The sequence below is a fragment of the Arachis hypogaea genome, chromosome 13, assembly GCF_003086295.3.
Source record: "Arachis hypogaea cultivar Tifrunner chromosome 13, arahy.Tifrunner.gnm2.J5K5, whole genome shotgun sequence".
NCBI lineage: Eukaryota > Viridiplantae > Streptophyta > Magnoliopsida > Fabales > Fabaceae > Arachis > Arachis hypogaea.
The window spans coordinates 4,952,031-5,092,669 of record NC_092048.1 but is presented as its reverse complement, the minus strand read 5'-3'; the positions used below and the strand labels follow the sequence as shown (position 1 = coordinate 5,092,669).

The following is a 140,639-nucleotide window of genomic DNA, read 5'->3' as shown; positions in this document are numbered from 1 at the left end:
GGTTTTCTAGGGTTATTTAGAATTTTCTAGGGTTATCTAGGGTTTTCTAGAATTTTCAAAGTTTTTCTAGGTTTTTTAGGGTTTCTAGGGTTATCTAGGTTTTTCTAGGGTTATCTAGGGTTTTCTAGCATATTTTAGGTGTTCTAGGACTTTCTAGGGTTATTTAGGATTTTCTAGGGTTATCTTGGCTTTTCTAGGGTTATCTAGGGTTTTCTAGGGTTATATAAGGTTTTATAGAATTATTAGGGTTTTCTAGGGTTTTCTATGGTTATCTTGGATTTTCTAGGGTTATCTAGGGTTATCTAGGGTTATCTAGGGTTTTCTATGGTTATCTAGGGTTTTCTAGGTTTTCTAGGGTTATCTATGGTTTTCCAGGGTTATCTAAGGTTTTAAAGGATTTTTAGGGTTTTCTAGGATTTTTTAGGGTTATCTAGGGTTTTCTAGGATTTTCTAGGGTTATCTAGGGTTATCTAGGGTTATTTAGAGTTGTCTAGGGTTTTTTAGGTTTTTTTAGGGTTATCTAGGGTTATCTACGATTATCTAGGGTTTTATAGGGTTATCTAGGGGTTCTTTAGGATTTTCTAGGGTTTTCTAGGGTTTTTAGGAATTTTTAGGGCTTTCTAGGATTTTTTAGGATTTTCAAGGGTTATCTAGGGTTTTCTATGGTTATCTCGGATTTTCTAGGGTTATCTAGAATTTTCTAGGGTTTTCAAAGTTTTTCTAGATTTTCTAGAATTTCCTAAGGTTATCTAGGGTTTTCTAGGATTTTTCAGGGTTATCTAGGGTTTTCTAGGATTTTTTAGGGTTTCTAGGGCTTTCTAGGGTTATTTAGGATTTTCTAGGGTTATCTAGGGTTTTCTAGGGTTATCTAGGATTTTCTAGGGTTTTTAAGGGTTTCTAGGGTTTTCTAGGGTTATCTAGGATTTTCTAGGGTTATCTAAGATTTTTTAGGGTTATCTAGGTTTTTCTAGAGTTATATAGGTTTTTTAGGGTTATCTAAGGTTTTAAAGGGTTTTTTAGGGTTTTGAAGGATTTTCTAGGGTTATTTAGGGTTTTCTAGTATTATCTAGGAATTTCTAGGATAATCTAGGATTTTTTAGGGTTTTCTAGGGCTTTCTAGGGTTATCTAGGTTTTCTAGAGTTATATAGGGTTATCTAGGGTTTTCTAGGGTTATCTAGGATTTTCTAGGGTTATCTAGGGTTTTCTAGGATTTTCAAGGGTTTTCTAGGTTTTTTAGGGTTTCTAAGGTTATCTAGGTTTTTCTAGGGTTTTCTAGGGTTATCTAGGATTTTCTAGCACTTTTTAGGTGTTCTAAGGCTTTCTAGGGTTATTTAGAATTTTTTAGGGTTATCTAGGCTTTTTTAGGGTTATCTAGGGTTTTCTAGGGTTTTCTAGGGTTATCTAGGGTTTTCTAGGGTTATCTAGGGTTATCTAGGGTTATCTAGGGTTTTCTATGGTTATCTAGGGTTATCTAGGGTTTTCTAGGTTTTCTAGGGTTATCTATGGTTTTCTAGGGTTATCTAAGGTTTTAAAGGATTTTTAGGGTTTTATAGGATTTTTTAGGATTATCTAGGGTTTTCTAGGATTTTCTAGAGTTATCTAGGGTTTTCTAGGGTTATCTAGGGTTTTTTAGGGTTATCTAGGGTTATTTAGGGTTGTCTAGGGTTTTTTAGGTTTTTTTAGGGTTATCTAGGGTTATCTAGGGTTATCTAGGGTTCTTTAGGATTTTCTAGGGTTTTCTAGGGTTTTTAAGAATTTCTAGGGCTTTCTAGGATTATTTAGGATTTTCAAGGGTTATCCAGGATTTTCTATGGTTATCTCGGATTTTCTAGGATTATCTAGAGTTTTCTAGGGTTTTCAAAGGTTTTCTAGGTTTTCTAGAATTTCCTAGGGTTATCTAGGGTTTTCTATGGTTTTTTAGGTCTTTTTAGGGGTTTCTAGGATTATCTAGGGTTTTTATGGGTTTTGTAGGTTTTCTAGGGTTATTTAGGCTTTTCTAAGGTTATCTAGGGTTATATAAGGTTTTATAGAATTATTCTGGTTTTCTAGGGTTTTCTAGGGTTATCTTGGATTTTCTAGGGTTATCTAGGGTTTTCTAGGGTTATCTAGGGTTATCTAGGGTTTTCTACGGTTATCTAGGGTTATCTAGGGTTTTCTAGGTTTTCTAGGGTTTTCTAGGGTTATCTAGGGTTCTTTAGGGTTTTCTAGGGTTTTTAAAAATTTCTAAAAATTTCTAGGACTTTCTAGGATTATTTAGGATTTTCTATGGTTATCTAGGGTTTTCTAGGGGTATCTAGGATTTTCTAGGGTTATCTAGGATTTTCTAGAATTTTCAAGGGTTTTTTAGGATTATCTAGAGTTTTCTAGGGTTTTCTAATGCTTTCTAGGGTTTTCTAGAGTTTTCTAGGTTTATCTAGGGTTTTTTAGGATTTTTTAGGGTTTTCTAGGGCTTTCTAGGGTTATCTAGGTTTTTCTAGTATTATATAAGGTTATCTAAGGTTTTCTAGGGTTATCTAGGGTTTTCTAGGGTTATCAAGGATTTTCTAGGGTTTTCTAGGGTTTTTTAGGTTTTCAAGGGCTTTCTAGGGTTATTTAGGATTTTCTAGGGTTATCTAGGATTTTCTAGGGTTATCTAGGTTTTTCTAGGGTTATCTAGGGTTTTCTAGGGTTATCTAGAGTTATCAAGGATTTTCTCGGGTTTTCTAGAGTTTTTTAGGTTTTCAAGGGCTTTCTAGGGTTATTTAGGATTTTCTAGGGTTATCTAGGGTTTTCTAGGGTTATCTAGGATTTTCTAGGGTTATCTAGGTTTTTCTAGGGTTATCTAGGTTTTCTAGAATTATCTAAGGTTTTAAAGAGTTTTTTAGGATTTTGAAGGGTTTTCTAGGGTTATTTAGGATTTTCTAGTGTTATCTAGGAATTTCTAGGATAATCTAGGGTTTTTTAGGATTTTTTAGGGTTTTCTAGTGCTTTCTAGGGTTATCTGGGTTTTCTAGGATTATATAGGGTTATCTAGGGTTTTCTAGGGTTATCTAGGATTTTCTAGGGTTATCTAGGGTTTTCAGGATTTTCAAGGGTTTTCTAGGTTTTTTAGGGTTTTTAGGGTTATCTAGGTTTTTCTAGGGTTTTCTAGGGTTATCTAGGATTTTCTAGCATTTTTTAGGTGTTCTAGGGCTTTCTATGGTTGTTTAGGATTTTCTAGGATTATCTAGGCTTTTCTAGAGTTATCTAGGGTTTTCTAGGGTTATATAAGGTTTTATAGAATTATTAGGGTTTTCTAGGGTTATCTTGGATTTTCTAGGGTTATCTAGGGTTTTCTAGGGTTATCTAGGGTTATCTAGGGTTTTCTATAGTTATCTAGGGTTATCTAGGGTTTTCTAGGTTTTCTAGGGTTATCTATGATTTTCTAGGGTTATCTAAGATTTTAAAGGATTTTTAGGGTTTTATAGGATTTTTTTAGGGTTATCTAGGGTTTTCTAGGATTTTATAGGGTTATCTAGGTTTTTCTAGGGTTATCTAGGGTTATCTAGGGTTATCTAGGGTTTTTTATTGTTATCTAGGGTTATTTAGGGTTTTTTAGATTTTTTTAGGGTTATCTAGGGTTATCTAGGGTTATCTAGGGTTTTCTAAGGTTATCTAGGGTTCTTTAGGATTTTCTAGGGTTTTTAGGAATTTCTAGGGCTTTCTAGGATTATTTAGGATTTTCAAGGGTTATCTAGGGTTTTCTATGGTTATCTCGGATTTTCTAGGGTTATCTAGAGTTTTCTAGGGTTTTCAAAGGTTTTCTAGGTTTTCTAGAATTTTCTAGGGTTATCTAGGGTTTTCTATGGTTTTTTAGGGCTTTTTAGGGGTTTCTAGGATTTTCTAGGGTTTTTATGGGTTTTGTAGGTTTTCTAGGGTTTTTTAGGCTTTTCTAGGGTTATCTAGGTTTTTCTAGGGTTATATAAGGTTTTATAGAATTATTAGGGTTTTCTTGGGTTTTCTTGGGTATCTTGGATTTTCTAGGGTTATCTAGGGTTTTCTAGGGTTATCTAGGGTTATCTAGGGTTTTCTACGGTTATCTAGGATTATCTAGGGTTTTCTAGGTTTTCTAGGGTTTTCTAGAGTTATCTATGGTTCTTTAGGATTTTCTAGGGTTTTTAAAAATTTCTAGGACTTTCTAGGGTTATTTAGGATTTTCTATGGTTATTTAGGGTTTTCTAGGGGTATCTAGGATTTTCTAGGGTTATCTAGGATTTTCAAGGGTTTTCTAGGGTTATCTAGGGTTTTCTAGGGTTTTCTAGTGCTTTCTAGGGTTTTTTAGGGTTTTCAAGGGTTTTCTAGGTTTTCTAGAGTTATCTAGGGTTTTTTAGGATTTTTTAGGGTTTTCTAGGGCTTTCTAGGGTTATCTAGGTTTTTCTAGTATTATATAGGGTTATCTAAGGATTTCTAGGGTTATCTAGGATTATCTAGGGTTTTCTAGGGTTTTTTAGGTTTTCAAGGACTTTCTAGGGTTATTTAGGATTTTCTAGGGTTATCTAGGATTTTCTAGGATTATCTAGGGTTTTCAAGGGTTATCTAGGATTTTCTAGGATTTTCAAGGGTTTTCTTGGTTTTCTATGATTTTCTATGTTATCTAGAGTTTTCTAGAAATTTCTAGGACTTTCTAGGGTTATTTAGGATTTTCTATGGTTATCTAGGGTTTTCTAGGATTTTCTAGGGTTATCTAGGATTTTCTAGGATTTTCAAGGGTTTTCTAGGGTTATCTAGAGTTTTCTAGGGTTTTCTAGTGCTTTCTAGGGTTTTCTAGGGTTTTCAAGGGTTTTCTAGATTTTCTAGAGTTTTCTAGGGTTATCTAAGGTTTTTTAGAATTTTTTAGGGTTTTCTAGGACTTTCTAGGGTTATCTAGGTTTTTCTAGTATTATATAGGGTTATCTAAAATTTTCTAGGGTTATCTAGGGTTTTCTAGGCTTATCTAGGGTTATCAAGGATTTTCTAGGGTTATCTAGGGTTTTCTAGGATTATCTAGGGTTTCCTAGGGTTATCTAGGATTTTCTAGGATTTTCAAGGGTTTTCTTGGTTTTCTAGGGTTTTCTAGTGTTATTTATAGTTTTCTAGGACTTTCTAGGGTTATCTCGAGTTATCTAAGGTTTTCTAGGGTTATCTAGGATTTTCTAGGGTTATCTAAGGTTTTAAAGATTTTTAGGGTTTTCTAGGGTTTTTTAGGGTTATCTAGGGTTTTTTAGGATTTTCTAGGGTTTTCTAGGGCTTTCTAGGTTTTTCTAGGGTTTTTAGGATTTTCTAGGGTTTTCTAGGGTTGTCTAGTATTTTCTATGGTTATGTAGGGTTTTCTAATGTTATCTAGGTTTTTCTATAGTTATCTAAGGTTTTATAGGATTTTTAAGGGTTTTCTAGGATTCTCTAGGGTTAACTAGGGTTTTCTAGGATTTTCTAGGGTTATCTGGTGTTATCTAGTATTTTCTAGAGTTATCTAGGGTTTTCTAGGGTTATTTAGGATTTTCTAGGGTTATCTAGGGTTGTCTAGGGTTTTTCTTGGGTTATCTAGGGTTTTTTACGATTTTCTAGGGTTATCTAGGGTTTTCTAGGATTTTTTAGGTTTTCTAGGGTTATCTTGGGTTCTTTAGGGTTTTCTAGGGTTTTCGAGGGTATATAGGAATTTCTAGGATTTTCTAGGGTTATCTAGAATTTTCTAGGATTATCTAGGGTTTTCTAGGGTTATCTAGGGTTATATAAGGTTTTATAGGTTTTTTAGGATTTTCTAGGGTTTTCTAGGATTATCTTGGATTTTCTAGGGTTATCTAGGGTTTTCTAGGTTTTCTAGGGTTATCTAGGGTTTTCTAGGATTATCTAGGGTTATTTAGGGTTTTCTAGGATTATCTAGGGTTATCTAGGATTTTTACGGTTTTCTAGGGTTATCTAGGGTTTTCTAGGATTTTTTAGGTTTTCTAGGGTTATCTTGGGTTCTTTAGGGTTTTCTAGGGTTTTCGAGGGTATATAGGAATTTCTAGGATTTTCTAGGGTTATCTAGGATTTTCTAGGATTATCTAGGATTTTCTAGGGTTATCTAGGATTTTCTAGGGTTATCTAGGCTTTTCTAGAGTTATCTAGGGTTATATAAGGTTTTATAGGTTTTTTAGGGTTTTCTAGGATTATCTTGGATTTTCTAGGGTTATCTAGGGTTTTCTAGGTTTTCTAGGGTTTTCTAGGGTTATCTAGGATTCTTTAGGTTTTTCTAGGGTTTTTAAAAATTTCTAGGGCTTTCTCGGGTTATTTAGGATTTTCTATGGTTATCTAGGATTTTCTAGGGGTATCTAGGATTTTCTAGTGTTATCTAGGATTTTCTAGGATTTTCAAGGGTTTTCTAGGGTTACTTAGGGTTTTCTAGTGCTTTCTAGGGTTTTCTAGGGTTTTCAAGGGTTTTCTAGGTTTTCTAGAGTTTTCTAGGGTTATCTTGGGTTTCTTAGGATTTTTTAGGATTTTCTATGGCTTTTTAGGGTTATCTAGGGTTTTCTAGTATTATATAGGGTTATATAGGGTTTTCTAGGGTTATCTAGGGTTTTCTAGGGTTTTTTAGGTTTTCAAGGGCTTTCTAGGGTTATTTAGGATTTTCTGGGGTTATCTAGGGTTTTCTAGGGTTATCTAGGATTTCCTAGGGTTATCTAGGATTTTCAAGGGTTTTCTTGGTTTTCTAGGGTTTTCTCGTGTTATCTAGAGTTTTCTAGGATTTTCTAGGGCTTTCTAGGGTTATCTAGGGTAATCTAGGATTTTCTAGGGTTATCTAGGGTTTTCTAGGGTTATCTAAGGTTTTATAGGATTTTTTGGGTTTTCTAGGGTTTTTTAGGGTTATCTAGGATTTTTTAGGATTTTCTTGGGTTATCTAGGGTTTTCTAGGGCTTTCTAGGTTTTTCTAGGGCTTTCTAGGGCTTTCTAGGGTTTTCAAGGATTTTCTAGGATTTTCTAGGGTTATCTAGGGTTTTCTAGAATTTTCAAGGGTTGTCTAGGATTATCTAGGGTTTTCTAGGGCTTTCTAGGGTTTTTAAGGGTTTTTTAAGTTTTCTAGAGTTTTTTAGGGTTATCTAGGGTTTTTAGGATTTTTTAGGGTTTTCTAGGGCTTTTTAGGGTTATCTAGGGTTTTATAGGGTTAAATAGGGTTATCTAAGGTTTTCTAGGGTTATCTAGGGTTTTTCTAGGGTTATCTAGGGTTTTCTAAGGTTATCTAGGGTTTTCTGGGTTTTTCTAGGATTTTCCAGGGTTATCTAGGGTTTTCTAGGGTTTTTTAGGGTTTCTAAGGCTTTCTATGGTTATTTAGAATTTTCTAGGGTTATCTTAGATTTTCTAGGGTTTTCTAGGGTTATCTAGGTTTTTCTAGGGTTATCTAGGATTTTCTAGGGTTATCTAGGTTTTTCTAGGGTTATCTAGGGTTTTTAGGGTTATCTAGGGTTTTTTAGGTTTTCTAGGGTTATCTATGGTTTTCTAGGGTTATCTAAGGTTTTAAAGGATTTTTAGGATTTTCTAAGATTTTTTAGGGTTATCTAGGATTTTCTAGGATTTTCTAGGTTTATCTAGGGTTTTCTAGGGTTATTTAGGGTTATCTAGGGTTATCTAGGGTTTTTAGGGTTATCTAGGGTTATTTAGGGTTATCTAGGGTTTTTTAGGTTTTTTAGGGTTATCTAGGGTTATCTAGGGTTTTCTAGGGTTATCTAGGGTTCTTTAGGATTTTCTAGGGTTTTCTAGGATTTTTAGGAATTTCTAAGGCTTTCTAGGATTATTTAGGATTTTCAAGGGTTATCTAGGGTTTTCTATGGTTATCTCGGATTTTTGAGGGTTATCTAGAGTTTTCTAGGGTTTTCAAAGGTTTTCTAGGTTTTCTAGGATTTCCAAGGGTTATCTAGGGTATTCTATGGTTTTTTAGGGCTTTTTAGGGTTTTCTAGGATTTTCTAGGGTTTTTATGGGTTTTGTAGGTTTTCTAGGATTTTCTAGGCTTTTCTAGGGTTATCTAAGGTTTTCTAGGGTTATATAAGGTTTTATAGAATTATTAGGGTTTTCTAGGGTTATCTTAGATTTTCTAAGGTTATCTACCATTTTCTAGGGTTATCTAGGGTTTTCTACGGTTATCTAGGGTTATCTAGGGTTCTTTAGGGTTTTCTAGGATTTTCTAGGGTTATTTAGTGTTTTCTAGGGTTATCTAGGGTTTTCTAGGGTTATCTCGGGTTTTTTAGGTTTTTAGTATTTTCTAGGGTTATCTTGGGTTCTTTAGGTTTTTCTAGGGTTTTCTAGGGTATTTAGGAATTTCTAGGATTTTCTAGGGTTATCTAGGATTTTCTAGGGTTATCTAGGGTTTTCTAGGGTTATGTAGGATTTTTTAGGGTTATCTAGGGTTTTCTAGGGTTATCTAAGGTTTTATAGGATTTTTATGGTTTTCTAGGGTTTTCTAGGGTTATCTAGGTTTTTCTAGGATTTTCTATAGTTATCTAGGGTTTTCTAGGGTTATTTAGGGTTATCTAGGGTTATCTAGGGTTATCTAGGGTTTTCTAGGGTTATCTAGGGTTATCTAGGGTTTTCTAGATTTTCTAGGGCTTTCTAGGGTTATTCAGGATTTTCTAGGGTTATCTAGGTTTTTCTCGGGTTATCTAGGGTTTTCTAAGGTTTTTAAGGGTTTTCTAGGTTTTAAGGGATTTCTAGGGTTATCTAGGGTTTTCTAGGACTTTTTAGGATTTTGAAGGATTTTCTTGTGTTTTCAAGGGGTTTTTTGGTTTTTTAGAATTTTCTAGGGTTATCTAGGGTTTTCTAGGGTTTTCTAGGTTTATAAGGGTTTTCTATGGTTTTCTAGGGTTATCTAGGTTTTTCTAGGGTTATCTAGGGTTTTTTAGGGTTATCTAAGGTTTTAAAGGGTTTTTTAGGATTTTCAAGGGTTTTCTAGGGTTATCTAAGGTTTTCTAGGGTTATCTATGGTTTTTTAGGATTTTTTTAGTGTTTTCTAGGGCTTTCTAGTATTATCTAGGGTTTTCTAGGGTTATATAGGGATATTTAGGATTTTTTAGGGTTATCTAGGGTTTTCTAGTGTTATCTAGGGTTATCTAAGATTTTCTTGGGTTTTCTATGGTTATCTAGGGTTTTCTAGGGTTTTTAGGTTATCTAGGGTTTTCTAGGGTTATCTAGGGTTTTCTAGAGTTATCTAGGGTTTTCTAGGGTTATCTAGGGTTTTCTAGGATTTTCTAGGGTTTTCTAAGGTTTTCTAGGTTTATCTTAGATTTTATAGGATTTTTAGAGTTTTCTAGGGTTATCTAGGGTTTTCTAGGATTCTCTAGGGTTTTTTAGGATTTTTTAGGGTTTTCTAGGGCTTTCTAAGGTTTTCTAGGGGTTTTAGGGTTTTCTAGAATTTTCTAGGGTTATCTAGGATTTTTTAGGGTTATTTAAGATTTTAAAGGGTTTTTTAGAGTTTTCAAGGATTTTCTAGGGTTATCTAAGTAAAGAAAATGCAACAATACTAACAACAATAGAAGAATAACGAGGAGAAAACATGCGAAAAAAGAAAAAAAATACACATAATAGAAAGAATTGCATTCACACGGTGTTGTGCGAATATTTTTTGTTAAATTTTTAGCTAACTTAATTGACAAAGACGATCTATTTATTTAACTGTTTTTATCTATCATTGGGTAATAATAATAATAATAATAATAATAATAATAATAATAATAATAATAATAATAATAATAATAATAATAATAATAATAATAAGAAGAAGAAGAAGGAGGGTTAAGTACTTTTTTTGTCTCAAATGTCTTAGGTCAAAATCAAAACCGTCTCCGACCTTTTTTTGTTATTAAAATCATCCTCAACGTTATAAAACGTTATAAAATCATCATTTTGTCAACAAATAATATTTTTTAGACAATTTTACCCTTAAACAAAAATAAAAAACTCTCTCCACCTTGACCACTACCCTATGCATTATGCCATTATCATCACCATTGCTACACCATAACCACCAACAATATAACAACAGTAAACAATTCAGCAATCATCAACCATAATTTTAAATCCAAAATTAGCAACAACATAAACTAAAAAATTAAAAAAAGAACTCATATGTTCTTCAAAAATTAAAAAAACAAAAAAGAAAAGAAGAAGACAGAAAAAGAACAACAGAAGAAAATGGGAACAAGAACTTAAAATTGCAGTATCTCTTCCTTCCATTTTCTATTTCTGCCATTTACTCTCCACCCTCAACACTCCTCCCACCTCCACTATCCCACCACTGTCTTGCCCCTTTCTTCTTCTACTGCAAAAAAAAAATATCACAAGTCTAATTTTAGCTCTGCCCAAAATCAACAACAACAACAACAGAAACAAAGAAAAAGTGAATCAGAGAAAAATGATACAGAAGAAAGAAAATTAGAAAAAATAAAAGAATGAAGAACAAATTTAAATCCAAGAAATCAAGTAAAAAAAAGAAAGAAGGGAGCAGGAGTTGGCAGCGGCGACGACCACCTCTCATGGCAGAAGTTGCTGGATCAACCACATCTTCTCCTCTTCCACAGACAATACCATGCCTTAGCCAAAACCCTTTTGTTTTTTCTTCTGTTAGCATCTCCTCTCTATTCGCAACAGCCTCCTTTCTGTTGTTCTCTCATTTCTCTTCTCCATGAAATTTTGCTTTCCTTTCTTCTCATATCTCTCCTTCGTTCTACCTCTCTCACTCCTCTATCTTTGTCATGCAGCAGGGGAGGAGACGGAATGAGCGAAACGTAACAAGTTTGGCCATTTTATCGGTGTCGCAGGTTGATTTCGTTAGCGATGACGGAAAGTATTGGAGATAGGTGGAGGAAGAAGAGGAATGGTGAATGATAAAGGAGATCCATATGAGGATGGGAAGGAAGCAGAGGAGGAAGGGAAGAACTTGCGGCTTCTGAAGGAAGTGAGAGAGTGTGGGGAGGGTTTCATATTAAGGGGAGGTTTTTTTATTTTTGTTTAAGGATAAAATTGTCCAAAAAATATTGTTTATTGACAAAAGGATGATTTTATAACGTTTTATAACGTTGAGGATGATTTTAAAAAAAAAAAATGTCGGAGACGATTTTGATTTCGACCCAAGAGCTTAGGAACGAAAAAAATAGTTAACCCTAATAATAATGACAATTTATATATATATATATATATATATATATATATATATATATATATATATATATATATAAAATAAGTAGATCAATTATGTGCTATATTTTGTTGCGATTTACGTTTAAACTCTCCTAAAGTATAAACTGCTATATCCGCAATTGGCTACCGTAGTTTATGAGTAAATAGAGCAAATATTTATATACCAGTTGAACGCGATAATATTGTATAATTTTATAATTATTGTTTTTGTATATCATATTTATTATTGTTATTTTTCTGTAATATGAATTATTGATTTTATTAGATAGAACAAATTAAACAAAAAAATGAATTATAAGTAATAATAACAGCAATAAATTATAGAGTAATACTAAGAATACTAGAAAAAAATACTATACAAAAAATATTAAAAAAAAATTAAACGTACTTAAAAAAATAATATGCTTGATGAAATATTTTTATGCATATAATTGAAATTTATATTCTTTTTAATAAAAATAATAATATTTTTATATATTGATTTTGTATAAATAAGTATTAAATTAAATAAAATTATAAAATTTTAATAAAGTATATAAACTTTATACAAAATTAGTATATGTTATTGTTATTAAAAAGAATATAAATTACTTATATACATAAAAATATTTCATCAAATATGTTATTTTGTTCAAGTACGTTTAATTTTTTCAATTCTTTTTTATATAGTATTTTTTTAAATATTTTTAGTATTTTTATTATATTATAATTTTTTTCTATTATTATTACTTATGATTAATTTTTTTTATTTAATTTGTTCTACCTAATGTGATCAATAATTTATATTATAAAAAAATAATAATAATAAACATAATATATAAGAACAATAATTCTAAAATTATACAATATCAACAACAAATTAACCAAAAAATTTTCTATCTTCATATTTTTTTTGTTAATTTTTTTAGTTTGACATTATAAATTTGTCACTTAACTTAACAATCACGTTCAATTGGGATATATTTTGGCTTCATCTGCTCATTAATTGCAGTAGCCAACAACAGATTTAAGAGGCTAGATTTTTTTAGTATAAAATATAAATTGCAGTAGAATATAGCTAGATTTTGTTGAGTGTAGTAGTTTATACTTTGGAAGAGCTTGAACGTAAGTTTTTAGGGTATGGCGGATTATGTAAAAACGAGTAAAATGCTGTAGGGGTGTAACGGATTATATAGATACATAATTGCACATACAAAAATTTTATTCATATACTAAAATTAATTACTAAAATTAGTCATTAAAATTAACTATATATATATATATATATATATATATATATAAAATTTTATATTAGTAGTTGGCTTTAATGACTAATTTTCAATGTTCTGAAAATCGGATCGGACCGGCCGGTCGGACCGGTTTAACCGCGAATCGGCAGTATTAACGGTCCGGTCAAGTATATAAAATCGATAATAAAAAAACCGGCTAAAAATCGTTGAATCGGATGAGAACCGGCCGGTCAGACCGAACCAGAACTCGGCCGGTTTACACAAAAAGGGAAGCTCCTTCGTTTCTTTTCTCCCGTTCTCCCTTTATTTCTTTCAGTCAGAGAAATCACAAACCGAACCACAAAACCCTAGCACTGTAAGCCTACACTACCGCCACAAGGAGGGGCATACTGCTGCCGTCCGTCGCACTCAAAGCTCGCCATCCGTCATCTAGCTTCCCTCGTGCTCGAAGTCTTCAACCCCTGTTCGCTGTCACCGATCGCGGTTGCTTCCTCGAGCTCGGCGTCCGTCGTCTTTGTCTGCTCAGCCACGCTTCTGTCGCCGTTTGTTTGCCGTTCACGTTCGCGTCTTCGTTCGCGTTCTTCGCCGTTCGCGTTCGCGTTCGCTCATCGTTCACCGTTCGCGTTCGTCTGGAAGCCACGTTGCTCTGCTTCAAACTCTGCGACCAACCCGCGTGCTCCACTCGTCGAACTGCTCTCTGTTGTCCCCGCCGTGAGTTCCCTAAACCAGCCACCAGACAATACACTCACACAACAGACAACACCAATACTATTCTTCAAACTCTGCAACTTCTGATTTCTACTACAATAAGTAATTATTTGATTTGGTAGTGGTTTGGATTTTTTCATAGATTAAATTAAAGTTACAATAGTTTTGTTCTCTTCTCTATCACATTAAAATTAAGCTTTGGATTCTCTTGTTTCATTTTAATTTTACCGCACTCAACATGTTTGATGAAATGCTTTAACCATATTTCTGATTGGTTTTATAATTTCTAGCTTTTATAATTTCTCAGTCAAGGTTAATGGTCTGAACTCTGAAATTTCAAATTACTCAAATATGTAATTTCTGAAATTAGGAATTTGTGAATCTGAACTCTGAAGTTAGTGATTGATTTCTGATATGTTACTGATTCTGTTCTAACATGTGCTTTTGTTACTGATTTGTTGATTCTGAAATTGAGTAATGGATTTGTTTCTGAAATTGAGTAATGGATTTGTTACTGATTCTGTTCTATGGTCTTATGGATGATTATTGGATTTCTAGCCGTTCTGTTGCTGTTTTTAATTTGGATTATGATTTATTGAATTTAGTTATGGATGAAAGTATTAATCAAGAAGCAGTTGTGTATAATGCCTGTTTGAGTAATAATTCGTCTGCCAATCCTCCTAATTCAAATGATTCTGCTAATCCTAATCCACCTAGTTCGAATAATAGTCAGTCACAAGGTTCTAATTTATGGATTTTGATGATTGATAAATCTTCATGTTGGTTTTTAATATTTAGATATTTCTTTTTACTATTTAACTTTTGAGATTGTATTTTGATAAGATCACACTTTGTTGTTGAATGCTAATTTTTGTTGTTGAATGCCCTGTTTGTTGCTGAATGATAATTTTTGTTGCTGAATGCTGTTGGTAATGGTGTTTTTGCTGCTGAATGTCCTGCTGTTTTTATTTCTTTGTTTGTTGCTGAATGTTGGTGGCAGAATTTAGATATGCTCATCTTGATAATTTTTTTATTTTTCAATGTGCTATGGCTAGTCTTTAATTTTGTATCTGGTTATGGATACTTCTTTGTTTTGTAGTTACTGGTTTTGCTGGCTTTGTTTGTTGCTGAATGTTGGTGGCAGAATTTAGATATGGTCATGTTGATAATTTTTTGATTTTTCATTGTGCTGTGGCTGGTCTTTAATTTTGTTTTAATTAATAAAACTTTTATTAATTTCAATTCTGGATAATAGTATTAATCAAATAGAGATTAATAAAACTTTTATTAATTTCGAATGATGCTGCTAATCCTAATCCTAATCCACCGAAGCAAATTTGCAACAAGTTCTTGTGGATTTTGATGATTGATAAATCATGATGTTGGGATTTAATATTTAGATATATTTTTTTACTATTTAATTTTTGAGTTTGTATTTTGATAAGATCATATGGATTAGGCTGATGATATTTTATGTAGTGTTTTAAATTTCGAAGATATTTTAAGATTTATATTATACTATAATTATATTTTAGGATGTTTGTTTATAATTTATTTATTATTTTATTCTAAAACGGTTTTTCCGGTTGAATCATTGGTTGGACCGGTTGGACCAGTAAACCAGTGAACCAGTGACTAGAACGGTTCGATGACCGATCCGGTTTTCAAAATCTTGCTAATTTTAGCATACACGTGAACCCACGACCTCTTAATTAAGTATGGAGAGATTATGCCATTTGAGTTATAACTAAATATTTATTTGTTTTACTTATATAAATTACCCTAATAATAATACACTTTTATTGCTAGCTAAGTTCAATTTTATATATTATGCTCCCATGATTAGATAACTAATTAATTTTTACTAAACAATGTAATTAATATTTGAGCCTGACACATACAACAAAAACTATCAAGGAATTATGAATGAGAAAATAAATTAAAGTGCCAATATGATCGGCTAGGACCAAGGAGAAGTTAAGGATGAAATGAATTACAAACAAAATCGAACTAAGTCCTTTACGAATTATTTTTGTCAATGATATAAATTTTTAAGATTTTTTTTTAAATATTCCAAAACTTTTCAAAATTTTCCAGAACAATAACAAATACTTTAAAATTTGTTTAAACTCCATAGAAATATCATTGAAAACAACAATTTAAAAATTTACCGTGATAATATGTTCTCAAAGCATTCTTAGTTGTAAATATATGAAATAATATGTTGTTATTTGCATATCAAAAATACTATATAATTAAAGCTCAGTTTATATATTTAAATATAATATATATTATTTAATTTATTATAAAATAATAATTAATTTTTTATATATACATATCATAATTGTTTGCTTATTGTAACTGTTGCGGGATCGACCTATGCATATTGTTAGTGTTCTTAGAAATGATTAGTATAATATTATAATTTTTTTCATAATAATTAATCAAAATGAATAAAAAATACTTATATTTTTATATTTATGTATTTCATATTTATTTATTTAAAAATAAAAAATTATATTATTATTTAAAATATTATATATTAAAAAATATTTATTTATATACTAAGATTTTTATATTTATTAAAATTTATTATTATCCTTTTTTATATTAATTTTTAATTTTTATTTAATAAAATTTAATAATTTATATAAATATAACATATTTAATACACACAAAATTATTGTGCTTGATTTAGACCTATCCATAATATTACATATATAATTATCAATGGATCAATAGATAGGGAGAAGGCTCATTATTTTAGATATCCCAACTATATGTGTGTTATGCATTGAATGGAATATGGAGGTGCTATATATAGATGTGGGACAGCTTTTGCTGAAACCTAGTGGAAGAATTCGGACCATCTGAGTTTTGTGCAAAAAAAAGGTTGGATAACCAATCGCATGGTCTGAGTTGTGAGGGAGGGAAAATTTGAATTTCAGGAGTGACTAATCAGACCGTCTAATTAGTTTTTTTTTTCTGAAATCAAATCGGACCGTCCGAATTTGATTAATAAATATTTTTTTGAATACGTTAACGGTAATCGCTGGGTTCGAGTTGAATATAATATATTTTTTAATATTATATAAGTGTGGGTAGCTCGTATTGGACTTATTAGAGCAGTTCTTCAATTCATCGTCTTCTTCCCTCAGCACCTCCATCTATCTTTCTCTGTTCTTTCGAACGAAGGAAAATAATTTGAGTGTGAAGTTTATTCATGTGAGTGAGAAAAATGGATGATAGAGTCTTACTCAAAGTATATTATTTCGGTCAGATTTTGTTAGAAATAGTTGAAGGAGTGAAATTTATTTGTGAAAATTCGTTAGATATTGTTATTCCATTCACAATCTCATTCGAGGAATTAAAAGGTGAGATTTGTGAGAAGATAGAATCTGGGTTGTCTAGGAGAATATCATGTATTTTATACAGGTATCCCATACCGGTATTTGGTAGATTCATTCAATTTCAGATGAAATATGTAACTGATGAAGCGAACATGCAAGAGATGTTTTCAATGTACATTAAAAGTTGCTGTCAAATATCGTTCATTGAGGTGTCTGTTGAATTCGAATAGTCCAAGGAATATAATATAATCAATTGGCTAAAGAATAAAGCAATAATAGGACCTGCACCATCATCATCACCAGAAGCATCATTACGAGATTCTTCATCTTCGTCCATGTCTTCATCTTCATCCTCCTCGTCATCCTCGTCATCTGGGGTATCAACTAGATACTCATCCGTCTCTAGCTCAGCTGTCCTAGCATTTTCTTCAATTAGACCCATTGAAACACGACGAGGATTTTGACTATTAAGAATTCCTCTACCACCATCACTCCTACTAAAGTCACCAGATACCAACCCTCCAAAAGTAACCGAGGAAGTGTGGTATGGATGCATCGCATCCAAGGAATACCTACCAGCCATGATATCGGGCTGATGGCCGTACTGTGATTGGCTTGTTTCTGCAACCATGAACTCAAGTAACTGGCTAAAAGATGCTCCATCTCCTGAGTCAAGTTGTGGAGTATCCCAATACTGCTGATGTATTGGATATGATATGGTAAATTGTGTTTGAGGTACATATGGGTTTGAGGATTGCGATTGTTCTTATGTAGGTGGAGGTGGAGATGGCGGTGACTGTGGCTCATGTTCTTCATTATCAACATCCATAACTTGATTACCCTCATCATTCTCTTGACCCACACGATCCGACAAGTTCAAGTGGTTGACATGTCTTGCACGGTACCAGTACATGTAAATATCCAAGGGATGCTGTGGAGGCACGGAAAGCTCAGTAAGAACGTAATTATACCTGTTCGTCCACTGTATCACCCAAAATGAATGAGTCGTGGCCGTGACCCAGTCAAAATTCTTAGGACCATTCAGGACCATTCCGTGTGCCTTGTCTAGATTCCGTTCTTGATGAGGAACTCCCTGAACGAAACCAAACTGTCGCCTAAACCTATCGGTTGCATGCCACTCAATGATTTCAAAAGACACTAATGGCACCGTAGCGCTCCACATGTACCTCTGCATGCTGGTTTCGTCAACCAACTGTAATCGGTGCAACCCTAAATTACTGCAAACACTCCGCCTCTAAGGCTTTAAAACTACTCATAGTCATCCCTGTGACTGGAAGATCGTCTGTTGGAAGACCAAAAATAACAGCAACATCTTCCAATGTCACAGTACATTCACCAACAGAAAGGTGAAAGGTATGTGTGTCTGGATGCCACCTTTCGACTAGAGCATTTACCAGTGCTTTCTGACATTGAACTACTCTAATTTGGGAAACATGCAAGAAACCGATAAACCGTAAATGCTCCTCAACTCTATCATCATACCAATCCAGAGGGAGTGGGTGATCACATGTCAAATACCGTAAACTCTACAAAAACATATCAGATTATTAGTCAAATTATTAACAATTACTAATTTACTACTAAAAGATAATAATTATCTAACTAGGGCAACTAATTTATTAAATTCATGCTAAATTTTTTGTTAATGGTAATTACCATGTATGACTAACTTAACCTACCAATTAATTGACTATCATTATTAAATAATTTTTACAATTAGCTAAACAAGACATAATAATTGAAATCACAAAGTTATGATATATAATTTTACTAAATCCAATTCAAACAAATGATTTTACTTAATCAAATTTACTAAAGTCCCGAATAATTAACTTAACTGCTAAAATTTAATTAACAACCCTATAAATTATTTTGAATGCTTTATTCAATATAAAAATTTATGATATTATTATTATACATATTTTACTCATTCTATTTCTAACTGATCATTGAATTACATAATTATTTATTTATTTAGTCACTAACAACAAACTAACTTACTACTAATAATAACTAATAAATAAATCCAATTCTTGTATGTTTAACTAATAAAATTTCACTTCATTAAACCCTCAACTACACTAACATATTTATTTCAATTAAAAATCTAACAACAAACAAAAAATTTTTACAAAAAATTCTACCTAATTTACTCAAAATTCCCCAAACCATTTTCAAAAATTATACAACTTAAACGTAATAATTAATTATAATTTTTAAAATTATTACAAAAAATTCTAAACATATATTTTTACTAATATATCAAATTACATCAATTTAAATGTTATCATTAATTAAAAAATTCACTAATCAACTACAAATGTATATATATACATATATACTTTCAACAATAAATTCCTAAGTTCTAACGATAATCACAATTTCTTAACCTATATGTTCCTAAATTCACTTTCTAACAATAATCATAATAATTCTATAACATACAATATTTACTTCATTTAAATATATATTCCTAAATTTTTAACAATAATAATAATAAATCTGAAATATAAAAAAAATTAAAAAATTAAACTCACATCATCAGGGTGGCTGAGATAATGTATAATATGAAGTTCAAGACGATCAACATTTTTATATTTTTGTTTCTTTGACATTGTGAATTTTTTCTTCAAGTTTGCATGAAAAACAAGGGGTTCTAGAGGCTGAAGAAGAAAAAGAGAGAAAAAGGGTTGCTGGTGGGGTTCACTATAAAAGTGACTAGGAGGGAATGAGTTGAGGAAGCATGTTGGTATAAGGAGGTACCATTCTGGGGGGCAACGAATGCACGACATGTAGCTAAGACCGCACAAATCGAACGGTTTGAGTTGTGCCCTCTAATCGGACCATCTGAGTTCCTACCTCCAAATTCCTCCGTCCAATTTCAGTATCCCTAACACTACATGCAGATAAAGTACTCATGTTCTCTATAACGTGGTATCACACCAAACTCTTCTCCATATTAAAATAAAAAAGTGTACGGAGAAGCTAGCTAGATTCCATGTCACATGCCCACCAAGTCATTCCACTTATATTGATCTATATTTAATTTAATTTCTTAGGCTAAGGCTTTCAAATCAATTGAATGCATTATCATGTGGTAGACCATACTATTGCATATAAATCCCTTCTACTTTTTATTTTATTTTAATTTCTTTCTACCTCATTACAACATAATACATACTAATGTTATTGATAATTTTTAAGTATTTCGGTTCATTAATGTTTCAGTAGTGATTTTTAATTATTTATTTTAATTTTTAAAAATAGATAATATATATAATTAAAATTAATAGTTAAAATTCATTGAAACCAGTATATTGATATTTTTAAAAAAAATTTAATATTATATTATACTAACAATATGATGAGGAAATTACAACCCACAAACTAATCGGTAAGTGCACCGGATCGTACTAAATAATACCTCAAGTGAGTGAGGGTCGATTCCACGAGAATTTATGGACTAAGCAACAATGATTGAGTGATTCACTTAGTTAGACTAACAGAAAATGGTGTTTAGAGAGTTCAATTGTATCAAACAGTAAATTCAGAATAGCAGAAAGCAAGCAGTAAACAAGTTACGAAATATATATGGAGAAACAGTTAAGGTTTCAGAGATATCTATCTTTCGGATTGACTTTTCTTACTAACTATTTTAATCATGCAAGATTCAATTCATGGCAAACTATATGTGACTAAACCATAATTCCTTAGACCTTTTTAGTCTCCTCTAAAATTTATCAACCGCCAATTCTTTGGTCACTTAATTCCAATTAGAGGGTGAAGCTTAATTCTAGTTCATATGCCACAAAAACCTTAATTACCCAAATATAAGAGGATTATATGTCACGTATCCCGTTAAATCCAGATAATTAGAAATTTGGGAGAAATTGTTTTCAAGATGTTGTTCAAGTAAAGAGCTTTTCCAAGTTATACAAGAACTCAATTAGAACAAGGGTCATACTTTCGTTCCACCCAAATTCATAAGATAAAGAACGAAAATAATTCTTGAATTATAAATCAGTACATGAATTAAAATAGAAAAATAATAGTATCAATCCATACAATAGACAGAGCTCCTAACCTTAACAGTGGAGGTTTAGTTGCTCATGGTTCAGAGAGAAAACTATGATTCGTAAAATTATAAATTGCGGAATGAGATAGAAGAGAAGAGCCCGAAGGGTTGATTCTTTTTCCATTTTATATCTAATCCTAATTAATGTAAATTATAATTTCAAAAACTAAATAATATATTTTCTTATTTAATTTAAAAATTAAAGTTTAATAAGAATAACAAAAGATCTTGCGTGGCTTGTGCAACGGCGTAAGGACCACTTGATGGAAGGAAAGCTTGAGCCTAACTTGGCAAAGATTGCGCCTTACTTGAGGAATGCAGTGAGGAAGGGCACCTGGTGCTCATGTTCTGCGCCTTACTTGAGTGTTAGGTGCGCCTAACTTGAAATGTGGCCTACTCCTTGTGCGTGCTTGTTGATGTGCATTGCGTCTAACTTGAGAAATCTCAAGTTAGGCGCAGCCTTGGCTGTGTGTCTTGGAAGAGAAGTATGGATTATTATGTATCGTTGAAAAGCTCTGGAAGTTAGCTTTCCAACGCCACTAAAACCACGTCGTCAATTGGACCTTTGTAGCTCGAGTTATTCAGGTTAGAGTGCAGAGAGGTCAGAGTTGACAGCATCATTCGCCTTCTTCTCTTTTTCTGCGAAAATTCTATCAAATCCAGCCGAATGCTACCTAAAATAGACAGAATTTTACACAACTCAAAGTAGCATCCATAGTGTCTAAAAGATAATTAATTCTTGATTAAACTCAACAAATTAAATACAAATTCACTAGAAAAGGATAGGAAAGATGCTCACGCTTCACAACGTCTAAGAGTGTACCACCCTTTAGTCTTTCTATGTGTTACATTAGTATACATGGGATCGTTATGCATATGCTTTATTTTTTTTTTAAATTAGGAGTGAGACTCGAATTCAAAACTATACCATATATTGAATTCAATCATGTTAATTACTTGTATATTAAAATTAAATATCAATTACTTATTATGTATAAATATATTTATTTAATATTTTTTTATTTTTTTATTGCATTACTATTAATAAATTTAATTACTTATTTATTGCAAATTTAATTATTTTGATGAATAATTATTTAATTAAAAATATGTTAGTTAACATGTATAATATACATAAATATTAGGGGTGTTCACGAGTTCGAGTAATCCGATTACAAGTCCGAATTCAAGCTGATTAAATTAGTTTCGAAACTAATGAGTAACTGAATATAATTAAATCCGATCAGATGATACCCAACTATAATTGGTTCGGATATTGATTTTGCGGGAACGGAACTCAAATTATCCGCAAACCCAATCACCATTTTATTAAATAAAAAAATATAAATTCTAATAATATATAACTTTTACAATTAACATAACTCTATTGTAATTGTGAATTTATGAGTATTTTGTTATTGTTAGAATATTATTGATTTGTTAATTGATATTATATATATTTACATAAATTTTTAAAAAAATTTATCTTTTTTTAAAAAAATATCTTATTTCATTGGATATCTGATTACCCGAATCAAACTAATATATTTTTAATTGGTTTGATTTGATTCGGTTCGAATACACATATAAAAAAATATAAAATTGAACCAATTTAAACCTGTTACGATTTAATGGAAAAAAATTTCTTGTAACTTGTAAGCACCGAGTGCTTTTCTTTCCTCTAGGATTGAGAGTCTGTAACTACAGATCGAAAAGAAAAAATGCTAATATATGTAATGCGTATCTTTGAAAAATTAACTTAAAGGAAAAAAAATTCTTTCAAATTATTTTGCATATGCATTTTTCATTAACAAAATTGATACCATGTATGTGTACTTTTGAGTACCTAAATCCTAATAACTAAAATTTAATCTTATATATAAGCTAAGATGTCATTATTAGAATATTAAGAGGTTAAGAGATTCTTAGAATTAATAGTAGTGTAGTGAGATAATCATGCAAAATAGTACATGGGTTCCTTGGGGAGTTCAACATTATTGGTCACATGATGTTTGGTCGGAAAAGTGTTTATACAAGCCACCTAGTCACTTATACAGCCACTATCACATGCAACCAAACGTGTCTTCCCCCACAAAGCAAGACACATACATAAATAAAGTCACCTAATCTTTCTCCTTTACATATGCATGCCACCCGTTCATAAACCATTACGAGGATTAATATTAATATTGGTTCCGCTACGTTACCAACAGCATATCTGCTAACTTCTGCCAACTCTTATTTATAATTATGTTTCATGGAAGTGTGTTCGTAAATGTGTCTAATAAAAATGTCTTTTTTATAGCTGTATTTAATAGAAGTGTTTTTATATATATATTTTCTAGATGTGTCTCTTTATATATGTATTTAAAATATATTAATTATTAGACACATCTACGAACACACTTCCATGAAACACAATTATAAATAAGAGTTGGCAGAAGTTGGCAGATAATATGTTGGTATCCTATACTTTTCCTATTAATATTAATACAATTGTATTATTTTGTGTGAGTATCTAAGTTATTGAAATGCATATTGAATTTTTTTAATAAGTTAGTGAAAGTGTACACTTAATCAATTTAATTTAAACTAATATTAGTTTGATCAAGAAGTAGGTAAATTCGTCTTTTTTTAAGTATTCTAAAAATCGAATTTTACACGAAAAAATGTGCTATAAAAGAGACAACTACAGATCTACGAGATAGATTACAAAAAAATTTCTTGTTTGGGGAGAGGAAGAGGGGGTTTGTGTATTTAACTATTTAGATCTATTAAGATCCCTTAATTAAGCTTTTTTTGAAAAAATAATTTAAACAATAAATGATTATATTAAAAGTAGTTTATAAATAAGTTATTTTGTGTTTGTGTTTTTAGTTTTAAAAGTATTTATTTTATAGAAATGTGATAAAAAGTAATAATATTATGAGAGAAGTCATTTTTTTTAACTTCTCTATAAGCTCCTAAATAGCTTCTTAGAAAGCCGCAATTTGATTTTGAAAATTGCACCGAATATTAATACTACTACTTTTCATAAGTTAAAAGATAAAAAAAATTACTTTTAAAACTTTTCAAATGGGTCTAAGTAATAATAGGATTATAATTTAAAATAAAAATAAAATAGAACTTAACAAGTTAACAGGCCTATCTGGGCTACGGAAAATGGGCTATATAAAAGGATTTGGGTTGACCTATAGACCCGTCATCATATTCAATTAGGCCCATCAATTGCATATTAGTGTGGTTTATTCTTGCACAGACTCAAAACAAGGTTGTCTTAACAAAAAAAAAAAAAAATGTTCTTTTTGATTAGTTAAAAAAGAGGTCTGCTACACATACAAATCTTTTTGGCTTACAACTCAACAAAACACACGCATTACACTTCCACATTCAAGACTAAATAAATGCACGTTATTCAACTACTTCCTGTTTCCAAAGCGCGCTACTCACCATGCATTATGAACGATTATTCTTCTTCTTCCTCCATGAAAACGAGTTTCTTGCCAAATTTGAAGATAATGGAACTTCAGAAATGCACCCAAACGATTACAGAAATACACCCAAAGGATTACAGAAATACACCCAAACGGTTACAGGAATTCACCCAAACGATTTTAGAAATACACCAAAAGGATTACAGAAATACACCCAAAGGATTACAAAACTACACCCAAAGGATTTAAGAAATACACCCAAAATTCGTTGAAGTACACCTTATGCATAATTCAGAATTCTTTCTCTTTCTCCTCCTCATCTTCTGCTGCTTCTTCTTTTTCAAAAACGATTTCAGATCTTGATGTCAAAAAACAATGGAAATCGAGAATAACGAAGAAAGAAAACAGAGAGAAAACATGTAAATGAAAAAGGAGAAAGAGAAGGTAAGAAACAAAAGAAAAGAAGAAGAAGAAGAGGAAGAGGAAGAAGAACGTGCAGTAAAGAGAAGAAGAAGGTGCAGTGAAAACGTGCAGTAACAGTTTGAAGCGCGTTAATATAAATGACTTGTAAAGACTTGTATAAAAAAACGCTTGTATGTGGAGAATTATTCTAAAAGAAAATTGGTAAAATATTTTATTTTTTAATTTTTGTATCAAATCAGTTTATTTTATTTTTTTAGATAATTCAGTTTTTATCTTTGTTTAATAAATATGTAATTTTTTTTAAGAATGTTCAAATTTTCATCCCAATGCTTACATGTAAAGAATAAATGAATAACCTGATTTGAAGATTGATTTTTTATAATTAATTTTTATTACGAATTAAATATGAACTTGGGTATTTCCTAAAACAATTAACTGAGAATCTTATAAATCACAAATAGAATAAATTAAAATCTTTTACATTTATTATCAAGATTGTTTATATAAATTATTTTATATTTAACAAACAATAATAGAGGGAATGGTACAATAGATAAGGGTAGGTACAGTTATTACTTACTATAATATATAGAGGAACTATATTATGAAATTAATTCAATTTTGTGGATTATTATTTATTAATAAAATACGAATCAAGAATGAATAAATTTGTTGTAGAATACAATAAAATATAAAAATAAAATAAGTGAAAAAATACATTATGAATTTATGATAACCAGAAATAGAAAGAAATATTCAATAAGAATTTCTATAATTGCATTTAATTTTAAAATTAACTACAATATTATAATAACAACATTAAACATCAAAGAGAAGTAAATAACTGAAAAATCGTATTTTAAAAAGAGTTTAATTTCATGCATTGTAGAATATTTTAGACATATATTTTTTTAGATGACCATTCGTAGTTGATATAAAAAAAATAATTATTTTTTATTGAAGTAACGTTACATAATTAAATATAAATATAAAAATATTTTACACTGATAATATATTAAAATTAAATTATTGTAAAAATATATAAAAAAATTGTATAAAGAAATACAACTTAATTTACATACACTGATAATTTAAAAAAATTTATATAACTATTATATTACTATATTATAAAAAATAATTTATTTTTAAATATTATTTAAACATATAAATTGATTAGATAACATGTAAAATATCATAATTAAACTAAAAAAAATTTAATTTTAATACGTATAAAATAAGATTATACATGTATTTAATTATATAATACAATATTAAAAAAATAATTATCTTTTATATTAGACATATAAATAATCAATTAAAATAACGAGTGTGATTTAACTACTGAGTGGATTAAAATTAAACTCCTTTATAAAATACCACTTTTATAATCTCAGCAAAAAATAAAAAAGAAAGTAAAGAGAAGTAAAGGTGGAAGGAGCGGTTAAATTCAGAGTATTGGATGAGCGTTAAGACCCAACGGCTACTCGGCTAGCAGAATAAAATTGCCACGTAAGCCAACTGAATAGAGAGTAAAGTGAACAACACAACATTAGCCGTTAGATTCACTTGAAACAATCCAACGGCGACGATTGAAAGGAAAACAAATTCGACCGTTGAATGCAAACACTATTCCTATTACAAATTAGTTCAATTCGCATGAAATGAAATCCCCAAACGTTGCATTGCATCACTTCCTTTATCATTTATTCTCACTCATTCATTCAGACTTTTTCACAAACACTTAGAAGAAGAAGAAGAACGAAAGAAAGAACGTTGTAAAGAGAGAGGGTGGCGACGGTGGAAGAAGAAGAAGGAGGAGAGAGGCGCAACGGTCGTCTCCACGTGTTTCTTTCGTCTCTCTTTTCAACCATTGGCGGCGTTTTCGCCACTTCTTTTCATCAACAAGATACCATGGCTTCTTCGATGGCTCTCCCTATCGATCAACAACAACAACAACCACCTAGTGGTATGCAAAAAACGCTTCATTCACTTAATCTTCTTTTTCTTCTTTTTCTTCTTGTTTGGATCATGTGATTTTTTCTTCCGCTTCTTGATTTGTTGTTTCTCTCACCAACTCCGGGTTTTTCATTTTAATGCTGCAAAATCTGATTTTTTTCCCTTCTGTGTTCTCGGCTGGGTTTTTGCTTGTTGAGTGTTTGAATAAATGCCCCCAAATCGTAAAGTTGTTATGCTACCTTTCACTACAAATTTGTTAACTTTGGGTTTTTTTTGTCGGTGTTTCTTTCTTGTGGATCTTTCTCTTTCTTCTTACTGTATGAATATGTGTTAATATCTTTGTTGTCTGTGTTTATTAGGTGAGAATGAGAAAAAGGTTATTGTGGCAGCAGCAGAAGGGAGGAACAATAGGCGTGCATTACAAGACATTGGTAATCTTGTGGCTAAGCAAGCAGAACAAAATGTGACAAAGCGCAACACAAGGTAATAATCCAATTTGTTCTTCAGTTTTCTTTTTTACACCATAAGGCTTCTGTTTTATGCTACACATTCAGAGTTTTCTACTTCCTTTAAGTAAAAGTTCAAATTGTTTTCTCTTGTAGAAACTTTTATGCTAATGACCAAGCTGCAGCAGAGAAGAACAAGGTGCTTATTAACTCTCTATCACTCTGTTTTTTTTTTTTTTTTATTTGGTTATTTCATGGTTGGGTTCTAAAAATTGATGTCTCTTATTGTACAGAAATCAAGCACTGAACTTGTGATTGGAGCAGCAGTGGTTCCAGCTAATGGGGTTGATGTGAGGAACTTCATTGTTGCAACAAAGTTAGAAGCAGATAAGAAGCCACCAACAGAACATGAAGTCATTGTCATCAGCTCAGATGATGAATCCGAGGAAGAAAAGAAGAAGAAGCCACAAGCTGCTAAAGGAAGAAAGATAAGGGAAAGGGTAACCAGGAAAAATGCTAAGGCTTTCAGTTCAGTCCTCTCGGCTAGAAGCAAGGTGATGAACAACTTTTTTTTTTTCTTCTTTTTTTCTACCTTCTGTTTTGCATCAATGTCATTGTGGTTTCTAATAAATAAAAAATTAGTTAATCTCAGGCTGCTGGACTCACTTATATGCCAAAGGAAGTGGTGAACATTGATGCAACTGACATGGACAATGAATTGGCAGCAGTGGAGTACATTGATGACATATACAAGTTCTACAAACTCACTGAAGTACTCCACTTGTTTTGCTTTTGCTCTTTCCCTAATTGCATTCCTTTATAAAACTATGCACCTTTTTGCCTAATGCATATATATGACTTTGCTCTGTCTTTAATTCCTCTAATTTTGTCCTGTTAAATTCATGTGTTTTTGCTTTCCGTAAATGTCATTCCTATGTATTTTTGTTAACCTAATAATGTATATGTGTGACTTTGATGACACAGGATGATGGTCGTGTGCATGATTATATGGGTTCACAGCCTGATATAAACGCCAAGATGAGATCAATCCTTGTGGACTGGTTGATAGAAGTGCATAGAAAATTTGAACTAATGCCAGAAACTCTCTATCTGACCCTCAACATTGTTGATCGGTTTCTGTCCATGAGGGTTGTTCCAAGAAGGGAGCTTCAGCTGGTTGGCATAAGTTCAATGCTGATTGCTTGCAAATATGAAGAAATCTGGGCTCCAGAGGTGAATGACTTTGTTGTCATATCAGACAATGCCTATATTAGAGAACAAGTTTTGGTCATGGAGAAAACAATCCTGGGAAAGCTTGAATGGTACCTAACGGTTCCCACACCCTATGTGTTCCTTGGTCGGTATATCAAGGCCTCCACTCCCTCTGATGATGAGGTATACATATATCTTTGTAGCTTAATTATTGTAAACTTTGTAAAAATGCCCTTAAATGTATTTGTTTTGAATTTTTTGTTTCAATGTAGATGGAGAATATGGTGTTCTTCCTTGCTGAACTTAGCATGTTGCACTATCCTACTATTATCTCCTATAGTCCTTCTGTGATTGCTGCTTCTGCTGTGTATGCTGCAAGATGTACCCTTAAAAGGGTTCCTTCTTGGACTGAAACTCTTGAACACTACACAGGCTACTCTGAGGAAAACATAAGGTAACATAACATTTTATTTGACAATTCAGTTAATTACAATTCCATCATCAAATTGCTATATGGACAATACTGTAGCTTAATTTTTCTTCTAATGGTGTAGAAATTGTGCCAAACAAATGGTAAACTTTCATGTTGCTGCTCCAGAAAGCAAGCTTAGAGCAGTTTACAAGAAATTCAGCAGCATGGATCGCAGTGCTGTTGCTCTTCTTACCCCGGCAAAGAACTTGCTAGCACAATCTTGAACAGCTAGTGTCAAGAACTGTGAATTTTCTTTTAATGTTTTTTGGATGATTGTATTTACCCAGCTTATGAGTCTTTTAATGTCTTTTGTTCAGGGAGATCATTGTTGTTATGATCTTTAGGAAGATATTATCTGGGAAGTTTGAGTTTGCTAGATATGATTCTTATTATGTAAAGCAGAATTTGGATGATATGGTGTGTGTTTTGGATATGAAAAATTGTGTGTAGCTAATGGAATTAGTATTTTCTTTTTTCTTTAACACCTAATTTTGGTGGTTGAGTGAGTTAAGAATATATCTTTCTTTTTTGATATTCCTCTTTTTTTCAGAAGAATTTTACACCATACCTTATTTTTCATATATATATATATATATATATATATATATATATATATATATATATATAAAACCAAGTGTCAGGCCTAATGAGGCAGTTATCTCAATCAATCAACCTCATCCGAATCTTAAAAAAATAGTTCGAATAATTAATGTCCATTTTATGAGATCAAGCGGCACATGTCACTTGATTTGTTTCAAGCAATTTAAATGAAAACACTAGAAACAACCTGTAAATTAAACGAGATATTTGTTATGCCTATTTAACAATAATAATGATAACAAAAACTAGAGCAAAAAATATTAATTTGGTACTTAAAATATTAAGATTTAATTTAATTAGTCTACAAATTACTTGGTTTTTTTTAATGTTTTTCAATGTTGACTAATCTTTCAAAATTCAATTTATTTATTTTTATAATTAACAAAGAATCCCATGACCATACGTATGAGGAGTTCAATCCAAATACTGTTAACCAGCTAATTGATGGTGATTTGTATTAAAACAAATTTAATTTGGAGTATTTTTCCTTATCCTTGACCCAACAATAGATAATTTAGAATATCTTAACTTTTCTTCCCCCTTTATTCACAAGTCCAAGTCAAAATAGCTACCATATAAAGCAAGCAATCTCATCCAGAAATTATTACTCATCACGGATTATATTAAATTATTATTAATAGAAAAGGCAGATATTAACATAAATTGCCACTCTTTAATTTTCCTCCAACAAAAAAAAAAAATGCCAAAAGGAAGAAAGGTGAGGCTGAAGTAAACACCAAACAGCTCAGCCTTAGGAATGTGACCTATGCAAGTATTTTAAGTTTAAAGCATAAGCATGACAAATCAGTTGGAATAGTATTAACAATAACAACAATGATAATAACAAGAGGAAAATTATTGAATTTGTGTAGTTATTTTTCCTAGTATATGTATATTAGTTTAATACACACATTGTTAATTGTTGAATATAAAACATAAAATTAGTTGAGATATAAATTTCTAAATTTTTATACCATATCTAACAATAAAGAGGATAAACATTTAGATGAATCATGCATTAGGGTGACATTAGTGAAAATCTTATTCTTGATATGTCACTTTAAGAATAAAATGAAAATAGGATTTTGCATTTATAGCATATATTTTTTAAAGAAAAACTTTAATAGTTTAATTGTAATTAACCTACATATAAATAAAAAACTTAATAAGTGCTATAGCAAAATCCGATTTTTTTTATTTGTATATCTTGCCTCAATTATTTATATATTTTATACACCTAATTTACTAATTAAGAGGTCGAAAATTCGGGAGTTTATTCCCATTTTAAAATAAAAAATATTTTATAAATAGTCATTTGTCTTTAAGTGAATAATCAATTATAAAAGAATAAATTATCATCTTATTAATGGATATTTTAATATAGACGAATGTTAATACTTTAAGATGAAAATAAAGATGTACAGCTTTTAAAAAATTAACTTATTACATTAAAGAAAAAAATAAAAAATAAAATCTTTTAAAGAGCTATTCACCTAAAAACGTCTAAAATATTTTTTTTTTTAAAGATGTTTGATTTTCAATCTTTTAAACTTTAGTTTTGAAATTTTAAATTTAAATAATTATATAAAATATAATAAATAATTTTTAAACAATTAATATAAAATATAATAAATAAAAAAACAAAATTTTTGTTTAATTAATAATAAGAAGCGGAATGTTTAAAGATTTTTAAGGATGAAAGTGCAGCTAATAATAAATAATCCACAAATATATAAAGCTAAGTACATGAAAGAAGCAAGCAAGGAGTTAAATTGAAGTGTGTTTGGTCACAAAATCAGCCAACACAAGAACACAACACAACAAACATTGAAGGGATCTCAAAGACAAACACCAAAACCTTGATACTAAATTCCCAAAACTAGGGGATGGGTCCCACCTAAACCTTCCATGGGCGGCACAACATTTTTGCATTCTCTCTCTCTTTTCTTTCTCATTTTTTATTTTTTTTTCCTTCTTTTCAAAAAAAGCAAAGCTACCCTCTTTTCTCTCTATGCCTTATTCTCTCTCTCTCTCTCTCTCTCTCTCTCAACCTCTTGTTTTGTTTGATACCCAACTTGGAGCAAGCCCCTTCTGCCAACTGATCTTGCAAGAAGAATCACAAGCTAGCTTCCCCATTTTCATCTTCTCATGATTTGTAAGTGAAAGTTTTCTTTTTTTTCTTTTTTTTTTTGGGTCAGTTTTTCTGCTAATTGCTTCAACTCAAACTAGAAGAAAAGTAGTTAAAGAAGGAGGATTAGGGTTTAGACTTTAGTTCCTTTTTCAAAAGAGTTTACTTTGACTTCAATTGACCTTAAACCTTAGAGGGTAGTTTTATCATATGTTTCTCTAGTTATTATATAGTCTGGTATGTGTTTGTGTTGTTGTTTTTGTATTTTGGTTTTCATATGTATGTGAAAAACAATGAATTTCTTCCATTAAACTATGGTTTACTCAGTAATTTTAGCTAAAGTTTGTGTTTTTGTGATTGGCAGTTGGAACTGATTGCAAAAAATGACAAGGGTGACTCGAGATTTTGGTGATACAATGCAGAAAGAGGCAGTGCCTGCAGTGTCCTCTGATGTGGTGTTTACTTCAAGTAGGTTCCCTAACTACAGAATTGGAGCCAACAATCAGATTATGGAGACGAAGGAAGACCCGAAAGTACTGTCTATGAAGGAGGTTGTTGCGCGTGAGACTGCCCAGCTGTTGGAACAGCAAAACCGTCTATCGGTTCGCGACCTTGCCAGTAAGTTTGAGAGGGGTTTAGCTGCTGCTGCTAAGTTGTCCGAAGAGGTTACTCTTCTTTCTCTTAAGCTCAATTTGTTAAACGTTGTTTATCCATAGGAATATACTCATGTTTTCTTCGTTTTTTTTTGTTCAATTTCATATGGTTTGTATTCTTTTAAGTTTTCAACTAATCAGTAACCACTGATCTGTTAGGATTTGGTTGAATTAGTCCTACATTGCTTAGGATAGCAAATGGAGTGGGTGGCCTAGGCTATAAATATGAGGCTAAGTTCTTCATTTGTTTTTGCACCAGTCAGAAACACTTTAAGCTTGTATCTGATTTTTCTTTTCCTCTGTACTCTTTGATTAGAGAGTGTTGTGAGGTGTAGTTAGATATTTGCTTTGAAAGAGTGTGGGTGTACTGGGGTGCCGGTGAGAGAAAGAAGTCTATGTGTTGTAACAATTTTCACATAGTGATATTCTCTGGTTGTCATTTGACAACGGCCGTGGTTTTTTCTCCGGTAATTGGAGTTTCCACGTTAAATTCTTGTGTTGTGATTGTGTCTATTTTATTTCTCTGTCAAAGGTGTTTTCTCAAGGGGGAATTGTGTCTTATTCCCAACAAGTGGTATCAGAGCTTCGGTTCGGTGGGATTTATTCTTAGTATGCTCTGTGGTTGCAGCCTAGTCTAATCTCTTTGGTTGCTGTTGTTGTTGCTGGAAGGCAGTGTGACTCTGTGAGAGTGCAGTTTGGAAAAGGTTCTGGCTAAGGAAAGACTTGGTATTTAAGTGTGTCCATTGTGACCCACCTCTCTTTCCTGGGGACCCTTCCTAGTGCACGGTCTACAGTTGAGTTATAATATTCCAGTATACGGTTGCAACAATGTCTGGATATTCAAGTGCTGTGAAGCTTGAAATAGAGAAATTTGATGGAAGAATCAATTTTGGCTTGTGGCAAGTACAAGTCAAGGATGTGTTGATACAATCAGGTTTGCACAAGGCGTTGAAGGAGAAGATCTCTGGTTGCTCTCTCTATGAGAGAAGATGATGTTCTCTAGAAGACAAGAAGTATCCTCATGGTATTACCGCACTGCCATGGATAAGGATGAGTTGTGGCAATCGGGTCCACAATTGCACACGGGCATTGGTTGGCGTTGAGATGCAAGGTGTGTGGCGGAGTTAGGTCGATGGCTGAAGAACTTCCAGGAAAAGCCAATTTGGAAGTTGCACCATGAATTTTCAGCAAGGTTTCGATCTGTACCAAGGCGAAATTCTTGGAGTGGTCTAATTCCAAGTGAGTATACTTTCATGGTGGAGTATGATAGTTCTCTGAACTATGATTGTCGGTATAGACAATGGCAGCAAAGAATTGTCGGTGTTGACAATGGAAGCTGAAGATGTGTGACTATTTCAATCAAGGTGGAGATTGTTAGGATTTGGTTGAATTAGTCCTACATTGCTTAGGATAGCAAATGGAGTGGGTGGCCTAGGCTATAAATATGAGGCTAAGTTCTTCATTTGTTTTTGCACCAGTCAGAAACACTTTAAGCTTGTATCTGATTTTTCTTTTCCTCTGTACTCTTTGATTAGAGAGTGTTGTGAGGTGTAGTTAGATATTTGCTTTGAAAGAGTGTGGGTGTACTGGGGTGCCGGTGAGAGAAAGAAGTCTATGTGTTGTAACAATTTTCACATAGTGATATTCTCTGGTTGTCATTTGACAACGGCCGTGGTTTTTTCTCCGGTAATTGGAGTTTCCACGTTAAATTCTTGTGTTGTGATTGTGTCTATTTTATTTCTCTGTCAAAGGTGTTTTCTCAAGGGGGAATTGTGTCTTATTCCCAACATGATCATAGTTTGCTTTCTGATAAAGTTCGTCTGCTTTATTTTAGCTGAATTTTTTGTTGGCTGGTGAAATTCAGGCTAGACTTAGAGAAGCAGCATCATTGGAAAAACATGTTCTTTTGAAGAAGCTTAGAGATGCACTTGAATCCTTAAAAGGGCGTGTGGCAGGCAGAAACAAGGATGATGTAGAGGAAGCTATTGCTATGGTTAGTTATCGTTTTTATTTATTTATTTATTTTTGAGTAAAGGGAAAGACAAATACTTCATTTTCATTTCTATATAATAAATGAATGCTCATATTTGCTCATATTTTCATTGGGAATTTAGAGTGTTGTTTATCCTCTAATAGAAATATGTTGCTCAACATCCCCAATGAAAAAGTTTCATTTTTTAAAAAACAGAATATTTTAGGAAATTTTGCATTAACTGTAAAATTATCCCGGGAGAGAGTTTGACAACACAACATAGGGTGTTCGTCATGGATTTTCGCGTTGAGCAAAAGTTGAGGAAAAAACATCATACGAAGAACCCAAGGACGAGGTGGTGGTGGATGAAAGGTGAGGAACAAAGAAGCTTCCTAAGACGGGTAGGAGAAGAGGCAAAGTGGGATGGGAATGGAAGCGCGAAAGAGATGTGGAGGAAGATGGCAGAAGTTATTAGAAGAATAGCAAAAGAAAGTTTTGGTGAATCTAAAGGAATAGGACCAAGAGACAAAGAGTCCTGGTGGTGGAATGCGAGTATACAAGAAAAGATAAAGATAAAAAGGGAATGCTTTAAAGAGTGGTCTTTATGCCGTAATGCAGATAACTGGGAAAAATATAAGGCGGCTAAGAAAGAGACAAAAGTGGCTGTAAGTGAAGCAAGAACAAGAGCATATGAGGGTCTCTACCAGTCTTTGGGCACGAAAGAAGGAGAAAAAGGTATATATAGAATTGCAAAGAGTCGGGAAAGAAGAACGAGAGATTTGGATCAGGTTAAGTGCATAAAGGATAAGGATGGAGAGGTGTTGGCTCAAGAGGAGAAGATTAATGAAAGGTGGAAGAGTTACTTCTACGAGTTATTTAATGAGGGACAGAAGACTCCTCCGAGCCTTGGTCGATTATGCACAAAGGAAGAAGATCAAAACTTTGACTATTATCGAAGGATTCGAGACTTCGAAGTAAAAGAGGCTCTAAAGCAGATGAAAAATGGCAGGACAGTAGGACCTGATAATATCCCGATTGAGGTTTGGAAGGGTCTTGGAGAAAAAGGCATCAACTGGTTAACCAAGCTTTTTAATGAGATTTTAAGGTCAAAGAAGATGCCTGATGAGTGGAGAAAGAGCACATTGGTACCTATTTACAAGAATAAGGGGGATATACAAAGTTGCGAAAACTATAGAGGGATTAAGCTTATGAGTCATACTATGAAGTTATGGGAAAGGGTGATAGAACGGAGGTTGAGAAAAGAGACACAAGTAATAGAGAACCAATTTGGATTTATGCCAGGAAGATCTACCACTGAAGCGATATACCTATTAAGAAGGATGATGGAGAGGTATCGTAATAATAAAAGGGATCTACATATGGTGTTTATTGATTTGGAAAAAGCGTATGATAGGGTACCAAGGGAGGTCTTATGGAAGGTTTTAGAAAAGAGGAGAGTAAGGATCGCATATATTCGGGCAATTAAAGACATGTATGATGGGGCCACAACTAGTGTGAAGACTCAAGGTGGTGTGACAGAAGAATTCCCTATTGGTATAGGATTACACCAGGGATCATCCTTAAGTCCATACCTTTTCACATTAGTCTTGGAAGTACTCACAGAGCACATCCAAGAGCCTGTGCCATGGTGCATGCTTTTTGCTGATGATATCGTCCTTGTGGGGGAGTCAAGGGAAGACCTAAATAAGAAGTTGGAGTTATGGAGAGAAGCTCTAAAAGTGTATGGTCTGCGCATAAACCGTAGCAAGACGGAATATATGGAATGTAAGTTCAGTCTGAGAAGGGAAAACCCCAATATAGAGGTAAAGATTGGAGAAAACACCCTACGAAAAGTTAAAAGTTTTAAGTATCTTGGATGCATTATACAGGATAATGGAGAGATTGAACAGGATGTAAATCATAGGATCCAAGCAGGTTGGTCAAAATGGCAGAGTGCATCTGGTTTTATATGCGACAAAAAAGTACCTTTAAGTAAATTCTATCGCACTGCTATAAGACCGGCTATGCTGTATGGTACGGAGTGTTGGGCGACTAAAGGGGAGCACGAACATAAGCTGAGTGTGGCAGAGATGAAGATGTTGAGATGGATGAGTGGTCATACGCGATTGGATAAAATAAGGAATGAAGATATAAGGGAGAGAGTTGGAGTAGCACCCATTGTGAAAAAGATGGTTGAATCGCGTCTCAGGTGGTTTGGACATGTGAGAAGAAGACCGATAGAACATCTAGTCAGGAGGGTGGATGAGATGGAAGATGGACAAAGGGCGAAAAACAGAGGAAGACCTAAGAAGACCATCCATGAGGTGGTCAAACGAGACTTACATGTAAACGGTCTCTCTGTAGACATGATACATGACAGAGCACAATGGCGCCGTTTGATTCATGTAGCCGACCCACTTAGTGGGACAAGGCTTTGTTGTTGTTGTTGTTGTTTTAAAAAACAGAATATTCATTTGGTGACATTTTATTCACTCGTTTGCTATTGTTCAAGAGATTAGAGCAGCAACAGTAACTTATTCTTTGCATTCTTCAGGTTGAAGCTCTGGCAATTCAGTTAACTTAGAGGGAAGGGGAACTATTACTAGAGAAGGCAGAGGTGAAGAAGCTGGCAAATTTCCTTAAGCAGGTGACGTCAACTACTTAACTTCTTCGACCTATTTAAGAAATTTTATTAGAAATAGAAGAAAGTAGGAATAGAATCGATTTCACTTCCAAAGTCCAATGTTGAGACTTCCAATTCATTAGTAGGCTTCTGAAGATGCTAAGAGACTTGTTGACGAGGAAAGAGCTTTTGCTCGTACTGAAATTGAGAATGCTAGAGCAGCAGTTCAGAGAGTTGAAGAGGCACTTCAAGAACATGAGAGAATGTCTCACGCTTCAGGGAACCAGGTTTGTGATATTTTCTAGTCATTTATCAAGCTTTAATATTGTTGAATTTAGATTTATTTTTTCTCCTAACGTGACGTTACACATCAGACTCGATAACACTTATTTTCTTGTTCATATATTTTCATGAAAATTTGGTACATGTTTAAATATGTGTACTTGTACGGAGGCATGTCACATGAATATTTTCGGCTACTGATCTTTGAAAAGGCAATGACAAACGGAAGACCGGAAATTTTTCTTAAGAAATAATCTTTTTGCTTAAAGGTTTCTTGCATTTTCCTCTTCCATCTTTCTATTATTTGTCGTTTTCTTGTGATGGCTTGAACATAACGTCTTGCTTTGTGCTTGGTTAGTTATTGTTATTAGTTGCATGATGCCCCTGGTGCTAGTGTTAGCCATTGATCTTCTATCATAGTTATTTCCCCTTGAAAGTTAAATGCTAGTGCATCTCTTTACAAGTTTACGAGTATACTCAGCGGTTGTTGTGTTTATGTGAACTTTAGGACATCGAACAATTAATGAAGGAGGTTCAAGAGGCTCGTAGAATCAAAATGCTACATCAACCAAGCAAGGTATACATTAAATACTGAAAATGTTTTGTACTTGCATGTGGTTTTTATAGTGTAATAAATAATAATGTTTCTAAACTTTAATCTATAATGGGATTAGGATAAGAAAATTGATTTGTCCCAATGTGCTCCACACCATAATATATTTTAAATATGGCATCAATTTCTGTCTTTGTCTTTGGTGACTTATAAGAAGAGATAGTATATTCCACTATCGACTATTAGCGATATGTTATGACCATTATTCTACAAAATATTAAGAGTTTGAATTAGTTGAATATACTTGTAGGTCATGGATATGGAACATGAACTTCGAGCATTGAGGGCTCAACTTTCGGAGAAGACTAGACATTATCTTCGACTTCAAAAGGAGGTACGCCTTCCTCTTATGCCATGTTGAAGATGTGATATTGTAGTGCGCATAGCTGGTTCCATGCAGTATGTTGGCAGTTGGTGGTAGTGCTAGTTTATGCAGTATGTTATATTGAATCGAGTAAATCTTCCATATTTCTTCGTCAAGTTGAGACTATGATCTTGAGATGTATTTTGGGGATGTTCAAAAAAGGTCTAAAATGTGATGGATACCGGTGTAGTTAGTTTCATAGATAAGTATTTGAGTATGGGATTCAACATTGGGCTTATTCTTTTGGTTGAAGTGGATGACAAGTTTCTTTCATTGAATTAGGGGAATATATGATTGATTGTCTTCTACCATAAGCTTCTTTCACGGTATCACCAAATAACCTCAATTATGCTTTTCAGCTGGCAAGGACAAAGAAAGGTGGGGAAAGTGTTCCACAATTTTATGAACTAGAAGGCACTGAGACATTAGGTTCTTATTTGGAAATTCAGCCTTGCTCCGATATTGTTCCTGAAGTTTCAAAATGTTCAATCCAATGGTATCGTGTGTCATCCGATGGCACCAAAAAAGAACTTATTTCAGGTACATGACTTGCTTTTTTATGGCTGTTAGTTAATCTTATTAAGTTAGCCAGTCTTAATTGTTGATTGTGTTTTTTTTCTGTAATTTTGATTATTAATATCATTACTTACTTGCTTATCATATCGTATATATTTCAAATTTCTCTTCATCAGGAGCAACTAAATCGATTTATGCCCCCGAACCTTTTGATGTTGGACGCATATTGCAAGTTGACATTATTTCCGATGGCCAGCACATCACACTATCAACCACCGGTCCAATAGATCCAGGTTGGTTTCAATTCTGGATCGTCGTTTCTAGTATAATATTTTTGCTTCTATGGAGTTTATAATTATAAATTTGCTTTCTTTATCAGTTTCAACAAGTGGATATTTCTGTGCACAATCGAATTGAGTTTAAATTGCTTTTGTATTCTTCTGCAGCTGCTGGTTTGGGAACCTATGTAGAGGCGCTTGTGCGAAAACATGATACTGAATTTAATGTATGGTGTTATGATCCTTTCAATTATTTTTCTTTTTTTAAATCAATTTCCTTTTCTCGTGAAATCGTTTACATAATTACGTATTTCATGCTTCCGCAGGTGGTCGTAACTCAGATTAATGGTTCACATCATCCAACCGAATCAATTCATGTACTTCATGTTGGAAAGATGAGGATTAAGCTATGCAAAGGAAAGACAACAATTGCTAAAGAATATTATTCAAGTTCAATGCAGGTATTTTGAATAGCCGATGCTGCTGACAAAGAATGACAAGATTTATATTTTCCAACTTCTACTAAAAATTGGAATTCGGTCAAACAACTTGCTTTGATCTTGTTTTGTGTAGCTTTGTGGAGTTCGAGGTGGTGGCAATGCCGTGGCCCAGGCGCTGTTTTGGCAGCCAAAGCAAGGGTACTCTTTCGTATTAGCTTTCGAATCCGAGAGAGAAAGAAATGCAGCTATCATGCTTGCAAGGAGGTTTGCATTTGACTGTAATGTAAGTTCTTCTTAACAAGTTATTGCTTAATGCTGAAACTTAAGGATGCTATTATAGTGTTGCATTTACCATATCCTTAAAATAGAAAACTATGTGGAAGGTCTTAAATAACAATAGAGACTGATTTCAATATTTGATGATTAAAATTTGTTGAGGATTGAAGTGTTGGACTAAAAATTTCTTGGGACTGATTTTGAATTTTCAATCACGTCCTTCCTTACATTGGGAAATTGTTTTTGATCAAGTTGTTACATTTGATCTTACAAAATCAGATAATGATCTATTGAATTATATGAAAGTTTTTTTTTTTCTGGGTGTGTGTGTAATATTAGGTTATCCTAAGGGCTAGATTACTCACAAGTTTTATTTGATTTAAAGAGCTCATTAAAATTCTTTAAATTATAAGAACCAAATTAAAAATTTGAGTCACAAACTATATGATGCAGTATAATTAAACAACTTATATTTATATAATTAATGCTAGAGAATTGTCATATTTTCACATTAATTCTGATCTTGCTCACTATTCCTAACTTGGCAAATGGTTAAAATGGCAGATCATGCTTGCTGGACCAGATGACAGAGCTCCCTTAGGGACATGATGATGATGATGATGATGATGATGATTTCTCATTTTCCAAAATGTAATTATATGAAATTTTCTACATTGTATAATAAAAATAAATAATAGTATTAGTGTGTGTAATAGTAAAAATGTGCCTTGTTAAGTTGTTATTGTGGTTAATGGATACAATGATTCATACCTTACCTTATGGTCTGAATCCCCTTTTATATAAAAATTTTGTTTCACAAAACACCAAGGCAATTGTTTTTTGTTTGTTGCCTTTGTGAGTTAAAGAGTTTACAAAAGCATAGATTTGTATTTGAATAATTTGAGTTAGAGACAAAATTTACTTTGAGAATTCTATTTGCATTTATTTGATGAATAATGTTCTACAACCAAGTGTTTTTGTTGATTAAGTCCAACTAAGTTGGTTTAACATAACAAAAATTAATTATGATTAATATTATTTTAAATTTTATTATTTAATTTGACTAAATTTAATTTATAAAAAAACTTAGATGTGTAGTATTATTCTTATTTGATTGCAACATTAAGGCATGTGCATGTTACCTACTCTCTTATGCAATATTTTAGTACAACATTTATTTAACTCATAAAAGAATCCAATGTAGGGTTTTTATTTATCTCATTCTTTATTTTTTTTAATTTCTTTTATGCGTTGGTGGTATCGACCAATTATATTGGTACAAATAACTTTATTCATGATTTTAGAGTTAAATTTTAATTTGCTAAAATATTCTTTTTACCCTCAATTTAATAAAGAGAAAATTTCACTCCCCTCTCCTACGAGATGCTAAAATGACACTTCCCTTCCTTCTATTTTATAAATGTACATTTTTCTCCTTTCTAACTTTTAAAACCTTCCTCTTTAATGTATTTTAAACTTTTTGTTTTAACTAATGTTAATTTTATCCATTTTAAAAAAAAAATAAATTATTTTTAAAAAAATACCCATTAACAAAAATTTTATTTTTTATCATTAAATTTTGCTTACCAAAATACCCTTTAATAAATTATTCTTTTATTGATTAAATTGTATTTTTAAAAAAAATTTAATAATTATATTATTTTTTTTCTAAAATACCTTTCAATAATTTTTTAATTATTAAATTATAATTTTAACAAAATTTTTGTTAACAATTTTTTTTATATTTTACTATTAACTTTTTCGATATCTATATATATAATTTTAACATTAAATAAAAAATTTTAGTAAGATTATTTTTCAATATCAATATATATTAATTGTTATACATATTAAGTGGTAAGATTTTTTTATTTAATGTTAAAATAATATATATTGATATAAAAAAATTAATAATAAAATATAAAAATAATTGTTAACAAAAATTTTGGTAAAATTACAATTTAATAATTAAAAAATTATTGAAGGGTAGGTATCTTAAAAAAAAATAATTTAATTATTAATTTTTTTAAAAGTATTTTGATAAAAATACAATTTAATCAATAAAAAAAATTATTAAATGATATTTTGGTAAACAAAATTTAATGATTAAAAATAAAATTTTTGCTAATGGGTATTTTTTTTTTAAAAAATGGATAAACTTAATCTTAGTTAACACAAAAAATTTAAAATGAATTAAAGAGGAGGTTTTTTAAAAGTCAGAAGGGAGAAGAATGTACATTTATAAAATAGAGGAGAGGAGAGTGTCATTTTAACATCTCGCAGGGGAGGGGAGTGAAATTTTCTCTTTAATAAATTATAAATGTGTATGTCCAATTTGAATTCACTCTAAGGTACATTCTTTCTGTTTTTCCTTTCCAAAAATATTAACACAACGGCAAAATTGAAACATTCCTAAATATTGTGTGTAAACAACGGCAAAATTGTAACATTTCTAAATATAGCGAGTAAGCTTCAAACAATATCCAAAACATTGAGGATAGACAATATAATTTTCTAAAAAATATATCTATAAGAAATAATTTTTTTTTTTAAAATTTAGAGTAAATATTCAAATAGATTCTTAAAAAATTTCATATCTAATAATTTGCTTTTCAATAAATTTTTATTTTTTAAAAGTCTTTGAAAAGTATTTTCACTAAATAATTTGGTCTTTCTATTATTTTAAAAGGAGATGAATATAATAATATTTTTTAAAATCTATTTTATATATATAAATGCTACACTTACAAATTTTTTTGTGAATTAAGTTAAACAATAAAGTTTGAGTAAGTGAAAATGATAAAAATTATTTTTATTAATATTAGATCAACTTGTTTAGATTTAATTAATAAAAAAAAATTTTCGTGTAATATTATTCATATTAATTTAATTGAAAACTACGTAAGAATCAATGATTGGAATAATTAAAAACATAGATTAATAAAAATTTGTTAAAGGTAAAAGTGTCCAATCTAAACTTCCACTAAATTTAGGTTTTTAATCAAAATCTTGTAATGAATGAATTAATGATTGAAATAGTAAATATGAAATTTAAGTTTAACCCAAAAAAATAACATAGAGTCTGGTTGGTTTTCTCTTCCTTAGACAAAGCAAGCCACGTGGCCATTCCGCGTGGGGCCCACAATTCAAGGAATGGTCGGTGGATTTAATCATCGGCGTGACCCTGAAAGACTATACAGATTAAGACTTCAATCAAATCAACGGCTCTGCATTTTTCACATTTTCGACGTCACATCTCTGACCGTTCAATCCTCTGATGCACTCTTCGAAGCTTTGATTTTTTCTTTCCTACAAAATCTTCATCTTTTCTCCATCTTACTCATTCACTTCTCACTTCACACTGATAATCTCTCTCTCTATCTCTGTTTATCACTTCACTGATTTCATTTCAGGTACTTCTTTAACTACTCTTCTGTTTATTCTATGATCTCAGCTCAATAGTTCATACTTTAATTTTAGAATTTTTTTTCTTTAATTTAATTTATTTTGGTGTTGCTGCCTTGTGATCTGGTTAGTTGACTTGCATTTACCTTGTGATCCTGTGGATTAAAAATCCTAGTTTGATTACTCGGAAGTTCATGAACTATGAAGACATCACATGATGATTTTTACTCTTCTTTTGTTTTTAGTACACTGCTACCCTGATCTGGGATAATAAGTATTTGCAGCATTGTTTGGGGATCAGTGATCTGAAGTTTGGATTTTTGACTACTATGAATGTGATCTAGATTGTTGTAGTGTTTGATTTTGGTAAATGATTAATCACTTGGTTAAGTTCTGAAATGTTGTTTGCATTTGATTATGATCTATTGCAATTGGATTTATTTTGATTTTGAATTTGATCTGCTGCAATTGGATCTTGGCCAAGGCTAATTGGTTTACCGTTTTCTGCTTAGAAACATGTCGACGTCTGACAAGCCGGAAGTAGTGGAAAGGGGTACTAAGGATGAGAAGCACAAAGATGATGATAAAGAGGAGGGTGAGAAGGGTGGATTTATTGAGAAGGTGAAGGATTTCATTCATGACATTGGTGAGAAGATTGAGGGGGCTATAGGGTTTGGGAAGCCAAGTGCAGATGTTAAAGCAATCCACATTCCCAAGATCAATCTTCACCAGGCAGACCTTGTTGTTGATGTGCTTGTAAAGAATCCTAATCCGGTGCCGATCCCTCTGATTGACATAAACTACTTGGTTGAGAGTGATGGAAGGAAGCTAGTTTCTGGATTGATACCGGATGCTGGCACAATTCATGCGCATGGAGAGGAGACTGTCAAGGTTCCGGTTACTTTGATTTATGATGACATTAAGCAAACATATGATGATATTCAACCGGGGAGCATCATTCCTTATAGGTTGAAGGTTGATCTCATTGTTGATGTTCCGATCTTGGGGAGGCTGACTCTACCTCTGGAGAAGACTGGAGAAATCCCCATACCTTACAAGCCAGATATTGATCTTGAGAAGATCCATTTTGATAAGTTCTCTTTTGAAGAGACAATTGCAACTCTTCATTTGAAATTGGAAAACAAGAATGATTTCGACCTTGGCCTCAATACGCTTGATTATGAGGTTTGGCTTGGTGATGTCAGCATTGGAGCTGCTGAACTCTCCAAGTCTGCGAAAATCGAGAAAAGTGGTATTAGTTACATTGATATTCCAGTTACCTTTAGGCCCAAGGATTTCGGCTCTGCATTGTGGGATATGATCAGAGGAAAAGGTACAGGTTACACCATGAAAGGGAAAATTAATGTTGACACTCCCTTTGGAAAAATGGACTTGCCCATCAGCAAAGAAGGCGGTACTACCCGTCTCAAGAAGAAGAAGGAAGATCGCGATTATGATGATGATGACGATGACGACGAGGTCTGTTAACTTCTCTTGGCTTTTTCCTTTGTCCTACGTTTTTTAGTTTTTGCATGTATGTGTTGGTGATTTGCTTGTTTGATAACTCTTTTTCCCCCCTTTTTAATTATTGCAGGAGTGAAGTAGAAATTGTGGCAAGTTAATAGAAGATGTTGTTTTATTTGCAGCATATTTCTATTACAATGTCAATAAGAAGGGACTTAGAGGCATTACTTTTGATTTCTGTTGGTTAATGATGTATCTTGAGAGATCAAGTTGATATTTTGAAATAGTGATGTATCTTAAGATATCAAGTTGATAGTTGAATTATGTACTCTTGTCTTGTTGTGGATATGTGCTCCTTTCTCTTCAAACCAATGATCTTGTTTTATGTACTGATTGATGATATGCTTTGCAAATCTTTGTTTTTCTCTTTGCTTTTCAAATTAATCAACAGATGAAATGAATTCAGATTAAAGAAACCACTTGCAGGTTCTGAAACTAGCAGGAATTTGATGCAACACTTGTTGTTGCACTGTGCTTATGAAAAACTAGCACAGCATTGTGATTATTTTACTTTTATTTACAACATAACAACACAAACTACAAAACCTAAGGGTGGCAACTAGGATCTATGAGTTAGGCTGTGGCATTTTCTGTTGCTGCACAACTAAAATTGTAGCTTTAGAATTGGTATCTGGTGATGCAAGCAAATCCCCAATTGCACCTAACTCTGAGAACTCAGTCCATTTTTCAAGTGCTGCTGTAAGAGATGATTTGACACCATGGCGTCTCCCAACTATGAAGTAATCATGCTCAACAGCTATAGTCTGAATGAATCTTTGGGTTTGTGAAGGATCCTCAATTAATATTCTTTCATATGCAACATTGTCAACAGTTCCATAACACCCCTTCACACTCTGTAGCACCTCTTCATCAAGCATAGTGTCCCAATTGCTGGACTCATTCTGTGTTCCAACCAAATGGTACACAACCAATTTATAATGAAGTTCTGTGATTGCCCTTTTAGCAAGGCACAATGCTTCTCTATCATCTGAACCCCCCAAGAAGATCATGGCTATGTGCTTTGATGCAATGTCACAAGGGCCTTTATTCACAAGAATGGCAACCGAGCATGGTGCTTTTTCAAGTACCTTGTTGTTCAGGGTCCGTATGGTCTCTTCGGTTGAATCAATAGAACCGTCGTCAGCCCATCTGATATGAAACGGAAGGAGAATGAGGGATGCAACCTTGTCCAGGGCAAGATGGCAGATATCTTCGTACATGAGGCGCTGTGGCGATACGGCAGTGTAGGTGTTCACTTCTACTGTGGCGTTCTCATGCTTGAAGAGATCAAAGGCGAGCATGATATCGCCGGAGTAGTTGTGACTTCTGCTGACCGACTCTTGGAGCTGGTGTGAGATAAAGATGGGGGTGGCACTCCCAACTAGCTCTATGAGGTGCAGTATTTCCACCTGAAGAGGGCTAGTTATTGTTGGACAACAAAGATACAACATATTCTTGATCATATTCACATGATATGGTTTTTGGATGCATGCAACAATCCTAAGATCTGAATTTGGTTTCAAATGCAAAATGTCCCTTTTTTGGTACCCTGCATATTTCCTTGAAGGGTCATATAAGGACTTGATACCAATATATGCAGTGCTTCCAAGTATCAATGCAGATACAAACAGTGTAGCAACTGTTGAACTATTCAATGTCTGCAATATCAAAATGATGCCTTGTGAGCATAGCAAAAGAATAAGAAGAAGGAAAACAAAACACTATCTGCATGAAAATTGGAGTGTAGAATTGATTATTACCCCTGATTCATACAGAAACAGGTAGACACTAAAATCCACAACACCTTTGCAGCATAAGATTAGACCAAGGCAGATAGTATCTCTTGTTGGTATCTTGCAAAAGATGCAAATTATTGTGCACAATAACATCTTGATCAAATGGACCATCAATATGACTGCTGTTGTAACCACTGCCATAGCAGGGTCATCACCTATTTTGTTAAGATCTACCTTCATGGCGGCAGCGGTCACGAAGAGTGGCAGAAAGAACCATACATTGATCAACTCAAATTGCTTGACTAGCTCAGATCCTAATGGAGGACCTTCCGGCACGACGAATCCTAACATCACAATTCCAAATATGATGGGTAGGTTGGCTTCTAGTGCAAAACACCCTATGATAAGAGCCGAGAGGACCATGGCAAAGGTGTATATCTTCCTCACCGGCCTTCCTTCCGGGGTGTTCTTGGCCACCCACTTCATTGTAGGGCGGCCGATGAGAGGAACTAGGACTACAATAGCAAAATACACTGCCAAGACACTAGCCATTTTTTTTGCATCATATTTTTCAGCTTGGCTCTTGGTAAAGATAATGCTTAGTGAATTCATTATGGCAGTAAGGAAATCGCTCGAAAGCGCTGTTGTCAACGCAATGCGTCCGAGTTCAGAGTTCAAGATGTCTAGTTCAGAGAGGCAGGAAGCTATGACAACAAAGGAGCAGCCAGCTTGGGTAATCACCACCAAATTCAATGTTTCCCCGGGTCCAGCGACTTCTTGCCAGACAGTTCTTGTTCCAAAAGATATGCTCAAACAGATGACCAGAGGTCCAACTACTGCAGCAACCGCCATTGCCCAAGGTTTCATACCACTTCTTGTTATCATGCTAAAATCCATTTGCACAGAATTCAGAAACATGTAGAATGTGTAGCCAACCAATGAAATTAGCCCCAATACTTCTTCAGTTCCATAAGGAAACACCATCATTTTGTATTTGTTCAACCAATCTATATTCAATGAAGGGCCTAGAACAAAGCCAACCTGAAAAATTGAAGACGGTAATGTAAAAAGGTTTTGAATTTTGATCCTTGTGATGCAAGTAATGATGAAATTTATCTTCATTTCTTCATGTGCAAAAAGAGAGAGAGACAGAAGAGATTGAGCATACCAACACCTGCGAAACGAAATAGGGGAACCCCAATCGCTTGAGAACGAAATGAAAGCAATGCATGAGGGTGAAAATGACGCAAATTTGCATCTCTAACAATGTCAAACTTGACTGCAAAGGGAAGTTGCCGGATTTTTTGTTGGCCCAGATGCCGTCCGACACTATTTTGGGCGGTATATGGAGACAAACTTCATAGATAGTGGATTTCTGTGTTGACTCTATCACTCTCACTTGCTTGAAAATTGTTTGGTTTATCTCCATTGTTGTCAATGCAATGATGAGGACTATTGCGAGATCATGAAATGTGCATGGGCTATGAAGAACACAACCAGAGTGTTTTTAAGATCCATGCAAAGTTGAATGAGAAGAGACTTTTTAATATTAATAGTCTTCATATTATTGCAAGTTTGTTAGTATTTTGCGTTACATATTATCATGTCAAGTAATGTTTGAGCAATGGAATTAACTAATAACTACTACCAGAATTCTATGATTAATTATTAGTTAATACTCACATTTATTTATTTATTTATTTTGTTAACTGGTTATAGCTGTTAAGTATTAACGATCCCCCAAATCAAGAAAACAGTTGGAAGTAAATTGTCATAAATGATATGCCTACTCAACTACTAAGACAAAATCCCAGCTATAACTAGTTACAACAGTTCTTAAGCTAAACAATTTTGACGTTTTTGTATGCCAACGTTAATCTATGCTTACGCATTATTTCTTTTTTTAGTACACAATCTGTTACTTAACTTGCTATAATTTATATTTTAATCTTGCCAGAATATCGTTAACATCCTTGTGTAACACATACAAATATATAACTAATCTTTTCAATACATATGATTTTCGGATATTATTACTAATTTACTATATATATATATATATATTTTAAAAAATTTGTTCTTTTCCCCTCATTTCTAATTAATATCGCGGCATTGAAAGAGTTATAACATTTTCAAATCATAACGGATAATTATCTTCATTATCCTATTTAATTTGATAATTTCAGGAAATTTTATTAACGGATAAAATTGTTCTAACCAATTATTACGATAAAAAAGAATATATATATATATAAGTTTAAAAGAGATAACTACCAAATCGGTAGTCGAAAGATTCTGACGCTGACAAAATAGTACCTGACTTTTACTATTGACAAAATAGTCCCTAAAAAATTTTAAAATTTGACAAGCGTGTCTACGAGTTCGCCGGAGCAAATCTCCGTCAAGCACAATACTAAAGTGGCCACCGTAACCTGGCAAACCACCCCCAAACCCTAATCCCTCCCTCCCCAGCGCATACTCCCCCTCCCTCTCCCTCCCCATCGCAACCCTCTTCTCCTCTCCCTCCCCAACACATACTCCCCCTCCCTCTCCCTCCCCATCGCAACCCTCTTCTCCTCTCCCTCCCCAACACACACTCCCCCTCCCTCTCCCTCTCCCTCTCCATCGCAACCCTCCCCCTACCCAATGCACACTCCCTCCCCATCGCACCCCCTCCCCAATGCACATTCCCCCTCCCTCCCTCCACTACCACTCGCAGCAACAACCGCCTCAACATCAACAGCAACAACAACAGCAGTAACCCCAACGCACACTTTTCTCTCCTTCCTATCGCAGCAACAATCTCAACAGCAATAGCAACTTCAACGGCAAGAGCACTATCAAGGACCATTGCCACCACCATCGGAGCGACAACAAGGCCTGGAATAGCCGCATCTCCTCAGCCCTTCAAGCTTTCTCTCTTTCTCTCTTTTTCTCTTTATATTTATATATGTAGGTTATGTGTTTGTGTAAATGTCTGTGTGTGTGAATGGATATTGTTATTGTTATGGTCCTCCGATAAGAGAAGGAAGGAATGAGGGAAAAGAGAGAAGGAGGAACAAGCAAGGTTAGGTTTTGAATGTGCAGGTTCTTCTATTGGTTCTGTTTTGAGTTCTGATGGTGTTATTTCTGCTGTTATTGAGGCTTCTGCTGCTGCAATTGGGGAGGGAGAGGGAAGGAGGTAGTGTGCGTTGGAGAGGGGGCTGTAATGGGAGGGAGAGGGAAGGGGGCTGCGATGGGGAGGGAGTGTGCATTGGGTAAGGGGTTGCGATGGAGAGGGAGGGGGGAGTGTGCATTGGGGAGGGAGAGGGAAGGGGGCTGCGATAGGGAGGAGGGATTAGGGTTTGGGGGTGGTTTGCCAAGTCACGGCGGCCACGTTAGCATTGTGCTTGCCGGAGATTTGCTCCGGCGAGTTCGAGGACACGCTTGTCAAATTTTAAAATTTTTTAGGGACTATTTTGTCAATAATAAAAGTCAGGTACCATTTTGTTAGCGTCAGAATCTTTCAGGTACCGATTTGGTAGTTACCTCAAGTTTAAAATTATAGCCGAAATATATATACATGTTATGTCAAATAATATATTCAAATAGGTTAACCTATCTAATAGAATTTCAGTTAATATGATAGATACCATTCTAATTGTTAATAGTCCACCCAAACGTCAAAAGACATCATTTCTACCTTGATTTGTTAAAAGGAAGAGTAAATAGACATTTTGGCACCGAAGACTATATTTTTAAATGCTAGAGAATGGAGTTATCTTAATTTCTTCTGTTCTTAATGGCAATACTGGAAATGACGAAAGAATTGGAGTTGCTATTCTACTCATTTATTTCTATTTGTCTTCTGTTTTATGCTCCACTTTGTTAGGTAGGAAAAAAAAAACTTTTGACAAAATAAACTTTAACATTTGATTTTGACAAAATAACCCTTGAAAAATATATTTCAATCGACAAAGTGGCTATCTAAAAGGAATATGGCCGGAATACGTTACAATTGAAAAGTCCATATATATGTTGGTATGCATAATCAGAATTTGATGATCTTCATGAAAAAAAGAAACATATTTCAATTGTATTAGAATTGCGCCCATATCGAGCAACTCTCATTCACATGATTTTTTAACAACTGAAGTTCCTGAGGGCGTGAAAACACAACCCCAGAAATATATTCCGGAATTTCATAGAAAGTAAAATTTTGACTAATATCAACGTACATCATCCTCTCTAACATGATTTGGAATCAATTTAACTATCCAAATCCTTGATCTAACTATGGTGTGGGAAAAAAATGTTGTGATCTCCCAACGAATATGTATATGTGCCTGGCATCCAAAACAAAATTGGGTATCAAGTTGAATAAAAGATGGCATTGAAACCTTGAGAAGGAAAGTTAACTGATGTGCTATCGGCGTCTCAACATTGGAACTATGCAGTCATAATCCCTCTTCATCCGCGAAGTCACAGTTAACTTGTAACCAGTTTGCAGGCCAGGCCTAGCCAAATCAATTAAATCCTCTCGCAAACTGTTAATGACAATACTGATTTAGCAATGTTTGCTTTTTTCACATGATAATAGAGTATTACATAAATGTAACAAACAAACATGAGACACCCGTAACACACACAGAGAGAGAGAGAGAGAGACGTACCAATGCCACTCCCCAGAATCTTCTGCATGTTTCTTGACAGAATAATACAGGCTATTCAAGCTATAGAGTACCAATCCAAACATACATTGTGCATCTTTCTCCTGTAATGAACATGTGACATTACTTTTCTCCCAGGATGATTCATTCAAATTGTAAGTCGCTAATTCAACGGTAAAATGAGGAGAGTTTTTCATATGTCAAGAAATGTGATACCCAAGCAACAAACTGGGTCATATGTACTGGTAAACAAAATCCGAGGACAAGAACAAGCAAATGAAGGGCCACTACAACATCCTCAAACAAATTACTCTAGGTGAAGTTCCCACATATTTGGATGGCACCATCGGAACAATGCTGTTCGGTAAGAAAATGTTAAAAATGTTTTTATTTGTTTTTTTCTTTTGTTTCTGATTAGTGTCATACACTAGTTTTTCTAGAAGTGTGAGCAACATTGTCAGCTAATCAAGAAGAAATCATGCTTAGAGATATATATGATTCAACAAACAGTCAGGTTAGTTTCTTACCGATCCTTGCTCAACAAAATTTTGGTACTGCATAATCCTTTTTTCAACCTCTATAACAACTAGCCTCCTCTGAATCCGAGCAATTCTACCTCTTCCCTCAGCTTTCTTATCCTGAGTTACCATGATAGGGTATTAGATAATGTTTCACATGAATAACAGGTAATTTCTAATACCTCATAACTCGACAAACAGAGTCACCTAAACCCAACAAGGCTTGTATTGAAAAGTAATTGGAAATTATATGGTCAGACTAAAATGAGTTAGCAAAGAAACAAAAAATTTTATAATAAGAGAAAATTATCAAACAGATAGCATCCTCCAATCAATCTGATGTAAACAATGTAATTAAGATAAGGGTTTAGGAAACTTGCCAGTTATATATAGACTAAGGTATTTTGTGACTTTTGACTTCTAAAAAAAATGTAATATGTTATGTTATCAGAACGATCAAGGAGTAGTTTTGACCTCATCTCATTATAGTTAAGACATATGTTACCATTAAAAGGCAATGTATTATCTAATCAATTGACAAAACATAAACAAGTTCTGGTCGTATTCGATACTCCAAAAGTTATGCTCTAACTTGAAAGCATTATTGCCCCCATCAATTTAATTAGTCTATGGTGCAGCATTACCCCAGACCACAATATTCATATTCTGTAAGTGGACTTTTCAGTTTGGAGTGCATATTAGCTCTTGTAAGAGCTAAGAACTAAGACATGAGTTTGTGATTTTGTTCAAACTATTAAGAGAAAGAAGAGAGAAAAGAAGAGGAGGGGGGGGGGGGGATCACCTGTTTCAACCATGCACGCACTAACATGATGAGTAAGAGAGAGAGAATGAAAGCAGGTAATGCAGCTAGAATTGCAAAGTTAATTTCATTTGCTCGTAGAATTTGGTCCAGCTCCAGCATTGCCCTGGTCAAAATATCATTTTTATCAACTAAAACAATGAGAAGTACTCACTTAAATGTTTGGATTTGTAAAACTCACGTTTCAATATCCAATTTAAGCTTCTGAATCTGTAACAACAGATATGAAATTAATTATCAACAACTACTAAAATATACATTGCATATAATATATAAATAGTAAACTACACTACCTGAATAAGCAGAGCCTCTGCCAACTCTCCACCTATAAGGTTTTGAATAGGATGCCTGATTTCCTTCTCATACCTACATTTATAAATGCAAATATTAAACCATGATACTTAAGTAACAAATACTACAAAAACAAAGTGATCACTATGAAACTAATCATCCTTATTATTATTATTTATAATCTATTTCAATCTTTCATGATAACAGATAAGATTTAAGAGATTTTTAATGCAAATAACTTATAAATATCCTTGTCCTCTTGTTAAATCAAAAACTAACGATAACTCTGTATACATTCAAACATTGAGAATCTATATAAAAATAAAAATAAAAAATCATAAATAAAAAAAAGAAACCCATGGTAGATTATTCTAAACTGGTATATCTCAAAGCAGAAGTTTAAACAGGAACAGCACAATGCTTAAAATTATTTTCCTATGCGAATTCATATATTTTTCTAACTATTAATATACAGTTATTTAATTTGGAATAGCTTACTTAAAACCGTAAGTCAGAAACACGTTAGCAGAAGATATAAAAATACAGCCATTATGTGCCCAGGAAAAATGATACAGCCATTTAATCAAATACCAGATCAATTGTTCTTCATAAAAGCACCTATACCCTTCATTGTAAAACGGTCTAAGTGAAAAATCAGAGAGTTGGAGACCAAAACAGTGCCTTCACTCCTCAAGTCCCAACGGGATAGAGTTGGAAATCCATTTCAGTAGGTATTAACCAAAAAGAAACAGAACTTCTTCTGAGATATAATGAACCGTACACCTATAGTTATAAAGTCGATGCACTTTTTTTTCCTTGGGATAAGAGAATAATTATACTGACAGGAAGAAAGAACCTATCAAAAGATTAGTCATAAGAGGATAGGAGATCCTCTATACAAGAACCAAAAAACTTGCATCCTTGCACATGGACAAATCATATATCTCTTTCATAGTTCACAAAAACCTTACCATTATATTATGACTATATTTTGAGATAGTTCTAAATGTGACATATTCCAATTATAGGCAAGGAAACACCTATGTTACCTAGACATGACTATCTCGAGCATTTCCTGATCTGAAGCATTCTCTGGAAACTTCTGACCCTTTGCCCTCTCGCTGAAAGCCAACAACATTCTGTGCAGAAAGTTTAAAGAAAGTTGCTAAGATAGCAATATCCAAGCAGAATGTTGGTAACAAACACTGAATAGATTTACAGTGACGGTACAAAATAAAGCTTCAAAACATCATTTAATAATAATAATAATAATAATAATAATAATAATAATAATAATAATTTAAAAAAAAGGTAGCTGAGAGTAGATTGAATCATTGAACCATCAGGATTAGAAAAATTATCATCCTACATTCACTGGTGTAAATTTCAATAAGAAACTGAAATTTTCCTTTCATTGATGCATTGTTTTTCTTTTATAAATATTGTGTACAGAGCATCAACATAAAAAACAGTAAACAATCTGTTCCTTTAAGTTGTATACATATCTGATTTTTGAGTATAGAAAAAGAGGGACAATGTGTGTAACCAACAACCTGTGCAGTTTGTCAGAAGTCAACTCCAGCTCTGCAGGGTCCATAATACTCTGCTTCTTGAATGTCTCGAATAGATCATCTTTGATGGACAAAATCTGGATATCCATTGAACTATAAGAGGCTTATAAGTTATAATTTTATGCTACTTTATGATTCGTAATCTTTAGTGACGATTTCAAAGGATGTAATTTAGTTACAACTAATAGCTTTTAAGGAATTATGGAAGTATAAGTACAAGTAAAATTTAGATAGTAAAATAAAGAATTTAATTTTGATGGGCAGTTAGTGTAAAGCAGTTCTACACGTGCATCCAATTACGTATTGTCACATCAGCAAAATAACCACTTTTTAGTTTGACTGCGGAATGGTTATCCAAAAAAACGGATGTGATTGGACAATTGTGTAGAAGTTTTATACTGTCAGTGCATCAAAATTAAATTTATAAAATAAAATAAAAATATTACAAGCTTAAATTAAGATGGGAAATAACAATCTAAATATTGTCCTTATCTCTGATGGATTTTAATTGTATTCTACCTAAGTGCATCACAAATCAACTAGACTATAGAAAATATCAATCATTGTTCCATTCTTCTCTTTGAATGGAGAGGAGAGGCAGGAAGAATATAGAAGACAAGCCATTTTCTCCACTGTTTGTAGAACATGATCCTTTAGGAATAAATTATTATCAAATACGTCTTCTTAATACTATTTATTTTGTTCTTGCTAATTATCAATAGATTAAGAGCAAAAATCAGGTTGAGTAAACTGAATAATGGGAACTAGACTTCGAATCTCATAAGGGCATCTCGAGTTCAAGCCCCCTTTACTTTGTCCAAGAGTATTTTCACATAGAGAAAAAGAAGATGGGGGGAAAATGCATGATAGTTAGTATTAGTCAAGAACTGTACCGGTTGTTCCACGTGATCCTTATAAAAGCCAACTGTAGAATCCTTTGCTTTTTGAACCCAATTATCAAGATCAGAACTTCCCATCAAACTACTATGTCGCAAGAGCCAAATGGAACAGGCAGACAGACCAATTGCACCACATGTATAGCCAATCCAATATTGGGTTATTTTCCTTGGTTTTCTGTGGTTGGTAACCTGAAAAAAAAATAAAAACAAAAAATTCCAGCAAAGAATTTTGTCGAAGTCATTCGTAAACCAACTAGTTTTACCCTAACAAATAGTTGATTCATTGTTCGATTCATGAAACTCCATATATATATAGTAGGTTGAAGAAGCTGGATATTGACTCCAGTCAAGACAATTTTTCCATTTCAACAGCTTCTAAGGAACCAAGGAGGCAAGGTTGGAGGGAGGAGAGACTATAGAGGCTCAAGTAGTATCCAGCATGTATGTACTCATGAATTATAAAGTCCAACAAATAACACCTGATGGTAGGGTTTACTATTTAACTTCTTCACAATTCACAAAGTTAAGAAAAAGGGTCCTAACAGTTGGTTCATAGGTGAAGACAGGAGAGACAGGGAGAGAATGTGATAAAATAACAAGATGAAAAGTTTGGTAAGCCAACTCTGGGAAAAACCACAGTTGAAAACTATAATCAGTAAATCACCAACAAATATCTATCATTCTGATATCTGAGACAAGGAGACTCTAGTAATACATAGTGATTAAACAGCAATTCCTTTAGAGGACTCCGTAGTGTGTCTTTTGTAAATGTTACAGAAGAAAAATAGCTATGAGTTCAAGAGTGCTAAACAGCAATGGAAATAAACATTACCAATACTAAAAGAATTAGCTGCTGGAAATTGAACGATGAACTTATGAGGAATAGATCCTTTTTTATTCTTGCTCACAATCTTAAGTTACAAATAGTTTACAATTTATACTTTATACACAGTTTAACCATTAGAAGGCCAGTTTTATTAGTAGAACTCTAATATATAAACACTTTCTCAACTACCATACAAATATAAGCAAAAATTTATGACAGTCATCTCCTTGAGAAATTGACAAGACATCATAAGATAGAAGCTCTTACAAGAACAGATATGTAAGAATCCAGCTTTTGTAAATTTTGATATATAGAATTGATAGCATCCCTGATTTCACAATCTGTCCACTGGGAATCCTCCTGATTTATTTCCGGCAGCTTCTTAAACAGCAGTGGAATTGAATAGCTTCCATCAACAGAAGAATCAGTCTGAAAAGTGAATGTTGGTTCCAGGAAGAAAAGGTTAAATATGGACAAAAAAATTACCAAATACAAGTTGAAAATTTACTGGAGTAAACTGTACTTTAACAAAATTTGGCCGACAGCAATGAGAATAACATGAAAAAGGAACAATTAGTTTATTCATGTATACCTGATGCGCTGCATGTAGGTGACCGATTGAACTTTCTAATATTGAGAACATTTCATTAAGCCTAACCAACAATGAAGGCAGCTTATGCTGTGGATCTTTCACCAACTCCTCTCCAATTTTATCAACTTCCACGTAAAACTGAAAACCAAGTCAAGAGTTTAAGTCAACAACTGAAATCATAAGTTTATGTCTCAACTTGATGAAAATTACTTAATAACAAAACTACATTCCTTGATGTGATCGCAAAAAACAATTATTATAATGATTTAAAACTAAGGCGGGAATTTCAGCAGAGCACACCTGAGCTAAGAATGTTGCCAGAGCATATCTCAAGCTACTCAAAACCGTTAGCCTCTCATGTATGTAAACAGACGCAGTCTGGCAAAGATTCTGCACCAAAGATCCTTGAGCAGCATTTCCGCACAACAACTTAGCTGTTTCGTTGATAAAAGCGCTCGGACCCCTCTCAAAAACCATGAAATAAGCTTTACTAGCATCCGATTTCTGAACACATAAACAAGTTACAAGCATAACTGTTTGCAGAACACACATATTTGAATATCATGGCTAAAGATGCTGAAAAACTGTAAATCTTAAAGAGTGTATCAAAACAAAATCATGATAATAACGAACGAAAACAATAAAATAAAATAAAACCTCTGATTTAGATTGCCAAAACTGGAGATTCTTCTCTATACTATGCAAGTTCAACAAAACATGTTCCAGTATATCCTCCAATACACCATGCACTCTAGATTCCTTTATGATCCTGCAAGATAACATCATCATAATCAAAACCTAAACCTAGCATCATTGCACGTGAAAAAAAAAGGCATTATACAACGCAGAGAAATTAAATTCACGAGTAGAATCGAAGCACGTGATTTCGATTTCAATTCAGTTAGAAGTTATCGGAAAATGAGAATGAGCATACATGGAAGAGTCGCGGAAATTGGAAGGGAGAGGAAGCGGTATGCATTGGCGGTGGTGGATTGATCGGAAAGGAGCGGCGAGGTTGGAGAGAAAGCGGAGGAGATTGGATGGATGGAAGGGGTAGAAAGCGCGAAGACGGTTGCGGAGGTAGTTGGAGTAGAGTGAGACGATGGCTACGTTGCTGGTTTCGGTGGATTCGGTTTCCGCCATTGGAAGCTGAGCTGCAAGCTCTTCGCGGCGGTTACAGTGTTGCTTGGGAAAAAGGAAGAAGAGAAAGATGTGGAAGCTTGTGTTGGATCACGTTTTGAATGTTTTGAACTTATTACCCCTTTTTCTGTTTAATTAAATCGTAGTTGACTTAGTTTTCATTGTAATAAACTAGTAACTAATAAGTTTTAAATATTTTTAATACGTAATAACCAATAAGTTAAATTTGTCAAAGAATTATAATTCAAATAGCATCATCTTTTCATACTCATTTAAAAAGTTATTAATTTAAATCTCTTTATTTTTAATTAAAAAAAATAAAAAAAAACTAATAAATTAAATTTAAAAGAGACATGTGAGATTTACACTAAAAAATTTATTAAGATTTTAATTATATTAATTTAATTTCTGGGATTTGAAAAATTGCCCTAAGTTAATCTTGTACATGTTACTACCTTTACAGAAAACGAAAATGAGACTAATATAATGTATTTTTCTAATATCAAGAATTAAATTAGTATAATGGAAATTTTGAAAATCTTTTTAGAGCACAGCGAATTTCAAAAATTACTTTTGGTTTTACTCCAAAATTTATTTGATACTTTGTTTCTAGACCTATAATACTATTAAGAGATTTTTGCATAGGATTCCAATAAAAATTGGTTGTGACTCTAGGGTACGAGTATTCTTGAGAAGGTCAAGGGACTAAATTTGGCTGTTTTTATGGTATTATTTTTGGAAAAGTTTAGAGGGTTAAAAACTTTTTTAAATTTTGGTCCATATGTAATTAGTAAGAAAAAATGAGCTATTAGATGAAATTTCAGACCAATTTTACACAATTAAAATCATTATTAATAGTTATTTAATGACTACAAATCACAAAAGTTACTTACCTCTGACACTTCTCATTATTTTGACTGTTAGCTATTATTTCCGCAGATATTTAATAATCACAGATGTTTATCACTAAGTGCAACGAACGTATGAAACCATAGGACATTGTCTCAAATATTATAATAAAATTAGGAAAAAAGACATATAAGCCTCTGACTTTTTAAATTTTTGACAAATACATTTTTTACAAAATTTAAATACAAAAAAGTTCATGACTTTAACAAACGGAAGACAATTTAGTCCTTCCGTCTATTTGTCTCTCATACACCAAACAGAACTGGCTGACGTGGCTGAAACTGTGTCCAAGTGTCTGGTGCAATAAAATTCGAAGGATAAATAAGTCATTGACGTCATTTTGCAAATAAAGTTCGAAGGACAAATAGGTCCTTGAGAATTTAGTTCATTATGCTTCTATATGTATCATATATTACTATCCAATTGAAATATACCTATATTATGTATCATATATTACTATCTAATTTAATAATCAAATGTGTCACATGACACTCTTATTAAAATTGAGAAAAAATATTTTTTTTTTCAAAATTAATAAACTCTTTTCCTAAATTCTCTCATCTATGATCTACCTCTCTCCATTTTTCTATTTCTCTTTACTATTTTTACTCTATATATAATTATATTTTATATTAGTAATTTGACAAATCAAAATATGTCATCAAATATGTTTTTACAATTAAAATATTTTAAATGTAAAAGTATACACATTAAATTATTTTAAATTTTAGATAACGAATGTTAAAATTAATTATTAATAAAAAATTAGACTTTTTCATATAAAAATAATAACTAAAAGTCTTATTATTTAATTTTTTATCTGCAGATATCTTGGTCTTCTTAGTCAGAGACTTTTGTCAACTTAAGACTTTTTTTGTAAAAATAGTTTGATTTTATAAATCTTTTGTGCCATGCATAGTTTATACTGTTAGAACAAAGTGAATTATAATTTAAAAAAAAAATATTCTCGTAATGTTATTATGGATAATAATACTAGTTCTAATATAATACACAAATGCACTAATGCTAACTTAATAAATGAATGATGCACAAATGAACTAATGTTAACTTGATGTATAAATGAACTCATGCTAACTAATGCCACTGGTATGATGAAAACTAAACTAATGCAATTTAATAAATTCTAATATAATACACAAATGCATTAAAATTGAACTAATGCAATTTAAAAAAAAAAAAAAGTAGAAACAGAACAAGCCCAATTTCTACAATTTTAATACAAATAATTTAAATTGCAGAATACAAGTTAACTAGATTTCAAAATACAAGTATAATTTTATAAACTAAATTCTCATAATAGAAGCATAATAGAAGTATAATGAACTAAATTCTCAAAGACTTATTTGTCCTTCAAACTTTATTTGCAAAATGACGTCAAGGACTTATTTGTCCTTCGAACTTTATTCCCCTTCCAACGTGGCACTGTAACGGACACCTGGACACCGTTTCAGCCACGTCAACCAGTTTCGTTTGGTGTATGAGAGGCAAATAGACGGAAAGACTAAATTGTCCCCTGTTTGTTAAAGTTAGGAACTTTTTTGTATTTAAATTTTGTCAGGAATGTATTTGTCAAAAATTTAAAAAGTTAGGGACCTATCTGTCTTTTTCCCATCAAATTAAATATATTTAGAATAGCTTGAGGGTGGAAATGAAAAGTGGGGATGTATCTTTGGATTTTTGGGGTTGTTTTCGTGTTAATCTTCAGATCAGAGAAATGGTCTTTATTGCAAGACTTTAGTGAATTTAAAGAGATAGAAACAATGATATTTTTAATCAAAATGTCAGTTGGAACAAGGATAAGGTTCTCATATTTATTATATATTATGCGGCTGAATATGATATTGTTAAGCATACTAACCAAGTGACTAATGATATCTCTTTGATTGATTTTTGGTGCCATCCTCCTATCAATGTAGTTAAGCTAAATTACGTTGCTAGTCTTTTTGAGCAATACCATTTGGCTAGTGATTGACGAGTTATGTTGCAAGTATTCTGGTAGGACTCATAAAATGGTGTGAACTTTATGCAATTTGAATGGGTCTTTGTTTGGCCTGAAAAAGTAGGAATAAGGAGGCTTATGTGAAACAAATTATTTAGAGGCTTATCTTATTATAAACAAAGAATTTGCTATAATGCGAATGGATAACAATGACATTTTCTGTAAGATTGGTGAGATGTTGCAGCAAAACTATGTAGTCCACATTCATTTGATTCAGAGAACATCGAACTCAATTGTTAATCTTTTAGTAAAGATAACAATTAAATATAATCTATCTTATTCTGAATTTCTCTTCTTTTATAGTGTTGTTGAAGAGATTATTAAGAAGAAAAGATGTCCTCTCTGACTTAAGTGATTTTTATGTTTTTTTTAGTCACAAAAAAAAATAGTAAAATTTATTATTTTTTATTAGCAATTAACAAATAATATTTTAAAAAATAAATTAAAAATATATTATCGAATTACAAAACTAAAAAATCAGTCTAATAATTAAAATATTAGCAAAAAATAACAACTTCTATTGGTAGTTTAGTTTTATTTTCTTTACACTATAGTACTTTAGTTAGCTGTTTTAAGGTCATAAAGAAACTCAAACAGAAAATTTTTCGTTGTAAAGCAAACAATAATGCAAATCAGCAAGTAAATGTCACCATACTCTCAATTATAACTTCCATGTTCCATCAATAAGTAATTTTTAACTTTTTATACATTCTATTGATGATATATTAATAATATTACACCCATTATAGTATTTCAGAGCATAGCTACATTTATTCCATACATATATTAGTGAAAATTAAATACATAGCTAGATAAGTGGTCTAGACACTGAAGCAGCATTATCATTTTCATTATCATCATCATCAGTAACAAGCTTGAACTCTTGCAGCTCCTTGAAGTTCAACCATGGCTTCATAAACTTGTTTCTTCTCATCACCATCTTTTGCCTCCATAGTTATTTCATATATGCTTCCAGCAACTACTTGCTCCTTTGCACTTATCACCCTCACAAGCTCCAAGCTTGAATTCTGCAGCAGAAATTAGAAATTATAAACATATTATTCAAATACAAAAATATTAATCACTTGTATTTTCTCAATTCATTCGAACTAAAAATAATACTTCAAATCATACAAGTATTAATTCTTAAATAAGAATCTCCCTTATTATTACACATAGAAAATAACCCAATTTTGAATAATAACCCCACTAACATACTAACATAAAGCACAAGACTTTAATAAAGTGACAAAAATAACCCAAATTAAAATGAATTATATATTTTATCTGAAAAAAAATTAGAAATATAGAAGTAGAAGACGAAGAAGAAGAACTGATTTTTTGTTATGTTCTTCAAGAGCAAAGTGAGCAAGGTTCTGGATCTCAATGCTGTTCTGGCTTCCTTCAACCACACGATTGCCACCTAGTGTAGCCATTTTCTCTTATCTCTGATTTCTTTTCTTTTTTCTTCACCCTTTATTATTGACTTTTTTTTCCTTTTCAATTACCAGAGAGACCTATAAACCAATATAACAGAGAAACAACAAAATGAAATAGAGTGATAGGAACGCCAATGTGAGTGGATGACGATGCAGTGCGATAGAAAATAATTTCAACAAAGAAGGATCAGATTCAGAATGGTGAAATAAAAAATCGAAAGCAATTCTGAATTAAGGAGATTTACCTGTCAAGACAAGGAACAGTGGTGGCACCTGACGGAGTAAAAGAAAACCAGTGGTGGCAGCGGAAGAGGTCACGGGTTTGCAGCGACGGAGGGAGAATCCACGGAGGACTTGCGAGGGAAGTCAGAGTCACCGCCGAGAAGAGGGTTAGGGGTTTATGGTGGGACCAGCGATGGTAGGAGTAAAGTCTCACATATGCCTATTAAAGAACAGAAGTTTATATTGTTTAGGAGAAGAGAAACTGCTTTTTCAAGCTTGGTAACGCTAGCTTGTTTCCTAAGTAGGGGCATTAGTGTGGCGGATTTGGGCTTGCTGTCCTGTTAGCTCTAAGTATAGAGCACCGAGCTTGACTCATGACAATATAGAGGAACAACAGGTCACTGCTTTCTCAGACCGCATGGCCTAGTGGATTGGGCCTTTCATTTTTTTGTTTTTATTTACAACTGAATTTTTTTTTACAACAATTAAAAAAAGATCTCTCATAATATACTATTTTTTTTTTGCACAACCATTAAATAATCTTTTCTATTTATATTTTTTGAAAAATAAAATTTTAAAATCAAATAAAAATTAAATTTCACACTAATAAAATTTATAACTAATCAATTTAATCCCTATAACTTTTAAAATTTATTAATTAAGTCGAGTTTTATAACTATCTAGAATAAACTACTAAAATGGTACTCAAAATTTTATATTGTTGACAAAAAAATTCACAAAAAATATTAACAACAAATAAGCTTCTAAAAGATTTAAAAATGAGACGAAAAGAATAATATATATATATTCTAAAAATAGATTTTAGAGATCAAATTTTTTATTCAAATATTTATAACATTGTTCTAAGTTCTTCGCTTGACAAGTCTCACTTCGGTCATATATATTAAAGCACATGGGTTTATAAAACTTATGAGAAGGTGTAATATTTTTCGAACTTGATAATACGAGCTTGTGACCTGAGTGGGAATATTATTGTGATGGAACATGGGCTTGAATATTCTTGATAGGGCTAAATGGATTTGCAATATGCTGTCCTGTCCTCTCCAAGTTGAAAGTTGGGCCTCGGAACTTGGGCGTAGGCTGGAGGGCAAAGGGTTAACAGGCTGCTGCACCCTTGGCCCACATAGCTTGGTATGTCTTGCTCATAAACCATCATTTTTTCTTTTTTAACTATTCTTTTTTTAATAAAAACTTTAGAGGTAGATTACAGTTGAATTTTTTTTAACAATTAAACAATCTTTTTCGTTCATATATTTTCTTTTGCACAACTATTAAACGATGGAATACTTTTTTTAACAACTATTCAATAATTTTTTTCATCTTTAAAAAATACTTTAGAATCAAACAAAAATTAAATTTAACACTAATAAATTATCTAGCTAATCAATTTAATCCTTAAAATTTTTAAAATTGATTAATTAGGTGAGTTTTATAATTAATTGTTGCAAATAATGGATGGTTTTAAGAGCTTTTAATTGATATCCATTTTGTGAAAAATGGAATTTCGTAGACAAAGTTATGGACGCTGCAAGTTTGGTGTATAAAGCTGTGTTGCAGGGTGGCAAACTGGTTGCAGAATGCTTTATGGGCATTCTGCCCATTTTTTAAAAATACCCATCCACGCATACGCGTGGCATGAAATTTTGGCGACGCATGCGTACGCGTGTGTGCATATTCACGCGTACGCATGACTCACGTGTACGCGTGACTTGATGTACGCTCCACGCGTGCGCGTGGCCTACGCGTACGCGTGGATGCTGCCTGCTGCAAAAACCGGTTTTGACTGTTTTTAAACAAATTTACCACTTCTAAACCTCCATTTTCTTCCCTTTAAGGCTTAAAGTATGGTTCTAGGTCCAGTAGATAAAAGAAGCTAGAAAAACAAGATAACTTGAGGGTGAAGAAAGTTGTAAATGGTGGCTTTTATGAAGAAAATAAGAATGTTAACGAAGTTTAACGCTAAGGCTTGATATTTGATGATGTATTGATAATAATTTCCATGGCTTATGAATAATGATATTTGAGATACGAGTTTCCCTGGGTAAAAGCCGTGGCTCGCCACCACATGTTCCAGGTTGAATCTCGATACTCTATTGATCCTACGTCGTAAGGGTGACCGGACACGTATAAATTCTCCGGTATGGATAGCCCCATTGAGTGATTATATGATGAATGAATGTGAACTCTATGCATAGACTCTTGGGGATGCGCGACGGGGGACAGTCTAAGGTTTTCGGATTTGTCGGGTTGGCTGGATAACCGACAGATGGGCCTCATTAGCCATAGGACAGGCATGCATCATATGCATTTGTTTGTTTTGATTGCTATACATTTCCTGGGTTTGCCTAATTGATATATATCCCCTGCTACCTGTTATACTTGCTATTTGTACTATCTGCTCATTACTTGTGCGTGAACTTGCTTTGTTGCTTGTTTCTGTTGCATTATGGATGATGGAGGGATGGAGGAGATGGAGAAATGGTTTGGTGTTAGGTTAGGATTGGACTTGAGTAAGTTAGGTAGATTTAGAATACCTACCCCTGTTTATGGCTTCTGTTTAGTACTTAAGTTGGATAACTGAATAACGGAGTTCTAGGATTGCCTATGGCATTCTTAGGACCTTATTTATTATACGTGTGGTACTTTTACCATGCTGAGAACCTCCGGTTCTCATTCCATATTGTATTGTTATTTTTCAGATGCAGGTCGAGAGGCTCCTCGCTAGGCGTCTGGATCCTGGGAAGCGAAGTAGTCCTTGGGTGTATTTTGGTTTTCTGTTTATATATATATGTATATATGTATTTAGCTTACTCTCCAAGTAACTTATGTATGCTGCTCCTCTTAGAGGTTGAGGGAGAGATAGGAGTTTACTTTAGTATTTTGGTGTATTTTGGGGATACTTTTGTATGTTTATATGTATATATATGTCCTCCGGCCAGCCTTAGTTTCGCAGGCTGAGTCAGGGGCTAGTTATGCTGTTTCCTTGGCTTTCCTTTATTCTTTTGCTTATCTTTATCATGTTCCTATTAGGTTTCTTAGCACGCAAGTAATCCCTTCCGTTGAGCATTGCGCTTTTTATTTTGCGATTTTGTTTTACCTGTTTTTCAAGGCTCCTAGTATATTATCTTTTTCCACTATTATATATATATATTACTGTTTAGAGGTCCGTAACACCACACTATCTCTGTTCTACGACTTAAGCGTAAAACTCTGTGTAGTAAGGTGTTACACCAAACAATCTATAAAATAAAGAAATTCACAAAATATTTATACTTAATAAAGAAAAGGTGTAGCATGCAATAAACAAATAACTCAATGTTTATAAGAAAAAATAAACTAAAATATTTTAAAGCAGATTTATATGTATTTATTAAATGTTATCAAGATAATAATAATAATAATAATAATAATAATAATAATAATAATAATAATAATAATAATAATAATAATAATAACAAAACTCGGGTAGCAGAAAATATTAATTTAAGTAGTAGAAAATAATAATATATTATTAAAAAATATTAACAATTAGTTCTCTAAATATTTAGATAAATTTAATAGACAAAAATAAAAAATATACTATATATTCAAAACATTGTAAAGAAAAAATTAAAAATTATTTAAAAGATATATATAATATTTATAGAGATATAAGAAAAAAAGATCATTATTAAAAAGATATGATATAGATATTACAATTATTGACAAATTTCATTGTAATTAATCAATAAATATTAACAAATTTAATTATTTAATACATAATATATTTTTAAAATAGAATCAATATGTAGACCAGCACTAGAACGCACTATGTTTAGCATACTTTGCTCTAAAACTTAAGCTCATGAATGATAAAAACAAAATACTATAATAACATTCACAAAATATAAAAAAGAATCATGATATTTTTTAGAAGAATATAAGATAAAAAAAATTAAAATTATTGATCCACGAAAATATAAGAAAGAATAATGATAATTATTAAAAAGATACGAAATAGAATATTAGAATTATTAATGAATCTCAATATGATTAATTATTAAATATTAAGTTGTGTACGATTAATTACATAATGCTTTTTTAAAATATGATTGAGAAAAAAAATGTATGCAAACTATCACCATAACGCATTATGTATTTATGTCAGCATGTTTGACGCTATAATGCAATCTGTTATAGAATAATATAATGATAATTAACAAATTTCACCATAACCTGTTGTAGAATAATATAATAATAATTGACAAATCTCACCATAATTAATCATTTTTTTGTGTCTCTCTCATCATAATTAATCATTAACAAATCCAATTATTTAATACATAATATTTTTCAAAAATAGCATCAACATGCAGGGACGGAGCTAGGCTAACTATTTAAGGGGGGCGGTGTTATATTTTATATTACTATTTCTATTGATAAAATTAAAAAAAAATAAATATATAATCTCAATCAAAGTAAGACAATAATATATAAAAATTATCACTTACAGTTTTATATCATGAAAAGGCTATCTGACGTTTTTTTCTATTTTCAAAATCATCTATAATTGAATTTGTATCAAAAATAGCTGCTAATTCTTTTTCTATATAGATGACCAAATTGTCTGCAAGAAATTCATCAGCCATCTTACTTCGGAGTCTTGTCTTAACAATTTTCATTGTTGAAAAAAGCTCTTTCTGTTGTTGCTGTAGACACTGGTAGAGTCAAAACAAGATGTATTAATCTATCAACCATGTGATAAGTTCTTGATTTTCCCGTTTCTTTCAACTTGTTGCACAATTCAGAAAGTGTACCAATACCTTTCAAATGATTTGGTATATCATGCTGATAATGTTGCAACTGAGATTTCAAAATATTTAGCTCATTAGAAGGAAAGTCAAAGGGGATAAAACTTCTCTGCTAACTTGCTAATTTCTTCAATATTAAATGATTTGAAATTGTCCTTAGGATCCAAAGCACAACTCAAAGTCAAAAGCTCTATTATTTGCTCATTAAATCTACTATTCAACTCTTGTATTTGAGAGTCAATTGTTGCCAAGAATACATCTATTCGATAATGATGCTCAACTGTCACACTTGGTTGACAAGATCGACCTCTTCCAAAAACATATTGTGCACTCATATTAGGGACTTCAATTTCATGTTTTTCACAAAAATCTTTAATATTTGCAAGAAAATTGCACCATCTACCATCTCTTAATTGTTAAAGAAGTAACTTTAATGTAGAAACAATATGCATTGCATTAAGAATATCTTGAGATTGTTGTTGCAGTGCTTGGCAAAGAACATTAGTGATTCCCATAATCTCTTTCATCAAGTGCAAAGTGAAAACAAATTCAAATGACAATAATATTTTACTAACATCATAAGCCTCACCTCTTTGTGCATAAGTTGTCCCGTCTTCAATGATATTATTGAGAACAATGTTGGTAGCAGTAAACATTTTTACCAAACTGCAAATAGAATTAAAGTGAGAGTTCTATCGAGTATCCCCAGTTCTTTGTAAAGTGCTTATTTGATTCGCACCTTTGCCTGTTTCTAATTCATTTTGAGCAACCAAGTTTGCATTTTCAATTGCTTGAACTTCTTGTAATTGATCATGTCTTTTTGAAGAAGCACTAACAATAGTGACAATAGAGTTTAATTGAATAAAAAATTCATGAATTTGAAGTACCTCTCTTGAAGCTGCCACCAATGCTAATTGTAACCTATGAACAAAACAATGCACATAGTATGCTTGTGGAGAATCTTTAAGAAACAAAGTTTACAAACCATTCCACTCACCCCGCATGTTGCTAGCACCATCATACCCTTGACCCCTAATATTTTCAACTTGGATATTATAATGAGAAAGGACAGAAATCAATTATTTCTTTAAAGTTGTTGCACAAGTATCAGCGACATGCACAAGATCAAAGAATCTCTCTTTAACAAAACCATCTAGAGTAACAAATCTCAAAACAATGGCCATTTGCTCCTTTTTAGATTCATCTATAGCTTCATCAACAATAATACAAAATTTGGCATCTTCAATCTCTTCTCTAATTGAATTTCTCACCTTAGTAGCAAGAATATGTAGAATTTCTTTTTGGACATCATTTGAAGTATACTTAGCATTTTTTGGAGCATTTTCCAAAATATTCTTTTTCACTCTTTCATTGTAAGATCCCAAAAATTTCAACATTTCCAAAAAGTTACCTCTGTTGCTTGAACTTTGGCTTTCATCATGTCCTCTGTATGCACAACCTTGAAATGCCAACCATCTAATGCAATCTATAGATGCTCCTAGTCGAATTCGATTCTTTTCAATCTCTTCTGATGTTTGCTTACGAAGAAGTCTGTCAATATGTTGTGATTGTTTCATCAAATCATCACATGATTTCAGTGCCTTATGATGGAATGAGTTAGGACCTTTGCCAATGTGATTTAAAAGAGCACATTCTTTTCTACTATTTACTTTCTTCCAATTTCTGAAACCATTCTCAATAAAAGCATTTGAACTCGTATTGATTGAAGGTTCCTTAGCAAAAAGAAAGCACGGAAAACAATATATAGCATCATCTTCTATAGAATATTCTAACCAAGATGGGAACAATTTAAACCATGAAGCTTGAAAGCGACGATGACTTTTATCACCAGAAAATGGATAATTATCAAGAATTGGTTGATTTGGCCCAACTTTAATATAAGCCCGACGGATTTCATCTCTTTTATTTGGAGGAAACTTCCAAATCATTGGTGGCATTCCAGGATCTCTTTCCAAACGAAAAACATCTAGTTGATTTGGAAGAAGTCGTGGACGCTTTGAGCTATTCAATGGAGAACTTGAAGTAATAAAATTTGATGACCCCTCAAGTATTGGAGTAGTAATAGTAGAAGCATCTTCATTCTCTTGATCTTTTCTTTTAAAAAATGTATCAATGGTTTTGAACTTACTCATAATTCAAATGGCCAAATAAGTTCCTATAATTAAAAATATATTTAGCAAAAAGTGTAAATCACAGTCTAAATATTTATAAAATATAAAAATTATATTTCAATTTAAAATAAAATATTAAAATTCAGAACAATAATACTAATATCCTAGTATAAATAATATAAAATTGTAATTAAATAGTTAACTAATAAAAAAACTAAATATACAAACTAACATATAATAACATAAACTTAATTAACAAATAATAATAAATTAACTAATTAAGTAAATAACTAAATATATAAAAAAGAATAAAAATAGAACTTTTTTTGAGAAAGAGGAGTAAAGAATCACTTGTTGAACTACTATCTTTTTTTTAATCTGCAAAAAATGAAAAAAAAAAGAGACAAAGAGGTAAAACCGTAAAAGATAAGAAGATTAAAGAGATAAAGAAGAAGAAGAATAGGAAAAATTGTTACCTGAAATTTTGGAAAGCCAAGACAAAAAGGGGGAGAGGGAGAGACTCGTTGTACGCTGGGAAATAAAAAAAGGGATGGAAAAATTGATTGTACGCTAGGAAATAAAAAAAGGGATAGGGGCTGAGAAATTAAAAAAGGGATAGGAAATGGGCTATTGGGCTGGATTTTTTGTACGAATTAAAGGGGGGTTTTGGAAAAGTTATGGAACAAAAAGAGAGGGGGCTGGGAAATAAAGAAAGGGGGGACCAGACTAATTTTTTTTTTAAAATAAAAACTAAAATTTGGGGGGAGGGGGCATTGCCCCCCTTTACTTATATGTACCTGCGCCCCTGGTAACATGTAGACTAGTATCAGAGTGCACCACATGAGCATACTTGACTCTAAAACTTACGTTCATGAATCATAAAATGAAATACTATATAACACCACTACTACATAATTGACTTTTACTAACATTTAAAAAATGTTACCAAATTATATTAAAATGTTACCTATATATATTAGTAATATTTTAACAAATGTTAAATATACCCTATATTATTAAAGAGTTTTACTAACATTTTTCTAAAGATTTTATAACATTTAGTAAAAATGTTACAAAAAATATTCTATAGTAATATTTTGAGAAATGTTACGATAGATATTTCTTGGTAACACTTAGAAAAATATTGCGATAGATAGTTTTTGTAACACTTAAAAAATATTACAATATATATTTTATGTAACTTTTAGAAAAATATTATCATAGATATTTTTTGTAACACTTAGAAATATGTTACCGTAGATATTTTTTGTAACACTTAAAAAATGTTACAAAAGATCTTTAGTAATATTTTTTAGTTATATTATACTATTTTTTATTTTATATTATACCCAATATAAATATACTAAAATTAATTACTACAACATAAAATATTTCATTAAATTCACAAAATGAAATTTTTATACTCTTTTATTAATCAATCATCATTGTACAATTTTGTTTCGTGATGCAAATAAAATGAGAAAAAATACTTATAACACTTAAACTCTATTTCCATTGCGAATATCGCATTTGACAACAACTGACAAGTCTCCTACGCACTCTTCATGCACTCTTCATGCAGAATTGAACTTGGAGAATTTGATTCATTCTTTATATTGGATTCCATGACATGCTGTATTACCTTGATGGCCATGAATATCGAGGTATCAACAAATCGACTGTGCAACAGGAAAGCTTTTCTATCTCTGACCACTTTCTCCTCTTCAGTTTTGCAGGGAAGAGAAGCCAATACTGCAAAATCTAAAGCCCTTTGTCTAAGCTCATATTCACCATTTCTACCTTGGCCACCACCATTGCCACCCCATCTTTCGTTCTCAGCAGGAAGGGCAGGAAAGTTTGAAGGTGACTAGGCAACAGATGGAGGGACAAGCCAGGTATTTGCTTGGAATCCATATGGAAGATTGCCAAACTGAACGAGATAAATTGTTAAGAAAAGAAAAAGGAAAACACTTTTTTATTTAAAAGAAAAAATAAAATCAGTTGGTATAAATATTACCTTGTTATGTTCAGACTTTATAGAAAGCTTTCATTAAAGATTCATATGCCTGCACCAATCAGAAAATTATTCAAAAGAATTTCATTAAAGATTTTAACCTGCATGCCCCAGCACTATTTTCAGCTTCAAAATTACTATTATTCGTATGCCCCAGGCATACGAATCCTATGCCTGATTCGAATCCTTTGTTTCTGAGGATATATGTATGCTTTGAGGTGTGCAAGAAGGGATTTGTTGGAGGTTGTAGACCTTTAATAGGTTTGGATGGGACCCTTCTTAGAGGGTACTACGGGGGGCAGTTATTGACAGCAATAGGACAGGATGCAAATAATCATATCTATCCTATTGCCTATGCAATTGTGGAGTCAGAAAATAAAGAAAGTTGGAAGTGGTTCCTAGAGATACTACAAGAGGACGTCGGAGATTTTCAGGCGAATGGCTTTAACTTTATGTCAGATATGCAGAAGGTACCTTTTTTGATTAATTTAGTGCAATGAATTCTGGTGTATTATGTAGAGAGTCTTCTTCTTTTTCGTTATTCCTGTTTAGTGTAGTTGATGTATACAGTTGATGTATGGTGCGAATTATTGTTAGTTGCTTATGTATATAGTTAAGTGGCCAACATGTTAGTAATTGTGAACATATGTTAATTGCTTATAGGAGATTTCAGAAAATCGGACTGACTGCTGATATGTTACTTGCTGATATGTTACTTGCTGAATATGTTGATGGCTGATATGTTACTTGCTGAATATGTTAAAAGTATGCATGCTTGCTGAAAGTGTTAATTATGTTACACCTACTTATATTCACCCTATTTCTAAATTAGTGTGAGGATTGTTCACTAGTGCTGGGACATCTACCCCATCTGCCAACAAACCAACTACGACCCCATCCACACACAACTCTGAAACTACAGCGCATCCACTGCAAGGTGCTAGTGCTGGGACATCCAGACGGTTCGTGCAATTCATGCCAACGCCTGGAGTGACTACGGGTGCTACAGGCCAAGGAACAGCTGGTCAGGGTGGACTTCATAGCAGGGGACGTGGAAGGAAAGGCGCATTCAGTGGATCAAAAACAGGTGTTTCAAGTGGGAGCAGTAATTCAACTCCACTTTGATAGAAACTCATGGGTGTGGAGACTCAATCAACATAGGAATTTCATGGTTCATTAATGTTATATTTTTGTTTTTTAATGTACTCGACTATGATCGTCAAAAACTGATGCTGGCATTTGGTTGTTTTGTTATATTAAAGAGCAACTCAAGACTCTTGTATTGTGTAATTATCATGGTCTGGTTTAGGATAAGGTAGTTAAACTTGATTTCAGGGTGTTTTTTTGAGCAACCAAACATGGTCTGGTTTGGCTTATGTCATAACTCTTATTTTTTGTGAATCAGAATCCACTATTTACAATGGTTATTTTATCAGTCTTTTGACAGCACCTTTTTTTTATTTTGGATGAATCCTTGGAATAGAAACCGAAAGCATATTGTTGCTATGTTTCTTGTTCTACTTATACTTGCTTCCTTAAGAGGAATAGACAGATTCAGGTGAGTTTACAATGGCATTGTGTCAAGATAAACTTTACACCAATTTACATGGCTGCATCAACTACAACTAAACATAACACTACCAGAGATCGAAATCTTCGTGCCTATGTTAATGCATCAGAATTAATAAAAACCAGATCAAAGTTATACAATCACTTGAGCAGCATGTCATACCAAAGTTCCCAACTCATACACATCTTACACTTTCATAACCAAATACAACTCAAAAATTAAACAGAAGGCAACCCCCAACGCAATGGTTGAGAACAACAGTCTCATTCCCCTAAGTTCCCCCCTAACTTCACCCCTAAATTTTTCCAATTTCCTAGACATCATCGACGATGCTGGCTGATTTTTCAGACCAGTCGTTACAGTCACGCCATCCTCATGCCTTGAATAAGACTTATCGGAATTTCTTTTTGCTAAAGCTCTTGCTAGGCCCTCCCATCCTTCTTCAATTTCATCCACCCACACAAAGTATTTGCAATCTCTTGTCTGGAAAAAATAAACCAACCGAAGTGTCAACTACAATGTCAAAAATAGATTTCTAACCTGAACAAGAACACAGCGTGTACATTACCGCCCACCCAGGACATCTGATGAACCATCTATTAGAGTTTGTCATGGTGCCAGACTCTATCAACACAACATCCCTCCCACACAAGCATTTTCCGTCGAGCATCTTTCCCTTCATCCTCTTCGAACTCGATGAACTGCTGCGAGTTCCATCACTTGCAGGAGAGTTATATCTTCGCAACGACATGCCAGGGCTCACGAGAAAATTTCTTCTCTCCTTATGTGCACTTGAAACTGGATGAGGTTGAAGTCAATTGCATTTACTGGGGTGTGGTTTGAATTGGGGAAGATGACTCCCTAGGGTTTTCACTTCATGGGTTAATCCTTATAATAACGTTGAAATCCACGTAGATAGGGGTTTGGGGGGTTTGGAGTGCCACGTAGGTTCGTATAAGCACGAAGCTGGTGTCAAACCAAGGCAGGGTATTTCTGTCACACGGACCGCATCTTCAATGGGTACAAAGTTAGTTTCGGTCTGCTATGGGTACAATTGTCAGCGTTTTCATCTTTCATGAGTACATTTGGTCATTTATTCATTTTTTGTTATACACTGCAATCACACATTACTATATAATTTACACATACTATTCTATATCAATACTGTTACTTGTATTTTTTGTTTAATGGAGCTTTGTGATTTGTTGATTACTTTATCAGCATTTACATATGCAATTAATCATAGGAAATAGCACCATTATAAAAGTTGGTAATAAGTCCCAACTAAAGACTTGAAAACCAACAGCTCAGTTACCTGCTGAAGATCAGAGACACGTTGTTGCAATCCCAGTTAGTCACAAAAATAAATGCTACAGACAAACCCCTACAATTGAAAATGAAGTCCTGCAAATAAGCTTCTCAAAATTAGTGGAGAGTCAGTATTTGAAATAAACGTTACTGGAGCAATAGGGACAAAATTAAGGCGAAAAGAATTAGCAGCGATGGTTAGGGGATTATGTTGGGAGCAGCGATGGTGGGAGTAAAGTCTCACATAGGGCATGTATCTTAAAGAAGAAAAGTTTATATAGTTTATGAGAAGAATCATGAATGCTGAGCTTGGTAACGCTAGTTTGTTACCTTAGCAAGGGCATTTCGATGACTGAATTGGGGTTGAGTTTCTGATGATTGATTTGGGCTAGTTTGTTCTTGTGGAGTGGGCCTTCCATTTTTTTATTTTATGTTTTTTATTACAACTGAATTTTTTTTCACAACAATTAAAAAACAAATCTCCTTTCATATATATTTTTTTGCACACCATTAAATAATCTTTTCTATTCATATTTTTTAGAAAAACAAAAATTTAAAATCAAATAAAAATTAGATTTCACCCTAATAAAATTTATAGCTAATCAATTTAATCCTTATAACTTTTAAAATTCATTAATTAACTCAAATTTTATAACTATCTAGAATAAACTAGTAAAATGATACCCCAAAGTTTATATCGTTGACAAAAAAATCCACAAAAAATGTTAACAACAAATAAATCTCCTTATAATTTTTAAATTTCATTAATTAGTTTGAGTTTTATAATTATCTAGAATAAACTATTAAAATAGTACTCAAAAATTTATATTGTTAACAAAAAAAATTCACAAAATAATAATATATTATAAAAAAATATTAACAATTTGTTCTCTAAATATTTAGATAAATTTAATAGACAGAAATAAAAAATATACTATATATTCAAAACATTGTAAAGAAAAAATTAAAAATTATTTAAAAGATATATATAATATTTATAGAGATATAAAAAAAAAAGATAATTATTAAAAAGATATGATATAGAATATTATAATTATTGACAAATTTCATTGTAATTAATCAATAAATATTAACAAATTTAATTATTTAATACATAATACTTTTTAAAAATAGAATCAATATGTAGACCAGCACTAGAACGCACTATGTTCAGCATATTTGGCTCTAAAACTTAAACTCATGAATGATAAAATAAAATACTATAATAACATTCACAAAATATTAAAAAGAATCATGATAATTTTTAGAAGAATATAAGATAAAAAAAATAAAATTATTGATCCACAAAAAATAAAAAAGAATAATGATAATTATTAAAAAGATACAAAATATTTATTATATAATATCATTAATTTATGAAAAAATCTAGGGGCAACAACAACACTCGGAACTCTAGTTCATCCTTGATGCTTCACACTGTCGCTCTTTCCATTACTGCATTCCCAAATTTTTCGATCTCTTGATATAATTGTGCTTCCAAGTTCCAACTTGCTCAATCTTACTGAGTAAGGATGTTGGAAATTAACAAATTTGTCTCAATGATGTGCTATTTTGGTTAAATTGTTAATAACTATTGTTTAATGATTCAAAGATTTTACCATAAGACATTAGCTAAGTTATGATTATTGGATTTGGATTTTTTAAATTTTGAATTTTATTTTAGAGGATAAAGTATGATCTATTATCATTTATTTTATAGATAAGATTAAAAAAATATATGAGAAAGAAAATATTTAATAATAAGAGATCTGACTTTATTCTTTAAAGTAAAAATCTAAAATTTAAATGATTCAAATTCATAATTATTGGGGTCAAACTATCATTCAATCATTCATTCATGTCAAATGCTGTCACGTGTCCCATTTAGATTTGTTGATAGGTCTTGGCCACCTTAGCCACCCAACCCACATATCCGTCGCAGATGTCAATAATTCTATTATAGTGTTAAAAAACCAACAAATTTTGTAATTTGTAATCATCAAGTTAATAGTGTGAAATTTTATTTAATAGTGTAAGATTACTCATTTTTCTTTAGTTGATTAAAGACGGACCAAATTTTAATAAAAGTATTGACCTTCTAGACTTTCTCATTTTTAAATTCACAAATGTAAAGTTTTTTACTTTTTATAATTTAAATTTTTAATAAACATAATCTTTAATCAATTTTTTAAAACAAAAAAATCAAATAACATTGTCCAAAGAATCTAATTAAACATTATTTAAGTTTCTAATCAAACAAACATTACATAAACCTTTAAAAAAAAACGAGTCTGCTGGGCAAGCCCGTCCCACATAAATCCGCATCCTAGAAGGTTTTTGCATATGACAGTCAAAACTAATCCAAATCCTCTTTTTTGGCAAGTTAACCGAGTCAATCGACAGATTTCGACCGATAGCCAAAACCATTTGTTAATAATTACAAAATTTGAACATGTGCCATTTGGGTCTATGCTCAATAATGCAATCCATGAATGGTAGAGAAGACACATTCCTATGTATGAGTTGGGTAGAATCCATTTACGGTCATCCCTCCATCAACACAAATAATCTGGCCAGTGATGTATGATGATGCTGGTAAGCACAGAAAAGCAACAACAGAAGACACTTCTGCTGGATCTCCTAGTCGCCCAAGTGGGGTTCTCGAGTACACCTCTTCCACATACTCCTTGTTGCTCAGCACCTTAAAAAAGTTACCATGCCACGGTGAACCCTTGTTGCTCAAATCAATGTCATAGGTAGTTTAGCTCATCCTAATTTGTGGTTACAGGATAAGGAGGAAGACAATTACTTTTTCAACCATTGAGGTTTTGATGTACCAGGGTGCAACTGCATTACTCCTTATATTGTCCTTTGCCCACTCACAAGCTAGATTCCTTGTAAGTTGATTAATTGCTCCTATAAACCAGAAAACAAGACAGACATTTAAATTTTATTACTCTATACTACTCATCGACATTACTGCATTAGTTACCTTTGGTTGCTCCTTGAACCGACATGGACTTCAGGGAGACGAAACCAGAAACCGACGAGACAAACACAACACTTGCAATTCCAGATGCTTTCAGAAGTGGATATGCAAGTTGGCATATATGAAAGGTGGACCCTAAATTGGTATCCATGAGTCTGGAAATCTCTGCAGTAGTGAGTTCTGTCATTGGTTTCCTAATGTTTGTCCCTACATTGTTTATCTATAGCGGTATCGAAGTAACAGTTAATGTGAATTCAAAACATACACAACAGTGTTAGCTGGGGAATAATATCAAACACATGATATGCAAAGAAAGAAGAGAGCTTACAAGGATGTTGAGTTTTCCTTGGAATTGAGAACACACAGAGTCACACATCCTGATGAGGACAGAATGCAACAGAGCCAGTACATCCAGTCATTCATTGGATGAGAGACTTGGTGAGCTCAGCTTCGTTCCTTGCACACGTGTGCACTCTTGCTCCAAACCCAACCAGTTCCTCCACAATGGCGTGCCTTTTTTTGCAGAGAAAGTAAAGGGGTCATTGTGATGAATGGATGAATGAATGAGGAGTTTGAAAGATGAGATTTTGATTAGGTACCCGATTCCGCGGGTTCCACCGGTGACAAGGGCTGTCATTCCTTGGAGAGACCACTTGGGATGTGTCGGCGGCGCGTGCAACATGGTGATCGAATTTGAATGTGAATGTGATGTTGTTCTTCTGAGTTTGGAGAGTGATAGTGAGAGTGATGGAGTATGGAGAGCAACTACACCTTGAGGTTGATGCATCTTACTCTTCTCTTCTCTCTTTCTAATGATTATTGTCTAAACGTGCCACCATGTCTTCTTTCTCCATTTTAAGGAAGCTTGCGTTGAATTACTGTAAACTCACTTAACACATTTCTTCAAATTAAGAACTAACATGTTTAATAAAAACTAAATTTTCAGCCTTTTAATGTAGGATACCTACAATTTTTTTTTTTTAAGATGGACATTCATATTAAGTTGTCTTCACGTAAAATTTATAATTAAAAATTATTAAATAATTTAATATATTTAATTAAATTATTATCTAATAATTTTTAATTATTAATTTCATAGTCACTGTATACCTTAACATACAATATTTAAAATCAATACAAGATTGGTATAATAATATCAAGAGTTTAACTAGAGTTTAGATCCTTAATTTTTTTTCAATCAATACTACTAATAAATTTTTTTAATTTTAAACTCTAAATTTTAAATTTAAATTCTAAATTCTAAATTTTAAATTTTAAGTAATAAATTAGTTAACTCTAAATCCTCAAAAAAATTAAAAATAATTTTATAATAAAAAATTAATTAATATTAACTAATTAAAAATTAATTTTCTATACTTATTCTAATCTCAAGTATCATTTTCTATAATGATATTACCAAATTAAATGCTTAATTTTAAGACGGAATTAAAAAATCTATTTTTTGTATGTGGCCAATAATGGAATCAAATATAAATCTTAACATTCACATAGTTTTAATAAGTTTTATCTAGATAATATATATCACAAATCTCAAATCTCATATTTCTTAAAGATATGTGATAGCTATTACAATTTTGTTAGATAGACAATGAAAATTATGAATAATGTTAAATAATAAATTACATTCTAGGTTCATTAAATATAAATAAATTTAATTAATTTAAAATTTAAACTTCAAAATTAAAATTAATTTTTTTTAACTTATTATTTAGATTATTTTAAAAAAGTGTTGTTCTTCTATACTTTCTCTATAAATATAGTAGTGAATTTTTATCATTTTTTATATATTTTTATTGTAATTTTTTATTTTTGATATTAAAATTTATTCGTAAAAAGCTAAAAAATCCTTTATATCATAAAAAAAATTTACAAGAGATATGCGTAAAAATTACAAAATAATGCAAAACTGTTTTCACACACACATATTATGTCCTTGACTAGGAGCACTCATGTTGGCACTTGGCCGTATGTATGTATATTTGGTTTCGTACTGTAACCCTCAACCCAGTAGATTAAGGACTAATCTGTCGCGATACTGAATTCTATTTAAGGGTTTGTCGCTAGATCAATCCAACTTGGTTATTGGCCGTATGTATATATTATATAGAGAAGTGCTAGGAGGCTAGCAATTTTTAGTATTTGTAGTTATCAAATAGCCATCAATAATGATTTTAATGATGTGAGATTAATGTGAGATTTTATCTAATAATTTTAAAAAAGTTGTTCGCCCTAAACTTTTCCTATTATGTATGTATACGATAAACTTACTTTAGGAGAATTGAAGCCCCATTTTGCATCGACATCGTATGAATTCTCGATATGTCCAACTTAGCTTAGTGAGGGCTTTAGTCCATAGTTAATTAGTTTCCACGTGGAAGACGTTTAGTAGAATGTTTAAGAATTAATTAAGTTGTTTGTTGTACTAAATAATTAATTAATTATATTGTAGCATGTTGACACAAACTATGCAAAGATATAGTCTTCTCATCTGCCTGCACAGTACCCTATGTTGCTCTTGTTTCCATTTTAAACATACAACATCATTTGCCACAAACTACATACTAAGTCAGATTCAAATTCAATAATATTCGAGACGGCTAAACACACAAACGTGTTAAGACTACTTTGACTCAATTAACTACTTATTAAACTTACATTATCCAATAATAATTAAAAAATCCACAGACCATAATATAATATTTATAATATAAATTTCTCTTTCAATTAATTAACTGGACGAATCGATACAAAAAGAGTATACATGCATGAATCGCAGCGAACTTATCAATACTCATTGTTTTAAAATTAGGGACGATTATAATTATTAGTTTTTGAAAACTAATTAAATACTACAATCTTAACGAGATCATGTTGTAAGCGGTTGCGTGATTCCTATTATGACCAGTTCATCAGCAGCATATGCTATGTTATATATATAAGATAGCAATTCATTTTTAAGAATATATATTATAATAATAATAATAATAATAAAAGATTGATTCATCGGATATATTAAGCGATCGCCGCTTGGCCCTAACATTTTATTAGTAGTAAGTTGGTTTTGTAAATAGAACTTGAGCAAGTTATTTAATGAATTTATTAAATGAATAATCCAAATTAAACAAGTGGACGTACCATAACAACTTAATAACGAAGCAACCCCTCAGAGGAACATCTGCTTGTATGAAACTAATTACCGGAAATTAAACCATATATTATATTATTAAAAGAAAACATAGCTGTTTGATAGTAACGTTATGTGTTTTAAGAAACAATGTAGAAGCCAACGTAGGTAAAAAGCTACACGCCAAATTGCAACAAGACAAGCTGTTCCGAATTCAGTGACCAAGTTTGTCTATTTTGTCCTTTCATACAACTCAAGCTGTATAGCAATCGTTCCTTAAAATTCATTTTTAATGGTGAACTTTGTCTCATTTTTAACTATAATCAACAAAATTAATTATCATGTATATATAGTTCATCCCTTGTATTTATATTTATATATATAGTTGACTAGTACTATTTCTATACATATATATATAGTTTGAAATAAAGTTGAAAGTAATTGATGAAATGGAGAAGCAATCAGATGATGATCAAGATCATAGAAGAACAGCAGAAAAGGTTGTTGTGAGTAGTAGCAGTGATGGGAATGAAGTGCAAGCAGTGAATAATGTGAATCCAACAAGGTCCTATGAATGCAACTTCTGCAAGAGAGGCTTCTCTAATGCACAAGCACTTGGAGGTCACATGAACCTTCATAGGAAGGACAAAGCAAAGATCAAAGAGCAGCAACAGTTTTCTTCTTCTTCAAATCAAACTACTCATCATCAACAATTTTTATTGGAGGGGAATCTTGGTAGTAACAATGATAATAATAATAAAGAGCTTTTGAATGTGCCTCATCAACCAGTTATGGACGATGAAACCAATAATAATAATGTTGTGATGATGAGGCAGTTACCACTCTTTTCAGAATCATCATCATCACCTCATCATCTTCAACAGCAAGAGGATCAAATTTCTGGTCAACAAGGTCCCTCATCATCTTCAGAATTAGACCTTGAACTAAGATTAGGGCTTGAGCCTCCACAAGGATCTAATTCATCATCAGCTACAATAACGGGTACTAGAAAATTCTTTTGAATTTAATAATATTGTTCTATATATAACAATAATAATACATATATATACACACACATGGTGATTATATTGATTTGTTTGTTTGTTTTCCAAGAACCCTTTTTCACTTTTCTTGGTTCAAAGAATAATTCATTTTCTTTTTTATTTTCTTACCCTCACAATAGTCATTTTAGCTCAATTATCATTGTTATTGTTTGTTGTAAACTCTAAATGATATATGAGTTTAATGTTGTAAGATGATGATCGAACGAAATCTGCTACTTCAATATAATAATTCTGATTCTTTATATATATGTATATATATCAATTCCTATTAATATTTATTGTAATTACGACAGAAGATATACTTATTTTTCTCAGAGTTATTATATGTTTTGTTTTGCCTGTTCAAAATTATATACACAGTTAGGCTTTACAAATTAAAATGCATGCATATGATGTATGTAATATTCGGAAGTAATACGATGTATGCATATATATATATATATGTTACGGTATACTATATACTGATGATAATTAATCTGCATGAGATATTTTATGAAAAAGTATAGGAGTAGCAACTTTTGTGTTTTCTGGCCATCAAAATAAAAGTGAGTGATCTCCCACCATTAGATATAATCTCACACCATTAAAAATATTATTGATGGCCAATTAATGGTTACAAAACACTAAAATTGCTGCCCCTTACCATTCCTCATATTTTATATCCATTATAGTTCACAAAATGATGTGTTATGTGAAATTATTACTTTGGCTTTCACTAATATATATATATCATTGAGTTCCATCGGCAATAACTAGGTAAATCTACTTAAGTTGCGTATTTGAAATACATGGGATTCAAACAATGCAAGTACATTAAATTAAATATTAGTTTTAATTCAATTTTAAGACAAGAACATTGTATAGGTCTCTTTAGGTACTTCCATAATTAACGTTGCCAACTTTATCAACAACTTATACCGAGTTCTAATATAAATTTTTCTCTTTATTCTTATACTCCTATGTGTTATCGCTTCGTTGTAATCTATAACGCTCATCATGGGCAATTGATAAGAAGAAAGATGGAAGGATTAACAAGTTAGTGGATTTCCTTAATGATAGAGAAATCAACACTTTATTTAAGTGTGTAGGCACTAATTTTATTAACTTTTTGGACAGGGTGTTGGCTTTTATTTAATTTATGTGTATCTTATATTTAAATTTTGTTTTATATAGGTCTGGTTTTTATTCTCGTACCTTATTATATTGTTTTCTTTTCATTTAATTTCAAGGTTTGAGCCAAATTTATTGAGAAAACAAAGTGTAAACCATTTTGATTCAAATCAGATTATCCATGTTCAATATCTATACTCGAATAAGGTCAATTAGGCCAAAAAGTATATACACATATAAAAATGCAGAATAGATATTAATTCAAGCAAGGAATGAAGCATACATAGTTATCGCCCTTAATAAGAAAATCAAAGGGAATAATTCATGCACTTTTTTATTTTGTACGTGGAAAAATGGTATCTGAAGCATGATGCTATTTTCACCAAACTGAAAACATGTCTCTCAAATATTATTAGTTCATGGCAGTTTATGTAAAACAAAGTGAGAAATTTGAGAAGCTAAATCTGATCTTACATTTTGCCCCCTGCTAATAATATTGTTACAGGGTCCTTAATTAACCAATTACAACCACAAAATTATCTTGCATGAAATATAGAACTTTACAAAACCATACACATCCCCAACCAAATAATCTGCATTAACATCGCATACTCATACAACAGATTTTAGAGCTGCACAAAAGCATGTTCAACTTCCTCTAATCATCGTCGACATAGATAGTTTCTTGCTTGAATAGGCCACCAAATACTTTCCTCACCTCTGTGGGTTTCTCTGCTTGCTTTGGCTTTTCCTCCTTCGGTTTAGTGGTGATGTTTCGAGTACTTGTTTCCTTAACAACTGCTTTGTTAGGCGTAAGGCTCCGAGCCTTGGCCTGTCCCCGAACGGTGGCTAGTTTAATATTTGGTTCCTCGTCCTCACCGGCGTTTTGAATTGAGGCTGAGATCTGTGAGCTAAACTTTTGCCAGGAAAGCCCTGCTCCGAAATCTTTGGCCTTGCTGAAGAGGCCTTCCACTGAAGCCCCTGCAGCCACTGCCTTATCTTGAGCTTCTTGAGCTAGACTCGCAGCACGGGCTTCTTGCTGCGAAAGCTTTTTCACCTCTTCTTCCAGCTTCTTTGTTGCTTCTGCAGCTTCTTGGGCCTTTTCAGCAGCCAATCTTGCCTCCTCTTCTGCTTTCGCTTTCTCAAGCACTTCAGCATAGGCTTTCCTTCTTCCATCCTCAGGAATAGTGCTGGAAAGAAATTCAGAAAATCAGATAGAACAACACATATTGATCTTGTTGTATACAGATAAGAGAACAGAACAACTAGATACATGTTACTTATTTACCTAAACAATTCATCTACACGCTTCAAGGGGGCTTCTGGACTTGTATACACTTGCACAACCTGTTCAAGATTTGAAAACAAAACGATGAAGAAAGTAAATTAACAAACAGAACGTTCAACTTTTTTAGCTTTTCTAATACTTTAAGGCTGCACAAGCATGCTAGTTTTCTCAAACAGAGAAATCAACCATAACAGTTGTAAAACTGATGATACCTTGTTTTCTGCCACCTCTGTGTTGGAGAAGACATCAGCAACTAAGGATGCTATCTTGGACTTTGCAACCTATAATAAACATTAAAGATAAACCATCACTTTCTTATAAACAATTGCCTACAAATATGAAAAATTAAGAATGTAAAAGGAGGATTGAGAAGACAAAATTCCATTTAGATACTATCGCATACATTACATTACTTTATAGTCGCTCGCACTGGCGCTCCCTTCGCCTAACACAACGACATTATAAGAGCTCTCCGGTGAGAAATCATCCGTTAAACTGGTCTTGATGAAGGTATACTTGACATCAGTCTCAATAACTTTCTGCAAAAACTCTTGTATGCTCAATGGTTGATTCTTGGAGAATATATTGTTGAAGAATGAGGTGATGCCATCAAGGACATTGTAGGTTGAGGTGGTGGTGGCGTTGTTATCATCGTAGATAACAGCCACGTGGCCTACGCCGGCGAGCTGAGCAGCCTGAACTACTTGCAAGGCGTCAGCTGTGGAGACCTCTGCCGTTGGACCATTCTCTGTTGGCCCAATGGTGACAACAACTTTGCTGGCATTGCCTATTGCTTTGGCTATGGAGTCTGCATCATCAAAGCTTGATTGCACAGCATTGAGACGCTTTGCCTCTTCTTTTGATATGATCTGCAGGAATCAGCAATGGAGTGTGGGATCACATGAACTAAAATTAATCAATTCCATCCAATACCCCAAACAATATCAAAAATGCTATATATCATGTGTACACGTGGCTTGGTTGGAATAATATAGAACACTTAACTTCATCTTATTGCAACCAACTCCAAATCCAATCATGCTTAAATATCTAAAGCCTAGTAAAATAAAATAAAAAGAAAGAGGAAAAGATATAGTTGATGAACGAGATGATGTGTATTCTTAGTTTATATTGTCGAGTGTGGAACGAATAAGAAGCTGACCTTGTATTGAGCAGCAAGACGAGCAAGTTCTTGAGCAGCACCAAGTTCGGGAACACCAGCTCTGACGCTGAAACCTTCTCTGAGAAGTGTCTGAGAAATGCGAATACCGGCCTGGCCGGTAGCACCGGCAACAAACACAGTGGAAGGGTCCTTCCTTCTTGGGTTGCCAAATGACAAACCAGGTGAAGAGGAAGAGGAAGGGTTGTTTACAACAGGGATCAATGACGTCACATCAGGTAACTTGCCGAAGTTGAAACGGAAGGGATTGGAGTTAGATGAAGCTTCTTCACCATCATTATCATCATTATCCTTGGGTTTACCAAGCCTGAGTGATGGGAATGGACCATTGTTGTTACTCTTAGCTAAGACTCTCAGCCTTTGGTTCCTGGGGAGGGTGAACCTTGTTGATGAGTGAGGTAAGAGAGATGAATTGGAAGTAAGAGTTGGAGCCATGGATTAAGGACCCTACTCTACTACTCCTCACCCTTCTTCTTGTTCAAATTGGATTTTGAATAAGTGTAGCAGTTTCTCATGAGGAGAAGAGAACATAGTGTGTATGCTTTAGGATTTCAGGGATTAATTTTGTTTGGTTGTTATGAGAATCATTATCTGGATGGAAGAGGAGCGAATGGGGTGCAGCCACGTTGTCACATTTTATCCAGTTCCACATATCTCCAACAGTCCAACACCAAGCATTCCAATTTCTAAAGATCAATAAAAACGACGTGACTGCACTCTGCTTACTACATTTCTTCCATAGCTTGAGCTGAGTTCTTAAATGAGCCTAGGCCATAGGCCATATATAATTCATTAATTTGTTTATAAAAGATTTTTTTTTTCCCACTCAAAGAAAAAATATTTTAATCCTTTTAAATGTAACTAATTTACTTCTCCAATGTATATAGGTGGTTTTGTTTTTGGAGCTTAGATAAAGTGTTGATAAAGGATATTTCTAGATACCGGAAGAAAATTTGGAAACATCCGTAATAATAAGAAAACAAAATTTCCAATATTTTTAGGATTACATTAATATTCCAAAGTATTTATAAGAACCAAAATTCTTAATATTAGCTCAACATTTAGAAAATATAAGAGAAACTTAGGCATTAGATTTCCACAAGATAAAACTGGCGCTTACTTGAATTAACACTTCCTATGCACGCAAAATAATGAAATAATAAAAGAATATTCTAAAGTTTTTTTTTTTTGTGACTGAAATAAATTAAACAAAAAAAACAAAACAAACAAAACAAGGAATTGCCTAAATAGAGGGACAGTCTCGTTCAAGACTACTCTTAAACTCCTCCCAAGGTGAAAGAAGCTCCATATGCGAAAGTTGTAACTTCATCGCCATCTTTGCCATAGTATCTGCCACCGTGTTTGCATCTCTCATAATCAAACGAAAGTCAACCCGCCAATTCCAATGCATGATATCTCTTATTTTAAGCACTAGTGGATCAATAAAACCCAAAATCATCTTGAGTAACAAGATTAAATGCTTCCACACAATCCGTCTCACAAATAACATCTCGTTGACCCACATCTCAAGCTAAGAGATATCCTCTCCAAATATCAAACAATTCTCCTTGAAGAATACTATTACTCTCAATCATTCCCAAACACCCCCCTTTGCCAGCTCCCATTACAATCTCTAATAACACAAGCAAAACCAACACTATCACCCGAACCAAAATAACTAGCATCACAATTAATCTTAAAAGTACCAATAGATGGGGGATTCCAAAAACCATTTAGAGTAGAGGGAAGGGACATACGTTGTAACTCAAATATATTCCTAAGCTCCTTTTCTGAAGTTAATGCCAGACAAATCACTTTTTTCGGAGGCCAAGTTTCATGGGGATTAAAGATGTTATTATTCCTTACTCGCCATATCCACCAAAGTCCCGAAAAGAACTTGAACGGATGCTCTCTGCTATGATACAAGAACCAGTTCTTCAAATCCAAAGGATGACAAGAAATATCCAACCTATGCCAGACAAGCTGAGCTTTTGGACAATCCCGAATACAATGTAAAACCGATTCCTGGCTAGAAAGACATCTTGGACACCTATCCGATGACGACATCCCTCTTCTAAAGCGAAAACTTGCAGTAGGAAGAGCCTCCTTAAGACACAACCAAGCCAAAAACTTATGCTTTTCCGGAACAAGCTGACGCTAAAGCCAAAGCCAATTCTCTCGCTCCTCCCAACCAAACAGCTGCTTACACAACCACAAGTAACCATTGCGTAAGTCATAGACTTTGGCAGCAGACCCACTCCAATACCAACCCACTTCCGGACCTGCTTGTTCATCTGAATTGTAAGAGAGAATATTATCTTTCAAATTTTAAGATAAAGGAGAATAAAGAGTATCCAAATGCCACCTACCAACCGACCAAATATTCTGTATCCGGATATTCGAATCAGAAATGTGAACATAATCCATCTCATTAGATAACCGTCCTTCTCTCCTCCAGCTAGAAAACCAAAAATTCTGATTCAAATCTCCAATACACTAAGCAAACCCATCTTTCAACACTTCCCAAGCCTTGCAAAGACACCTCCAAATGGGAGAGTCATTGTTCTTAGGATAACTAAAACAGTCATATAGAGATGATCGGTATTTGGCATCCAACAATTGGACCCATAGCTTGTTTGGCTGCTGGAAAAAAGTCCGAACTAGCTTCCCAAGAAGAGCAATATTTACACAATAAGGATCTCTAATCCCCAAACCTCCATATTTTTTTGGAGTAACCAGTACCTTCCAACTAACAAGATTCAATCCTCTTCCATCAACTTGTCCTTTCCAAAGAAAATTCCTCATCATAGACTCCAATTTACTAATGATTCCTTTGGGAAAAATAGAGACATGCATCTGGTACGTGGAAATAGCAGCAGCAACAGAATTAACCAAGCAGAGCCTACCAGCCCGATTGAGTAAACTTCCTTTCCAGCTTGCTAGCCTACTCCGAATCTTATCCAGGACACCATTGAAAGCTGAACGAGTCACCCTAGAATGGCTAAGGGTAACTCCAAGATGCTTGCTCAAGTCCTGGACAAATCTGATAGAGAATACCCCAGTAAAAACCTCTTTCCTTGTTGCAGAGACATTCTTGGAGCAAAGCGCTTTAGACTTCTCGACATTAATCTTCATCCCAGATGCTTTGCAAAAAGTCTCTAAAACCAACATCACATTTTGCACTTGTCTCTTTGTAGCTTTATAGAACAGAAGCAAGTCATCTGCAAACATTAAGTGGGATATTCTTGGTCCCCCTCTAGAAATAGCAACCGGCTCCCACAGGCCCAAATCAACTTGATGACTAATAAAGCATGCCAATCGCTCCATACACAACACAAAAGATAGGGTGACATAGGGTCTCCTTGTCTAAGACCTCGGCTAGGAGTAAAGCCATTCAAACGACTCCCATTCCAAAGAATAGATAAGGAAGAAGCAGTGACACAATTCATAATCAAATTAAGTGTAGGAATAGGAAAACCAAAGCTTTTAAGGGTATGAGCTAAAAACCTCCAGTCAACTCTGTCATAAGCTTTCTCCAGATCAATCTTAAAGGCCAGTGTGCCTTTCTTTGATTTAGTCTTCTTCATAAAGTGGAGGACTTCTTGAGCAATAATGATGTTGTCAGGAGTTCCTCGTCCCGGAATAAATCCTCCTTGAAGCGGGCCAACAATCTCCGCAAGATGAGGACGAAGCCTATTAACAAGGACCTTCGTGATGATCTTGTAAACTACATTGCAGAGACTAATCGGCCTGAAATCTTTCATAGATGCCGGTGATTCAACCTTTGGAATGAGAACCAGTAAAGTCTCCAACATTCTCGGATCAAGAGGAACACCAGAGAATGCCTGCTTAACCATCTTCCAAACATCAAGACCAATGATCTCCCAATATTCTTTGAAGAAGAAAACTTGAAACTCATCAAGACCCGGAGCTTTAAAAGAGTTCATGTGAAAAACAGCTGCTTTGACTTCCTCCATAGTAACTGGTGCCGTAAGGTTATTGCAAGCTTCCTCATTCAGAGAAGGAAGAGGCACATCACCAAGACAACCCAAATTAACATCATCCAAATGACAGAATAAGCTTTTATAGAAAGACTCTGCTTCTTGACTCAGAACTTCTGGATCAGTTTCCCACACTTCATCCTTGAGAAAAAGGCCGTGAATCTTATTATGCTTCCTTCTCGCAAGAGTTTGAATATGAAAGAATCTTGTATTCCTATCCCCGAACCTTACCCACTGTTCTCTGGACTTTTGGAACCATAGGAGCTCTTCTTGCACTAGAGTATTATTATAATCATCAAGCAACTGTTGCTCTTTCTGATGCAAATAAATACTATCCACCACTTCCAAACGCTTTTGTAAATAATTAATATGCTGCTCTAATTCACATTTCTTAACAAAAATATTACCAAATACCTTCGAGTTAAACTCTAGTGAATTCTTCTGTACTTCCGAAAGCTTGCCATGAATTCCTCTATTACCAGACCACCATGACTGGTTCACAATATCCCTATACCCAGGATGAGTAGCCCAAGCAGCAACAAATCGGAAAGGTCGATTCCCTTTAGGTTGAGGACGACCTTTACAACGCACCAGAATAGGGCAATGATCAGACTGAAGCCTATTTAAAACTTCTGCATAAACCTCTGGAAAGATAGATAACCAACTACTATTTATACAGACTCGATCAAGCTTTTTGGCCACGTCAACATAATTTTTCACCCTCATGTACCAAGAAAACCGCCTCCCAATAATCTTCAGATCAAACAAACCACTATCCCCTAATAAAGTAGCAAACATGTCGGCTCTTTGATGAGAAAATTGACAGCCCTTAGATTCATGAGAAAATTTGACTTCATTAAAATCACCAAGAACAATCCAAGGTCCTTGAAAAACCATGGATTGTGCAACAAGATAATCTCAAAGGAGAATCCTTTTATTAAATTGAGGACTGCCATAAATACCACTACACCTCTAAATTAAATTATCAAAGTGAACCTCAACAGTAACACCCTGATCAAAAGCATCAATGAACTTACAACAAACACCCTTCATAGAGGATAGAAACCAAATACCTCCCTTATGCCCCTCTGCTTCTACTATACCAACAAAGTGATACCCCAACATTTCCCAAAATAATTTTAAATGCTGAAAAGGGGAGTGACTTTCAACCACAATAAAGAATATTCTAAAGTTAAAGCTAAATGTATTATAGATAAGAAAAGATTAATCCGTTAAACAAAACAAATTAATGTATAGGTGTGTTTGGATTACGGTTTACAAACGGGAGTTTATATAAAATTGATTTTGATCAAAAGTAAATTTGTGTTAAAATGATTTATGTTTGGTAATTTTTGTATCAAAATGGATTATAGTAAAATAAATATTGTTTGACCTATACCATTCAAAATCACTTTTAGATAAAAAATTACTAAAATAGACATCAACTTAAAATTTTTTTATATTATCCTATTATTTTAATTTAGATATTTAAATAGATCTTATTAGTTAATTTTATAATAAAATTAATATTTACTTACTAAAATAAAAATAACATATAAAAATAGATAAAATATATTTTTAAATAAAAATAAAAAAATATAAATTTTAGATATATATATATATATAATCAAATATGTTACATTTTTTAAGTATTAAATGTTACTTTAGTATTTTTTTGCATCGTACTTTTATTCTAGTACTCTCGATAATCTTATTCTTAATATTAATTTGGAATCCAACGTTTATAATTTTATTATTATCTATGATTAATTTTTTATTTAATTTATCTTTTTTAATGGAATCATAATCTATATTATAAAAATTACACTAAAACATAGTATATGAGAATTATAATTATAAAAGAGAGTACTGAAAATAATAAAAAAAAATTAAATATTTACTTTATAGTGACTGAAACAAATCTAAAAATTCTTGATGATCTTTTTATATAATATATTTTTAGTATTTTTAGTATGTTATAATTTTTAATATTATTATTATTTACAGTTAATTTTTTATTTAATTTACTTTATCTAATAGAATCAATAAATCATATTATAAAAAAATAATAACAAACATAATACACAAAAATCACAATTATAAAAGTGTATAATACCAAACAAACAGTTGAAAAAAAATAAAAATAATAAATAAATAAAAATAACAAAAATTTTATAAATAATACAATAACATATATAAAGGATAAAGTTGGCAAAAGATAAATAAATGATTAGCATCTATGGCCAAAAGTCCATTAAGAAAACGCAAAAGCTAAAAATAGTTGCTTCTTGTAAACGTGGTTTTGGCAGCAAAATCACTTCTGCGTTCAAGAGAAAAAAATTTGCCAAACCAAAAATTGAAGCTTTCAAAAAATTTTAACGTGCTTCTTCCCTTCCAACGGGTTTCCAAACACACCCGTAGTTTTCATTCATAAAGTTAAAACTGAACGTCAATAAACAAAGAATATTCTAAATGCCATAATTCTACCACTAATTATGTAGCATTTAAGGTTATGTTTAGTTCCAAATAACATACAAAGTATCATAGATAAGAAAAGAAACTTGATATAAAAATATCTCGCATTAACACATGATTCAAAGAGAAGTCACATTCAAAAGATGCATAAACAGCCTATCCTGGATTTAAAGGGGAAAAAAAGACAATAAAAAAGCCAACCAAGAAAGTTAAATTTTTACCTGGTTTATCTAGCTTGAGAAACCAAATTGTTCAATCTTTACAAGTACTAATAAAATGATATACTCCAAAAATAAAAGTGTTCTGATTCATTAATTGTGCTTTATATTGATATTATTATAAAACCACTTTTTTAATTTAAATTTTAAAAATGAACAAAATAAAAACTAACATCAAACTGACTCATCTTTTGAATGGAATAAAATGAATGATACATAATAAAAACATTCATTTACTCTCCGAAGTCCGAACACAATTCTGAATTTCTTAACTGTTAAACTAGATAATGGTATATACACAAACGGGGAGAAGGAATTCCGTCATCCCTTGTTCCGGATTAAAATGTGCGGTCCAAATACGCCATGCTAAATGTTAGCACAACTGAAAGTGTGCAAGCAAAAATCATATCGCGTCACACCCTTGGTCCCTCTTACCCTCCTTCTAACTCTTTATCACAGATCATGAACACATACAAATAAGGAAAAAGGCATAATTCTACTAAAAGCCTTAACACTCGTAGGGAATCCAAATGCAGCCACCAAATAACATCCAAGTTATTCAAAGCACTAGGAATGCAACAAGTCGTCCCGAGACCAACTTAACCAACAGCACAATTTCAAACAAACACTGGCCGCATTGGCATGGCAAAAAAAAAAAAAAAAAAGAAAGAAATGAAGAAACCTTCACTTGGACACAGCCTTAACACAAACACCTATCGATATTAATGTAAGTTGGCAAGAATCAGCACACACACACACATATATATAAAATTAAGTACATGTATTACAGTATACATATAAAGTCATGGAGCTTTATCAATCTCAATCATCAGATGGATCCGTTGAATGACATCATGGAGAATTCCAGAAGAGTCTAGAATAGCTCCCAACAATAGATACAGGGCTTTGAAAAATAATATTTACTACAGCCTGGGCTATGTTAGATACAACGGATTACTTGTTAATATCATCTAGAACCTGTAAAGTCTGCAAAAGAATGAGAACTTCACCTGTATTTAAGTTCAAAATATAGGTCTGCATATTGTCTGGTCACCAGGTCATCTAGAGCTGACATAAATTTCATCTACCAATTGACCAGAAAGCTAATTTAGTATCGACCTCATCAATAACATTCATATAAGACCTTCAGGATTAATCTAGTCTAAATATGAAATAGTCAAGAAAAAGAACCACATCAGATCCCTAGGGAACTGTTGTGAAGAAAATAAATGAGGAACTACTACAGAACAAAACAGCATCTTAAAAAAATAGGAGACAAGGCACCCAAATGCACACCACCCAAAAAACGTGAGATTCCCAACTAAGGGGAGACAAACATTACCAGTAAATACAGGGCAATGTCTGCACAGAGTTGCACTCAACAGATTTGCTCAGAAATCGTCATTTATCCATTTCAGCTGCCAGCATTAAAGATAGACTACATCAAACATTTACCAACAAAAAAAGAGAGGAAAAAAAAGCATACGCATTTCTAAATCCAAGTTCCTTAATCTTTAAGCTGCTAAAAAATAACAAGATATTTCTCAAGAAGTTTTTTGAAGGAATAAAATCAAAACTCAAGTGATGTATTCAGTTATTCATGCCCTTCTTTGCTTTGAGAGATTCAAGAGCCTTATTCCGCAACTCAATCTCAAGCTTCTTTTGTTCAGACAACATCTCGTCATTATCACTACGACGATGATCCATTCGTTCAGCTTCCTCATCGTCTGAACTATAGTCAGTTTTACCCTTCATTTTCAGCTTCTCTGCTCGCCGTTCTTCCCTTCGGCGTCTTTTCTCTTCCCGTCTTCGACGTTTCTCCTCCTTCCGCAGCTTCTTCTCCTCCTTTTTCCTCCTCTTAGCATCTTTCCTGTCCTCCATTTCAGAATCAGAACTATAATCTTCATCTGATGACACAACTTTTTTCTCTGACTTTCTATGTTTTCTCTTTTCCTTCCCTTCCCTCCTATGTTTGTCACTTTCCTCAGAAACAGAATCATAGGAAGCACTATGATTGACACGATCAACTTTTCCAACTAAATCTCGAGTTGCTTCTGATTTGTTGCGCCTATCACTATTTTTTGCATAGTTTGAAAGAGAATGATCCTTGTCATCAGACTTCTTAGTATCTACAGCATAAGATTCATGAGGCTTCTCACTGGAATAACTTTCTTTATTCCTTGGCGATTTAGGTCGCACATAAGATTCATCACCTTTTCCAGAAGAAATATCACTGCAAAAGAAGTTGCATTATCAAAAATGTATGCCATGCACAGAAATTTAGAATAACTGCAGTATACCAAACTATTACCCTTTAATCTCTCGCCCTTTCCTACTCCCGTCAGTGTTATCATAGTGACGAGACCCAGAAGAAACGCGACCAGCTGCCATTTCGGGAGAGAAATCTGCCTCATCATGAAACTTTGCAGGCGAGTTTTTCCGCTTACTAACTGGGGATAAATATTTTGTTCTCTTTCCGGATGACTTTGAATTAGGATCTCTGTTGTCTCTACCAGAGAGAAAAGAAATCAGACAATTCAACAAATTTATCAGAGTAACATACTCCAAAATGAAGCACAATCAAGTATAAAGTTATGCAATTAATATTCAAACCTAGAATGGTATGTTCCTTCTGCATCTTCACTTGTCTCTGGGCTATCATGGCGAGGTTTCTGGGTTCTTGGTCTCTTTGGAGGACTCAAGCTTCTTTCATGGGTCAACTTGTCTCTTCTTTGCCTCACCGGGCTCTTCGGTGGACTAAACATTTTCAATAACCAAATAAATGTGCAAACAAACCAAGTTAGAGAAAATGATCTGTAAGTAAGAGCAATAAATAAGAATTCAAAAAATACTACCTCCTGTCTTCACTGCTATTCCTCCTCCTTGGTTGTGGAGACACTGATCGTGGTGGAGACTTCTCACCTGACGAAACTGAGTCTGGCGATTTAGTGCGTGAAGCTTTATGATCCTTATCTTTTGGGTGTTGATGCGCCACAGGTGACAATTCTTCCGGTGTTCTGCAACAGGTATCCCCACAAATTTATAAATTTCCTTGGAAGAACAAACCTATTAAAAGAATAACATTCTGCACAATTTTTGCAGATCAAAGCTGGGGTTGGCGTAGTGCCACTATAACATTTCTGGCAGTTAACTCTAGACCTACTTCAAAATTGTGCAAATGACTATTGGAAATGTTTCATTTTAAAAGTTATACAACATTATTAAAGCAATCTGCTGAGTAACAATCATTAAATACCTGACTCTCCCCCTAGAAGGCTGCACAGGACTCCTTTGACGTCTTGACGAAGTTCTCTTTACTGGAGATGTAGATACATGCCGTGCTGGGGACTGAGAGCTCCATTCATTTGGAGGAGACCTCCTCGGAGAAGGACTTGGTGATCTTCTCTTAACAAAACCAGGTGATCTACGCCGCAGAGGAGATGGAGATCTGCGTTGTGGACTTTGACTCCCGTCCCTTCGACGTATGGGAGAAGTGGATTGCATGGGAGATCCTGATCTAGACCGTAGATGGGTTGGAGGCATTCGGCGCACAGGTGGAGATCTATACCGCATGATGGGAGATCGACGTCGCAGTGGAGAGGGTGACCTTTGTCGCCTTACAGGAGAGGGTGATCTGCGTCGACGCACTGGAGAAGGTGATCTACGTCGACGGATTGGTGAAGGAGATCTACGTCGACGCATTGGAGAAGGCGATCTGCGTCTTTTCACAGGAGAAGGTGATCTGCGTCGACGGTAAGAGGGTGAACTACGACGGTAGGGGGAATGCATTCTACGTCGTAGAGGAGAAGGAGATCTATAAGTTGAGCGGGATCTAGATCTTCTCCTTGAATATGGAGGCCTCCGGTAAGGGGATCGCCTAGGTGAATACCTCCGAGGAGAAATGGATCGTCGTCGTGGAGAACGGCGAATCCTATCAGAAGATGGGGAGCGTCTTCTAGCTTCTGGAGACCTAGATATACTCCTCGATCTATGTCTACCACTAAATAACACAAACTCATTAACCCCAAAACAACAAAAATAAAGGAAAGTTAAATGTGCATGATAACACTGAATAAGGGAAGAGCATATAAGGGATAAGAAATGAAACAAATAATTACACCACATCAAATTATACTAATATATGGCAATAAACCAATATATAGTGTACAAGCATATAACCTATATATAATAAATAAAGTAAAAGGCAAAATAAGCTATCAATACAAAAAGCATACCCCGAATAGCTTCGTGAATTTGAAAATGATTTACTCATTGACCTTGAAGGCGAGCCTCTGCTGAAGATAGCAAACAGCAAATATTTCAACCATCAAAATAAACATGGGAAGTCTATTAAAACAGTGTTTAATTCTAAATGTGTTACCGATTAGGCGAAACAGAAACAGCAGGTGAGCGCGGGGACCTAGAAACCCTGCAACAAAGCAGGCAAATAATTTAATCTTTCCATCCAAAGATCAATGTAATATTCAAATAATGAAGCTTAAACCCAAAGGGAAGTTCAAAATAAATGCTTATGGTCTCACCGGATAAAAAATACACTCCTACCACACATAGCACACCAAATACCAAGAAATAATAATGTATTTTGAATAATTCATAAATAGAAATTGTTTAAACTTTTCTTCCAGTCTTATAATTGATTTTAATTTACAGGAGATTGAAGGTTTTCATGGTAAATTCAAAGCTTTGGTACAATAGTATATAGATTAGGGAAGTTCTGTAAGTCAGGCTTGAATTATGCCCATTTTACTGTGGTGCATACTAGGGATAGAATTCTAGGTTGTCAACTAGAACAATGCCAAGCCACTTTCACAATGTGTCACTTTGCAACTTCAGGAATGCACAAATACGGCCTCTATAAAATTGAAAATCCTAGTTTATACTGTGAAATTTGATGCAATATATTTAAAAGAAAAATAAGCAAGGACTTGTCCCATTTAACCTGCTCCTTCCTCTAACACCATTCCTCTTGTCACTTTCTTTTCCATCCTGAACATAGTGCCCTGTGGTTGAGTCCAAAGCAGTATCATTATCCTTCGCATCAAATCCACCGTCCTACAGTAGTTTGAGGTAAAGGACATGAACCCAAATAATTGCAGAAGCTAGCTGAACGCCATGAAAACATGAATAAAGTTAAAACAAAAGTCTCAACTTTATAAAACGTAACTCCAGCACGGAAAAGGTAGTATTACCAGTTTTTTCAGCCTCACTTCCATGAACTCTCTATCTTCTTTCTCTCTTTTCCTCTGAATTTCACTAGTTATTTTATCATTTTCAACCTAAAGTAACAACCCACAGGAAGCAACTTACATCAGAAACACCCCAACAAAAGGGATAGAGGAATTTGTCATGAAAGTTCAGTAATGGTATATCAGGACTCAAAAGTACCTTCTTCTTCCGGAGTTCTTCTTCTTTGGCATCCAAGAACTGCTGAGGAACACCACTGGCATTTTTCTGTGCACTGAGAAGAAGCGTCCAAAGCTCTTTCATGAACTTTCCAGTGTTTTTTTCCATAAACCCAGTAAGTTGTATCTGGATTTCCTTCCCATTCACTTCCTGTGTCACAAGAAATAGAATGTGACCAACCCAAAAGAGAGGAGGGGAGGGGGTACTAGGTGGTGTCATTGGTGTGTACACATTAAAGATATTTCATTCTTAAGTGGGGACAAGGTTGCACGATCAAATGCTAAAAGCAAAATGACATTATATACAGAAATGCAATCCCGATTTCAACCAATGCACATGAAAATAAAATTATCAAAGATGTGAAGATTCAGCGAATGACAAATAGAAAATTTTAGACTCCAAGAACACCATATAGCCAATAACACTTGTGAAGCGGAAAACTGAGGAACACTACAACAATGACAATAATAAGATTCAGCGGAACAAAAAGTACAACTAAAACTTAATAGATCAGTTACCTTCGCATCAAGCAGACTGTGTATAAAGTTAATAAGCACTTCATCTTCGAACCCGAGAAGCTCAGTCACCCTTCTGGTGATCCAAGGCTTCATCACCTCCATGTTCACCTTTGTCATGTCCACCTATACAAACCATTGTTTTTCCAAAACTGAATTCAAAACAAACTAAAACCAACTAATCTCACCAATTTCACACACACACACACACTAATCCTTGTCGTCCCAAACCCACAAACATTTCCCTAGAAACAGAAAATTGAAAAAAAAAAAAAAATCAAACGAACCAGGTGCTCCAATTCGGGGGCAAACTTTTGCGACTTCAGCAGCTTCAATTGTTTATTCGAAAACCGAGTGTCCTGATCCGCAGATGTGCCCTATACACAAAAATTTCAACAATTACAGTTAACTAAGTAACACGCATCAATCCGTAATTAGTTAATATTACAGAGGTTATTATTGAAATCCAAAGCACACGAGATCTGAGAACTGTTAGGATTACTTAGCCCGAATCAAGGGTGAGATATGAGCAAAATTTACCCGAAAGAAACCGCCCGACATCTTGTGAAATCGACCTCGATTCTGAACGCAGCGACAGAGTGTGTGGGGTTGAGATTGAGCGTGAGAATATGCGTTTAACGGCGGAGATTAATCGAAGAGTGGGGTCGTGCGGCGAAGCAGCTGCTCCTTCTTCTCCTTGTTCCCCTCTGCGGAGTGCGAAGCTGAGCTTAGAGGGTTCAGAAGCTACTCGAAGAAGCAAAATGCCCTAATTTTAGTTTAACACGATGTGCGATTTTTACAAACTATCCCTTCGCGTAATTAGTTTTACGATTTTACCCTTGAGTGAATCAGACAACCGATATTTTTTTGCTGTTACCTTGTTTGAACTTTGGCCATTTTACTTGATTAAAATGATTGAAAGGATTTTTTATTCAAATGTAACATTTGTCATTCGTTTATATGAATGTTTGATTTATTATTATGTAAATCGTGGTAGGTAATTACGTTTTTTAATTTATACATAAATTGTGGGAGGTTGGCACGGTTTACAAGTAGAAATTAATGAGTATAAACCACGGTTAATTACCATGAATTATACATGAAAATGGTGGGTTGAAACCGTGCTTGGTCACCACGGTTTATGAAAAGACTTTGTGACCATAAAATCCTGACTACCACAGTTTATGCTTAGAGTAATATAAATACATAATCCGCTGTAAGTCATCACAAATGTCATATGTTGTAAACCAAAATTTTTGAATGTGGGAGGTTGAGAGAGAATCTGGGAAAGACTGTGAGGTTTTGAACCGTTTGGGTGGTGGAGCCATAGAAGACGAAGCTCGCATGTACCGATTAAATGGCTTTGCACACGTGGCTTGAAACATCGACTAAGAGGTTAGTTATACTACCTTATTATTATTATTATTATTATTATTATTATTATTATTATTAGAGAAATGTTAAGGGTCAGCAACTTTTGTGTTTTGTAACCATCAATTGGCTATCAATTGTGTTTTTAATGGTGTGAGATTACATCCAATGATAGAAAATTACTCACTTTTCTTTTGATGGTTAAGTGCTGGCCACAAAATACAAAAGTTACTGCCCCTAGACTTTCTCTTATGATTATTGTTATTATTATTATTAATGTTATTATTATTAGGTTTAATTACTCTGTTTGTCCCTATAGTTTCGTGAAATTTTCAATTAAGTCCCTATACTTTTTTTCCTTTTAATTAGGTCCCTACACCAAATTTTTTTTCAATTAAGTTCCTACACTTTTTTTTCCTTTTATTTGAGTCTCTGCACCAATTTTTTTTAGTTGAGTCCCTATATAATGAAGCCAATTACTACTAAAAGGGACCTAATTGAAAAAAAAAATTTAATACAGGGACCCAATTAAAAAGAAAAAAAATATAGGACCTAATTGAAAATTTTGTGAAACTATAGGGACCAACAGAGTAATTAAACCTTATTATTATTATTGGGAGTTGTTAGTATTATTATTATTGTTAGTGTTAGTGTTATTATTATTATTGGTATTGTTATTATTAGTATTATTGTTATTATTATTCATATTAATGTTATTATTATTGTTATTATTACTATTGTTATTGTCGTTCTTATTATTGTTATTGTTTCATTATTTTTATTACTATAAAGAAAATAGAAAACCAATGTGAGTGTATAGTAATGTTTTTAAATTATATTTACTGTTATTAATATTGCTTGTATGCTGAGGATTTCCTTATCCTCATGTTGCAGCCTGCTAGGGTTATTAGCGGTGTCATGAGACAACAAAATATGCCTTTACACGACCAGATTATACCGTATCTGGAGACCACGGGCTTGTATCACTTGGCTAGGCTGAATAGTCAATGGTTCTAGGTTGATGAGTCTCTACTTAGCGCATTCGTTAAGAGGTGACGTCCTGAGACCCACACCTTTCACATGCCGTTTGGGGAGTGCACTATCACTTTGCAAGATGTGGCATATCAGCTGGGTTTGCCCATCGATGGGGAGGCCGTTAGTGGGTGCCTGACTGACTTTGAGAATCTGATGGAGAACGGAAGACTCGCATGGGCGTGGTTTCGGGAGTTGTTTGGCGAGTTACCGCCGCAGAATAAAGTCAAGCAGATGACGGTATGCTACACATGGTTCCATGAGAGGTTTCGGGTTCTCCCAATAGATGCGAGTGAAGAGACTTATATACGCGCGTGCTTATATTCTGATGTTGTTGTCCTTTCAGCTGTTTGCGAACAAGAACGCAAACCGGGTTCACCTTCACTGGTTGCCTTATTTGGCATCGATGGACAACTTGGGGAGATATAGTTGTGGCTCGGCTGCACTAGCCTGGTTGTATAGATGTCTTTGTCGTGGCACAAACAGAAATGTTGTTAACTTGGCCGGGCCACTACAGCTTCTACAGTTTTGAATTTTCTGGAGGTTTTCCAGTCTCAGACCCAGTGGTTTTGATGTGTTCGGATTTCCGCTGGCATCCATGTATGGTTTATTGTTTTCGGTCGATTACCTGTTCAATTTCATGTGTTGTCGTTCCTAATGAAATGCTTACAATGAAACTTGTAGGTGGGCAACATATCTGCCGACAAACGATGCAGGGGATCAAAGAGTGGTGTCTTCACGCCTTTGTCATGTGCCCAAATCGTCTCCCGCTATCCTGATGCTGGGTCCACTTGTCATACTCCATCCGATTGGCCCAATCACACATGGCCGGATTCTCAATCCTCATGATGTCAAACCAGTAATAAAACTCTGCTTCAGTTTTTGCATAGGCAACATTCACCAGCATCCTCCTTGCATCTTTACCTTTGAAGCTTAGGCTAAAATTCGCTACCACATGACGAATACAAAACGCTCGAAAAGCACGTGGAGGCAGCCAACCATTCTCGGGGGCCTCAAGGGCAGCCTTGATGCCATTATGCTTGTCAGAGATAACAAGAATACCCTCCTGTAGCGTCACATGCGATCGTAGGTTGGACAAGAAGAATGACCATGACTCCGCATTTTCTCCCTCCACAAGGGCGAAGGCTATCGGGAGGATGTTCGAGTTCCCATCCTGCGCTATCGCCAACAGTAACGTGCCTCCATACTTGCCATACAAGTGGGTACCGTCAATACTCACTAGGGGCTTGCAATACCGGAAGGCTTCGATGCAGGGTGAAAATGTCCAGAAAAGACGATGAAAGTACACCGTAGACTCATCGACCTGATCCCCAAGTCGAACATGAGAGGTCTTTAACACAGTAACTGTCCCGACTATGGTCAACTGTACCCCTAGCATCTAACGTGGCAACTCGACATACAACTCTTCCCAATCTCCGTATATTTGTGCTACTGCCTTCTGTTTTGTCATCCAAACCTTCTTGTAACTAGGCCTGAACCCGTAATCGGCTTCTGTTGCTTATTGCAAGACCTTTACCGTAACTGCAGCATCCGTCCTAACAAACAGATAAATCCTAGCACAGATAACGTGGTAATCAAGCTGCCGGTGATCACTGGAAATAGAGGTGGCCAAGCAAGTGTGCGGACCATTGTACCTCCTAACCTCTCAAGTGCCTTTTCGTGCACGAAGCGATATGCGAATCAACCAACTACAACCCTTGCCGAATTCCTTGCATTTTCCATGATACTTCAGATGATCCAATTCTAAGACTCTATACTCAATACCTCGGCGGATGCTATAGTCCTTCACACTCAAAACAGCTTCATCTTTATTCTGGAATGATTGCCCAATCTGAAATTCTATAGAAGAACCCCCAATTGTAGCACCTCCGTCTGCCTGTTGACCCAAAGCCTCCAAGTTTAGAGTGGAGAAGTGTGGAGGGTACTGCTGTGTGCCAGAACTTGAAGGGCCATGCTGTGAATGTGGATTGGCGCCTGTGTCATCATCGCTATCCCAATGATATCTTCAGGCTCCTGGTCAGAGTCATCGTCCCGCATTGCATTCTCTACTCGATCAGGTTCCCCGAACCCTTAAACATCATGAATCATGCCACCATCGGTATCCACCTCAAATGCCTGCTGCCAGACCCCCAGGATTCTCGAACGGTACAGAAGCAACTGCCTCCGTTAGATCTAAATCAGCCGCAAAGGAAGGGGATGCGACCTGAGGAACAGTTGGTCCGGCCACAGGCATCGAACTAGACACACCGCACACGGCAATCGAGCTATGAACTGGAACTGATGCCCCAGAACTATCGACACTAACCTCCAACTTCGCATACAACTCGTGTATTCTAACCTCTGGAAAACTCCTAACACAATGAAACAGAACCCGAATATCTTCATCGGCCGCTATCACAAACGTATCATACTTAACACCGGTCGACACCACAGCGATGAAAATCTTGTAGAATAGCTTCTTCACCCACTTGCTCCCAAATACCTCAAGCTTTTGCAAGATGCTGTTCTTTACATCTGACAAAGTACTTGATGAATTGATAAATACACTCAACGGTTCTCTATCAGTAAACTTCACACCATATTTTTTGCTTCTTTGAATTTTCCTATAACAATACACTAAGACAAGAAAACTCCCTTCCTCACTTGCCATTGTGATAATGCTCCTCTTCAACAACTTGAATCTCACTCATATATATAGAATTCTTCTCTTCATAAACCGTGGTAGCTAACAGGGGTTTCTGCATTTAAATATCCCTTCATAAACCGTGGCAGGTTAGAGGGTTTTATGGTCAAATTTATGCCTTCGTAAACAGTTGTTACCTACCGCGGTTTATGGTCATTATTACTCAGTCAGAAACCGTGCCAGCTTACAACGGTTTATGTATAAATTATAAACCGTGGTTACCTACCATAGTTTACATAATAATGAATCAGGACACGCAGGTAAAAAAATTGCAATTGTTGCATTTCAGTAAACGTTTCTCTCCTTTATTTTATTCAAGTAAATTGCCCTTGAACTTATTTGGAGATAATATTCGATCTAGTGTGAACTTGCATTTGATAATTTTAGTTTTTAAAATTTTAATTGTTTCTATTTAATTTTTAAATTTTGTGAACATAATTCATGTTAGTTTATAAAATAATTTTTTATGTATAAATATTAATGTGGATAGTTAAATATCATGTTAAATTCTGTAAAATAACTTATTTTAATTTTAATACGTCATCATTTTAAAGTTATTTGATCACTAAAATTAAAATGATGTTGTTTTACAGATTCTAATTTAATATTTAGCTGTTTATATCTGTCCTCCATCAATGTCTATATACCAAAAATTGCACTAATGACTAATGTGAGTCAGATGACAAAGTTTAAGAACTAAATAGAAACAATTAAAATTTTAAAAATTAAATTAAAGTTCACATATAAATTTAGAGACTAAATTGAATATTATCTCAATTTTTTAATAAATACAAATATAATACAATTTATGATAATAAAATTTATTTTTTTTTTTAAAACAAAAATAAACTATAATTTGTACACAAATGTCTCTTTACAAAATAAAATTAACGTTCTAATTATGCAAGATAAATTTTAAATAATAAAATTATCTAAATTTTAAAATATATTTAAAATTTTTAAATTATCCTTTTTAACCTAAACCAAAGTAACTTACCGAACTCAAACTTTAACTAATTCTCAAATAAGGTGGTGGTGGTGAAGGAATAGGGACTAAGAGATAAGATAGAATTAAAGTTTGAGATTAGGTTGGGTTATAAAGAATAATTTAAAAATTTTAAGTAATTTTTGTTGGTTTGAAAGATTTTATCAGCTGAAATCTATCTTTCATTAATATAACATTAGCTTTATTTTTTTATGTAGATTTATTATCATTATAAACATTTATAGATAAATAAAAAAAAGTTAAATAATAAATACTTAGATAAAAACTTAAACTATCATCATTAAAGGTTTTTTATTAAATAAAAAATATTATACTCTTTATTAATTAAATATATTTTAACTCTTTATTTATTATCTTTTATATTAATAATTTAAATTTAAAATTTAACATTTAACTATTTTTATTTTATTTTTTATCTTTAATTATAAGTTAATTTTCAGATAGGATAACTTAAATTATTTTTCTCAAATTTATTTATTTACCCATAATTAGCTCAATAAAAATTTATTAGAATACTGAGACAGAGATTGAGAGAATGAGACTCAGTATTGTGTTTGTTGGTTCAGAGACTGGTACTAAAATTTTTATCTCTGTCTCCAAAATTTCAGTATTTCAGTACCTCCAAAAAATAGAGACATAGGGGACTTACATTTTTAGAGATGGAGACTAAAACTTTAATAACATTTTATACCTAAAATACTTTTATTTCAATTAATTAATTTCAATTTTACCCTTTGTACAAATTAAATTAGAATTTCATTATTGTTTTAATTCTTATATCCTATTTTGTACCAAACAGAATACTAAAATTTATTTCAATCGCTGTCTCTTAATCTCTGTCTCTCAATCTCAGTCTTTCTATCTGTATCTCTCCACCAAACGCTACCTTTATAGATTATCCATTAACCTCACAATAATAGAAAATGCTTAAATTCAAATATTTGTCGGACACATTTCTTTTTAGCAACATATTTGTAGAATACATTTAAAATATTTATCATCTATCCTAATATTTCTTGGCATCATCATCCTCTATCTTCTAAATGTAACGAAATATATATATTTAGAATATATTTTTTCACCTTTCTATCTATTACTTTTAATTATTTTGATCTAACGTATTATATATTTTCTATTGCACTTTATGCAAAATTGCTTATAACGAAAAGTTTCATCTACACTTATAATGTGTTAAAAGTTTTGAAAATGATCATTTTCTTGGTGACAATTTATTTACAATTGTTTTGGTATTTTCTGAAAATTAAAGAATAAAGGGTAATGCTAGATAGAAAAAAAAAAAACAAACAGAATTTGTCTTATTTAACATTAATTAATTATCATAATAATTAATAGATACTAAATAAAGCAAATTATGACTGTTTTTGATTGATTTTATTTAGTTACCAAAGATTTCGGTAACAGCATATAGTTGCTTTTTACATTTTTAACCATTGCTAAATATCTTGTGTGAAACTGAGTGTGCTCCGAGAATCACACACGTGCATTTTTACTATTTAAGATTCACAAAGAAAGAACCAAAAACATATGCTCTGTCTAGTGTTCTTGTTGACCTCACATGGCACTAACAACTCTCATCAGCTTCAAGCTTTCCCTGCTGAACCCACTTCACCATCATCATCAACGGATAAAGAGCTCAAAACTTCAACTCTCCAATGTTGGCATCAGTCATCAGCACCGCATGGTTACTTCCATGAACCATCATTTGGTCCCCAAGTACCCGTTTCTTCTTCTCTCTTGCAATGGTCATAATCCTAAGCTCAGATTCCACGTGAGGACCCCATCAAAAAGAAAAGCTGAAAAACTCTTCAAAGTTTCATGCTTTTTCATCTAATTTGGCATCTCAGTCTTGTGGGCAGGTTGGAGCACAGAAGGGGTATGCTTCTTCTGGGGAGGAACCTCAGTCGCGTGTTTCTGACACAAGTACATACCAAGAGGAATTCTCTTGGTCTTCTGTGGTTTTTCCGTACGTTTCTATCACTGTAACACTGTTTATATTCATTATTCTATGGCCTTGCTTTACATTTTGATCAAAATTGGTCAATGTATCTAAGTTTGGAGTTGCATTGTTTTGGGTTCAAGCCAGATTAAATTACATGTTTGACAGCATTTGAAACAAGTAAAGTCAAAATTAAGTTGTTTAGATTGAATCGTAAAATGTGACAAGTTTATACGGTTTGTTTGATAGATTTTGGGGTGGAATTTTGTTCCTTTTTGTTTCCAAATTTCAATCTTCTGCCGTTGATATCCCTGTGAGGAATTCAAGGCTAAAGCTTGGAACTAGGACGATGCTAACTTGTAAAACTTGCACGTGCATGGATTGGTCAAACACTGTGGATTTTGAAATGTATGAACTCCTGATCTACTTGTTTCACTTTCGATTGATTAATACAGTTCCTTTCAAATATAGGTTTCTATTCCCAGCATTGGGTGGCTTGTTATTCGGTTATGATATTGGTGCCACCTCAGGGGCCACAATCTCACTGCAGGTAAACTTGTTACTCAATGTATTTCAATTACACTTTGTTGTATTACTAGTGCAATAATTTATATAATTGAGCTTCAAGTTGTTGATTTGAATTCACAGTCACCTGAGCTTAGTGGCATAACTTGGTTCAATCTTTCGGCTATTCAGCTTGGACTTGTGGTATGATTTCAGCATCATAGTTGAAAAATTTATTATAAATTTACAGAGAAGTTATTGCTTTCTATACTAATTAGAATCTCACTTCCAATGTCATACATAGGTCAGTGGTTCCCTCTATGGGGCTCTTCTTGGCTCACTTATTGCATATGCCGTTGCTGATTTCCTTGGTAAGAGCTTTAGTTTGTTGTTATCCAGGAAAAAAGGCTTCTTATTAATCAAGTAAAATGGCTTAAACATTAGGGAGGAAGAGACAACTCATTGTTGCAGCACTGTTATATGTGCTTGGCGGTTCGATCACTGCGTATGCACCAGAGCTCAATGTCCTCTTAGCAGGAAGGCTGCTTTATGGACTTGGTATAGGTTTGGTAGGATACTATGACCTGTAATGTATTTTGTAATGTTAATTATAACTGCATCATCTTCGAACGAATTGATTTGCAGGCCATGCACGGTGCTCCTTTGTATATTGCGGAAACATGTCCATCACAAATCCGTGGGACTCTAGTATCATTAAAAGAACTCTTCATTGTCTTGGGGATTCTGGTATTGCACTTGTGACTTTTATGTCTCTTTTATTAACTAAAGAGCTTGCTGAGTTGGGAATGAACTATTGTGCAGCTTGGTTATTTTGTGGGAAGCTTTGAGATTAATGCCGTTGGGGGATGGCGGTTTATGTATGGCTTTAGTGCTCCGATTGCTGTACTAATGGGGCTAGGAATGTTGAGTCTCCCTCCCTCTCCGAGGTGGTTGCTTCTCAGGGCAGTTCAAGGGAAGGGTTCATTTCAAGATTTGAAGGAAAAGGCAATTCTCTCCCTGAGTAAATTAAGGGGCCGACCACCCGGCGACAAAGAATCTGAGAAGCAAATAGAAGAGAGCCTTGTTTCATTGAAGTCTGCATATGCAGATCAGGAATCAGAAGGGAGTTTCTTGGAGGTGTTTCAGGGTGCCAATCTGAAAGCTTTCATAATTGGTGGGGGGCTTGTCTTATTTCAACAGGTAGTGCCTCTTCTATGCAATGAGTCAGTTCATAGTTATCACGATTGTAGTTTCCCCTTCCGCTTTTATCGTGTTATTGACGGAAATATCGAATATTCCATCTACTATTTTTCTGATTAGACACCTTCTTGCTCTAGATAACTGGCCAACCAAGTGTTCTGTATTATGCAGGTCCAATTCTTCAGGTATGTTATCAATAATTTCAGTTTTTCTTTCTTTTCTGAAATAGAATTTTTTCTTTTTCATTTTTCTCACTTTAGATTATTCTCTATTTTTGCTTTATCTAGAGTGCCGGATTTTCTGCTGCAGCCGATGCTACCAAAGTTTCAGTTGTTATTGGCTTATTCAAGGTATAACTATTTAGTTTTCTTTTTCCCCTTCCTAGGAAGAGTGTCTGCTTTGTGAACCTGACAACAATTTATTCTTATTGATGAATCTGCAGTTGCTAATGACATGGATTGCTGTCTTAAAAGTTGATGATTTGGGGAGAAGGCCTCTTCTGATTGGAGGTGTCACTGGCATTGTACGGATTCGTTAACATTTTAAACTAACATATTCTTGGAGTATTCTGTCTGCAACTTGTCAAATGCACATTATTGTTGATTTTTATTTTATTTTAAATTTCTGCAGGCCCTTTCTTTAGCTCTTCTTTCTGCTTATTATAAATTTCTTGGAGGGTTCCCACTTATTGCTGTCGCGGCTTTACTTCTTTATGTTGGTAGCTATCAGGTAAAATACCCCCTGGTCATTGGCCTTGCTGCTTTTTGTGGAAAAGAAAATACCAGGCTTGCAAATTGGACTATACAATATATGTTGACATCAATTGTAATTCATGGACCTCTCTACTGCTAGTTAAAGGGGATTCCAACCAATCCTGTTTGAGAAGAACAGACACAGCAGTTCCTCTCTGTTTAGTAGACTAATGTTAAATTCTATTTGCATTGCAGGTATCATTTGGCCCAATAAGTTGGCTAATGGTATCAGAAATTTTCCCATTGCGCACGAGAGGACGGGGGATCAGTCTGGCTGTTCTAACAAACTTTGCTTCAAATGCAGTTGTGACCTTTGCATTCTCTCCTTTAAAGGTTTTAGATCCTTTTACCTTTCATGTTCACTTTTCATTCAAGTGTAAACTTCACCATTTTTACCTTTCTTTGTCAACTCTTTGAGTTTCTAATCTGCATTGGCTTCTTCTGCAGGAGTTTCTAGGAGCAGAAAACCTTTTTCTCCTTTTTGGGGCTATTGCTTTACTGTCACTTATCTTTGTTATATCTTCAGTTCCCGAAACAAAAGGCTTGAGCCTAGAAGATATTGAGTCCAAAATCTTGAAATGAGTAAGTGACAGCTTAAACTAGCATCTTGTAATCCTAATGGAATATAATTTTGGAGCGCATGTAATGTAATACAATGTATACATCTCCCACTTGGAATTCGTTGGCCATGTAAATATGTTTTATGGTGAGAAAAATGGTAGTTTCCTTATTGTTGCTCATAACTAAAGTTTAGAATTTAGCTTTGATCTTTCATGGCAAAAATATTAAAAGAAAAAACTGAAGAATATTTAGTGTAATATAAATATACAATAAGTCCACATGGAGTACAAAGATATTAATACATACAAATTAAAATTTACAAATGTAAATGGAAATGATCATTCCAGTCTAAATATTGGATACATATACAAAAATATAGAACAAAAATTGAATACATATAGCACAAGGTAGCCATAAACATCATGGGAACTTTCAATTTGCCTGAAGAATTCTTTCATGGTTTTCTTCCTGAACCACTGCATATTTAGAAAGAACTATAGGTTATGTTTAGAACAAAAAAGAACTATATGAGGAAAAATAAACAGATTATACTACCAGAATGAACTGCTGCTTTACCTTCTAGAGCATTGGTAGATACTGGAATTTGAGATGAACTGCGAGCAGCACTGATAGATACTGGGTTTTGATAGGATGTGCTTGCAATGTTGGTGTCAGTGGTCGTGATAGTGGTTGTTGTGTCTTCTTGTTTTGGTTCCTCGGTTCGGAGCAAAGAAGTTACAGCTTCTCTCACCTTCTCCATCACACCTGCATCACCTGGAGTTCTCTTTGGACTCATGGCCTCAGATATCACCTGAGACAAAGCTTTTTCATCTTCTCCCGGCTCAAGCTTGTTCATCAAGTACTCTTTCACCGAAACACCCTTATCCCATATCTGCGAGCCAGGGCTGGCATACCTGCCAGTAGTTGGAGCAGATGAACATGAAGGAGTCTGTGGTGACACTGGAGCCAAAGTTTTTGGGGTCACTGGAGCTGACCAAATTCGTGCTGCGCTTGGAGAAGTTTGGGAAGATGTCTTTGGAGGTGTACTTGGAGCAGAAACAAAAAAACTACTTTGAGTTCCATCCTTTGGTGATGTTGAAGTGTGAAGCTCATCAGGTTTGTAAATAGTGAGGCCTTGAAACTTGGAAGTCATAGAATGTGATCCTTTGTTCAGTTCATGAGCTAAGGTTCTAGTCGTCGCTACCCTGTTCGAACCAGCATCAATAGTATTGGTGCTAGTAGCAGCTCCAGCTGCAGCATTAGCCACAGTTGCTGGATGAGTTGTTCTCTTGGAGAAGGACCGAGTTAAACATTTTTCTTGCATTCCTAGACCTGATTTTGGTTGATGTGCCTTCTCAGATTCGTACACTGAAATAATAATTTTACACAGCAACATAAGATCAAAGTTAAGAGAAACCTTTTCAGAAAATTGAAAGTTAAGGTCTTGATTACTTGGAGCTCCATGGTATTCAGCTTCGTCGTGTGTTCCTTCGTCTTCCAAGCCAGAGCTGGGTGAGGGAGTTTGGTTTCCATCGTCGTGCTTTTTCTTGCTGAGGCTGTGACGCAATTTCTTAGCCTTCTCCTTCACTTTGGCAAGGACTGATTTCTTCTGGTTCGGGCTATGGTCTTCTTCCGAGTCATGGTGCCTCAACTTATTGAAAAAAGGTGATGAATTAGAAGTGGAGGAGGTGGAGGAGGAGGACAAGGTGGCAGTGTTGGTTGACATCTTAGAACCTGTTGGCGATAGCTTAGAACCTTTTGGTGACACTTTAGACCCTTCTCCTGTTGTGCATCAAAACAATAACTTAGAATGATAATTTCAGCATCTAAGAATGTATGTTGGTAAATACTAGCATATACCATAATCAAATCTTTGCCAAAAGACATTATAGGATGATGATTTTACCTCGGAGGAGTTGTTCCATGGTATGGATGGTGGGAGTTTTTGAAGTTTCAACACCAGGTCTCTGAGGGCGTTCGAGTTGAGCCATTTTTTTCTGTAGCTAAATTTTTTACATCAACAAATTTGCTTCCGCCTTTTAATAAATCTGCTCTTATATTTGCTCTTTCTTTGGAAAATATATAATAATGATAATAATAGACATAATTGCTTTTTTAACAAAGAATGAACCGTGGTCATGCAATGGCTTCCGGGGTTCTTGCACTGGGAAATGATGATCAAGAAGAACCTCAGCATGCACCATTAGGACCCATTTGTGGATTCTTTTCTCTACACGTGTAGACTAACAGTTTTTCTTGCTACTAAACCAAACAAATTAGAATCACCCTGAATTAGTAATTTGACCAGGCCAACACAGGAAAGATTGTTGAACTCATTTCAATATCTATAAGTGGAATTGATATTCGTATGTTCTATAATAATGTTGTAGAGTAGTATATATTTGATGATAATGTAAATTTATAACAAACATAATGAAATAAATGGGCCAAAAAGTCTATGGAACTAATAGTTTTATTAAAATTTGACCAATACTTAATTAGCCAAAAAAAAGTAAGTAATTTTATACCGTATCATATCCCTCATATCTTAGAAAAACGAATTATATCTCGATTGGATAAGACAAAATTCAAATTAAATTAAACTTATCATCTTAAACCATTTCCCTCCAAAATCCTCACTCGGTCCTAGTCCTCTATGATCAACAGACCTCTCTTCTTCTCAAGAATCTCGACTCTAGCTATTCACGACTAATAGACTGATGAATAGTTCAAAGAGAGGAGCCTATAAATCAACTAAAATAAATAATTAGGCCACACAATAAAAACAAAACACATAACCCACTGATCATGCACTCTTTCTGATAAGTGATTTTTTACTGACTTATGCGTTGGAATTTTTTTTGGAGGTAACACGCTCGGATCCAAATTCACCAAGATATTCCCAGTCTAGCTCGAGCTGCCAAGAACACCGGATTAACACAAGATTGAAGTAAAGCTCGAGAGGAATATTCTTACACAAATATATACTATTAAAAATACTAATAATAATTAATTAATGACTACAAATTACAAAACTTGCTGGTTTTAGCACTCCTCTAAATTGGCCTTTGTCCGTCACAGTGCGACAGTGAGAGTCAACACTCACCGGTCACCACCATGAACTCCTCCTTCGCCGCCAGCCACCTCATCACCACCCCGACCCTCCCCCCTCCGTGCCGCACATCCTCTTACCTCAAATGCCAGCTCCCTTCTTCATCCTCCTCTGACCACACCAAAGATCACTCCTATTCCACTCTCATCAAAACCCTTTCCACCACCTTCGCCCTCTCCTCCGCTGCCTCCATCGTCGTTTTCTCCACCTCCCCTCTCCGCTCCCTCCTCCCCAATGCATCCGCACATTTCTCCTCCGGCAGTGGTGGTAATGCAGGAAATGGCGGCAACCTTGGCGGCGGCGGCGGCGGTGGAGGCGGAGGAGGCTGGTTTGGCGGCGACGGATCCTTCTGGTCAAGATTCTTCTGTCTATCTCCGGCCATCGCCGCCGACGAATCACCGGCGCCGGAATGGGACTCCCACGGTCTTCCCGCCAACATCGTGGTGCAGCTGAAAAAGCTCAGTGTTTTCAAGAAGTACAAGATCTCCGACATCTCGTTCTTCGACCGGAGCCTCCGGGTCAGGATCAATGCACCTGACGACTCTTTCTTCGAGATGGTGTCGCTTCGCCCCGGCGGTGTGTACAGGAAATCGCAGCTGCAGAAGGAGGTGGAAACCCTAGCCTCCTGCGGAATGTTCGAGAAGATCGACATGGAAGGGAAGACCAACCCTGACGGAACCATCTCCCTCACCATCGCTTTCACGGAGAGCACCTGGCAGTCTGCCGAGAAGTTCCGCTGCATCAACGTCGGTCTCATGGCTCAGCCCAAGCCCATCGAGATGGACCCCGACATGACTGACAAGGAGAGACTCCAGTACTACAGGTCTGTTAATCAGTTATAACTGTTATGACAGTTAGTTAGTTAGTTAGTTTGTTAGCCGTGTTAGTTTTTACAGTTATGATAGTAGTTAGTTAGTTAGTTAGAGAATGAGTCTCAGCACACTTCGTTATGATAGTAGTTAGTTAGTTAATTAGTTAGTTAGTTAATTAGTTAGTTACTTAGTTAGTTGTGGTAGTTATAGTTTTGGACTTTTGGTAGGTAGTTAGTTAATTACTTCGTTGTGCTACGGCTGAACTGATACAGGTCCAAAGAGAGGAACTACAAGAGGAGGATGGAGAGGGCAAGGCCATGTCTTTTGCCAATGTCAGTTCATAGGGAGATAGCAGACATGTTGAGGAGCCAGGGAGCAGTTAGTGCCAGGTTGCTTCAGAGGATAAGGGACCATGTCCAGAAGTGGTACCATGATGAAGGGTATACTCGTGCCCAGGTTGTAAACTTTGGGAACCTCAATACCCAGGAGGTTGTTTGCGAGGTTGTGGAAGGGGATATTACCCAATTGACCATTATGTTCCTGGACAAGCTTGGGAATGTTGTTGAAGGCAACACCCAAATCCCGGTGGTGCAAAGAGAACTTCCCAGGCAGGTGCGTGTGATTTCATTGTAATGTGATTGATATGGTTAGTTCTGTGTCTCTAGTTCAGGATTGTTTAGATGAATGTGCTGATATTTTGTATTGAACTAATAGCTTCGCCCAGGGTACGTTTTTAACTTTGAAGCTGCCAAGCAAGCCTTGAGGAACATAAACTCATCCCTTGCTTTGTTTTCAAACATTGTGGTGAATCCAAAGCCTGATGAGAAGAGCGAGGGAGGCATTATTGTTGAAATTAAGCTAAAAGAGTTGGATCAGAAAACGGCTGAAGTCAGTACTGTGTGGAGAATTGCCCCTGGACGAGGACGGCCTCCCACTTTGGTAATTTTGTCATGGCGGATTTCCAATTTGTTTATTATCCATGAATTGTTGTTGCGCATTTTTAATGTAATTACTTTGTGTTCAACGTTTGCATAGGCTTCACTGCAGCCAGGAGGAACAGTTAGGTTTGAACATCGGAATCTGCAAGGGTTGAATAGATCTGTTTCTGGTTCATTGACAACTAGCAACTTCTTCAATCCTCAGGTATTTTACCTATAATAGACCAGTGAGTTTTCATCACTTCTGTTGTAGATTAAATAGTTTAGTTTCTCATGAATATTGTGATTGGTATTTGGTACAGGATGATCTTGCATTTAAGCTTGAGTATGCACATCCATATTTGGATGGCGTATATCATCCACGCAACCGTACCCTCCGTGTAAGCTGCTTCAACAACCGAAAGCTGAGTCCAGTATTCACTGGGGGACCACAGGTGGATCAAGTGCCCCCAATATGGGTTGATCGTGCTGGTCTTAAAGCCAATATCACAGAGGTAATTTGACTGTCGTATATACATAAATCTTGACCTGGCTATTTATGCTGTTGGTTTTTTTACTTTTTATTTTCATATTTAATATCTTAATTGCTATATCTCGTTTCCCATGCAGAATTTCACACGTCAAAGTAAATTCACTTATGGACTAGTCATGGAAGATATAACAACACGTGATGAGAGTAGTCATATCTGTGCCAGTGGTCAAAGAGTTTTGCCTAGCGGAGATATTAGTGCAGATGGACCTCCAACCACGCTCAGTGGTACTGGTATTGATAGGATGGCATTTTTACAGGCAAACATCACACGAGATAATACAAAGTTTGTGAATGGAGCTATAGTTGGAGAAAGGAATGTGTTCCAGGTGATCGTATTATCCTACATTCATGCCTTTTGTTGTCCATAGTGTTTAGATTATTTCAAATAGTCCTAACATCTTTTTTTTATTTTATTTCCTAATAGCAACATTTATCTCTAGCCGTAATTTTGGGGTAGAAGCCAAAAAGTTGCATCCAGTAGTTGTTACATTATCTATGTCTATACCATAGCCTGGCCAAATGATTTCGAAAAATCCTTTGAAGCACATTTATTTTATAGTTTATAGTTTAGAAATTAGGCAGCTTACCCTCCTTTTTTTTCCTTTTTCTCCTTGCACCTAGTCTTTGCAAGCTTACTGTTTCAAAGCTCTATACTACATCCTAATATAGAAGGGACTTTTGCAGAATCCTTATTCTTTAAAATTTGTAACTACATTTTGTCAGATTTACATTGGAAATATCAATCCTATGTTTGCAGGCCACTGAAGCAGTTGACTGGAATTTCACACGTGTTGATGTTTGGATTTGAGAATGAATCTTGTGCCTAATTTTGCTTAATGGAAATAGTCACTTTGCTGTAATTTGAAGACTAAATCAATGTTTTCTAGGTTTATGGTCTTGGAGCATGTTTCCCAGTCTTTTATTTTGACAGTGTTAGTTTTATACGCAGTTCAGGTTGATCAAGGCCTTGGCGTTGGCAGCAACTTCCCATTCTTTAACCGTTATCAGTTAACCATTACACGATTTATCCAGTTGATGCAAGTCGAGGAAGCGGCTGGGAAACCACCACCACCAGTGGTTGTCCTTCATGGCCACTACGCTGGATGTGTTGGTGACCTTCCAAGTTATGATGCTTTTCCTCTTGGGGGTCCCTATTCTGTAAGGGGTTATAACATGGGTGAGCTTGGAGCAGCCAGAAACATCCTCGAGGTAAGAACCACTGCATTTTTGTGATTTTCTGCCTAACATTTAGTACTTACTTTCATAATCTTCATATCATCTAGTGACTTTGGAACAACTATCGAAGTTTTTTGTTCCATCTACAGCTAGCAGCTGAGTTACGGGTACCTGTTAAGGGTACACATGCTTATGCGTTTGTTGAGCATGGCAATGATCTAGGAAGCTCAAAGGATGTCAAAGGGAATCCTACAGAAGTCTACAGGCGAATGGGTCACGGATCTTCTTATGGTGTTGGTCTCAAACTTGGATTGGTAAGAGCAGAATATGCCGTTGATCATAACTCGGGAACTGGTGCAGTTTTTTTCCGTTTTGGGGAGAGATTTTGAGGCAAGATTTTGTCATAGTTTACTGCTGAGTTGGTATATTCGTTTCTATTTTTTTAGGGAAGGGGTATTTCAGCCCCTCGATGAAGGAAATACTGGTTTTTTAGATGCTTAAATCTACTTGTACAAATTGGTGTTGAGTGGATTCCATACTACTCTTGGGTGTTCATGTGTAGGCTACTGAATATTGGCATAGGATGAAATATAAAATGATAAGAATACCTTACTGTGTACTATTGTTGTCTAATTGATGTTTGCGGCTAATGCTCAACATGCAGTTCTATGAAATTAATAAGTGCCTCAATATCCGGTCAAAAATAAATGCTCAATGTGCTATCCATGGAGTGCAACTTGAATAATTAAAGTATATAGGACATTTTGGACAGGACAGAATGTATATTTTAAGTAAATTATTAAGATTTATCCAACATACTTACAAAACAATTCATCTATACATACACTCTCAGAGAGATTTGCATGTTCATATATTAGGAATGTCCACAGCCACACATGCTTTAACTATTCTTGTATTAAAATATAATGACAAACTAAGGAAATTCCTGCCAATCTTCTTAAAAAATGAATACCAAATAATCTTGTACATATTTGAACAACAGTCTTATTTCATGAAGTGGAATCAGCTTCATATATATTTAAACAAATTTCAATTTTTAAAAAAACGCACTCGAGCAACTTTCTTTTCTTTCTTTAATCAATTCAATTATTTTGGAGCCGAATGAAAAATGTTATGCAATATACTAAAAATTAACTATTAAATTAATTATTTAATGATCAAATTAATTATTATATATTATTTAATTTATTTTTAATAAATATTTTATATTTTATACTGATAATTAATTTGAAAATTAATTGTTTTATCCTGGCATAATAGGTTGGGCCTGAACGATTATTCCGTTACCCATTTATTGCCCATAGCACAATCTGGGGCGTCCGATTCAGTGTCTCCCGTCTTTACTGACTGCGATGCATGCTTTCCATAAAACCACACTACTCCCCAGGATTCCCATAACAAACGCCATCATCCACCGCTCCTTCCGATCAGATCCCTTATTCTATGCCCAACTCATCGAAACCTACGCTCGTGATCGAGCGTTGCACCACGGCAAGAAGCTCCACGCCCACCTAATCACCAACGGCATCGCTTGCTTCAGCCTTGTCGCTTCCAACTTAGTTTCCTTCTATGCTTCCTGCGGCCAACTCTCCCATGCACGAAAACTGTTCGATAAAATTCCGAAAACAAATGTGCGCCGGTGGATTTCCTTTATCGGAACCTGTGCTCGCTGCAGCTTCCACCACGACGCCATTGCCGTGTTCTCAGAAATGCTGGCAACCCAAACGCCCAATCCCAATGCCGTTTTTGTCATTCCAAGCGTTCTAAAAGCTTGCGGCCATGTCGGGGACCAAATCACGGGTCAGAAGATTCATGGGTTGATTCTGAAGTGTTGTTTTGAGGTTGACCCTTTTGTGTCTAGCTCGTTGATTGTAATGTACTCGAAGTGCTTGAGAGTTGGGGACGCACGCAAGGTGTTTGACGGAATGGAGGTTAAGGATTTGGTGGCTTTGAACGCACTTGCTGCTGGGTACTCCCAAGTGGGGCTTGCGGATGATGCTTGGAGTTTGGTGGAGAGGATGAGATTGATGGGTGTGAATCCAAATCTAGTGACTTGGAATAGTTTACTATCTGGGTTTTCGCAAAAATGTGACCTTGCTATGGTTTCTGAAATTTTCAGGTTGATGACTGATGATGGTGTGGACCCTGATGTGGTGTCTTGGACTTCTGTTATATCTGGGCTTGTGCAGAATTTTCGTAATGAAGAAGCTTTTGACACTTTCAAGCAAATGTTGCGTCATGGGTTCTGCCCAACTTCGGCTACTATCAGCACCCTTCTCCCTGCATGTGCCACTGTCGAAAGAATGAGGATTGGGAAGGAGATTCATGGCTATGCTGTGGCAATTGGGGTAGAGGAAGATATATATGTAAGGAGTGCTCTTGTTGACATGTATGCAAAATGTGGCTTCATCTCTGAAGCTAGAACACTTTTTGGTATTATGCCAGAGAAGAATACAGTTACTTGGAACTCTATCATTTTTGGGTATGCCAATCACGGGTATTGTGATGAAGCCATTGAGCTCTTCAATCAAATGGAGATGGAAGGGAAAGCCAAGCTGGATCATTTAACTTTCACTGCGATTCTCACAGCATGCGTCCACGCCGGTGACATTGAACTTGGGCAGAGTCTGTTCAAGACTATGCAAGAGAAGTATGGAATTGAGCCACGTCTGGAGCATTATGCATGTATGGTGGATCTTCTTGGTAGAGCCGGGAAGGTTGACGAAGCGTACTGCATGATCAAGGCAATGCCAATTGAGCCTGATCTGTTTGTGTGGGGTGCATTGCTGGCTGCTTGCAGAAATCATGGGCATGTGGAGCTTGCAGAAGTGGCAGCTAAGCATCTGCTGGAGGTGGAGCCTGAGAGTGTTGGGAATCGTCTTCTATTGACGGGTGTGTATGCTGATGTAGGCAAGTGGGCAAAAGTTGAGAGGATCAAGAAGAGGATGAAGAAGGGGAAACAGAGAAAATTCCAAGGGTTGAGTTGGATAGGTAATGTATAATAATATTGTAGGTTTCTGAATGATTCTTTCTAGATGGGTGGTTCCTTTGAGATTTCCCAGATTTGTGTTGGTAGGTAAGGTGTCTGGGTTTTGCTTCTGCAGAAAGAACAGGATGCGTTGTTTCATGCTCCTCATCAGGCAACAGTTACAATATCTCTTGGGAGGCACCGTTGGACGACCCAGCGAAGCAAAGGATGCTTAAGGTTAAGAAGCCATTGAGTTTACTTAAGACGTAATTGCAAGGAAGTGGAAGCATAACAAGAAAGGATTTGCTCATGAATTTGTTCACCAAAGCTTTACCATTTCCGGCGAAAAAGACGTGTGGTCCATTAATTACATCTAAGGAACTTCTAGTATAGCCTAAAACGTATATCTTTATATATTTTGTCCTTGAAACCTAATCCACTAGAGCCATTGAATTATGATGGATTCCATGACCGCATTATTCTATTGTTTAATTTAAAGAATGATGTTGGCATTAGGTGCTCCTCTTTTTTATCCAATCAAGTTTCCTTTGATTGTCTTCCAACCAACTTTACCCTTTCTTTGAATCTTACCGTTACTTTTAAGAAATCTATTTCACAAATTTGTTGCTTGCTCAAAATTAAGCTGCAGGAGTAAAAGAAAACGGGTATAAGGAGGTCATAAAAAACTTGCAAGCCGAGTAAGTTGGTGTTCCTCAGAGAGTCAGAGTCCTACATAGTGTGATCAATATATACAAATGCCAAGTTACCTTAAATCGTGCTGATCAGTTCGTAACATGTCCATGAGTCCATGACCACCAAGAGAAGTAAGAGCAGGCACACCAATCTAATCTCGTTTTTAAGATGAATGTTAGAAGTACATATAAGCACTTAAACAAGAAAAGTTCAAAGGGCTATGGGAAGGAATGGCTAATAATAAAATGAAATGATTGTTTATAAGCGAGTGCAATGAAAACGTATGTAAATCTTCTTTTTCACCTCTATCTGTTGTTCTGTTCAGTGTCTATGTCATAGTATTCAACTTTGCATTGGTTCTGAAAAGGAGAGTTAGCATATTCAGGAATTAGTACACACAAGAACATAAGCTTTTTTATTGAAATAAATAAACAAAAAACATTATTTCCTAAATACGCATCCCTGAAAATGGTTACTTAAATACGCAGTACCATTTCTTGGCCACCACCCACGAAATGGGTTTACAAACCATGTCATAGATGCCCCCCACGAAATAGATCCAAAGCTGACAGCAGAAGTGTTGACTACCATTTCAATCCTGCCACCCGCGAAATGGAGGACTGCACATCATTGGAGCCAGCAGCGAAATGGCCACATCAAGGATAGCGCATGCGAAATGGAACATCCCGCTTCTGGCATCCACGAGTTGGGCCACATCTCCAATGTCCGCAAGAGGCACATACTCATGCATTTCATCATTCCCTGTCAATAAATCATACACTAAATTTGTTGACTTGGGGTACTGGTTTGATCGAAGGTCAGAAATTGGTGAAGTTTTGGGAAACCAATCATCTCCAGAATGATCTGAATTATCAGATGCATAAAGTGCCAATTCTGTCTCAGATGTATCTCTAGCTATAGAAGAACTCAATCCATAGTATTTCTGCAAAATGGTCATGGCTGGAGAAACCTTCTCCTTGGGTGGTTTAAGGATTGTAGAGGTTCCTTCATGCCGTATTGACCTGCACGTGGGGGTCTTCTTTCCGAGCTATTATCCCTGCAATGATTTTATCCTAAAAAGATTAGTTTGTGAAACCAACAGATTTTGAATTGAAGCAACAGCCTAGAACATCAAACAAAACTCATCCCCAAAGAAAAAAGATACAAGCAAAACCATGTAGAGTAGCAGCAAGAATTTTCATCAAACTGTAAATGGCGGATACATGGGAAGAATTAAAAAACACAATACATGAGTATATGGTAGTACCCCAACTTTGCATGTCCATTAGGTACACTCGAAGTCGGAGAGGGGGATGGCGGATGTCGTCCCGGTAACGGAATTTTCAATGTCTTCAGTGCAAAGATTTGAAGATCCGTGGCTAACCCGTTCACCCTTTTGATATCAGCTACCTGAATAAGGAGAGTTCAGTATCATGATATCACAGCCCAAAAAGCAATCATCCATGCATTGCTGGCCAGAAGTAAAAAACTTCTGACGCTTTCATTGTTATAGCCTTATAGGCATGTCTTCACATTATACAATCATCTACTTTGTATATTACCATATCTTCATGATAATGCAGTATCTCTAATAGTAATTTGTATGTTACTGGAAATGAATAAAAATAAACAATATTTGGAAAATGAAAAGTCAAATCAGTTGGAAATCAAATGAATTCAAGTTCTGCCCCAACTTCAAAACAATTTCTACCTATCGTTATTCTCATCTGCATAGCCATTCCACTAATCCCAAATCCCAAAAGTGGAGAATATTAACTCATAGGAGAAAACTTTGATTAAATAAGTAATCAGAAATCGAGCCACTTAACTCAAATGGAAATGGTTCCTTCAGATCGGTTTGTTGGAATAACAAAACAAAAACAAATCAAACATACACAACCTTCCATCATTCCCAAAATAAAAGAGACTTAAATAAGTTTAAAAAAGCACAACACAGGACACCAAAAAATATTGAAGAAAAGGGTGTAAACAAAATGAAAATAAGACCTCAGAATAAAACCCAGAAGAAAAGGGTAAAACTTTACCACATTTAAGGCACCCCAAGTTAAGAATCATAAGAAAATAATGCACAATAAGAACATGAAAAAAGAAAAATTGAAGTAGCTATATACCTCAACGCCATACTTAATGCCGACACCGCCACAGACGCCGCCGCCGTTCTGCAACCTGTTCGACGGCGACATCTTCACCGATTGGTCGCCGACACCAAAGATCTACGATCTCACACCAAAGGAATAAGATCTCACTTCCAATTCGCATGCGCCATCCTTGATGTGGCCATTTCGCTGTTGGCTCCAATGATGTGCAGTCCTCCATTTCGCGGGTGGCAAGATTGAAATGGTAGTCAACGCTTCTACTGTCAGCTTTGGATCCATTTCGTGGGTGGTGGCCAAGATATGGTACTGCGTATTTAAGTAACCATTTTCAGGAGTGCATATTTAGGGAAATAATGTTTTTTGTTTATTTATTTCAATCAAAAATGTTACATAACGATATATATAGTACGGATTATAAAATCGGAAGAGAACTAGTTCAGAATTTACTTCAGCAACAGCATGTAACCTAGCTCCATAAAGTCTTAACACATAGGATGGATGATAAGAGTAATTCCTCATTTATAAGTTGTCGATAATACCCTCGATACAATTGTGCTACAAAAGATGAAAAACAAAATTCTAATACAAGTTGATTCAATTAGAAGCAAAGATCAATCACCGGAGATAATAAAATTCTATCAGTTGATTCATTTATCATTAGGAGTGACATGTGGTGGGTAGGACCAATCCCTCTGCTGCAACACATGGTGATGATGAAAGCCATGTGGCATGCCGAGCATCGGCATTGGCATCATCGCCGCCGGAGGATAATGCATCGGGACCGGAACCGGAAGGTGCCCGTTCCCACGGGAGTGGCCACTTCCTCCTCCTCCGCCGCTGTCGTTGAGGCTTTGAGGAACCGGCGTGGAGGCGAAGAGGTGGTCGGAGGAAGAAGGTCCGTCGGCGGAGAGCCCTTGCATCCGCTTAAGATAGAGGCGATACTTCTGGAGGTGGCTGGCGACGTTCTCTCGGGTCAACCCTTCCACGTTCATAAGCTGCATGATCGTCTTCGGCACCGCGTTCTTGATCCCTAGGTGCGCCACCACGTCCACGAATCGCTTGTGCAGCTGCGGTGTCCACACAAGCCTCGGTCGCTTCACGGCGGCGGCACTGTCGGTGCGCGGCACAGAATCCGCTTCCTCCGCACAATCGACCTTCCGGAGCTTCCTCGAATTGGAGCCCGAACCGTCCGGAACGATCTCTTCCTCGTCGTCTCCGGCGGGATCGTTTCCCTCGTCTTGGAAGGGGTTGAGGTTGGAGGAGGAGAAGGCGTTGACGCCGGTACGGAGGGTGGAGAGAGTGTTCTTTGAGGCGCGGTTGACGTCGACAAGGGAACGGTGTGGCTCCGGCGAGATGCTGAAGGCGGAGGCGAGCTCCGGCGGGATCAAGAGCTGAGAGAGCGGGGTGAGATCATGGACCGCCGGAAGGCCCAATTCCCAGTCGGCGACTCGGTCGTCGTCTTGGTAGTCGGTCATCCTAACTTCCTCACCCATCCCGGCGTTGGCCGTTATAAACAGTTGAATTTGTTAGTAATCGAAAACGGTTAGGAAATTGGATTGGAATTCTGGATCTAAAAACAATAAGAGTAATGAGTGAGTGAGAAATATGAAGAGATTAAAACAACAATAGATATCTCTTAAGATTCGGCGGTGGTTGTGTCTGTGAATAAGGAAAGTGATGCACCAAGGTCAATTAAAAAGGGGGAAAATATAAAGTAGCCAAGTGAAATAAAAGTGGTCATTTTAAGTGAAATTTTTAGGTATTTCGACAAAATAAATAATATTTATTTAATTTCAAAACACATTAAAAATTTAAAATTCTCTTGACTTTGTGTTAATAATATTATGTGGAAAAAGAAGGGGGAAAAGTGCAATATCTGATTCCACATGAGAATGGTAGGGGTGCCAACGTGGACGACTTAACCAGATATTTTTGATCTTCTAAATATCTTTATATATTATATATGGGCCTTTTGTTTTCGTTTTTGCGAATTGGTTTAATGTGAAGCACACGTGTTTGTGCTTCGTCAGAAGTGCCTTCGCTCATGTTCCTATGCGGCTATGCGCTGTGATAACCAATTAAGACTAGCATAATTGAACTTAATCATAAATGAACCATTAAAAATTAAGTGGAACTGAATAAATAGAAAAAATGTATATATAGAAAGAGAAAAAAATCCTCTAAAATAAAAAGGATGTAAAACGATAAAGTAATATTTTAATTATTTTTAAATTAAGATAGTAAAGTTTATAGATAATAAATATTATAAAATTAAAAATAATTAAACTATTATTTTACCACTTTATAAATAGTCTATTTTATATTTTCTTTTTAAATTGAAAGTGAATCATATTTGCATGTTGCATCTTACATGAAAGAACAATAAATACTCATAATAGTTTGGTTTTTTTTTTTTTTGGACACTAAACCCTGTTTCAATACCCAAAAGAAAAAAACAATAAGTAATTTGGGTGCCATTCTGCCTGTTATCCCTTGAAGGCTTCAATGACCAAAACTCTAAATCGGGCTTTTGACTTTATTTCCTATTATTATTAGTATTTAGTAGTATTAAGTTAGGGCAACATATTTATGGCACGAATATGTTGCCCTAACTTAATACTACTAAATAGATTGTAGAGGGATATCCTTTTCCCGAACTGTTACTGTAGTTTTTGCTTTGTAATTATTGGGCTTCGGCCCCGTCATAATACCAAAAAAAAAAGTTAGGGCAACATATAGATGCATATGATTCAACTTGACATTGATATTTTTTGGTAATTAAATAGAAAAGAAAGAAAAAAAGAGACAAAACTAAATTAATTGGCTAGGGTCATATCTAAATCTATTAGATGTTGAAGCTCACTCCATGGTTGGCTCCAATTCGAGTGAATGTCCGCGACAGAAACAGCTGCTTTAGCCATACAATCTGCAACACTATTTGCAGTCCTCTGAATTAAAAGAATAGAGACTCTCAAATTTCAATTCATAACCTCATGTATATGCTTTGCCAAATCCCATTTCAGAATATCCTTACCAAGCATTCTTTGGTTTACCAAGAAAAGAGCTTCTAAACAGTCTGTTTCACAAATAACCTCATGAAATCCACTCTCCCAAGCAAGAAGTAAACCTCTCCAAATTGCATACAATTCAGCAAAAAGAATACTGCACACTTCGACTTTCCCAGTGCAACCTTTCAACCAACATCCATCAGGATTGCGAATGATACAACCAAAACCAGCATAGCCAAAAGGAGCAAACCAACTAGTATCACAATTCAATTTAACAGAATGAATTGGAGGTGGAACCCAATGCAAACAAAGTGAAGGAGGATACAGAGATTGATCCATAGCAAAAATAGTGTGAAACTCCCTTACTGAACTACGAATCAAACTCACCACTTTACTAGCACTCCATGAATCATCTATATTAAATAAGTCATGATTCCTGCTTCTCCAAATTCACCAGATGCTCGAAAAGAAAAGAAAAACATCTCCACTCCTTGCACCTCTGTAGAGCCAATCATGTAAATTCGAGTTATCTGAATACAGGCCTAAAAGGTTCCAGACCTCCTTGGCACTAGGGCACTCCCGAAGACAATGAAGAATGGATTCAGAACTATTCTCACACCGATGACAGGTGCTAGATAAAGCTAAACCACGACTCAAACAAAACTCTGCCGTAGGAATAGCATTATGAAGACTGAGCCAAATCAAGAACTTGTACTTCTCAAGAATATGCAGTCGTCATACCCACAACCAATTATCATGCTCATTCCAGTCAAACTTTCTTTTGGCTAGCCAACTGTACCCACTCCTAGTTGAGTAGAGTCTAGAAGATGCCACACCCCACGACCAACCTGAACTCTCTCCAGCATTCAAATCCGGATTATAAGCATTCAAACACTGTTTGACATCTTCTGGAATGATAGAGAAAATATCATGGAGATTCCATTGACCATCTTTCCAAACATCTCTAATAGTTAAATCAGAGTCAGATATATGTACAAAAGGAACATCTTGAGCAATTGGGCCCTCAATACTCCAATTGTCAAACCAAAAAGATTGATCAAGTGACCCAATGCACCAAGAGAAGGAATCCTTAAGAGCACCAAAAGCCTTTGAGATACTCTGCCAAACATGAGAAGCATTGCAAGGGACAGGGCCATCTAAAACTCCCTCATTCTTCAGATACTTCGCCCTCAATAGAGCAACCCAAGGCTTGTCCTGACAATGAAAAAGTTGTCACACCAATTTACCAAGTAAAGATATATTAACACACGCAGGATCTCTAACACATAGGCCACCAAATTTCTTTAGAGTGATCACGGTCCTCCAATTAACAAGAGAAAGACCTCTACCATCAACTTGACCCTTCCAAAGGAATTGTCTCATCATAGAAGACAATTTATCGCAAACCCAGTTTGGAAAAAAAGATACCTGCATATGATAGATAGGAATGGATGCTGCAACAGAATTGATCAGGCAAAGTCTCCCTGCTTTATTTAGAAGCCTTCCTTTCCAATTAGCTAATCTTTCCCTCACCTTTTCAATCACCGAATGAAAAGAAGCCCTACTGGTACGTGAATGATTAAGGTTAACTCCAAGATATCTTCCTAAGTCCAAAGCAAAACGTATTGAAGAAACACTAGTAAAAATATCTCTTCTACGAGCAGTCACATTTTTAGAACAAAAAGCTTTAGACTTTTCAAGATTCACTTTCATACCAGATGTCTTGCGAAAAATGTTAAGAGAATGCTTGACCATTTGGACCTGACTCTTTGTAGCCTGACACAAGAGTAAGAGATCATCTGCAAACATCAAATGAGAAAATTTTGGGCCACCCCTAGTGACAGAAACTGGTTTCCACACACCCTCGACCATCTTATGAGATATATAGCAAGCAAGTCTTTCCATACAAAGTACAAATAAGTAAGGAGACATTGGATTGCCCTGTCTAAGCCCCTTCTAGGAGCAAAACTATCCAATCTATTCCCATTTCACATAATAGAAAGAGATGATGCACAGACACAATTCATAATCAAATTAACAGTGATGATAGGAAAACCAAAAGCAATGAGAGTACTCTCCAAAAACTTCCAATCCACCCTATCATAAGCTTTTTCAAGATCAATTTTAAAAGTAAGAGTACCTTTCTTGGATTTTGTGTACTTCATGAAATTCAGAATTTCTTGGGCCACAATAATATTATCAGGAGCACCACGACCCGGAATAAAATCTCATTGTAAAGGACTAACAATATCTGGAAGAAAAGGCCAAAGTCGGTTAGTTAATACTTTTGGTGATAATTTTATAAACAACATTACACAAGCTAATAGGCCTGAAATCCTTCATAAAGGTAGGGTTATCAATTTTAGGAATAAGCACAATCAGAGTTTCCATGATGCTAGGATTTAAGAACTCTCCCAAAAAAGCGCTCCGGACAATATTCTAAATCTCAGTGCCTACTATCTCCCAATATTCTTTAAAAAAATAAGCTTGAAAGCCATTTGGACCAGGAGCCTTAAAAGGGCTCATACTGAATACTGCTGACTTGACTTCCGCAAAAGAGACTGGGTCAATTAACCTAGCACAAGCCTCAGTGCTTAGAGTGGGCATCGGAACATCCCCTAAACAATCAACCTCAACCTCTTCCGTTGTACCAAAGAGATTCTTGTAAAAAGAGAGGGCTTCTTCCTGGAGAATATCTGTATCAGTAGACCAAGACCCATCTCTAACATATAATCCATGTACTCTATTATGGTTTCTATGCACCAAAGTCTGAAGATGAAAGAATTTAGTGTTTCTATCCCATACTTGACTCACTGCTCTCTAGATTTCTGGTACCAAAAAAGTTCCTCTTGCAATAAAAGCCTATTGTAATCTTCTCTCAGTTCAGCTTCTTTAATTCTTAGAGATAACACATCGGTAACCTCCGAACCCCGTTGAATATGATCAATCTGATATTCCAGCTTATTTTTTCGCACAAAAATATTTTCAAAAATCTTTGAGTTGAAGTCCAAAGAATCCTGTTGAACCATCTTAAGCCTTTCAGTAACGCCTCCAAACTCTTGATTCCAAGCTTACTAATAACATGTTTATAAGAAGGATGTGTTGCCCACGCAGCTTGAAACCTAAAAGGACGAGAACCTTTCACTCTGGGGCTACCATGACAACGAACTAAAATAGGACAATGATCAGAATGAAGCCTGCTAAGAATTTCAGAATAACCCTCAGGAAACATTGTCATCCACGCCTCATTAACTAGAGCTCTATCCAACCTTTTAGCCAAGTTCCTGCCAGCTTGAACTGCTCTATACCAAGTATATCTCCTACTAGTCACTTTAAGATCAAAGAGCTCACAATCATCTAGAATAGTAGCTAATAGACTAGCTCTGTGAGAAGAAAAATAAGCACTTGTACTCTCATCTGGTGCCACAATCTCATTAAAATCACCAACGGCCATCCACGGTCTATTATGGCCTGAATTAATAGAACGCAAATGATCCAAAAGCATACATCGTTTTTCGAATTGAGGACTCCCATATACTGCACTACAAAGCCAAACTAAGTTACCCACACTCACTTTCACTGTGATACATTGGTCAATTTGATCAATAACCACACAAGAAGCATTAGCAATAGAAGATAGAAACCAAATGCCACCCCTGTGTCCTACTGCTTCCTCAATACCAACACAATAAAAATCCAACTTATCCCAAAAATTCTTCAAATTATTAAACATGGTATGAGTCTCAAAGAGAAAGAAGAAAGATGGTTTATATATTCTCACCAAATTTTTGCAATGCACACGGGCCATCTTGTTAGACGCACCCCTCACATTCCAGGCTATGATATTGAAACTATCCATAAAAACAGCAAAAAGGGAGCTCCAATAACAAACCCAAGACTCAACATGATGTCCCTGTCTTCAACGATCCTGTCTTTAATGGACTCTCAAGTTGCAGCCCAATTTTCTCCATCGAAACTTGCACCATACCCACCGTCGATGCTCCATCCTTATCTACTGGTGAATTCTGCAAAGAGTTTGGACGAGGACGTTTTTGCATAGGGCCATTTGTTGTCTCACCTTGCTGCTGATGATGAACATTGGGCCGGGTCCCCGAAGAAGCCACACTAACCAGTTTTCCAATATTGATGCCCCTACTTAATTTTACTTTGGATCCAGTAGCATGTGTTGTACATTGGTGATTAGGCCTTGTCCAAGTATTGGTAACCTTGTTAGGAGTCTTCTTTGTTTTTGGTTGGACCTGATGGGTGCTAGGAGAAGACTTTTGACCCATTTTATACTTACTAAATTCGGTGACGAATCTAAAAATATAAGTTGGAGGACCAAATTTATATTAAAATTTTAAAAAATATATATTTTAACATTATACTTACTAGTAACAAAATTACGAATGACTTTTTATTTAAAAATTGACTTTAATAGTGATTTAATAATGCAAATTTTAAATAACACAAATCTGCAAAATTTAAATTAATAACACATGTTTAATAAAAAAAGTTAATAAAATTCCATAACATTACAATGAAAGTGATTAAAAAAAAAAACAGTATAAGAAGTGTAAGATATTAAATTATCCTTAACAAATATGATATAATACACACCATAAAAATATTTTTATTTATTCTTTGAGTACAAGTTCCATTTATGTATGTATTAGATCCATAAATTGAAATCTTAATGTATGTAAATACAAATAGTTCAATGAAAGCAAGAATTTTCACAAATATTTAAAATTTTTCAATTTTAAATAGAATAGTCGTTTTCAAATAGTGTTTAATTGATTATGTATTAATCAATATTTAATTGATTGGTTTAAAGTTGAAAATATCAATAAAAAAATTTGTCTAAATTATCATGTTTCTTTTTGTCTAAATTATTATGAATTTATGATAACAGCACCAACATGATATTCATTGGAGAATATAATGAAAGTTCTTTCAGTATTTATTAAAGCTAAGATTTAATTTGTTTATTCTACTATACAATCAAATTATAAATCTAAGAAGATATACGTGATTTAAAAAGAAAAAAACATTTTAAATAAATTTGGTGGGCCCATGGCCACTACCCCCGGGGGACGGTTGAAAGAGCTTACACAGAGGTTAATTATTTCATCGACCACGTTAAGTTGTATCCCAAAATCAACTTTAAAAAATAGAATATATATTACCAAAATTAACTTTAGAAATAGAATATATATATATATAAGAATTCTTATTATTTTATACGTAGGTCATCGATTTTGCATTGTATAAATTGTATAAAAAAAAAGAAAGGGTATATATATATATATATATATATATTAGTTGATATAATGTTACTTAACATAATATTAGCCTAGATATTTATACCAGAGTTAGTTAGAACTGTTAATTGATCATAGTTATCAATTAATTAGAGTTAGCCTTTAGTTAGCACTTGTATATATCTTTAGTTAGGAGGTAGTTAATATTTTTGTGATTCTCCTTATTTCTTCAGAAAGAAATCTCTCACTTTCATATGATGTTTCTCTTTGTTCCTCTTCTCTTGCACCTATCATCAACCTGTAATCTCTTCACGGCTTTGGATTTTATCATGGTGCGGTGAGCGTGGAGGATGCAATCGCGACGAGATCTGAGTTGAGTTAAGAGAAAGAAGGAGATTGTTACTGAAAGTTCCCGATTCGGCCCATCTATGACGAATGAGGAACATTTGGAGAATCCAGACTCAGATATGGAGGATGAATTCTCTCCAAACGACATTCGCAACTTTACAAGACTCCTGAATCGACTCACCAATTTCTAGAACTCTCAGTGTAGAATGAATCGCTCTGCATCTCCGAACGGTACGAACTCTCGCAATCCCTCAACCAATTCAACCTTGGACCTGCACAGCTCCTATTATCTTCATCCAGGTGAGAATCCTGGAATCTCGATAGTGAATATGGCTTTAATTGTTTTGAATTATCACTCTTGGTCAAGAAATATGAGACTTGCGTTAAAATCAAAGAACAAGTTACAGTTCCTTGATGGAACCCTAACGAAACCTTAAGAAACTTATCATAATTTTTTAGCTTGGGAAAAATGTAATACCTATGTAGTAGCTTGGCTGAATCTGTCCCTGAGTAGTGAAATATCTCAGAGCGTTATTTGGAATGAAAATGCATATGACATGTGGAATGATCTCAAGCACAGATATTATTAAGGATATTTGTTTCGAATTGCTGATCTAGAGGAAGAAATGTACACAGCTAAACAGGGAGAACTTAGTATAACTGCATATTTCACTAAATTGCAAACCATTTGGGAGGAATTGGAAACTTTTTTACCTATTCCAAGTTGCGTCTGTGGCGTAGAATGCATATGTGGTTTAGGAGTGATGAGAAAATATAGAAAGCAGCGCCAATTAGTGAGATTGCTGAGAGGTTTGAATGAAGAGTATGGTATCGTTAGGTCTCAAATCATGTTCATGGCACCTTTACCTGATGTGAATGCAGCTTTTGGCATGTTAACTCAACAAGAGAGGCAATTCCACTCCTTAGATAATGGTGAACCTAGGGCTCTCATAAGCTCTTCTGACCTGATTGAGAATGAGAAGCACTTTCAGCATCAAAATGCAAATGGCTATAGGGGCAGAGGTCGTTCTAGCCGAGAAAGGGGTGGTAGAGGAGGTAGAGGGCCTCCCAAACTATGTTTTTTCTGTCACAAGACGGGGCACTTGGTAGACACGTGCTATAAAAAATATGGACTCCCTCCACATATGAGACAATCGCAAAAGGCCTTTAACTATGCAGCAACCTCACCTGATGTGGAAATTGATGAGTCAAGTGAGGCATTATTGCAGCTTTCAACTCAGAAAGGGGACTGCAAGACATCCACGATTTCTTTATCTTAAGAACAAAAAGACACTTTAATTGCTCTTCTTCAACAGGACAATTCCTCACGGCCTGGTCATGTCATCAACCAAACCACAACACAGTCAGGTATACCAAGCTATATTTTATCCATGAGTGCACATATATCTCAAATTTTGTTTACAAAGTCCTTTTCTGCACATACCTGGGTCGTGGACAGTGGTTCCACCGATCATGTCACATTTTCTTTAGCCAATTTTCATAGCTATCACAATATAAAACCAATCCTAGTTAAACTTTCAAATGGTCACCAAACAATAACTCACATCGCTGGAATTATCATGTTTTCAAACAAGCTGTATCTCACTGATGTGTTATACATACCATGTTTTATTTTTAATATGTTATCAGTTTCTAAAGTTGCCAAATAGTTAAATTGCTATTTTTCCATCTCTGACACTGCTTGTGAGATACAGGACAGAAATACTTGGAAGATGATTGGGTATGCTAGTGTGGCTGGCGGTGTTTACACATTGATAATTACACCACCAAATTCACAGGAGGCACATAAGACTGCACTCACATCTCACACTACACCCACATCTCATAATACAGATACATCATCTCATATACCACCACAACGTAGTGTAGAAAATAGTACAAAAACATGGCATCTTAGACTTGGACATATACCTGCAGATAGGATGCTTGTAATAAAGAAGAACTCTTTGATAGTATAGATTGCATGAAGCCTTGTGATTTCTGTCATTATGCCAAACAAAAGAAATTCTGTTTTGTACAAAGTGTCACAGAATCAAGTGAAATTTTTGACTTAGTACATATTGATGTTTGGGCCCTTATGCTACTCCCTCAATTGCGGGACACAAATACTTTTTAACTGTGGTTGATAGGACCGTCAAAATGGGCCAAACCCATCGGGCCAGTCCGTTTTACCCATTTAAATGGGCGGGCTTTGTCTCCAAAATTAAGCTCGTTTAAATCTCGGGCTAAGTGGTCTGAGCCCGATTAACCCGCAAAAAATGACAGGTTAAATGGGCTAGTCCGCTGGCTAAACGGGTGGCCCGTTTAATTTTTTTATTTTTTTTTTTAAAAAGTAGCACTTTTAGTCGATATTTTCCTCGATCTGACTCGAAATCCGACCCATCAACTAAAAGAATATTATTTTTTTAAAGGTTTTTGACCTAAAAGTAATATTTTTTGTCAAAATATTTTTTAAAGAATAAAATAAAAGGATAAATGAGCTGGTCCGTTTAACCCACGGGATGACCATAAACGGTATGGGCTGAAAAATTATGGCCCACGAATAAAACGGGCTTAAACAGTCGAGCTCATTTAACCCACGAGTTTAATGGGTAGGGCCTAAATGGGTCGGGCTAGCCCATTTGACAGCCCTAGTGGTTGACGACAAAAGTCGTTTAACCTGGCTCTATTTTATGAAAATGAAATCTGAAATTCAGTTGTTGATTAAAGAATTTGTAGCATATATTCAATTACAGTTTGAAAAAATTATAAAATATTTTAGATCGGACAATGACTTTGAATTTCAACTACACAATTTCTTTGCTGAAAAAGGTATTTTGCACCAAACATCATGTGTGAAAACAGCCTAACAAAATGGGGTGGTTGAACGAAAGCATCAACACTTATTAAGCATGGCTAGAGCACTATTTTTTCATTCTTCAATTCCTAAATTTTACTGGACTTATGCAGTTGGGCATGCTGCCTACCTCATCAATCGATTACCAAACTCAGTTTTAAAAGATAAATTTCCTTATGAAATATTATTTTTCAAAATTTCAAATTTGATGGAATTGAAGACTTTCGGCTGCTTAGCCTATGCTTGCACTCTTACTGGCCATAGGAGAAAATTTGATGAACGTGAAAGAAAATACATTTTTTTAGGATATAGACACAATGTAAAGGGTTTTATCCTGCTTGACATAAACACAAGAGAAATACTCCTCTATAGACATGTTCAATTCTAGGAGGAAGTATTTACATTTCATCACAAGACTTTAATCAATTTTGACCAGCCAGTGATTCTTGATAACTCTCGCAACAATCCAGCATCCCTACCTTAGGTCATTGATCCTTTTAGATTTGAGTCACTTGACACACTTCATGAACATATTTCACTTAGCACACACCATGCATCTATGTTTGAAACTCCAACTCTTATGGAGTCTGGCACCTCTTCTATCATTCCACATGCATCTCATGACATTGCACATCATTCAAATTCTGCCATTACTCCTGATAATGAGGCCACAGCCACTCCTAGCGGTCCTGCATCTTTCTCGCCTCCTCCCCCACCAATTCGAAAATCCAGTCGGACTAAGCAACCACATGCATACTTACATGATTATCATTGTCCTACAATTCCGTCTACACTAGCATCCTCAACTTCAAACAGGTATCCTTTTTCAAAATTTGTCTCATACAACCATTTGTTTCCAAAGTTCAAAGCCTTTTCCCTAGCTGTTGCTGCCATTTTGGAACCAAAGTCTTATGCTGAAGCTGTGGGCTTGAAGTGTTGGAATGATGCAATTGATGATGAGCTTCGTGCTCTTGAACATAATCAAACATGGACAATTACTAGTCTACCTCCTGGGAAGAATGCCGTGGGTTCAAAATGAATTTTCAAAGTGAAATTCAATACGGATGGTACTGTAAAAAGGCACAAGGCCAGGTTGGTGGCTAAGGGCTTCACTCAACAAGCGGGTTTTGACTACTTCGACACCTTTAGTCCAGTAGTTCGAATGACCACACTGCGAGTTCTTCTTTCCATTGCTGTCTCGAAGCGGTGGATCATCCAACTATTGGATGTAAATACGACTTTCCTGCATGGTGAATTATCGGAAAAGGTTTACATGAAGATTCCTGAAGACCTGATTGCTCCTGCTGGTTCTGTGTGTAAGCTGAATAAGTCTCTTTACGGTCTCAAGCAAGCAAGTCAGCAGTGGAATACTAAGCTTGTTTCTGTCCTATCTGAATCTGGATACACACAATCCAAATTCGATTACTCTCTCTTCACTAAGCACACAAAGTCAGGGTTCACAGCCATTTTAGTGTATGTGGATGATCTTGTCTTGGCAGGAGATGATGGTTCTGAGATTGACCGAATTAAATTCACCTTGGATGCTCGATTCAGCATCAAAGATCTTGGAAAGTGGAAATACTTTCTTGGAATAGAGGTAGCTTACAACACTAGAGGGCTTGCCTTGTATCAAAAGAAGTACACCACTGATCTCTTGGAGGAATTCGGTTTATTGGAGGCGAAACCAGCAACTACGCCCATGGATTACTCGATTCTTCTCTCAAAAAATTCTGGGACCCGTATCATGATGCTTCGGTCTATAGGAGGCTATTGGTAAGCTTTAATACCTTACCAACACCAGACCGGACATTGCCTTTGCGGTCAGTAAACTGAGCCAATATCTGGACTCTCCGACTGTTGAACACCACAAAGCAGCTCTGTGGATACTCCGTTACTTGAAAAATACTCCAGCCACTGGGTTGTTCTTCCTCTCACCACCGATTTCAAGTTCACGGGGTTCGCTGATGCTGATTGGGCGACATGTCCCGATACTAGGCGGTCTGTCTCTGGATATTGTTTCTTTCTTGGCTCTACTTTGATATCTTGGAAGAGCACCAAGCAACAAATAGTATCTTGGTCGTCCTTTGAAGCCGAGTATCGTGCTTTGGCGAACGTCACCTGTGAAGGGCTGTGGCTCCTTCGGCTACTAGAGGTGCTTGGAGTCTCTCATAAAGACCCTTTTATTCTTTACAGCGACAGTTAATCTGCACTACACATGGCTGCCAATCCTGTCTTACATGAGCTCACAAAGCATATTAAAGCGGACTGGCATATCGTCATGAGGGTGTTCTCAAGCTATTGCCAGTAACATCAGCCAACCAAACAGCCGACCTCCTTACTAAGACTCTGGCACCAGGACCTTTTAGTTCATGTTTCTCCAAACTAGGATTGTTAGATATTCACACTCCTAGTTTGAGGGGGCATATTAGGTGATATAATGTTACTTAACATAGTGTTAGCCTAGATATTTATACCAGAGTTAGTTAGAATTGTTAACTGACCATAGTTACCAATTAACTAGAGTTAGCTTTTAGTTAGCACTTATATATATCTTCAGTTAGAAGATAGTTAACATTTTTATGATTCTCTTTATTTCTTCAATAAGAAATCTCTCACTTCCATATGCTCTTTCTCTCTGCTCTTTTTCTCTCGCATCCATCATCAACCTACAATCTCTTCACGGCTCCAAATTTTATTAATATATTAAAATATATAAATATATAGTATCTAATTTTAATAATTAATTTTATTATATAAATAATATTTTTGTTATTTCTTTTGTTTTATGTGTACATTCATTATATTAAGGTCTCTTTTGTAATGTTTAATATTTATTCATAAAATTTAAAAAAATAAATTCCACTTTGTTTTATTTCTACTTTTGGACACTAAATTTTTAAAAATAAAAAAATACATTCATTATATTAGACAAATTTTTTTGGGCACTAAATGATTTCCCTTATATTAATTTAATTGTTTATAAAACTTCATCACTTAGGCTAACCTAAAACTTGCTCCAAATCACACCCAACCTAACAGCCCTTTTATAATTTTATTCTCAAATCAATTTATTAAAAAAAAAAAATCTCAAATATGGCTCAGCTCTCCCAGCATAGATCCATCCAAGATGGTGACTGATTTTGGACTTTTGATAGATCAAGCGGCTAAGAACCCTAGGACGGTCATCCAATCATTTTTCAAGGACAACATGATTCACATTTCACATTTAGAAAGCAAAATTTTTGTATTCTTTTCTTTTAATCTATGTCAATAAATTTTTTTTTTTCTGTCACCTACCAGTTTGTTTTTTTCCTCCCTCGAGATGGTTCTATCAAGGGTCTATAGTGTGATAATATTTGAAGAATCAGTTTTCGGATATCAAGACATTTGGCTTCTGCGTCCTGATTGATAATTGTGTCCCTTATAAGAACTTATCGCATTTTGTAAAATATTATTTTGTTCCTTTTTATTATTTTTTCTCCAATGATAAGTGGATAATGTTGTTTAATTGGATGCTCGCGGTACAAGAATTAAGAAAGACAAATGTTCAAATGAAAAATCTTAATTAATCCATATAAATTCAAATGGTGCATAGGAATAGGACACGAATTAGGACCACCACATTTAAATGTAGAGAAGTTTAAGTTGTATCATGTTAAACTGCTTAAGTGCTTAGTTTCGATAGTATTAGAAGGTAACTAAGGTAGAATTGGAAAACAGAGACAAATCGATTAACTCAAGTTGTACAAAAATGTTATTCCCGTTGCGGTTTGGTTTGGTTTTAAGGGAATAAGTCATCTGATCCGAACGCTTAATTTATGTGCGGTGCGGTTTGGATTAGATGAAATTTTTTTGGAAATTCGATCCGATCCGGTCCGATTACAAGCAGTTTGGATCGGTTTGGATTTGTGGTTTTTTAAATAAAAAAATTAAATACATATAACAAGTCTCAATATCAAATTTTAAATAATCAACAATGACATAATAAGTCTTAACAATATCTTAAAAAGCCAACGATAACATAACAATAGAAATAAAATTATAGGTTAGTTAAAATAAATAAATAAATAACATTTTGAACATAAAATATTTATTAAATAATAATAATACATGAATAATAGAAAAATGTATAACAAATTGAACATGTTATAAGTATAATTGTAAATATAATAATAAAATAATAATATTATAACACATTGTGCGGTTTGGATTGGATTGGATCAGTTATAAAAAGTAGATCCGAAATCCGATCCAATCCAGCGGTTTGCAAAAAATAAAATCCAATCGAATCCGAATTAGTGCGGTTTTAATCGGTTTTCAATTTGGATCGGATTGGATGAAGATGAACGATTTAATTTAGATCGGTTTGGATTTGAACACCCCTACTCAAAATCAGATATTATTAAGTCAGAATTAAATATTAAATTACTAGAATAATTAAATCTCACGTAATAAAATAATCAAAATCTACAATAGATTAATAATTAAATTTATTTATAATAGTTAAACTTTATGAAATATCAAATACATAAATATACACCATGTTTAATCTTTTGTATACACATAATATGATATATATATATATATGCTATGATCAATTTTCTTTTTAATTTTTTTTGGGTCTCCCTGGGTATTTGTTTGTGACCGATGAGCCTATCGTTTTAGTTTGTTTTGGCCCAATTATCGGATATGGGCTTTTCTATAGAGGCCTCGTAAGTCATAATGAAAGGGGCAAGTGGCAATTAACAATAGTAACAGCCAGACCCAAAACAAAAAATCACTGTTTGCGCACTAAAAATCTATTCAAGGGCAGCGGAGACCTGACACAGATGGCTTTCCGGGAGTGGATCTTCTTTAGGGTGTGTGTGGTTGGGGAAATTATAAATAATTCCTAGGAATTTTAAGATGGGAATATCATATTTTCATATTTGGTTCAAAGTTTAAAAAGCTATTTCCAAGCAAGTTTGATTCCAAAGAATCAAAATACCATCATTTCAATTCCCACCTTCCCTCTGGGTATATTTGATTCCCATGGGAATGGAATCTGACTAACAAAGTAATACTTGAACCACACACACCCTTAGTGGAAAAAAAATTGGATGCTATCAAGTGTTGAATCTAATTCTTTATTGTTTTCTCTCTCCTATTTAATTTTAGTCCCATTTATAGAATTAAAGGTAAGAGATCACGTTTTATTCTCTCAAGTGTAGAGGATCCATTTCCTGACATTCCTATATGCCTCTTGCAAGCTGTATCCGGGTTCAAATTCCAGCTGAGACTGGATGTTGTTTAAGAATTTATAGTACCCATATAGTGTATGTGAGTGTGTTGTGTTGATGTGTGAAGCATGAGTGTAATGCTTAAAATTAAAAGCTGTTCAATCTACTTAATAAAAAAAAAATTCTATTCAGGAATGTTAACAGCAAATTTCAAAGCTAACCCATATTTAAACGATCGAAATTTATAGACAATTTTGACGGAACGGATAAATAACCTCTATTTGATCACATTTCAGATAATTTTGATGTTTGCACAAATAAATTTGCTTTTATTATGTTAAGTTATTTTTTCATGTATTCAGCAACTTCTATTTCTTCCATCACAGTTTTTTTTTTCAATCTAACATAACTACAAACTTTAGCACAATGCACGGAGGTGGCTCTTTCCACCATATTGTATATTATATAGAACGTTATAAAAGATGAAAATGATTTGGGAATGTTAAAATTATGCCTCGTGCTCTTTTTGATAGCACTCTTTAATTTGGCAAGTTGATACCCAATTCAGTGCCCATCCAATAATTTTTTAATCTGTCAACCAAACTCTAGAGGTGATCAAATATAAATAATTAAATATATAAGAAATGATACAATATAATATATTATCATATTCAACCAGGGATTATTTTGAATGGTCAAAAATTGTCATTATTATCTGAAACCTTTTCTATGTATGAGAGACATTATATTTGATGATGCATGCGCTTAGGTATAGTTAGGTTTACAGAATATACGACTTTCCCATGTTGTAAATACTAAAAAAATAAGATTTACTTAGTGACCAAACCATAAGATTATTCAGCCCTTTAAAAAGGTCAAACATGAAGAAATTTCAGGATTGTTTGGAAGATTAATTGGCCAAGTTGAATAATAACATTGGCTAAACTTTTTCTTTAGCTAAAAGAAATAATTTTCACTCTTTATCAAAACTTTATATTTATTTGTATTATGAAAGGTGAAAACTCAGGTGCAGACGACTTCACGTGAAGTTAATAGTTGAGAGCTGTAAGATGATTTGACTGATTTAACTAAATTTTTATCTAACGACTCTCAACTATTATCTTCACGTGAAGTCGACTGCACCTGAGTTTTCACCGTTATGAAAACCTAGAATTGAACTACTTGTCATGAATTGAATTTCCATTTAATGCAAGCTTATACAGTTATATATACCCTGCTGGTGCTACTTGCGACCTAGTGGTTAAATATTAGAATTTTCAACTTAGATATATTTTTATTTTCCTGAGATTAATAAATATGCTTTAGGGAGACATGGACTTTTGCTTGGACTTGTTAAATGTTAATTGCTTTCTTTGATAGCATGATTGTTTATTTTCCTTAGATTTTTTGTTAATAATATTCTTTATATGTAACCATAAGATGATCATCAATGTTGCAATACTTTCGAATTGATTAAAAAGACAGAGACAATGAATTCACATTCATATGAACTAGGATATAATATGAATGAGCTTAAAGCTAGAAAGTCAACATTTCTCAATCAACATGAAAAATTCTGAAGATTGCTTCCTAATTCCTATAATACGTTTTAATTCAAACTGATTAGCTATGACTACATTGACTTTCTTTATTATAAAACTCAATTTAATTATGTCAACATATGAGATAATATTATATCATGATCTATAATCAAGCTCATATAGAGTTGGTCAATGTGCAGTGTTCAACACTTGTATGTTTTTAAATTTTTGGGAATAAATTAGACTAAATTATTAAGTGTTATAATTAGAAAAAAAAAAGTAAATGTATATTTTATAAGGGAATTACTCAGATAAAGACGCATAAAACGTCTTTTTTTAAAGATATTTTTCAGTAATTAAAATTTAACATATATAATCGATTGAATCATGTTATTTTGTCAAAATTAGACTAGACAATTTGATTTAACCGAAAAAATGGTGAATTAAATTTTGAACTGGTCTAAATTAATATTATTTTTTTTATAAAAAATGACTACAATATCCTTATTATAGAGAATGATTAAAATACTCTTATTATATATATATATTTTAAAAATTCTAAATCCTAATCATATGATAGAAAAATAAAGGACTAAAATTTAGGATTCTCAAAATTAATATATATAATAGAAATATTTTAGTCATTTTCTATAATAGGGTATTGTAGTCATTTTTTATAAAAAATAATATTAATTTAGACCAGTTCAAGATTTGATTCACCATTTTTTTTGTCAGATCAATTTATCTAGCCTAATTTTAACAAAAATAACACGATTTAATCGATTATATGTATTAAATTTTAATTATTAAAAAATAATTTTACAAAAAGACGTTTTCAGCGTCTTTACCTCCTCCGTGGCTCCCATTTTGTAATGCACCACTAATATTTGAGCTTTCAACTTTTATTTAAACTGAAGTTGTTACTTAAAGAAATAAGTGTCATAATATTTATAAAAAAATAATAATGTATTGGGAGGTTGTTTAATTTTGACATAATAAACACCTAAAATGACTAATCAAGTGTTAAACGGAAAACGTTTCTTCAATTCTATTGTATTATTTTGGGACATAGAGACTCAATTACTTAATTAATAGACTTTATATGCATAGGCTAAAATGACTAATCATGTATTATTAATACATGAAGCTTGAAAAAGTTGATGAATCTTAATTAAAGTAAGGGAGGGTTCTTGACCCCTTTAAGAGCAATTCCGGCCAAGCATACTTTAAAGCTCAAGTCAATGAAAAAGAATTACGAGTAAAGTATGTTGACAAGAATGAAATATTTGGATAGTGAAATCTTAATCTTACTCAAGAAAAATGGCCAAGGATGATTGAAATGAAGTTGGAATAATGCAATTAAAGTGAAGGGTGAAGTGCATAAAGAAATAATAAAATAAATGCTAAACTTAAATTTCATCTTAAATTTCTTATATTGATTTTTTTTGTTGTTGTAAGTTTTGCCTTTCATTTAAATTTTCATTCGATTCCGCTATGGATATTTTTAAAAAAATTATATTTTGTAAAAATTGAACTCATTTGTGAGAATTTTTAATATATTCTGAAATTTCATTTCAAATTTGTGGGATTTAAAAAGTATATAATAAATTTAAAATATAACCATAGCTTTTGTGTGTGTTTAAAATCCATCACAAATTCAAATAAAATCTCTTACAAAAATGTAAAAATTATGGAACTTGAATGGAAAATTGAGTAAAGATGGATTTATTGGACAGGTTTAGGGTATCTATTAAATAAAGTGAAAAATTTAAGATTAATTTAATTAATAGATAAAAAATTTGAGAAAAGAGAAGAGGAGCGTAAAAGTGGGACCATAGAAAGATTGGGATGGAAGTGGGGCCTAGATAGGTCAAGAGTAGAATCATGAAACTAAAGTTTTGAATGTGT

The 140,639-nt window shown here is 34.2% G+C and overlaps 15 protein-coding genes and 2 pseudogenes across 39 annotated transcripts; 7 read left to right on the top strand and 10 right to left on the bottom strand.

The window, feature by feature from the left end:
• Positions 1–26,060: 26,060 nt before the first annotated feature.
• On the top strand, positions 26,061–28,970 carry LOC112736677 (G2/mitotic-specific cyclin S13-7). The gene is made up of 8 exons (XM_025786233.3): positions 26,061–26,368; positions 26,718–26,841; positions 26,961–27,003; positions 27,098–27,358; positions 27,457–27,576; positions 27,789–28,199; positions 28,289–28,470; positions 28,571–28,970. The coding sequence occupies exons 1-8, from the start codon at positions 26,314–26,316 to the stop codon at positions 28,710–28,712; spliced, it is 1,338 nt and encodes a 445-aa protein (XP_025642018.1). The 5' UTR covers positions 26,061–26,313; the 3' UTR covers positions 28,713–28,970.
• Positions 28,971–30,845: 1,875 nt separating this feature from the next.
• Positions 30,846–40,055, top strand: LOC112736676 (stomatal closure-related actin-binding protein 1). Of its 14 annotated transcripts, none has more exons than XM_072213050.1 (13): positions 30,846–31,243; positions 31,581–31,881; positions 33,734–33,862; positions 36,396–36,488; positions 36,611–36,751; positions 37,255–37,323; positions 37,610–37,693; positions 38,083–38,263; positions 38,416–38,532; positions 38,686–38,744; positions 38,844–38,978; positions 39,091–39,240; positions 39,798–40,055. In XM_072213050.1, exons 5-13 carry the CDS (start codon positions 36,728–36,730, stop codon positions 39,840–39,842), a joined length of 864 nt encoding a protein of 287 aa, XP_072069151.1. In that variant the 5' UTR covers positions 30,846–31,243; positions 31,581–31,881; positions 33,734–33,862; positions 36,396–36,488; positions 36,611–36,727; the 3' UTR covers positions 39,843–40,055. The 14 variants fall into 14 exon arrangements, with proteins under 14 accessions (XP_072069151.1, XP_025642012.1, XP_025642013.1 ...); XM_072213056.1 differs by having other exon boundaries at positions 30,886–31,243; positions 36,611–37,015; XM_072213051.1 differs by having other exon boundaries at positions 30,950–31,243; positions 36,608–36,751.
• A 2,372-nt stretch (positions 40,056–42,427) lies between these two features.
• LOC112736674 (uncharacterized) lies at positions 42,428–44,515 on the top strand. The gene is made up of 3 exons (XM_025786226.2): positions 42,428–42,646; positions 43,151–44,117; positions 44,233–44,515. The coding sequence occupies exons 2-3, from the start codon at positions 43,155–43,157 to the stop codon at positions 44,236–44,238; spliced, it is 969 nt and encodes a 322-aa protein (XP_025642011.1). The 5' UTR covers positions 42,428–42,646; positions 43,151–43,154; the 3' UTR covers positions 44,239–44,515.
• A 213-nt stretch (positions 44,516–44,728) lies between these two features.
• LOC112732481 (cation/H(+) antiporter 4-like) lies at positions 44,729–48,761 on the bottom strand. Its single transcript, XM_072210507.1, has 4 exons — positions 48,496–48,761; positions 47,067–47,379; positions 45,923–46,939; positions 44,729–45,820 (listed from the first exon to the last, which is right to left on the bottom strand). The coding sequence occupies exons 1-4, from the start codon at positions 48,759–48,761 to the stop codon at positions 44,729–44,731; spliced, it is 2,688 nt and encodes an 895-aa protein (XP_072066608.1).
• Positions 48,762–49,950: 1,189 nt separating this feature from the next.
• LOC112736673 (protein DGS1, mitochondrial) lies at positions 49,951–57,319 on the bottom strand. Its single transcript, XM_025786225.3, has 14 exons — positions 56,999–57,319; positions 56,722–56,833; positions 56,365–56,568; positions 56,065–56,202; positions 55,740–55,901; positions 54,641–54,835; positions 53,730–53,824; positions 53,226–53,315; positions 52,179–52,251; positions 52,067–52,095; positions 51,868–51,991; positions 51,075–51,185; positions 50,551–50,651; positions 49,951–50,424 (listed from the first exon to the last, which is right to left on the bottom strand). The coding sequence occupies exons 1-14, from the start codon at positions 57,205–57,207 to the stop codon at positions 50,304–50,306; spliced, it is 1,764 nt and encodes a 587-aa protein (XP_025642010.1). The 5' UTR covers positions 57,208–57,319; the 3' UTR covers positions 49,951–50,303.
• A 3,489-nt stretch (positions 57,320–60,808) lies between these two features.
• Positions 60,809–62,143, bottom strand: LOC112736672 (cysteine proteinase inhibitor-like; annotated as a pseudogene).
• A 5,541-nt stretch (positions 62,144–67,684) lies between these two features.
• LOC112732480 (uncharacterized) lies at positions 67,685–68,758 on the bottom strand. The gene has a single exon (XM_025781225.1). The coding sequence runs from the start codon at positions 68,756–68,758 to the stop codon at positions 67,685–67,687; it is 1,074 nt and encodes a 357-aa protein (XP_025637010.1).
• Positions 68,759–75,841: 7,083 nt separating this feature from the next.
• On the bottom strand, positions 75,842–77,525 carry LOC112736671 (tropinone reductase homolog At5g06060-like; annotated as a pseudogene).
• A 2,504-nt stretch (positions 77,526–80,029) lies between these two features.
• LOC112732479 (uncharacterized) lies at positions 80,030–80,855 on the top strand. The gene has a single exon (XM_025781224.2). The coding sequence runs from the start codon at positions 80,213–80,215 to the stop codon at positions 80,783–80,785; it is 573 nt and encodes a 190-aa protein (XP_025637009.1). The 5' UTR covers positions 80,030–80,212; the 3' UTR covers positions 80,786–80,855.
• A 1,458-nt stretch (positions 80,856–82,313) lies between these two features.
• LOC112736670 (protein PLASTID TRANSCRIPTIONALLY ACTIVE 16, chloroplastic) lies at positions 82,314–85,404 on the bottom strand. The gene is made up of 5 exons (XM_025786224.3): positions 84,388–85,404; positions 83,639–84,094; positions 83,438–83,506; positions 83,226–83,284; positions 82,314–83,127 (listed from the first exon to the last, which is right to left on the bottom strand). The coding sequence occupies exons 1-5, from the start codon at positions 84,838–84,840 to the stop codon at positions 82,596–82,598; spliced, it is 1,569 nt and encodes a 522-aa protein (XP_025642009.1). The 5' UTR covers positions 84,841–85,404; the 3' UTR covers positions 82,314–82,595.
• Positions 85,405–91,799: 6,395 nt separating this feature from the next.
• On the bottom strand, positions 91,800–97,938 carry LOC112736669 (uncharacterized). Of its 4 annotated transcripts, none has more exons than XM_072213044.1 (14): positions 97,579–97,938; positions 97,326–97,415; positions 97,042–97,164; positions 96,506–96,673; positions 96,310–96,396; positions 96,060–96,172; positions 95,481–95,528; positions 95,335–95,394; positions 94,356–95,099; positions 93,955–94,116; positions 93,713–93,856; positions 93,411–93,608; positions 92,442–93,332; positions 91,800–92,183 (listed from the first exon to the last, which is right to left on the bottom strand). In XM_072213044.1, the coding sequence occupies exons 1-13, from the start codon at positions 97,597–97,599 to the stop codon at positions 92,690–92,692; spliced, it is 2,601 nt and encodes an 866-aa protein (XP_072069145.1). In that variant the 5' UTR covers positions 97,600–97,938; the 3' UTR covers positions 91,800–92,183; positions 92,442–92,689. The 4 variants fall into 4 exon arrangements, with proteins under 4 accessions (XP_072069145.1, XP_072069147.1, XP_072069146.1 ...); XM_072213046.1 differs by having other exon boundaries at positions 93,411–93,599; positions 97,579–97,918; XM_072213045.1 differs by having other exon boundaries at positions 95,335–95,391; positions 97,579–97,918.
• A 6,699-nt stretch (positions 97,939–104,637) lies between these two features.
• On the top strand, positions 104,638–108,304 carry LOC112736666 (D-xylose-proton symporter-like 3, chloroplastic). 2 transcript variants are annotated; one of them, XM_025786219.3, is made up of 14 exons: positions 104,638–104,940; positions 105,029–105,135; positions 105,580–105,658; positions 105,757–105,816; positions 105,917–105,983; positions 106,057–106,181; positions 106,258–106,359; positions 106,435–106,812; positions 106,950–106,997; positions 107,100–107,162; positions 107,255–107,335; positions 107,443–107,541; positions 107,760–107,897; positions 108,012–108,304. In XM_025786219.3, exons 1-14 carry the CDS (start codon positions 104,728–104,730, stop codon positions 108,144–108,146), a joined length of 1,695 nt encoding a protein of 564 aa, XP_025642004.1. In that variant the 5' UTR covers positions 104,638–104,727; the 3' UTR covers positions 108,147–108,304. The 2 variants fall into 2 exon arrangements, with proteins under 2 accessions (XP_025642004.1, XP_025642001.1); XM_025786216.3 differs by having other exon boundaries at positions 105,017–105,135.
• A 45-nt stretch (positions 108,305–108,349) lies between these two features.
• LOC112736668 (uncharacterized) lies at positions 108,350–110,156 on the bottom strand. Its single transcript, XM_025786221.3, has 4 exons — positions 110,032–110,156; positions 109,578–109,907; positions 108,702–109,493; positions 108,350–108,601 (listed from the first exon to the last, which is right to left on the bottom strand). The coding sequence occupies exons 1-4, from the start codon at positions 110,114–110,116 to the stop codon at positions 108,558–108,560; spliced, it is 1,251 nt and encodes a 416-aa protein (XP_025642006.1). The 5' UTR covers positions 110,117–110,156; the 3' UTR covers positions 108,350–108,557.
• Positions 110,157–110,937: 781 nt separating this feature from the next.
• LOC112736665 (protein TOC75, chloroplastic) lies at positions 110,938–115,314 on the top strand. Of its 2 annotated transcripts, none has more exons than XR_011870164.1 (8): positions 110,938–112,060; positions 112,322–112,661; positions 112,764–112,988; positions 113,085–113,192; positions 113,290–113,481; positions 113,597–113,845; positions 114,277–114,728; positions 114,845–115,314. XR_011870164.1 is itself a non-coding variant. In XM_025786214.3 (8 exons), exons 1-8 carry the CDS (start codon positions 111,243–111,245, stop codon positions 115,082–115,084), a joined length of 2,427 nt encoding a protein of 808 aa, XP_025641999.1. In that variant the 5' UTR covers positions 110,938–111,242; the 3' UTR covers positions 115,085–115,314. The 2 variants fall into 2 exon arrangements, 1 of the variants encoding a protein (XP_025641999.1); XM_025786214.3 differs by having other exon boundaries at positions 114,474–114,728.
• Positions 115,315–115,478: 164 nt separating this feature from the next.
• On the bottom strand, positions 115,479–122,222 carry LOC112736664 (transcription factor LUX). Of its 5 annotated transcripts, XM_072211101.1 has the most exons (7): positions 121,114–122,222; positions 120,510–120,800; positions 119,645–119,787; positions 118,869–119,434; positions 118,681–118,736; positions 118,452–118,528; positions 115,479–118,327 (listed from the first exon to the last, which is right to left on the bottom strand). In XM_072211101.1, the coding sequence occupies exon 1, from the start codon at positions 121,985–121,987 to the stop codon at positions 121,142–121,144; it is 846 nt and encodes a 281-aa protein (XP_072067202.1). In that variant the 5' UTR covers positions 121,988–122,222; the 3' UTR covers positions 115,479–118,327; positions 118,452–118,528; positions 118,681–118,736; positions 118,869–119,434; positions 119,645–119,787; positions 120,510–120,800; positions 121,114–121,141. The 5 variants fall into 5 exon arrangements, with proteins under 5 accessions (XP_072067202.1, XP_025641998.1, XP_072067203.1 ...); XM_025786213.3 differs by having other exon boundaries at positions 118,452–118,736; XM_072211102.1 differs by having other exon boundaries at positions 118,452–119,434; positions 119,627–119,787.
• On the top strand, positions 116,069–118,247 carry LOC112736663 (pentatricopeptide repeat-containing protein At5g59600). Of its 3 annotated transcripts, none has more exons than XM_025786210.3 (2): positions 116,069–117,707; positions 117,821–118,247. In XM_025786210.3, the coding sequence occupies exons 1-2, from the start codon at positions 116,069–116,071 to the stop codon at positions 117,952–117,954; spliced, it is 1,773 nt and encodes a 590-aa protein (XP_025641995.1). In that variant the 3' UTR covers positions 117,955–118,247. The 3 variants fall into 3 exon arrangements, with proteins under 3 accessions (XP_025641995.1, XP_025641996.1, XP_072067200.1); XM_025786211.3 differs by having other exon boundaries at positions 117,793–118,247; XM_072211099.1 differs by having other exon boundaries at positions 116,069–118,247.
• A 3,719-nt stretch (positions 122,223–125,941) lies between the features above and the next one.
• LOC112732478 (uncharacterized) lies at positions 125,942–127,310 on the bottom strand. Its single transcript, XM_025781223.1, has 3 exons — positions 127,067–127,310; positions 126,641–126,973; positions 125,942–126,198 (listed from the first exon to the last, which is right to left on the bottom strand). Exons 1-3 carry the CDS (start codon positions 127,308–127,310, stop codon positions 125,942–125,944), a joined length of 834 nt encoding a protein of 277 aa, XP_025637008.1.
• Positions 127,311–140,639: the final 13,329 nt, after the last annotated feature.

What these genes read in the sequence shown, in the direction of transcription:
- LOC112736677 (XM_025786233.3), top strand. Translation starts at nt 26,314, where the DNA reads ATGGCTTCTTCGATGGCTCTCCCTATCGATCAACAACAACAACAACCA. An exon ending in ACAACAACAACCACCTAGTG is followed by an intron (nt 26,369 to 26,717) that starts GTATGCAAAAAA and finishes TGTGTTTATTAG; the next exon opens with GTGAGAATGAGAAAAAGGTT. An exon ending in GTGACAAAGCGCAACACAAG is followed by an intron (nt 26,842 to 26,960) that starts GTAATAATCCAA and finishes TTTCTCTTGTAG; the next exon opens with AAACTTTTATGCTAATGACC.
- LOC112736676 (XM_025786227.3), top strand. Translation starts at nt 31,600, where the DNA reads ATGACAAGGGTGACTCGAGATTTTGGTGATACAATGCAGAAAGAGGCA. An exon ending in CAAAAAAGAACTTATTTCAG is followed by an intron (nt 38,264 to 38,415) that starts GTACATGACTTG and finishes TCTCTTCATCAG; the next exon opens with GAGCAACTAAATCGATTTAT. An exon ending in AACATGATACTGAATTTAAT is followed by an intron (nt 38,745 to 38,843) that starts GTATGGTGTTAT and finishes ATGCTTCCGCAG; the next exon opens with GTGGTCGTAACTCAGATTAA.
- LOC112736674 (XM_025786226.2), top strand. Translation starts at nt 43,155, where the DNA reads ATGTCGACGTCTGACAAGCCGGAAGTAGTGGAAAGGGGTACTAAGGAT.
- LOC112732481 (XM_072210507.1), bottom strand. Translation starts at nt 48,761, where the DNA reads ATGGTGGTGGCAATGGTCCTTGATAGTGCTCTTGCCGTTGAAGTTGCT. An exon ending in GAGAGGGAGAGGGAGGGGGA is followed by an intron (nt 47,380 to 48,495) that starts GTGTGTGTTGGG and finishes TGTTCTTCATAG; the next exon opens with CCCATGCACATTTCATGATC. An exon ending in ATTTCGTTTCGCAGGTGTTG is followed by an intron (nt 46,940 to 47,066) that starts GTATGCTCAATC and finishes TCAATTTTTCAG; the next exon opens with GTTGGCTTTGTTCTAGGCCC.
- LOC112736673 (XM_025786225.3), bottom strand. Translation starts at nt 57,207, where the DNA reads ATGGCGGAAACCGAATCCACCGAAACCAGCAACGTAGCCATCGTCTCA. An exon ending in CAGAGGCTCTGCTTATTCAG is followed by an intron (nt 52,096 to 52,178) that starts GTAGTGTAGTTT and finishes CTGTTGTTACAG; the next exon opens with ATTCAGAAGCTTAAATTGGA. An exon ending in GATTCTGGGGAGTGGCATTG is followed by an intron (nt 50,425 to 50,550) that starts GTACGTCTCTCT and finishes TGTCATTAACAG; the next exon opens with TTTGCGAGAGGATTTAATTG.
- LOC112732480 (XM_025781225.1), bottom strand. Translation starts at nt 68,758, where the DNA reads ATGAGTAAGTTCAAAACCATTGATACATTTTTTAAAAGAAAAGATCAA.
- LOC112732479 (XM_025781224.2), top strand. Translation starts at nt 80,213, where the DNA reads ATGGAGAAGCAATCAGATGATGATCAAGATCATAGAAGAACAGCAGAA.
- LOC112736670 (XM_025786224.3), bottom strand. Translation starts at nt 84,840, where the DNA reads ATGGCTCCAACTCTTACTTCCAATTCATCTCTCTTACCTCACTCATCA. An exon ending in CCAGTGCGAGCGACTATAAA is followed by an intron (nt 83,507 to 83,638) that starts GTAATGTAATGT and finishes TGTTTATTATAG; the next exon opens with GTTGCAAAGTCCAAGATAGC. An exon ending in CAGAGGTGGCAGAAAACAAG is followed by an intron (nt 83,285 to 83,437) that starts GTATCATCAGTT and finishes AATCTTGAACAG; the next exon opens with GTTGTGCAAGTGTATACAAG.
- LOC112736669 (XM_072213044.1), bottom strand. Translation starts at nt 97,599, where the DNA reads ATGTCGGGCGGTTTCTTTCGG. An exon ending in TGTCGGGCGGTTTCTTTCGG is followed by an intron (nt 97,416 to 97,578) that starts GTAAATTTTGCT and finishes TTTTGTGTATAG; the next exon opens with GGCACATCTGCGGATCAGGA. An exon ending in AATTCACGAAGCTATTCGGG is followed by an intron (nt 95,100 to 95,334) that starts GTATGCTTTTTG and finishes TGTGTTATTTAG; the next exon opens with TGGTAGACATAGATCGAGGA.
- LOC112736666 (XM_025786216.3), top strand. Translation starts at nt 104,728, where the DNA reads ATGGCACTAACAACTCTCATCAGCTTCAAGCTTTCCCTGCTGAACCCA. An exon ending in CTATTCAGCTTGGACTTGTG is followed by an intron (nt 105,817 to 105,916) that starts GTATGATTTCAG and finishes TGTCATACATAG; the next exon opens with GTCAGTGGTTCCCTCTATGG. An exon ending in ATGGACTTGGTATAGGTTTG is followed by an intron (nt 106,182 to 106,257) that starts GTAGGATACTAT and finishes ATTGATTTGCAG; the next exon opens with GCCATGCACGGTGCTCCTTT.
- LOC112736668 (XM_025786221.3), bottom strand. Translation starts at nt 110,116, where the DNA reads ATGGCTCAACTCGAACGCCCTCAGAGACCTGGTGTTGAAACTTCAAAA. An exon ending in CATGGAACAACTCCTCCGAG is followed by an intron (nt 109,908 to 110,031) that starts GTAAAATCATCA and finishes GATGCACAACAG; the next exon opens with GAGAAGGGTCTAAAGTGTCA. An exon ending in ATCTACCAATGCTCTAGAAG is followed by an intron (nt 108,602 to 108,701) that starts GTAAAGCAGCAG and finishes CTAAATATGCAG; the next exon opens with TGGTTCAGGAAGAAAACCAT.
- LOC112736665 (XM_025786214.3), top strand. Translation starts at nt 111,243, where the DNA reads ATGAACTCCTCCTTCGCCGCCAGCCACCTCATCACCACCCCGACCCTC. An exon ending in GAGAGACTCCAGTACTACAG is followed by an intron (nt 112,061 to 112,321) that starts GTCTGTTAATCA and finishes GAACTGATACAG; the next exon opens with GTCCAAAGAGAGGAACTACA. An exon ending in GAGGACGGCCTCCCACTTTG is followed by an intron (nt 112,989 to 113,084) that starts GTAATTTTGTCA and finishes ACGTTTGCATAG; the next exon opens with GCTTCACTGCAGCCAGGAGG.
- LOC112736663 (XM_025786210.3), top strand. Translation starts at nt 116,069, where the DNA reads ATGCATGCTTTCCATAAAACCACACTACTCCCCAGGATTCCCATAACA. An exon ending in CCAAGGGTTGAGTTGGATAG is followed by an intron (nt 117,708 to 117,820) that starts GTAATGTATAAT and finishes TTGCTTCTGCAG; the next exon opens with AAAGAACAGGATGCGTTGTT.
- LOC112736664 (XM_072211102.1), bottom strand. Translation starts at nt 121,987, where the DNA reads ATGGGTGAGGAAGTTAGGATGACCGACTACCAAGACGACGACCGAGTC.
- LOC112732478 (XM_025781223.1), bottom strand. Translation starts at nt 127,310, where the DNA reads ATGGCCCGTGTGCATTGCAAAAATTTGGTGAGAATATATAAACCATCT. An exon ending in CACAGTGAAAGTGAGTGTGG is followed by an intron (nt 126,974 to 127,066) that starts GTAACTTAGTTT and finishes CTATTAATTCAG; the next exon opens with GCCATAATAGACCGTGGATG. An exon ending in TGGTAGCCCCAGAGTGAAAG is followed by an intron (nt 126,199 to 126,640) that starts GTTCTCGTCCTT and finishes CTACTGATACAG; the next exon opens with ATATTCTCCAGGAAGAAGCC.